The sequence below is a fragment of the Podarcis vaucheri genome (genome assembly GCF_965113315.1).
Source record: "Podarcis vaucheri genome assembly, chromosome: 9".
NCBI classification, from domain to species: domain Eukaryota; kingdom Metazoa; phylum Chordata; class Lepidosauria; order Squamata; family Lacertidae; genus Podarcis; species Podarcis vaucheri.
In genome coordinates this window covers 61,725,766-61,847,661 of record NC_138767.1, presented here as the reverse complement: position 1 = coordinate 61,847,661, position 121,896 = coordinate 61,725,766, and the positions used below count along the sequence as shown (strand labels likewise).

Here is a 121,896-nt window from a genome sequence, read left to right as displayed (position 1 = left end):
CAATGTTTGGATGAGATATAAAGACTTGCTGGAAAATAAAACCCCTAGATGGTTGTCACCTTTAGAGGCGAAGGCCCACAAGAAACTCAATATGGAGGTCGGATGGCCAAAGTATTGTGAGATTCTAGAACAAGATGGAGAGAGACTGAAACTAAAGAGCCATGAAAACCTAAAACCCAAAGTACAAGATTGGCTCCACTATTACCAAATAACGGAGGTTTTTAAACAAGACAGGAAAATTGGCTTCCAGGTGGAAAAATCAAAACTTGAGACAGAATTGTTAGAACCCAATACTAAGAATCTGTCAAGAATGTATAACTTGCTGTTAAAATGGAATACACAAGATGAAGTAGTTAAATCAGCCATGATTAAATGGGCACAGGACATTGGTCATAATATAATGTCAGCTGACTGGGAAAGGTTGTGGAACACCGGAATTAAATTTACGGCATGTAGTGCCTTAAAGGAAAATGTAATGAAAATGGTTTACAGGTGGTACATGACCCCAGTCAAGCTGGCAAAAATTTATCATTTGCCCGACAATAAATGTTGGAAATGTAAAGAAACTGAAGGTACTTTTTATCATCTTTGGTGGACGTGCCCGAAGATTAAGGTCTTTTGGGAGATGATATACAATGAAATGAAAAAGGTATTTAAATATACCTTTCTTAAGAAACCAGAGGCCTTTCTCTTGGGCATTGTCGGCCAATTGGTGCAAAAAAAAGATAGAACTTTCTTTATGTATGCAACAACAGCAGCAAGAATATTGATAGCAAAGTATTGGAAGACACAAGATCTACCCACCGTGGAAGAATGGCAGATGAAAGTGATTGACTACATGACTTTGGCGGAAATGACGAGCAGAATTCGAGACCAGGGGAAGGAGACTGCGGAAGAAGATTGGAAGAAATTCAAGATTTATCTTAAGGACCATTATAAACTTGAGGAAGTTTAGAATGTCGAGATTCGACAGAGATAAAGGGTTGCAGTAATATAAGATTAGAATAAGAAAGGACTATAATAAATTAGAGTTGGAAAAATATGTATAAGTTGCTGTAAAATTTGGACATGAGGATGCAGAAAGGGGAGGTATGGGGAAGTCCGAGGAAAGAAGTCTACGAAATGACACTATGAAACCACACTTCTTTGTTTGTTTGTTTGTTTGTTTTTTTGTGCTTGTTTGTTATAAAAACTTTTGTAAAACTAATAAAAAATATTATAAAAAAAAAAAAAAAACTGGCATTCCAGGAAGCGCCACAAGGCGGAGGGAACCCCGATCAGTATGCGGTGATCATGTACCGGTAAATACGAGTATCAGGAAATGTTCTGCACAGAATTTGAAAGATTCTAAAACCCATGTTCAAAATAACCCTTTTAAAAAACCAGAAGCTTTTCTTTTGGGAATTATAGGGACAGAACTACCTAAACTGTATAGAAACTTTTATTTATGCATGCTACTACAGCAGCAAGAATGCTACTGGCCCCAAAATGGAAAGAAGCAGATGTACCAGCAAAGGAAGAATGGACACAAAAACTTATGGAAATTTGATTCTCTGAGGAACATGGCCTGATCCAAACGGAGAAAGTACGGTTCCAATAAGCTCCCCGCCCCCTATGCTTCCTGATATGACCCAACAAAGGGAGAACGGCATGATCTAAATTGTCCTTCATCGCAAAGTTCCTCCCCACAAAAAAATCCCCACTGAATAGCTTCCCTAAAAGTCAACATTTCACAAAGGGCCATTGTCAAAAGTACAGAAAGGGAGAGATGGATGATGTTTCTTCATGCCAGCGTTGCATATGTCTGGATGAGAACCAAATTTCGACTGGCTAGGAAGCTAAAGCATGGTTTCAAGGACACAAGTATATAATACAACCTTCTTCGACTGAAGCCATTAGTCCTGTCCATTGCCTCTGCTCTTTCTACCATGCACAAATGCAAATGTATACCTTTGTTGCTGTTCTGGGGCGAGCTCTGCTTCATTTTCTTGAGTGTTCCCAGCATCCCTGGCCATTGGCCATGCAGACTGGGAATGATGGGAGTCAGAGACCAAGAGTAGCCTCTGGCTGGCCATAGGTTCCCATGCCCGGATAAAAGAAAAAGGTGTTTTCTTTAATCTTCTTTAAAGAAGATTGGGAAACGTTTATTGAATATATGGGAAATAACTGTCTGCAGCTGAAAACGCTGGCAGCAAATGGTGCTGCAAGTGGATGACGAAGGCTTTTGGGCAAAACCGAGATTCAGAGGGCTAATATTGTGGGGCGACATGAAATGTAGAGTTTAAACTGCTAAACCATCCAGGGGGCCTTATCCCAGTGTTCGAGTTAGTTGGGTTTTCAGCGAAATCTTGACCCCACAGATAAGGGCTGCGAGGCTAAAATTGTGAGAAACCGTAAAACGTAGTGTTTTCACCACCAAACATTGCAGGGAGCCTTTTCTGGGTGCTTGGCACCGTTTTAAACTGAATCGGACGAAGTCAGATTTTTGGTGAAATCCTGACCCCCGGTGGTTACGGCGCTGAGGGCTCGTTTTCTGGGGTGCTGAGCAATGTAGTGTTTTCACTGCCAAAAGTTGCAGGGAGACTTTTCTGGGTGTTTGGCAGTTTTGGAGTGAATCGGACGACATCGGATTATTGGCGAAATCCTGACCCTGGGGGTTAGGGCGCAGAGGACTCATTTTCTCGGGTGCTGGGAAACGTAGTGGGAACCGCCAAACGTTGCAGGGAGTCTTTTCTGGGTGTAAATAATAAAATTATCATTATGGAACTGAACGTCTCTATTTTCATGGGAGAAATGTTGGGAGTTATCCGACCTCCGAGCCCTCTGAAGGCAATCTTGTATACCAAAGTTTATTTTTTTTAAAAATAATGTTTTATGGTGTTTTTATACATGTGGGAGGCCGCCCCAGAAGATGTGTGGGATATGATTATCCTTATGAAGTGGGACGTCCCTCTTTTCCTCAGAGAAATGTCGGAGGCTCTGCCTTTCTCCTGCCCTCCCTCGGCCGCCTCGTCCCTTTTAAGGAGCGGGCATGGCGGGTGCGGCTCCCGCGCCCCTTTCCTCCTCCGCCAAAGGCGCCCCGCCAAGCCTCGCTCTCCCTTCCGAGGAAGGAACGAGAAGAGCCCAAGATGGCGGTCGCCTCAGCGGCAGCGATCACCTCCGAGCAGGTCAGTCCCCGGGCGCCTTGCCGGGCTCCGGCTTCGGGCGGGAAAAGGAGGGAAACGCGCGCGCTCCTTCATTTTACCGTCCCCAGATATCAACGGGGCGGGGAAGAAAGAGGCGGCTTCGGCTCGAGGAGGCCGGCGCCGAACCGGCCCCTTCGCCTCAGGGCGCGTCGCGGAATTCGCCTCCGAAAATGAACGTCCTCCCGGGATATTTTTGATCGGGAACTGGGCCAATGAAACCGGCGACGGGGGTTAAACCGTGCCTTGTAAAAACTCCGAAATTATCGGAGCATTTGCTAACCGGGGTATCCTGGTGTTTTATTATTATTATTATTATTATTATTATTATTATTAGCCGAGCCGCCTCAGGGAAGCAGCGTGTGGAGTCGGGCGCGCCAACCTACGCGGCCCCTTCCCTTTTCCCCTCAGGACATTCGTTGCTCTTTCTTATTTTATTAATAGCTCATTATTCGTGGCATTTGTCGCCTGGACACGTATCATGTCTGCCTTTCGCCCGGCTTTCTGAAATTAGAACCAGCCCCCTAGGGCGCGTGAGGCGACTCGCGAGGCCCGTTTGACAGGCTCAGGAGGGCGGCGGCGGCGGCGGCTTCCCAAGTGAATGGGCGCCGTAGCAAAAATAGCCGCCTGAGGGCGGAGAAAGAGATAGGGAGCGTCTTGCGCCTGCGCGCAGAGGATCCGACTGAGTGTCGCTTCACCCTCGAGCAAACGCGAAAGAGGCTTGAGGGCGGAGCGACCAATGGCGTGCCGAGAAGCTGTTGGACTACATCTCCCATCCGCCCCAGCCTGCACGGCCATAGGTCAGGGATTATGGGAGTTGTAGTGCACGACAGGACTTTCCTTAGCATTGGAGGACTAGGAGGTGGGCAAAGCATATATAGGGATTTAAGGGAGACTTCCGGGGAATACGATCAGACTTTCAGAGTGGAGTATATAAATTCAATAGATAATAAAATAATAATAATAATCATCTCTGAAAACGTTTTGATGGCACAGAACCAAGTACAGTGGTACCTTGGATTGCATACGTCTTAGTTTGCATACAAGAACGTCAAACCCGGAAGTGCGTGCCCCGGTTTGCAACCTTTTTTCGATTACAACCCTTTTTTTTTAATTACAAACAATTTTTGGAGGGAGGCCCCATTGGCAAAAGCTCGCTTTGGGTTACAACCTGCTTTGGTTTGCAAACGGACCTCCGAAACAGATTATGGTTGTAAACCAAGATACCACTGTACAGCAAAGGGCACAACTTTTTGCTTTAAAGACTTTGCTCTCTGGTCCGGGAGCAATTTGGTGTTGTGCAAATCTTGCTTGTGCTTTTAGTATGTGTCTCTCTCTCCCTCCCCCCCAAAAAAGGTTTGACCAAGGGCTCCTTCAAATGACCTCTTTATAGAGCACTTATCCAATTTTCTTGCACAAAGCTTGCATGGTATCCGCTCTTTATTGATCATTCGTCCTGATTTGTTCACAGGGAGGTTATTTGCCTTCCAATCAATCAATCAATCAATCAATTTGTCATCACATTTTTAGTGCATCACTTTCCTAACGGCAAAAAGGCCATTTTTAAAAGAAAGTGGATTTGTTGCAACATAGCCCTTTGGTCCACTTTTATTTCAGAAACCTAAATTTCTGGTGTGTGACTGAATCCCTCTGGCAAAATAGTGACAGCCTGGAGGCTCCTGGCACCATACAATTGGGCTCTCCGTGCCTTTCAGTTCTCAGCTACTATCTCAAACTCCCTCTTACACTTGCTTGAATGTTTGGAACTGAATTGCCTTTATGTACACAGCGGATGTTCGTAGTAGCTAGGAGTTATGCTTAGCTGTTTATGTAGTCATTTTATATGAACAACCTGGCTCTATTACAGAGAAATTACTGGGTGAAGAGCTACACTGCATATACAGGTACATGTAACAAAAAAAGTGTACTCATATTCTCCCCCCCCCATAGGAGTAGCATCCAACATAGGAATGTCACTATAGAATGTTGTATCATTTTAATGTTGTTAGCCGCTCTGAGCCCAGCTTCGGCTGGGGAGGGCAGGATATAAATAAACTTTTATTATTATTGTTATTATTATTGTTATTATTATTGTTATTATTATTGTTATTGCTGAAGCAGTCCTCTGCTGCAGCTAAATGTAACTGCTTTTGCAGCAAATTGAAACATGGTACTGTATAGCTACATTCTCAAGACTTTGCAAATAATATTTTCTTTACAAGTTGGGCTCTTTTAAACAGTTCCTACTGTGAAAATCCTATTGTGGCAGAAATGAAAAATCATATCATTTTGTTATGAATAGGATACGTTGGACTTAGGTAATATATTGTTTGGGGAACTTATTTTTAAATTATTTTTAGCAAAGTTCTAATGGTCCCGTGAAGAAATCGATGCGTGAGAAAGCTGTGGAGCGGAGGAATATTAACAAAGAACACAACAGTAACTTCAAGGCTGGATATATTCCAATTGATGAAGATCGTCTGCACAAAACTGGCTTGCGAGGCAGAAAAGGCAACTTGGCCATTTGTGTGATAGTCCTTCTGTTTATTTTGGCTGTCATCAATTTGATTGTAAGTAGAACAAGCTAATCAAAAGATTGTGGTTGTGCTTATATTGTTAAGTTAGTATTCACTAGACCAACATTGTGAATATATTTGCAGAAGTGGAGCTCCATTGACTTAAATAGGGCCTAACCAACTAGATGCAAGGAACCAAAGCTGTTCTTCGATGCTTCTATTTATCTTTGGCATGGCTTGGTCACTGAATTTGAGAACGAGCAAACTAGCAGGTCACTGGTTGTTTGGATGGGCAGCTTACATCCAGCTGCAGGTTAAGAAGAGACTGCAGAGTGAGGTGTATGGGGGGGGGGGTCAAGAGACCTGGAAAGGAAGAAGATAAAGGAGCCCTAAATTCTGAAAGAGAAATCATGTGATGGAATGCTGCTGATTTGACACTAGTATGGCATGTATACATGTCAGTTTACTTGCCACTTACTGTTAAATCTGTATATTTGCAAGCTTTTTAATGAAACATACCGTATTTTTCGCTCAATAAGACGCACCTGACCATAAGATGCGCCTAGTTTTAGAGGAGGAGAACAAGAAAAAAAATGTTCTCTCCCTCTTTGCTCAGTGCCCCTTCAGCAAAGCGGGAGGAGAAATGGAAGGGGCTCCACTTCTCCTGCCGCTTCACTGAAGGGGCGCTGCACAGAGAGGGAAAGCTGCGCAGCGCCCCTTCAGCGAAGCGAAGCCAGGAGAGCAAGAGGAATCGATCCCTCTTGCTCTCCTGGCTTCAGCGAAAGCTGCACAGCCTGCATTCGCTCCATAAGACGCGCACACATTTCCCCTTACTTTTTAGGAGGGGAAACGTGCGTCTTATACAGCGAAAAATACGGTACTGTATTACTAAAGGCATAATCACCAGTGCTTCCTCATCTGGAAGGAAGCTAACTGAAACCTTCAAAACCTTCTACAGTGGTGCCTCGCAAGACGAAAAGAATCCGTTCTGTGATTCTCTTCGTCTAGCGGTTTTTTCGTCTTGCGAAGCAAGCCCATTGACAGATTAGCGCTATTAGCGGCTTTTAGCGGCTTATCTGCTGATCGGATGAGCTGATAAGCGGCTTAGCGGCTTAGAAAAGGGGGGGGAGGGGAAAAAACAGCAGGAACTCGCAAGACATTGTCGTCTTGCGAAGCAAGCCCATAGGAAATTCGTTTTGCGAAGCACCTCCAAAACGGAAAACTCTTTCGTCTAGCAAGTTTTCTGTCTTGCGAGGCATTCGTCTTGCGGGGCACCACTGTACGACTAAGGGAAATAGGAGCACAAAACTTGTATGTATTTGGTTTTTGGTTAATTATGTCTCAACAGAATTCTAAAGGTATATTTTTTCCTCCTTTTTAGTTCCAAGCCAGCTCCAAATATTGCTGCTTTTCAGTGAAATTATCTTCATTACCTATATGCAGGGTTTCTAACCAAACTTGGAACTGTACATGGAGATTATAAACACTGGGTGCCATTTATGCCTATTAAAACCAAGAGGACGAATGGCAACATGGTAATATGTATCTGTTTGGACCCAGCTGTCCATAGTACGCTTGAAAAAAAGGATTCCTAAAAATAAATACATGGAAAGGTCTTAGTTAATTAGGTCAAAGAAATACTCCACAACTGGTAATAAATTCTATTTTGCTTCTTAGTAAACATTCTGTATTGCAGTCTAAGATGTACTGTGAATTCAAGATAAAAATGTACTTATCCACTCCACATATATCGCAGAATTTTCTTACGATCTGTAGAGATTAACCAATTTTCTGCTTTTCATCCTTTCAATGGATTGTTAATTATTCAGTGCCAGACTATGAATTATCAACCCATTTTTATTGTATATAGCCAAAGGCCTTTACAATGGACACAGAATAAAAGGAAATTTTCATCTAAAATCATACATGCAACCTGTAGTAGTTTACAACATAAAAAGAAATTTACAACATTCAGAATTAAGATTGGAGTGCATTCACATAGTGGAACAGAGCTTCTTGGCTACCTGGTATGTAATATAGAGATGCTTATCTGCTAGGAATTCAATTTTCACTTCCTGTGCGGATCGACCTGGAAGCCAGTTAAGAATTGGTGGTAGAAATTTCCCTCTGGGCGTGGTATACAGGGGGCAAATCAGCAGATAGCATGTGACGTCCTCTACCTGATTGCATCCATATATACATTTGCGATCCACATGGAACATTCCCCGATTTACCCCCTCTAAATATGCTGAGGGCATCTGTTGACATCTTAGTTCTACAAAGGCCCTGTGTTGTTTTGGGAAGGTCAGAGTCTCAAAGTAACAGGGCCTTGAGTGATTGCTCTTAATTTCGGGGTACCAAGTGGAGTAGCGGGCAACAATGATGGATGTTCTGTTTTGGTTGGCATCCTGATCAAAAATCCAATTTCTAAGGTCACATGGGCTAAGAGTTAAGACTGGGCTGCTCTTTTTTTCCTATACAACTAAAGAAGTACAAGTATTGTTTTTAAATGTAAATTATTTACAGCCTTATCATATATACCGTACTTATAAAGAGCACTGAGTTCAATTAGGATTGGTGCCTTAATTTTGGTTGCCAAATTTCCTTTCACACACATGCATGAAGATGCCCTCCTTTTAAGTTACAACCACGCGATTTGTGAGCCACCAAATTGAACACAACCCACCAGTTAAACATTGTGGCCTGCCAGGAATCTGACAACCAGAATTTTGTTTTGTTTTGTTTTCAGTCCCAGGCAAACCAGAGATTGAGCATTTAGTGGGTTGGCATACATGACTGGTGGGCTGTTTTCAGCTTTGTGAGCCTGTTTTCAAGTAACATGTTCTTCTCAAAGGTATCTGATCGAAGCACTGGCATGACAATTTCAGAATTTATTTACATTTTTAAAAAATTAAATTTACTCTTTTAGATCACGCTTATCATCTGGACTGTAATTCGCATTGGACCCAGCGGCTGTGACAGCATGGAGTTTCATGATAGCGGCTTACTGCGATTTAAACAAGACTCTGACATGGGAATTATACATCCATTGTATAAGAGCACAGTTGGAGGTCGACGTAATGAGGATTTGGTGATTGTTGGAGAGAACCAGCCAGTAAGTATATCTTCTATTGTGTGCAGCGTTCAACATCTGAGCTTTTACTTCAGATATCCTTCTCTGATGAAGTATGACAGGTATACTAGAAACAGAACTTTCATAGTAGAAGTACATACATACTCTCCCTTTGCCACCTTGCTCCAACACTGTTATGTTTTCAGACCCTAGGTTAAAAGCCTGGCTTGTTTTATTTGTGATTGGTGGGAAATGTTCTCAGCGTGGTAATTTGTGTTGCTGGCTGCTGTTGCTTTCTCTGTTGTGGTAGTATTTTTTGTATTGCTGATCCTGTAAATTGTTGCTTTGTTTTTATTTGTTGCAAGCTACTTATTCATTGATTTAAAAAAGATAGTTAGTCTTAAGTTGTTTGGTGACAGGAAGCCACAGTGCTACCAAGCACTGTCAAAGTAGCAGATTGCCTTTGTTACATTTAACACAACATATCTCATTTTTTTCCTGCAGATTGTGTTTCAGCAAGGGGAAACAAAACTTAGTGTTGCAAAGAATGGAACCTCAATTACAAGTGATATTGGTATGGAATTTGTTGACCCACGGACTCAGAATACTTTGTTTAGCACTGACTATAATACTCACGAGTTTCATTTGCCAACTGGAGTAAAAATTTTGAATGTTCAAAAAGCATCTACGGAGAGGGTATGATCTCTGTTTACTTTTCTCTGCAAGTTACATGATGCATGCTGTAATCTTAAGCTCATACCTTTATTTGCATTATAGCTAACATTCCATATAAAAAGATGAAGCATTTGCCTAAGTTATTTATTTTAAGCATTTTAAAATGGCCTGTGTTTGTACATGTTCAGTAGAGACTACAGAAGCCTAAGGTCTACTAGTATATTATAAACCAGAGATAGGGAACTGGTTCTGGTCAGTGGCCTGATTCAGTAGTGACCAAGCCTCTATGGCCACTTTGAAAAGTGGGTGAGGCCGCCTATCCATCAAACACCTGCTGTCATATGATGTCAGGTCATTGAAAATTCAGTATTCTCCCTGTGCAACAACAGCTTAAAAGTCCAGTGTGTATGTGGTGTTGAGAAGGAATGTACATATGTGCTTTGCCCACAACCACTCCTCACACCCCGAGGGAACACAGTCCTCAGAGAAGTGGTGGTAAGAAGATCCCCTACCCCTGCGATATATATAACTGCTGTCTAAATGAGGCCACAAATACAGATTGCAGTTAACTGTTATCAGTCGATAACATTGATATGCGTTCAGTCTCTGCAGAATCGCAGCCTCTGTCCAACAAATGTTTTAACGGTTGAGCGGTGGTGTTTAAAAAGCAAGGCCAATTTTGTAGGAAGGTGAGTTTTTGTGTATAAAACAAAACTATTTTTTAGAAAATGCTTTCCACGGCTATTCTCTTTTTTCCTCAGATTACCAGCAATGCTACCAGTGATCTGAATATAAAGGTTGATGGACGTGCCATTGTCCGTGGAAATGAAGGTGTTTTCATCATGGGCAAAACCATTGAGTTTCATATGGGGGGCAATATGGAACTGAAAGCAGTGAGTAATTCCAGGATATTCAGTTTGTATAAATGGATTCAGTGAGCTATATATATGACTGCAACCAAGTTAAAGAAATCAGATTTGATTTGGTTCATCTACTCATCTATAGATTTAAAATGGCATGGTTTTTTTAAGCCTTATAAAATTATAGCTTACTGTTACGTGTCTCAAATTTGACCTATAGGTATATATACATCTTCCAGGTCAAAACACATAACTGCTTTGTCAGCTTAATATAGTTACTTCTGGCAAGTTAAACTCGATTATTAGATACAGCTACATGCACATACTCCATACCTATGTTTTCAAACAAAAACTTGTATTGGAATATTTTATTCCAAAACTAAAACAAAACAGCGCTGGCTAGTTCTAGTCCTTGCCCTCTTTCACATGTATTCACTAATAAATCATATCATCCTATTCCACATTAATCTATTTTTTGAAATTCACATGAAAATTCATATTAAAATATGTATTTTCTCTCAAAATATGCAGCTAATGCACTTGCTGCTTTTTTGAACTGAAAACTATACCAGAACAATCAGAAGAGGGGAGGGCTGGTGGATAACTTAAGTTTTGTGATGCACATTAAGCCAGAAGGTACAACGATCCAGTGTTCGAAACTCCCATTGTTTTAGGCGGTCTGGGTGCAGCCTGTGATTTCAGATTAAAACTGCAGAGTGGAAGGAAAGGAGGCCCTTTTTCTGCCTTCCCACTTCCAGCTACTCTCTGAAGACTGGAGAAGAGACCCTCTTAAGAATACTAGGGGGGCGGGCAGGGGAAGGACTGAACCATGCGAAAAATGAACATAATATTTTAACTGCAGTTCATTCATTTTCAGCTTGTATTCTTGTTATAAAAAACTGTGCCTAGACATTCCATTGTCGCGCCCATAACCTAGGCTTAAGGTGCCATTTAGCTCCTAGCTTTCATATCTCAGTTTCTAACACAGCAAAGATCCCTTAGCTATCCCACAGCTGAATAGTAGAGCCTGTGCTTTTCACACAAAATGGTCCTTGGTTTAATCCCTGGCATCCCCAGTTAACGAGTAGTAGGACAACGAATGTCATTTGTCAGATACGAGGGCCACTGCCTGTCAAGAGTAGACCACATTAAGCTGAGTGGTCAAACTCCAAACAAGGAAGCTTCTTATAGTCAATTTCTTTAACGTTAAGATATTAAAATAGATACATTTATTCAATTGGAAATACTGTTGCTAACTTCTACAAATGTTTCTTTGTTAGGATAAGAGCATTGTTCTAAATGGAAGTGTGATGCTCAACACAGCTCGACTGCCGAGTCCTTCACATGGGGAGAAATTAAACAATGGCGACTGGGAACGCTACAAGCTTTGCATGTGCTCCGACGGGACTCTATTCCGCATTCCAGTTAAGAGCCGCAACATGGGTTGCCAAACCTCAGTTAATCCCTGCGGTAATACATATTAAAAGCAAAACAGGGCACTATCAAACGAGGAGGAGTTTAGGTTTAAAACAGTTGCATGTTTGCAAGCTTTTTTGTTGTTTTTTTCACCACGCTTGTAAAAGAACTACATGAATCACTTTTTTTTAATCCAGGATACTGCATTGAACAGATTCTTTTAAACATGAGTCGTATCATCAGACCATTTGTGCTACATGTTACTGTATTTCAGTAAGGTACTTAAGTACATTCATCACTCCAGAAGTACTTTAGGATATAACTGAATTGAAGTCACTGAAATCTTTGTGAAAGGTCTAATGGTGCCAATCTTTGGCTTATCTCACCTTTGCAAGAGTACTTTCTGCAAGTGGTGAGAACCTTCGGGTGTGCACAGATCAGTATATATGCATGTGAGAATAGGATGGCCTCACCCACTACTGGCATGTGGGCTTCTGAAAATTGGCTGGGTGGTGAGCATAGCCTTGGGCCAAAAATGGCTAGCCATGCCTTGGGTAAAGGTTGTGTGCCTACATGGCAGTCTTCATGTGCCCCCTAGTGGTGCATGATCTATTCACATCCCCACCCTTTGTTTTCATATATGCCTCAACAGAATATGCTGAGCTGTATTTGGGGGGGAAAACAAGTCTGAACTGTGGTGCTTTGAATCTTTTAGGATTATGCAGAGACTCTTCACCAACAGCCCAAGTTTCCGTATAAATAGGTTGGCATTTCATCTGGGCAAATATCACAAACGAGATTAGTTTTTAAAAAGATTTCGGGTGCTTCAGGGTATTGAGTACATTCTGTTTGATCTCCCTTTTTAGCCCCTCCTGTGGGTTGTCTCTGTGCAAAATATTTATAAGAAAGGAGAGGCTCTACAGGAACAAAATTCAGGAACAGTTATGAAATATTTTGAAGTACAGGGCGCCATCAATGTATTGGCTTCCTTCTGCTGTCTTCATAGGTTCTGCATTTTATTTGAATATTATAAATTATTTTTAAAGCCTGCTTTTAGCAATAGTAACAAGCAGCTTATTTTCCCACAGAGAAAAATAACATTCTTGAGATAAATAATTTTAGCTTAAACTGCTTTTTAAACGAGAAAAAAATTGGAAGGCAGTTCGGAGACTAATTGGGAGATTTTAAAAAAATAAACCCTCATGTTGGCAGGGTATAAGTGCAAACCTGACTTGCACGTTCTGTAGAGAAAGAAAATGGTGATACATTTATCTGCGTGAACAGCATTCAAAGCTGTACAGAGAAATATGATTGGGGCTATTCTATAACTATCTTCTACAACTAATTCCAATGCAAATTTGTTACCCTGTGACCAATCACTTCATAGTGCATACACAGAAAATACAGTTAATTCAGTGTAGCACTTCATTGGTACGGGTTGGATATATTTAAATGTCATTATGAAATGGCGCATTAAAACTACTAAACCAAAATTATCACAGCTCCTGTTAACCCATTAGCTGCTTTGGCAGAAACAATTGTGTTTATATTAGTTACTTTGTTACTTTTGAACTTTAAATTATTCCTTTTAATTCCTCTTTTAACTTGCCATTTATGTATTAGCCCTATACAGGGATAACAATACTGATTTACATTATCTCAGGACTCACAGCAGTGACATAAGGCACGTGAAATGCTTTGAACACATGACATGTGTTACATAAGTGGTAAATATTAGTACAGCTTCAGCCTCTTCATGCCCTGGATGAATGGGGTTAAAAGCAAAAACCCTCAGGCAGCTGAATGGTGCCATCAAAATTCGCAGAATAATTTGTATACTAATCATATGCTAGAGTTTTGATGCATTTTATCAGAGTTGAATGAGTCAAGCAGCCACGCAATTGTTCATTTTGATTCTGGCAGTAGATAGCCTCCTAACAGCATAGTTTAGGCTACTTTGACTACAAAATAGCAGGAACTGTAACATGAAAGGCAAAGGTCTTACTTTAAATATTAACAAAAGCAAACATAGTATCAACAGATTAAAGTCAGTGAAATATCTTCCTTTTAGTAGAATTTTAGGACTGATAATATTTGGAAGGCAAGAGTTGTTCTGGCTTGAATCCAAAGAAGCCCATGCATGCATCTGAAGTACTTTGGAACACACAGGGCCTTCGCTAGTGTTTATTTCCCATGGCAGCCCTTCAGAGAGCATCAGGTGCTACTCTGGATGCTGACACAACTTTTCAGCATTTGCCATTGGGGGATAAGGTGGAATGAAAGGTCCAACATATATGTAAGAGACATTTTTTAAAAATGCACTGCGGGAACAATGAAGAAAGCTCATTTATAACAGGCATTTGGCTCAGAGCATCCCTTCACAGGATACCAGTCTGCTTAAAACTGTTGATCTTATTGTTAAGCCAGTCAACCTGCAAGTGCTACAATGTGCCAAAACTAAATTTGGACAGCAAGGTCCTAAAGGAAAACCCAAATAGTAGCAATAAACTTTAAAAGGGTTTTGAATTGAACACTCCTAAACAATCTCTGCGAATGTATTTTTTCACTGTGGTGCTGTTGCTATTTATTTGCACATTTTTTTACTAAAAAGTTACTTTATACAAAATGAAAGTGTTATTATTGGTTTTTAACTTGCTGTGCTGCTTTCTGTGTGTGGCTGTGTTTTTTGTTTTTTTTTAGGACAGGACTTTTCTAATCCTTTTATGCCTTTGATTCTGATGAGCTGTATACAAACTGTACCTCTGCATTGAGGAGCAGTTTGGACATCTAACAATTGCTAAGAGATGTTCTCCTGTACACCTTTGTAAACTTTTATTTCAAAATAAAACTATATGGGATAGTCCATTTGAAATGGTTTCAAAAATCTAGCCTCATACATCCCAAGTTGGTTATTATAGAAGCTGTGTATAAGCCACACACACTTTGGGTGGTCTTCGACAAGCCATTCTTACATATCCTTCCCACCAACTATACAAAATAATAATAGTGGTCTTGTTCAGGGATAGGCAACCTAAGGCCCAAAACGACTTCTAAATCTGGCCTGCGGATAGTCCGGGAATCAGCGTGTTTTTACATGAGTAGAATGGGTGCTTTTATTTAAAATGCAACTCTGGGTTATTTGTGGGGCATAGGAAAAAAAAATCGAAATATAATCTGGCCCACCACATGGTCTGAGGGACGGTGGACTGGCCCCTGCTGAAAACAGTTGCTGACGCCTGGCCTAGTTGATAGATTTTAAGGATTGCTGAATGTTTGTGCAAAAGACTGCAAACACTAAACAGACCTGTGCAATTTGTGACTTTACAAACGTTGAAACATAGCAACATATTGTAGTTTACTTAGATGATCAACTAATTTCTCCAAGGCAAGAACAGACAATAAGTTGTAGTGGGACTGTGGTCAGAGCTTTGTCGGTCACAAGATTTGTTTGTTCTTATATGTTGTATAAATACTAAATACTGTACACCTGTATAAAATTATACGCTTTTTGCACATACAGTCAAAAGTGCGGGTAGCCACAAAAATCAACTTTTGAAACAAAAAAACACAAATACTGTTTTATTTGTGGGATGTTGGTTTTACACAAAAATTGCAGAGTACCAAACTCAGGTTAGGTAGTATAACAGTACTTCAGTCAATTTGAGCCACAGGACTTTTAAATAAGCACACCTCAAGTTTGCAATATGGAAATGGCTAAGACATAAAAAGCTGTCAGTGTCGTCAGGTAAACTACTGTCTCTGCCAAAACAGTGTGTCACAAAAAGAATTGTAACACCACCATCCCCCCCCCATTCCAGTCGGTGGACTCTATGCATTTACACAACTATATGAAATGACAAAGTCTAAGGCTGTCAAGAGGTATTAGCAGTTGTAATTAGCCCGGGCGTAAAGCAGATCCTTAAAGTTCAACTTCAGAGTATTTAAGCACTGTTTGATTCATGATTCAGGGAAGAGAAATCCTAATAAGTTAATGACATTCTAGTACCTCTAAGGTGGGAGAGAGGAAACCCCCCACCAATGCTCAGTAACTAGAATACAGATACTTACAGATTACTTTTTAAAAAATCTGTATATAGATACTTTAAAAAGGTATAAATTAGTTATGCAACACAATGCACCTGCTACTTGAGAGACAGGTGTGTACTGATTAAAATTACATACACAGTGTATGTTTTTATGATGCATTTATACTATTGTAGATTCTAATAGGCAACACTTTCCCAGTTTTGTTTCCTTTAAGTTACAAAAGAAGAAATGGATTTGCACTACACTAATCAAAATCACTTAAGATTACAAGGACCAAATTCCATATTCAGTATTCAATCTATTTGGCAAAAAAAGGAAAATTATACTGGTATGTGGTACAGTATTGCCCAAGAATTTTATTTATTTATTTTAATTCTTAAAGTCAGTCATGTGTGCCAACAAGTTACATCTTTGGTATTACATAAGGATCCTATCTGACAGCATCTGGAGTCCAATTTCACCTTGGACCAGTTTCCCACTCATGTATTAGTTTACATACTAGGTCTTTTTAAAAAACAAAACAAAAAAAACTTACATCAATCATTTTTAACTTACATCAGAATAATGCACATACAACATCTTGCCAGAATGATTTTTGTAGAAAAGGCAGGAACATTTTCTGCAGACAATGGAACAGCCACTCTTAAAAAAAAAAAAAAAAGCATACCAAACATACTACTTAGGAATTTCAATGATTTAAGCTTATGAAAAATGAACAGCTTGTCTGAAAGCTGCTGTTTACTTGAAAAATGTTACACAAGCAACATGGAAAAGTTTTAAGCTCCAACAGAGCTCACTTTTCTGTTGGAGAAAGAAGTCAATACTGTCACATGATAGAATGCTGTGTGCCATTTAAAGCCATCCAAGAAGCAGACATATGAAAATCTGTTAAATGACTATGTCAGTACATTTAATCATAAACTGGGCTATGAGCAATGGATCTTGCTTTTCATTTTCCTCAAATCTGGTTACGTATATCAGTAAGAAAGTTTTTGTTCTAAATTGATGCTTAGCTACATTTAGGGCTACAGGTTAACCTGTGCCGCTCCAGAAGTTGCTGGGCTCCCATCAGCTCTAGCATGCAAAGCAAGCGACCAGGGGATGATGGCAGCCGCATTGCAGCAATATCTGGGAGGGCAAATGGTTGACCCAACCCCGTTTCAGAGCCTGCCTTTCACTGCAAAATTCAAGGGCCAGTTCTCACTTTTTCTTCTTGGGATATTTATAGCAGAGTATAACATACAAAAGCAGCTCGCTGAACTGGGTCTGGCATATAAAATTATATGCACCTCTGCACATCGCAGGGCCTCCAAAGCAACATTATGTGAGACAGGAAGCGCTTGCGATGATAATGGGGATGGAAAGAAGAGACTGCAGCCTAGTACTACTTCACAGAGAGAGAGAAATTCTTTGCACATGTACCTTGAATCCTGGCTTGTGACTTGTAGCACAACTGATTGTTTGGAGGCAATAAATTTTAATCCACCCAATGCCTGTAACATGTTGTACCAGTAACTTCAGAATCCAGAACCCATCTATTCCCATTTGCTGTTTCAACTGTAAAGAAAAGACAGATTTTACAGCATGGTCTCTTCACAATTTGATGAGGTGCTTTTGTTTTGTACTCTAGTAGTCATATCCAAGCATAAAAATTTAAAGTGAGACTCTGTCCCAAAAGCCCGTTATCTGATACTTTTATGGACCTTATTTATAATACTTTTTATCTTTAAACTAGATCGCACAAATGGCTGGATCACAGCATCTCAGCAAAATGGCTTGCAATAAAGCCTGCATTCCCCCACACCTTCCTTTGAGAGCTTCACAAGCTTTTCTTTATGGCTATGCCAGTTGTAATACATGTTAGCACATTTTTAAAAAAACAACATGATTTAATAAGCAACTTGACTACTGCACGTTGCCTTGTGGAAATATCGCAACCTGTAGATAACATTGCATGTTTTATACAAGCAAGCAACTATAGGATCCATTACTTTTTTGTATTTGTTTTCAACAGAACAAGTTAAACAAAAGGGTAAGATTTTACTAACACGGTATTTTATTTATATCCATAATGGCTGATTTTGTGAATAGCTTTCAAACGGCTAAATTCTAATACAACCATCACAGCAGGGATACAGAGAGCTGTACACACTGAGACTTTTCAACCTCACTATTCTGGTGGTAGACCTCCAAACACCTTCTGCCCTCCCAAAAGTTAAGGGTCATAATATTCCATGTTGTGATACCACTGGAAACAGATAAATTTCAGCACCCTCTTCAGTCCAGAATTATACTGGACTAGGATCTAAAGAGGCTGAATTCAATGAAACACTGATTTACAAGTACCCAGTCCTAAAAGGTTGCTGCTTACCAATAATTTAAGCAATTTAATGATAAAATAAAGGAATTTGCATTGATTTTACATTTAGGCTGAGCTCTGAGAGTTCAAAACAACACGTTTACTTGTGGTTTAACTTCCTCTAACAACAAAAAGAAAGCCTGCTAATGTATTATTGCAAACTCCATTTTTAGCACTCTGTCCATTAATTTAACATTCACCATTGGATTTTTGGAAGTATTTCCGCAGTCTGCTACCCACTAAGTAGCCTTTGTCAAAAATTCAGTATTAAACTTTATAATGAAGGCTGAGGCAGAGATAACATGAAAAGACATTTCTTAGCACATTAATTCGGCTTCCTCAAGCAAGCAATGGCTTGAACTTTCATGTACAGACAGATAAGAGTGGTCCCAAATGAGTGACAATGCTGGTGATTAGTGAGCCCATTGCCTGCAACAGGCATTCTGCTAGGAAATCCAATCCCTGGAATAAAAGATGCCATTGCCTTCTTTAGATTCCCATGTTTGCAAGGCTTTTGGTTCAGATTTAACAAGAAATTCCAGACCTTGAAACTCACCCGCAAATCTATGTTAAATTTTACAAGAGGCTTCATTTTGCTTTCATCATCAATACAGTCAAAACACTAGAACAGCAAAACTGAAATAAAGAAATATGCCATTTTACAAGTCTAAAACCCTTTTTTTAATCAGATTTAATCTGCACCTATTTGCGAACTACAGGAGTCTGGATATTAGGACGTCAGCAGTATCACCAAGTGGAAATCCTTGTGGCACATACGACTCTAGTCAAGCTATTACACTTTTAACAGGTTTTCAATAAAAAGACAGCCAATACTTGCTTACTACATGAAAACTGAAGTTGGGCATCTGCATGTGAAGAAATCATACTGCAGGATATCCTCTCCAAAATTGGCATCTTGTCGCTAACGGGCAATAGTTCCACATGGTAACAGTCTCAACAATCACTTTTTTCCTGAAATGTTACGTCCGAGACCAAATTAAAATTAAAAATTAAGTTACATGGTTTTTTAATGCAACTAGAAATATGCCACAAAATTATTTTTACAATACACTTCTGGAGTAACTCCTAGGTGAAGCTTTTTTTATACACATATACAAAATTTAGACAGCAATATACACATAAATCACAGTGAGGATGCTGGTTAAGTTCACCATCTGTAGTGTAGATACAAAAATGCAAAGCAGCCTTCGAAGAGAACAATGCTACACAGCAAGCAGAGCTGGCCTCTTAAACAGCAAAACACCAAAAGGTCCCCAAAAACGGGATGCAGTGCAGGAAAAGCAGCATGCGCTTTTATACAAATAGCAGTTTATGGCTAATGGTCGACATAACTGTAGTAACAGGGACTCTTGAGCGGCTGTGCATAGTTAAAATTCCTATGTCATTTGTTTCTCTTTATACCACTCCACAAATTCATCCAGCAACACTGGCCCTGCAAGAAATAAAAGCCACAAATAAAAAAAAAACCTTTTACACAGAAAAAGAAAAGTCTGGAATGAACAGCTTCTGGATAGTAAGATATGGTACAATAGATTGTAGCTTTTCGTGCAAATACGTACATGCTCCATCTTCATCATAATTGCTGAGGTCAAGATTAATGGTTCGGCTGAACTCCAGAACATTGCACCATTGGTCCTTGTTGATGACCTTGTATTTAGATTGCTGATTAAAAAAAGAGGAGCAGTTACTGAAATCGGAAATGCCTGACTTTTCAACTACTGTATATTGTTTGGCTTTGTGGTCACTTCAGAGATTCAAAATGCCTTTTGGATGAAACGGCCGGCACTCAAGGATGTCACGAAAGCCCATTTTAAGAGTATAACAAGCAAGCTTAATACACTGGAACCTAAGTACCATAGCTGTAATGTGGTGTCAGGAATAACGCTCCTCAAAAATCAGATATCAGAAAACATTATTTGCAAAAAAAAAAAAAAAAGCTTTGTCACTTTCAAAGACTATGCACGACACACGTCTATTTATTTTGTAGAGCTAAAAATGAAATGTGTGCTCATGAGCTTTTGCTTGATTTCGGGAAAAGACACCTTAATAATTTACATCATACTTCGGAAAAGTCACATACAATACTAGATGTCCAAAGCAGTTTGTGTACACCATCAGTCATCCTTACCCTACAAGGTTATTCACTCTTGCCCATATATTAAAGAAGGGCAACAGAGGCTCACTCAAACTCAAAGTTGATTACAACTTCAATTGTATCAAAAATTACACACACACACACACACACACACACACACACAAATTTGCCTGTAAGTTTACTAGCAAAACAATTCAAATATTCAACTCAGGTAGTAAAACTGTTCAACTATCTGCTAATTCCCAGTTTTAACTTGGTACAGCATCTTTTAAAAGCAGTATAAAACATAAAAAGATGTTTCTACTTGTACCTCTAGGAACTGATGAAATACTGGAAAGAGAGGCCATGTTTTTCCTAAGAGAAGTCCTAACATACACTTGGCAGTGTTTATATCTAGACTTCGCTGGTCCTTTTCCTGTCAAAGAGAGAGAGAAAATTAAGCTAGGTTTATGTACAATGTTCTTCATTTGAACTAGAAACCATGTCAGTTTATGCTTTACAAAATGTAACTATATTTCAATTATCTTCATTTGGTTCCCTCTTGCTTTTTGCTTGTTTAAAATACACAGTGAAGCCATACCTCCTGGGGAGCTGTTGTCAGCATCTAATGCATACATCCATTCTGTCTGCAAATCAGAGCATCAACTTCCTAACCTGGGTAGCCAATTAAACAATGCATTCACCTTTGATGAATTATTATTTTGGAGTAATGTCCACTGCATAATGGTACATTCCTTTTCCTCTCCTGCAAAGTTCAGCTGGTGATAGCAATTACTCAACCTGTGCTTGGCATTTCTCGGTGTCTGGGAGCTTAAGAAGGGTCAATATGTTGGGACTCCAACCCTGTCAGCCTCAAGACAGTTTAGTCAATGGTCCAGATGCCCTCTAGCAGTGGCAAAGGTCTGGATTGTGGAAATAGTTTGAGTCCACTGGTTCTCATTTTTGGACTGTGAAATGGATTGGGCCAATGTGGTAGTTAAGAAGGAAACAGACTGCAGGAACGACTCTTGGCCAGCTGTATTATTCCTGTAGAAAACCAGGCAAGGGAGATTTGTGATGGGTTTGGGTGGTCTGCTACTCTGAAAAAATGAAGATTTCAGAACTAAGAGCTCTAGAAAGAAAGCAAATATGCTTAGGCATCAAACTGGGAACCCATAAAAATTAACACAAGAGCCAAGAGCAGTAACACCGATTTGGAAATGATTCAAATGAGTAACATGGCAGATTAATATAAAACTGTAAAAATACAAATGGAATTTTGCACTCTGAAGGAAACTTGACAGGCTTAGTGGAAATCATTAACACGGGAATATAAACATCTCTTCAGGAAAGAATCCATACAAGAATTCATAAAAATGGGGTGATCAGAATGTGAACTCCAAGCTACTCACACGTGCAAAGTCAAATGCATATCTGTAAATAAGTTTAAAATTTGTAGGCTCATTTAATAAAGATCTCAAATAATCCAAAGAATTTCTTAGCTTCTCTGTTGTATCACATCTGTAAAAATAAAAATAAAATACCAATTTAAATTCCGCACTGCTAACCATCAAGCTATTTTCTGGCCCTGAACCCAATAGTACTTTATCTTTGAATTTATAAACTGCCTTTCAAAAAAAAAGCAATACAGTTACAGCAAAAATATAGTCTGTATTATAGCAGGTAAATCAGTCTGTAACCGAGAACGATGATGGTTCTTTCACATACAGTTCATAGGCATTCAGTAAAGCAGCTACGAACATTTGAAACCATTTAAGACATATATAAGTATAATTTAAGAGGCCCAAAAGGCATATGGAGAATTGCTGGATTATAAGACAGAACAATTTCTATTTCTGCGCAGGGTGAAGTTAAAGTTCACAAAATGACAATGCACCACTGCTAAATTTAGTTCACATTTGCTGATGAAATACTTACTGCAGGGATGTCATTCCTTTTAACCATTCTTGCAACGTAAAGTAACCCATGTTTTGAGCATCCAGCTTCCAGGCTAAAACAAGCATAACTACCTGGTTGAAAAACAAAACACAAAACTTGTATTACAATTTCCTGAATTGTAATTCACCCTTATCACCAACCCCAGCGACTTGTACTAGGCCAGAGGTGCCACCAGCTTTATCTAGACCAAAGGCCATGCTCTTATAAGCTCTACTCAGCTCCTACCCCCACCCAGCTCTCCCACCCAAGAAAAACGAAAGTGATCCAATATCTAACTCCTTTTAAGATAGCAAATATGTGAACGTGCAAAGGAAGAATGACACCTGAAGCAAAGAAAAGCCCCTGCGGTACAACATTCGGCAGCAGCTAAATGTTGTACAATTGCTATATTTTCAGTGGAATAAAGGCCAGCAAGCAAACAGTTCCGGCACTTCCACTTGCAAAATTTAGACATGTGGGAAGGAGCAACTAAGCTGCAAAGAAGGGGAGAATGATCCAAGCATCTCAAAGGTTTCACTGCTAAACTCCCCGAAGGAAGGAGTGAAAAAATGCTCCTCCTGTGTTTCAGAATGAGGTGTAGAATAATAGCTGCTCTGTCCTAGGCCTCTGTTGCTATTTGGAAGCGGAAGAAGGGCTTGAACACTTAACTTGTCCCACAGGCAGAAGGCTGAGCTGCAAGGTAAGGGCAGGTCTAGGGAATCGAGACTATACTGCAGGGGTGTCAAACTCAAATTCATCGGGGGCCGCATCAGCAGCCTGGCCACCCCCAAAGGGCCGGCTGCACCCGCAGGACCATGTGTCCACTCTTCATCATCACAAATTATTGTCACCTCATTCAACCACCACTGTCTCCTGTAATAATGCAAGCAACAACTGGCTCTGAAAGCAGAAACAGTCAGAACAATGGCAAGCAGACATTCAAATGCACAGGCTGGCCACTGCGGACACCGCAAATTCCCACAGGTTCCCCCCCTCCCCCCGGGAGCAAAACTCCAGAAACAACAAGTGAACTAGGCAAGAACCTGCCTCCTCCCCCCGCCCCCCACCCCCAAACCAGTCGCCTCAAGATCTCTCCTCCTCACCCCGCCCAACAGTAGGGCCAGCCCCAAATGCATCCCCGCCAGGCTCCTCTCCGCTCCCGATTCCACCGCCAGGCCTCTGCACCTCGGGGCCCCCGAGGGAAGCAGCAGACACACAGCCCGTCCCTCTCCCTGCCCGCTGCGGAACAGCTCGGCCCCTCGGACCAAAGCAGGAACACGGAAGCCGCCCAAGCTGCGAGCAGCTTCAACTGCAACCCCTGGCAGGCGCTCCGAAGCCAATGCGCCGGCTGCAGCTGCCCGCCATTTCCCCGGAGGGAGATGGAGCGCGCGCCCAGCGACCCCTCCCCTCCTCCTCCTCGCCGCCCGCCAGCTGGGCCGGTGGCTGGGAGGGAGCGGGGGAGGGGCCGGGGCGGGTGTGGGGAGGGGGGGCAGGACCGCCCGCCGCAGTCACTCCGCTGCCACACGCCCCAGTCCCGGGAGGGAGAGGGAAAAAGAAGGCGCTGCTCTGGCGGAGGGACACAGCGCGCCGTACAAAAACCGCGCCGCGCAGCCTCACATCCACAGCACCCCTGGCGAAGCCCAACCGGAGCCCAGCCTCCTCCCACCCCGCCACTCCCGCGCACCCGCCAGCCTCGGCGGCTGCGCCGGGAACCCAGTCAGGCCCGCGTCCCGGAGCTCGGCCGGCGAGCCCGCGCGGCCGATCCTCGCGTTGGAGGAGGGGGGCGGGCCGCAGCGCAGCTGGATCGCCGACCCTCCCCGGGGACAGCTGGCCAGGACCGGCGGTCTCCCCCACCTGCCCTCCCCCACCCCATCCACGGCTGCCCGCGCCGCGGGGCCCGCTCGGATGTCCCAAGAGGGGGGTGGGGCGTCGAGGGAGCCCCGACCCACGCCCTCGCCCCCGATCCCCCCCGCCCAACCCAAATCCTCACCCCCCAACTCAGCCACCCACGCGCCCTCCTCCCAACTCCGGGGCCCGTTGCAGCCCTCGCCTCCCCTCCGCAGCAAAAGGAAGGGAGGGGAATAAAAACCCGGGGCTGCGGCCGGCTCCTGCGCCCCAGAGAAGCCGCCCGCCCGGAACCAGAACACAAGTAGATATTCAAATGCACAAGGGCCACACGATGAGGTCTGGCGGGCCGGATTCGGCCCGCGGGCCTTGTGTTTGACACCCGTGCTATACTGGGAGCCAGATAGAAAGTTCCTGGGTGCAGAATGTTGTCTAATCCTTATTGTCTAAATTTGAGTCATTTGTTAAGCCACGACTATTTTTGCCATTGGTCTCAACTTTTTGGAGATTTATTTTCAAACAAAACAAGGCAAAAACATTTTATATTCAAAACCAAATAAGAATATAATGAACGGTCAGCTGGACAAAGAAAGAAAAGCTTCTGGAAAGTTGCCTCTTCTAACAGGAACACAACCCTTCTCTTTACTGTAACATTTGAGATAGTTGCAATGCATAAGTTGCTCACGGTCTGGAAATAACCTGAGTGAGTAAACGAATGAATGAAAAACCCAAATCCTGCATTACAGAGACTATGCTTCCTCCCTTCTCATTATCTGAAAGCAAGCAAGCTCTCTGCCATCTGTAATAAATCTGAACGTACATTTTCTGGTTCAACCCCAATGTCCTCACAGAATTTCTCCATTCCTTCAGGACCCACAATATCATCTGTTCCTATAAGCAAATGAGATTGTGTTACTTCCATTTGTAATCACAGAACTGCAATTTTTAAATAGACCATATATATAGGGTTGGAAACATTGCAGTGCCACAAGTATGTGACGGTTCAAATACTGTTCTATGTATGCATGCATGTATATGTATGTATGCTTATTTGAAAGGCTGTCTCCTAGCAAGTAGTGCATCAATCAAAATCAAGCCCTATCCTTTCAACTTTGCAGATTTACATTCATTAACAGAAAATCAGCTAGCCAAAGGTTAACCAGGCAACTTAAATTTGACTTCAAATTTGAAGCCTTGTATATCCTGTGATTAACCTCTTTAATGCAGCAAGCAAATGTATTTTTAAAAACTATATACAATTTAAAGCCAACATTCTAGTTGCATCGGCATTGAAAATATGTGTTCACTAACTTCTTTCTTCTTTCAGGAGGCTGAGTGCATCTGAACTATTTTAATAGATGCTTTTAATAATCTACATTTTTTTGTTACAAAGCATCTTTATATTCAAACTGGAGTTGATACTGAATATTTTTCTTGAAGTTTCAACATTATCTGGGCAACCAGCAATAAGCAATATATATATTCGCTAACCTGCATATTCATAGAACCATTCTAAGCACCTCTTGCTCGAGAACATGTCATCTTCCGTCTTTATTCTAGTAGAATCATATTTTCTGTACATTCTAGTGCAGGGGAAGAGGTAAATAACGTAATATATAAATTCTATAATATATATAGATTTATATAAGAATGTATTACCAAGCTGGCCTCTTCCTCCTATCTAATCCACTAATTTTCAGAACTTTGAGGCAATTAAAAGAATCACTAAATAATCTACAACAGAACATTCCTACAGAACATATATGGATGCCTATATCAGAACTTAAAGCCCTAACACTTGACATGTTTGTTGAAGGAGGAAGGGCGTAAGTGGAACTGATTTAACCCCACTCTCACCTCCAAAGATATTCCAAACCCCTCATGAGTTTTCAACTTCCAAGTCTCTCGTTGGAGATATAAGGGAACACATGCAGGATTATCCTAGACTGATAGCTGATACGTACAAGTCACAGCTTTTCACATTTAGAAACTATCATGCTCAAAACCAAACTATGGTTTGTTGTTGCATCTAAATGGAGCCTATGTTTTTATTTTGGCCTATATAATTTCAGTGGACTGTAACTTTTCACGAAACAGGGACAGGGGTGAAGCGGAAAGAAAATAATCGGACTCGTATGCAAATTCAAAATCTAGCCGTCATATTTGCATTCCATAGGACACTATCGTTTTCCATAATAATCAAATGTGTGTCAAATCTACAAATTGAATCCTTAAAAATGCTTCCTCCTAAATAGTTTCCTTTGAGAGAAAGAACTGTCTCCCCATCGAGTTATTACAATATCATGCCTCAAAGAAAATAGGCATACTAAAATAAAATAAAACCTACTACCTCCGCTTAGTAAACCAGAGTTGAGTTAAATACAAGTCCACACCTCCTGACCTACTGTCCATACAAAAGTAATGACTCCTGAATCAAATAATCCAAGTAAGATTACGTACCCATCATGTCTACTTTTTTTAGCTGATAGGTCATCTCCAGCTGCAGGTCGCCTCTTTTTTCTTGGAGGCATCACTTTGCTAAAGCAGTCTGATGAACTGCACGACCTGAGACTTCCTGTGGAATAATTTAGAAAAGCAAGACAAGGGTTCAAACAGATGCAGAGCCTACTGAAAAAGCATATGAGGCAACAGACACAATGAAGACACAAACTTTAAAACAATAAATTATCACACGATAAGCAGAACAGCAACAAAGCTCAAAGCACGCTAAATTCTCAACTCTTTCAATACGGCAAGAGATAAACAGACTAGAAATTAAAAAGCACAGGTAAATAAATTTTTTAAACCTATGGGGCAGGCATACAGCAATGTTGCAAAAGTTGGGCATCACCACTGAGAAGGCCTGGTTTATAGTCACCATGCATTACAAATCCGCAGGAGGGGAACCAAAGGTATCAGAGAACAGGCAGGTTCAATGAGGCCTTGAGGTAACCTATAAAATCCTGCATAGTTTGGGACAAGAGTGCCACCAGCACTTTGCACTGGAGTCTGTGAAACTCTTACAACCAGCAAGATATAGCTTTTGTAGGTCACAATCTAGCTATTCAGTTTTTAATTACTTTAAGTTTCCAAGGGATCTTCAAAGGTACTTCCACATATAACAAATTACAGTAGCCTGTGCTGGATGTTACTAGGATACACATGCCAAGACCACATCTGCCTACAAGGGTTGGCACTTGGGGATTCAGAATAGGGGGCCAGCTCCAACAGCACTTCCAAACTGGGCTCCTGATGTTAGCTGCCCATGTGGGGCAGGTTTAACCACACTTCTTCAGTCACACAGACCACTGATCTAAAGCACCCCTATCTTCTGTATTTAATTCTATTAGCCCTCATCTAGTCGGTTACCAATCCTAGGCACCTGGTCTGTACTCCTACCAGTGTCTAATGGAAAAGAGAAATAGACCCAGGAGTTTTCCTAGAGCTTACTCTTGTACAGCCACAAGAGGTGTTGTGTGGTAACAGCATGTGTGCTATTTAGAATTTAAAATACAAAACACACCTAGTTTTCATAAAACTGGTATATTTGTGCAGCTGCATCTTATCTTCAGGCGCAAAGTCCAAACCAAAAGTAGAATCAGCAAAGCAACCATATTCAGGCATCATCAGAACACCAGGCAGGTGGTGTTCTTATTCATTCCTAATGATTTAATTTTGCCATTTTTAAAAAACCAAATCCTATGCAACCTACTGAAATACGCGACTTGCCTCCTTTCTCTTTCCAACTTGAATGTTGCTTCATGAAGGTAAGACACTTTCCCAGCTGCCCCCAGCCTTGCATCACCTCTACATCCTGCATCTACCAACTCCTGACTGATTATTAACACGTATCATCCCCTCCAACATAAATAAAAGTATAGAGGGAAAGGAAGGGTCAGCACACAGTTATGTTGCCCTTGCCCCTGCAATGCCCTCAGCTTGTGTTTCCCTCCCTCTGTTCCAAAACAGTGGAAAATCATGGAAAGGCTTGGGAACACACAACTTAACCTGTAAGCACAAGGTGCAAGAGCACCACAGAACATCTTTATCGCTTACAAGTTAAAATGAGCGCCTTAAAGGTGCAATCGTAATGCTTTTTGATGCATGAGTGAATTTGCAAAATCTTAACTGACCTCTTTGGCTGAAAGGCTTTTCGATCCTAACTTTAAAATTATAATAAGCCATCTAAGTGAAGGGGCATAGTTCAGGGACATGCTCTGCATAAAGAAGGTGCAAGATCTCTGCCAGGTGACTGGGAGAACCACTGCCAAACACTATCAAGCCAAGGAAACCAATGGACCGGCTTAGTACAATACAGCTTAATATGCTCATAACACTCATTCACACAGTCCATTTGTCTACACCGATGCTATAAAATACAGGCATTAAGGCAATTTCCACAATCTTCCACTGTCGTGCAAGCACCTTCTACTATAAAAGGTGCTGTTCTGAGATGTCACGTTTTAAAATTCAACAACGGTTTTCAAAGCAACTTTCCCCCCAAAGATTGTTTTTTTTTTGGAAAAGGGGTTGCTAGGAATGGCCAACTCTTGAACCAGAATTCTTACATAGCCTAGCGAATCTTACAAGCTAACTGACTGTCCCTCGTTTTTAATGTTAACGCCCCTTCCTCGTTGGTATTAATTTCTACAGTCCGGAAGGTTCCCCCTCTACCTAAGATTCCTAAAACACACCACAGTATAATTTGTATAAAACTCTCTAACCTGTTTGGTGATCGTCTTGACCAACGTCTTCTGTCAAATTCTGTAAAATATAAAATCAATGCAGTTAACTAGGACTTTAGCTATTTTCAAATAGCTCCAGGTATCTAATTTCTTCTTACAATTTCCCATCTCTTTCTAAATTTACCCCAATGGCAAATTTTAGATTTTAAGATTCTCAGGGATGGGAATGGATTTGAGGAGGTGCAGGGTGGAAGGAGAATTCCTACTATGGAAATCCTCATACGTGACATTGGATGTCATCCCCAGGCTTCACTGCAGAATGGGTTTGAGTGTGAGCATTTGCCAATAGTAAGTCAGCACTTGGATCTGGACACTAGTAACCCTATCTAGAAGGAATGAGTTCTGGGAATGGCTGCAGTAACCATGTGTTAAAAAGCAATTAAAGCAAACATGAGGGACTGGTCGCCAGAGCAGAGATGAGACTGTAAAGTGCCATAGCTTTCTGAGCCTGCAATACAGTCGTACCTTGGAAGTCGAACGGAATCCATTCCAGAAGTCTGTTCGACTTCCAAAAGGTTTCAAAACCAAATTGCAGCTTCTGGCTGGCTGCAGGAAGCTCCAAGGTACGACTGTAATAGGAAAAGGGGGAGTTGCTGGAAACAGACAACAGTGCAAAAAACAAGACACAAAGGGAATATACAACTCCACCTTGAGTTAAGAAAGGATAGCACTTTTGAATGGTCCATCACCTCTGCAAAGACTGTCGCTTAAGGGAAGGCTTTCAGTAAGTTTTAGAAGCTGCGGCAGCACTGTTTTAGGTTGACTTGGGTCAAAGGTTGGGGGCTAATCAATCTATTTCCACATGAGCCAATGGAGCAAGTGTGCAACCAAGATGAGCATGCTGCCTCGATCATCTTGGCACATTGCTACCCCTCACCTGCACAATTTCTCTGGGAAGATAAAACAAGACACACCTCATCTTACTCATGAGGAAAGGGGAGGATGTACATGCCACAGGATTCTGCAGCCATTAGGTGAAGGTCATCTGAAATAAAATCCATGGTGCATCTAGCAATGTGGTCAGGAGGAAATCTGAGTGGGGAGGAGGCTTCATCTTTCCTACTTGTGGAGATGTGCTTTGAATAAAGTCTCCCTTCATTCCTTGTCCTTTGTACAAATTTCAGCAATTTGCCTTTCCATTGTGTTGAAAAAAATCCTAGGGTTTATAGCAAGAAGCTGTCATGGCTTCATCTCCAAATGCTGAGTATACATGAAGAAAATTAAGAGTCATGGATGTTTGAAAAATAATTTACAATAATTTTTTGCATTTCTACTTGGCATACGTCTATTTCCAAAGGTACAGCAAGCTCTGGATAATCATGTCAGGACACTTTATAATCAGACAAAACTATATAAGTAGTAGATTTAAAAAATGCAAGTGATTACCAGCCTATTAAGAGTGTGGTAAATCTTATGAATATTTGCCAGTGTTGATAGATGAGAGTTCAGCTGAAAATCTAGAGAGAAATAAAAACATTTTTTCTTATTTTGATTATGTCACCTTTTAGAATGCTTAATAAACACATTTCAAAAGTACTGCAGATAAAGCTAAAAGTCTTAATTTTGAACTGCCTTTCTCTTGTCATACAATACAGTGTGTGTGTGTGTGTGTGTGTGTGTGTGTGTATATATATGGCTTTTTTGAATTCCATTAAATGGCATATCTGAATGTTATTTGAGTCCCCTATCTCCTTCTGCAATAGTAATACTACATCTCAAACCAGTGTTCAAAATTCACCCGGCGCATTTTGCACCTGGCTAGCGGCACTTGCGACCAAGTGCAGATGCCTTGGTGCCAAGATGGTGTCTGTCACCTCCACCGTCTGGAGCTCCATGCCTTGGGATCATTGGATCTTGACTGATTTCACACACTAATACCCCATCCGGTAGAATTCTATCAATTACATTTTATCTGCACAATCAGAATGAATTTCAGGAACCAAAACGTCGTATTGATCCAATCAAGGCAAGCGAAACTACTATGAGCATTGCCTGCAATACCACTGCAACCGTTCACAACACAGATTTGTCTCAATGTAATTGACGTTGTGGTGACAAAAGTCTCTAGGAATGTGTAGAGCATGGGTAGGCAAATTAAGGCCCGGGGACCGGATCTGGCCCAATTGCCTTCTAAATCCGGCCCGCAGACGGTCTGGGAATCAGCATGTTTCTACACAAGTAGAATGTGCCCTTTTATTTAAAATGCATCTCTGGGTTATTTGTGGGGCATAGGAATTCGTTCATCTTTTCCCCAAAAATATAGTCCGGCCCCCCCACAAGGTCTGAGGGACAGTGGATCAGCCCCCTGCTGAAAAAGTCTGCTGACCCCTGATGTAGAGGCAAGTCATCAGAAGGTATCACCTTAAAAGTTTTATAGTAATGTGATGCATCTGGCAATGATAGTTCTTTCTGGCAGAGCAGCACTACGGAATGTCTTGCAGCAGGAAAAAATTCTGACTTAAGAGCAGCCACACTGCCTTCCAAATTAAATTATTTGCAGGTAGGTTGTTCATAGAATTGTATAACTAATTTATTTTAATATTAGAAGAAGAAGAAGAAGAGTTTGGATTTGATATCCCGCCTTTCACTCCCTTTAAGGAGTCTCAAAGCGGCTAACATTCTCCTTTCCCTTCCTCCCCCACAACAAACACTCTGTGAGGTGAGTGGGGCTGAGAGACTTCACAGAAGTGTGAGGTGAGTGGGGCTGAGAGACTTCACAGAAGTGTGACTGGCCCAAGGTCACCCAGCAGCTGCATGTGGAGGAGCGGAGACGCGAACCCGGTTTCCCAGATTACGAGACTACCGCTCTTAACCACTACACCACACTGGCTCTTTGGTCATATCATTATTATTACTTTTTAGCTTTTATTATTACTTTTACTTTTAGCTTTTATTATTACTTTTAGCTTTTGGTCAGATCATTATTATTACTTTTTACATTAGAACATAATGTCACACACCCCACAACCCCCGAAAAAGCTACTACATTACCCTATACAGAGTTGTAACTTGGTTCTTGAACACCTTGGTACTCATACATTTTAGCTCCCAAATGCTGCAAACCCGGAAGCGAGTGTTCCAGTTTGCGAGCGTTTTTTTGGAAGCCGAACGTCTGACACGGGTTCCAATTGAGTGCAGGAAGCTGCAGGAGTGCAGGGTTCCAATTGAGTGCAGGAAGCTCCTGCAGCCAATCGGAAGCCGCACCTTGGTTTTTGGAAGTCGAACGGACTTCCGGAACGGAATACATTCGAGAACCAAGGTATGAATATTTCACACGGCTTGCTTCAACTCTCAAACCATACAAAATGTAGAACGTGATGGGAAAAAGTTTTCCATCTTCAAGAGCATAAAGTTATTCTTAGCTCTGCAAAACATCTCTGGAATAAAAGGTTTGCTATGTATCCATATGAATTTGAACACCTATCTAGCCCATATATGCACTTAGGTTAGAACTGAATTAGAATGGTCAATCAAATTATTGCTGATGTCACAAAAGACATGCTATAAGGTTCTAACCTGATGTACAGAAAAAGTGTTGTCTTTCATCATGAACAACTTGAGCCTAGTATGGCTCTATGAGTAAAAAGGGACAGTTTATACAAGTCATATCCGTAGATACCAGGAGTTGTGCATTGTTAGGCACTGGGTAATTCTTTGAACCAAAGAAGCATCATAATCAGAGGGAAGGTGTCCTGTATGTAGCAGCTGCTTTGATATCCCAATCTTTCTCTCATGTGAATTGCTTTGTTCCAGCTGGGAAGAGATTTCTACAACCCTCCCATTATTCTATTAAAGGTAGACCAACAAAACATAGCAACGCATTACTCCTAATTTTATACCATATTGTTTCTCAAATAAGTTGGTTCCTCGTAGCCCCTTGATGTGCTCATTCCTGATGACAATGGGCTGTTTCCAACCAAGTTTCTCTCAGAGTAGACACAACGAAATTAATGGACTCAAGTTAGTTATGAATTCTGCGATTCTATGATTTCATGGTGACATATTTTAGTTCAAAATCAACACTGCCTAATTTAAGAAGTGGAGTAAGCACAACAGATATTTTCAAGATGAGGGAATCTGAAACTTCACAAGGAAGTTGTAGAATGCAACTATAAAATAAGCCCAAGTCATTCATGTGACAAAGCATCTATGCTACATTTCAATTGAGTCCCCACAAGGGACTGCCTTTAAAGACTGCTCAGAAACATCAACTGATTAAAAATATAACCACCAAATGATTAACTGGGAGGATCAGGTTAGATTGTAGCATTTTTGTATTAAGCCATCTTCATTGTCTGAGGTGTGAAAGGGGAAAACACCAAAGCTTATGAATGCTCTCTGAAGGGGAGATCTGCCTATACCTATTCGTGTTCCAGTGGGTGATGAGAACCCTTTCATTCCAAGAAACCTTTGGCTCTTTTTATTGAAGTATTTTAAAGGCTGAGTTGTATGGTCAGTTTTAACTTGAAGCTTTCATTTTATAGAATTTTTAGATGTAAAAGAGACAATTTTATTACAGTTAAAAGCCATCAGTACATCTCTAGAGGTTTTTAGGTTTTTATTTATTGTGTTTATTGTAATTGGTTTAATATTTCTATTGTCTGTAAATGGCTTTGAGTTATTTTTATGAGTAAAGCAACTAATAAACACAAATAATAAAAGCAGCAACAACATGATGTGACAGAGTTTACCATGTCAGGCCTACTTTTTATATCACAAAACGGCAGAAGAAGAAAAAACATTAACTTAAAACACTTCTTCAGCTTTCCGCAAAGAGAATCTGTTTCCCATTCTCTTCCTGATGCTCATAATGTTCCTCCCGTGTTCCAGAGTTGAAGTGACTGACATTTTAAATATGAAACCTGAAGTAATTTTTTTAAGCCATTGCATTGAACTAATACAAATTATTTTCATCATGCTATTCCCAATGAGGCTTGCTAGATCTACTTAACAGCTCACTTATGCCAAGTCTTCCAGTTTGGCCTCATACCAAATCATAAACTCCAGCATATATTAGGTACCTGGATCAACTCTATGGTGGCCTCTATTCCTATAAGGGCAGGAACATAACACTTCCAGAATTGAAGAATGTAAGTCAGAGGCCAACAAATTTACCGGGGGCGGGGATTTACATGTGGAAGGGAAAGCATTTCCTTCTACTGTATAGTTATTTCAAAAATTATTAAATCAGATTAGATAAAATGCATTTTCATTTTAAGTTTGTTAAAATTAAAAACCTATAAGTTACATACTACGATATTTAAAACTCACATGAGTGTTTCCAGAAATTACATAAGTGGAAGACTACTCAGGGCATTGCCTCCCCTTTGCTCCCCATTACATACCCCTAAGCCCCCTAAAGTCTCTCAGAATGTTAGGATACCTTCAGGGGCACGGACTTATAAAAAATATTGGGGGGCCCCGGGAAAGCTCATGAATAATAAATAAGCTCATGAATATGCAGATAAAGTGGCGCCGCCTCCTCGTGAGCGAATAGGGGAGAGCGTGCTGCGCCTATTAATCAGCTCCAAAGGAAATTGGGTGGAGTTTTTGCTCTGGAGGGAGGGCAGGAGGCATGCAGCCCGACCCTGTGCATTTTGGGCTGGGGGAGGGGCGGCGGTGGCGCTCTGCTGGAGGGGCGCCCGAGATTATTGGGGGGGCGGAGCCCCCCCAAACGAATTTTTGAGGGGGCTCGGGCCCCCTCAGGCCCCATGGAGTCGGCGCCTATGGATACCTTTAGAAAAGGTCTGGAATAAGGCGTGAAGGAGAACTCCTGCACAAGCTGTCTCTTCCTGATTTTCAGAGAGCTGTCCTGCAGGCCTCCTAACTCCTGCACGGTGGCGTACTGTAGGTTGCTAGTGCCCAGGGCCACGCCAAGGGGACGTGGGAGGGAAACGGGCAGAGTAAGCTTGCACATTCAACTGCCTAACAGCATCTGTGCCAACCAGGAGATTGCAGTTGCAGATATAAGAAGAGAAGAGCCAGTCCATTATCTGGAGAGGCCACTTCCTAGTTCGCATCAAGAAGCATGCAGCTGCATTGAAGCAGCACCAGGTGTTGCAATATTGTGCCCCTAACAGTTTTGCACCTGGGGAAACTGCCCCTGTGCCCCGCTACTCTGCATGCTACACTACTAATCCTGCAAGAAACCTTTTATGGGACTGGGGGCTTAAATGGGGAGAAAGGGGGCAAGAAACTTCACTAGTGCCCTCCTGAGCGTGGAATTTTTGGACACAACTTGCAATATTTCAAAATTCAAATTTAAAAGAATACAATCCAATAGAAAACAAGGATACGCATGAGGCTTTCTTTTTTAACAAAAGTTTACTTGAATGTGACAGAAACTGATTCAATAGCTGCTATTTTCTTAAAGTTCTCTTTACTAACTTTCCAAATATATGGGGTTCTAAATTTGTATTACAGTGGGAACTTAAGGATCAAACCCCTAAAACAAAATATGATTACTTAAAATCAATTTCCTCCAAGTTCAATGGGAATTACTTCCTTGCATGTACGCTTGAGAGAATATACATGTTTACTTGAAACTAAGCGCCTCTAACTTCAATAGAACTTACTCTCCAATAAGTGCTTATAAGATGACAAGCCCAAGAAGCCTTCGGCAGTATCTTCAAAGAACATGCTGGGAATTTAAGAGAGCCAATTCCAGCCAAACATGTTTCGACTACTTTGTTTTAGACTACAGTACAACATTGCTCCCCTTCTTCCAGATAAAGTTTGTGATACAATCAAACCTCGGTTCCCGAATGCCTCCATTATCGTACGTTTCGGCTCCCAAATGCCAAAAACCTGGAAGTAAATGCTCCAGTTTTTGAACATCTGCGGAACCGGAACGTCTGACATGGCTTCCCCTTGAGTGCAAGAAGCTCTTGCCACCAATCAGAAGCCGCGTCTCTGTTGTTGAATGTTTCAGAAGTTGAACGGTCTTCGGGAACGGAATACGTTCAACAACCAATGTTTGACTGTACTTGTTTCAAAACTGACTTGGTCAGAGCCATGGTGCTTCATGTATAAAATTTCCCTCACAACCATTTCCACATATCCAAATATTCCCCTTATTGTTGAGCAGGGGTTTTGAGGACAATGATTAACACTATCACACGAGCTTCAGAATCAGCTATCTGTACTAGAAATTGGAATATTTCAAAGTCCTTCATCCTCTCCTACCTTAGACACAATCAGGCATGTATTTCAACAGTTTGAAAAAAAGGGCTGAAAGAGAATTTTATTTCTGATAAATTCAGCAATTTAGACTCCATGGGCCAAAGAATATCTAATATGAATGAAAAGTGTGAATAAGATACTTCATAACCTGAACGCTGCATGTGCAACACTAGAACAGAAAATTTTAGTATCTCCATCTGAAAAAATCACTGAGTGACAAGTCTGAAAGTATAGTTTAAGAGTTACTTTACAAAAAACATTTTTGTTCATCTTTCAAGTAAAACTAAATTAAAGGCTTTTAAAATATTAGAAGAGGGAGATGCTTTAGAGAAAACACTGACACCAAATCCTCTTGCTAGGCCAGCAATTACAGTTCTTTGATTTATAATATTCCTAAGCATGTTTACTCAGAAGCATCTTCTAGTGAATTCAACTAGGCTTGCATATACGTCCATGTACATAGGACTGTGCCCCAATTTATATGTGGGGTGATCCTCACCGAACTCAATGAGATTTGCCTCTTAGTTAGATATGTACAGGATTGTAGTGTAAAACTGTTAAGCTTTTAAAATGACTGAGTTAGCAAAAAGGGCACTGAAGAATTATGGTTTTCTTGCCCATGGACACTGTCCAGTCTAAAAATATTTTGCTTGTTCTGCTAAATATGTATCTTCAGTAGCTGTTAAAACAAAAACCTGAGGTGGCTTCTTCCACTTTTGCCAGAAGGCATAGGAGATTGACTATGACTATGCTTCTATGTTATTTATAATTTTTGCTTAACTGCTGTACAGTTCTGAAAAGCGTGTAGGAATACTGAAAATGTATAACCCTTTAAAATGTATAAAAATAATGGAGGGCATCACAAAAGCTTTTTACAAAGCTATTCCTCAGCAACTGTAACAGATCTTGGAAATGCATTTTGAAAAGCTTGCTTTATTTTTGCTTTTAAGTACCCTAATCTAAGCTTTCATCATACAGCAGATTTTAAAGGAAATTTAGTTTCAATTTCATATAAGCAGCGAGATGCATTATGGACTGGAGTATTTATTACCTGCCTTACTACCAAAGAGTAGGAAAAAAACTGCAGGAAGACAACAAGCCTCTCCAGCAAGACTGTTATGTTCCACATTACCTTTGGAAATAAAGAGTTTAGGTTCCAAAAATCATTCATATAATTTAACCTTTACACAAAATTCAACTGTGCCTGAATATTATGCCAGCTAAATCTGCTTTGAGTGGCTGCCTTTGTTTGCCTTACTGATTTTGTGGGTGGGTGTTCTCCTGAAGACCTGTGAGCAATATTTTAAGACTGGGGTATTGCTGTGTTGGATAGGATACAGCGATGGGAGACTTGAAAGAAAAACTCAAAAAAATAAGGAAAAACAGAAAGAAGGAAAGAAAAACTGGTCTATAACAGTCTATAGAAGCAATCAATTGTTAAAGAGACAGATAAATTATTTGTCTCCGGGAAACAATGCTTTGCAGCAATGTAAATTGTGCAGATCAACTGCAAGAACAAATTTACTTGAAGGGAGTTAGTGGCTTTAACAGAACCGCCTTCCAAAGCAACATGTCTAGGAAGAGGGCCAAGGGCTGCTTCACCGCCACCCCCACGACTTCTCCAGAATGCAGACAATGACAATCTGTCAAGAGGGAACTTTGCCCAGCGCAGGCAAAACACTGGAGAAATAGAGACGTTTGGACAACTTAAAGAGAAAAATGTCATCGGGATGCAAGGGACTGGCCCTTCTGCTCCTCCAACGCCGCTTATTTCTTCCCCAAGGGAAGACACACACACACACATCCCTCCAAGCCCCAGCCCCCGATTCCCGAAGCATGCACGACCCACCAAGACAGAATCCACGCCCCCCTGGCCAACCTACCTACTCTTTCCCCCAGGGCAGAGAGTTCTGGGTCGCTCTCAGGCTGCAACCCACTGACCCAAAAAGAGGGGTGAGCGGAGGAGGAAAGAAGGGGGTGGACAAGGAGAGGAGAAAGAGCGTTGGCAGCGCAATTGGCTCTGGGAGTTGTAGTGCGCAGCTCGCGCCGTGCAGCGCAGAGGCCGGGAGGCGAGGACTCCAACACCCACAATGCAACGCGGGATAAAGAGAAGGGGAGAGGAGGGGTGGGGGAGGGGAGGGGGCGCTTGCTCTTTCTGCCCCCTTTCACGACGGGGCCCCCCAAGAAGCAGGCCCCTCCGCTCCTCCTCCTCCTCCCTTTTGGTCGGAGCGGCTGAGGGGAGACCACCGGGCGCGGAGAACAGTCGCCGTCCGGAAGAACGAACTGCGTCACAGCCATTTCCTCCCCCCTACCCGTATTTCCCCCCCACCCGCCGCCGCCCGTTAGATTCCCTTCCCTTTTCCCCTCAGCCTTTAAACGCGCCCGCCCCACCCCCCGTGAGAACATTCCCCTCACGCAACCGTCGCTCAGCGGTCGCCTAGCAACCCCGCCCCCCCTCGACCCCCACACCGAGCGAAACCTCCCCGCTACTTACTGACAGCGGCGGCATCCGAGTGCATTTTTGTGCAGCGCCGGCACACGCGCTGCCCCGAGCGGGCGGTCCGACCGGCCTCCTCCTCACTCGCTACTCCGTGCGGCTCTCCCCGAAGGCAAGAGGCCCCGCCCTCTCGCCCCGCCCACGCCCACACCCCATTGGCTCGCGGTCTCCTTGCTCGCGGCCGCCGACGCTGCGCCGATGGGCCGACCCGCTTGCCACTCCGGGCCGGCCCGGCGTTGCGCCCCCCGACGGCTCCGCCCAACCCCGGCCGCCGCACCTCCCCATTGGCCGGCGTGTCTGCGAAAGAGCCGCGCCCGCCCCCTCGGCTGCTATTGGGCCGCCGCCGCCGCCGCCGCCCCTGGTGAAGTGCGGAGGGCGAGCCTCCGGTTCTGATTGGGCGGGACGGGCCCACAGGCCGCGCCTACCTCGTGAATTGATTGGCTGAGCGGAGTGGAACGCGAGCCATTGATGGCATGGGGAGTTTGTGGAGCAGCTTCTAGCTGTCATGATTGAAGATGGTTTGGGCGCTTCGGAATAATAAGAGGCGCTGCATCAGAATATGGATAAGGGGCTTGAAGCCTTATAAAGCCTTTTTTTAAAAAAAGACGCATTTGTGGAAACTCATTTTTGTGCAATCATTTTGGATTGCATTCTTTTTCCAATAATAATAATGATCAGTGCTTTTTTCTAAAAAAATCTTTTCCCAATAATAATAATAATAATCAGTGCTTTTTTTCTTAAAAAAAATGTTTATGGGTACTCTCATTTTCCCACTCATATTGCCCCTCATTGAGGCCAAACTTAGATTCACAAAATGTTTAGGGGTATGTGTACCCCTGTGTACCCCCAGAAAAAAGCACTGTTGATAATAATAATAATAATCTTAATAAAGGAAAGGAAAATAGACACTAACAATCCCAAGTGTCATGTGTGAATGTCAAGGGCCAGTGCTACATGACCTGCATATGGCACTCATGGCGTTTGCCATTGAAACAGCGACGAAAGGAATTGAACACTGCGCCACACACACACACACACACAGTGCCTTTGTTAGACCAACTTCACTCTGAGTATGATTAAACAAGCTTTCAAAATTCACAGATCCTTTCGCCAGGGATGAAAGCAAGCCATCTGCAGCCTATGCACAAAAAAGTCACACCTGCAGTTGCTTAGCTTCTTCAACTCAACCCGTCTGAGTGATTTCTAGTACGTCAAACTGTTATTGCATTTGTATTTGTAGTATTTAAAAAAGTGACGTGAACTCCCTATCAGCTATATTGAACAGCTAAAGAAATTTGCAGTGACTGCATTTGCTTTATCCTAAGGGGAAGACATATCTGTTTCAGCATAAGGAATAAAAGGCCTGACAAAAGACATAAGAAGATATTTGGTTTCATGAGTGTGGCCTTTTACAGGCAAAAAAACTCCAGACATGCGGTCCTTTCCAACTCTACAATTCTATGATATTTCATTTCTGCTAACTCTTCACTGCTGCTACACACTATTTTTTTTTTAATGGACTTGCAAATAGGAACTGATTATAAGTAGCACAACAGTTAAGCACTAATGTGTCTAGTCTTGGGCCTTAATGCCAATATATATTTGATTTATAAGTCCCATAATAAAACTAGCTTTTGATAAAACACGGTGTAAAATATTATGCCTCAGTCCTTTGTTTTAATTTTTTTCTCATTATTCATTCTTTCTCTGAAATAACTTCTGGTTGTGTTTATGTTTTATGTCTGAAAGCATGCGAATATATTGTAAAAAATAATTGCAGCTTTACCTTCTGACTCTCACATGGCTAAAATGTGCTGGCAATTTCAAAACAAAACAAAACAAAACAAAACAAGGACTTCTCTCTAATCTTTGTAACAACTTCTGCTGTGAACTAAAAGTATCCTATTATTCAAACAAATGAGATTTTGTTTCAGTTGGCTTTCGACATATTCCTTAGCAGCAAAATGCAATACCTGCAACAGACATGTGCAGGACACCTCTACTATTCAGTATATGTTTTCAGAGTCCCAAAGTTGTAAAAAGTCCAATCAACACTATTTAGGATACTTGCAGGGACAATAAATACTTAGGATGAGAACTAATGACTGCTGTGGGTAGGGCAATGTCATACAAGATGCACCAATACTGCAAATGGATAAAGCAAAGGTTTAGAATGTATAACAGAGCCAGAACAAAAAAGACCTCCTCCACTAGCTACAGTGGCTGTACTGGGACAGAAAATGCCATTTTAGGACAGGGACTAAAGAGTGACTGAATAGTTGAGTTTGAGAAGCAATTTCCAGATGACTGTTGCCAGCTGGAGAAGCTTCAGAAGATGTTTTGAAGTTGCATGCCACAGCACCAATTCCATGCTTTAGCAAGCATAAACAGAGTAAAATAGGCAACACAGTATATATACTGTCCAGCTTACAGTAGGGAGTTATGAAGAGAGCACCCACTCCTAGGAAACGAGAGGCTTACTATGACCTAGCTTTCAAAGTATGCAGCAAGTTTCTAAGCAGCACAGAGATGCATTGTCTCCACTATTCATTATTAGAGGACTATACTTCTGATATATACTTGGCCCCTAGAGGACAAACAGATGCATTGCACTAAAGGCGGGTCTGGCAACAAATTGAATACAGTGGTACCTCGGTTTAAGTACAGTACTTAATTCGTTCTGGAGGTCTGTTCTTAACCTGAAACTGTTCTTAACCTGAAGCACCATTTTAGCTAATGGGGCCTCCTCCTGCCTCCGCGCCGCCAGAGCACAATTTCTGTTCTCATCCTGAAGCAAAGTTCTTAACCCGAGGTACTATTTCTGGGTTAGCGGAGTCTGTAACCTGAAGCGTATGTAACCTGAAGCATATGTAACCTGAAGTGTATGTAACCCGAGGTACCACTGTACAGTGTTACCTCGGTTTAAGAACAGTCCGGTTTAAGAACGATTCGATTTACAAACTCCGCAAAACCGGAAATAGTGTCCCGGTTTAAGAACTTTACCTCAGTCTAAGTACAGAATCCGAACAGTGGAAGGGCACTGGCGGCGGGAGGCCTCATTAGCGAAAGCGAGCCTCGGTTTAAGAACAGTTTTGGTGTTTAAGAACAGACTTCCGAAACGGATTAAGTTCGTAAACCGAGGTACCACTGTACAGTATAGGAAATTCTCTTCTACAAATATAATCACCATTTTCATAAGCAAACTCTACTTTTCTGAATGCATTAAGTAGTTAGCGGTGGCAGTGAACACAAACAGACACACACACACACACACACACACACAAAACAACACACATTTGCTGCCAAATCAAGCCAAACGGTATAATGTGAAAAGCTGGATGCCGTGGCCTGAATTACACACATTTACACATGTTGCTTATTTCACATGGTTTATTTTGTTTCTCTTGTGCAAGGCAAGGGTGATCCATTTGGTTTAAGTCCATGAGACATGAATGTGGATGTGGCTCAGTCCTAAGTCATTGGTTTTCACAGTGCAGTGGGTGTCCTCCTTTTTGCTAACCTGTTGGCATGTCATTCTTCTAGCGGCTAGCTTGCTTAAAGTACTTTGGTGTGCTCATGTGAAAACGATGGTTCATCTCATAATTGTGCCCATCTTGATAGCATCCAAACCTGTACAAAAATAATGCGTGAGACGTTCATGGTATAAGCATCTTTCTCCTTCCCTAATTGTACAGCTTTATAGCAAAAAAAATATGTAATTAGTAATATCAGGGTAGAAAATAAATTGAAATTAGGTTATTTAATTTTACTTTCCTCCCTCACTGCCCCAGTACACAGGTTTCCTTCTGCCTTTGGACACATATCTGGTGGAACTAAGCCCCACTGAATTCACTGAGACTTACTTCTGAGTAAACATGCTTATAGTTGTGCTACATGATTCTTTGATTTCATTGAGACTTGGTACATAATGAACTATCCACACTGATAGAACAAGTATCATTCAAATGGGACCTGCAGCAAAATGCTGCAGTGTTGAGTACTTTTGTTGGCGCTGTGGTCTAAACCACAGAGCTTAGGACTTGCCAATCAGAAGGTTGGCGGTTTGAATCCCCGCAACGGGGTGAGCTCCCGCTGCTTGGTCCCAGCTCCTGCCAACCTAGCAGCTCGAAAGCATGTCAAAGTGCAAGTAGATAAATAGGTACCGCTCCAGCGGGAAGGTAAACGGCGTTTCCGTGCGCTGCTCTGGTTCGCCAGAAGCGGCTTAGTCATGCTGGCCACATGACCCGGAAGCTGTCTGCGGACAAACGCCAGCTTCCTCGGCCTATAGAGCAAGATGAGCACCGCAATCCCAGAGTCGTCCACGACTGAACCTAATGGTCAGGGGTACCTTTACCTTTACCGGGTTATTTGTGGGGCCTAGGAATTTGTCCATTCCTCCCCCCCCCCAAATATAGTCCAGCCCCCCGTATGGTCTGAGGGACAGTGGACCAGCCCTCCTGCTGAAAAAGTTTGCTGACCCCTAACCAGGGGTACCTTTTACTAGCCAGCCATATTCTCTTCCAGGATACTCAATTTCTTCACATGCACAAGTCACTTTTCTGTATTTTATGCCCAACATAAACTCTGAATATGCACTATTCTCTTTGGGAGTGAGGTGCTCCCTTAGGCATCTTTTGTCACGTGTGTGTGTGTGTGTGTGTGTGTGTGGCAAACTAAATATGCTGACTCAGTTTCTCAGTGGCCCCATATTGGATACAATCCTGCCCATACTCACCAGCTGAATTCATTCTCTGAGAGAGCGATTCTCAAAAAAAAGAAGTACAAAAAAGAATCTCTTTACTCCAAGTCATAGGTACAGGCTACTGTACCTGTACTGTACTACAAGTTACGGATTCCCATATTTCATGTTCACAAAACTGATGGCAATTTCAAATCCACTCACTTGAAAACATTGTGGCACATTTTGATTTTAAATGCACTAACCTTGTGGCAAAATGTGTTTCCTTCGATACTTCACTGGGGTCAATGGTGAGTTTGTCATTATCAATATAATTATCTGGGTCATCTGGGATTCTAAATTTTGCCATTTGAAGTTCAGAATCACTCAGATGAGCATGAGATATTCGAGCATAGCCCAATCTGCCATAAATGCAAATAATTTTTTTCAATGAAGTAAAACATCTCATTCATTTTAATTTTTTACTCATTCAAGATTTCCAAATACAGTGGTACCTCGGGTTACATACGCTTCAGGTTACATACACTTCAGGTTACATACTCCGCTAACCCAGAAATAGTGCTTCAGGTTAAGAACTTTGCTTCTGGATGAGAACAGAAATCGGGCTCCGGCGGCGCAGCAGCAGCAGGAGGCCCCATTAGCTAAAGTGGTGCTTCAGGCTAAGAACAGTTTCAGGTTAAGAACGGACCTCCGGAACGAATTAAGTACTTAACCTAAGGTACCACTTTAGTTTCTAACCTTTGTGACTGTTTGCCATCCGATAATGTAAATCTAATTAACTGCTTCTCAAGCTATTAATAGAATAAAATAATGGAATTGTGGAGTTGGAGGATACCCCAAGGGTCATCTAGTCCAACCCCCTGCAATGCAGGAATCTTGCCCATAGCAGTTCTTGGGTGAGCTTGAACCACAATACAAATCGTCTGGTTAGCAGCTGGACATACTGACCCATTGCACCACTAGCTGCTCTAAAAGCACAACTCAGGCCCCATCTGTGCTATACACACCACTTTAAACAGCCATGGTTCCCTCCCTGCCAAATGAGAATGGGAATAGTAGCTTGTTGAGGGTGCTGACTCCCATTCCTTTCACAGAGCTACAATTCCCAGAGTTCCCTGGGAAGAGGGACTGATGGTTAACCACTCTGGCAACTGTAGCTCAAAGGGGAGAATAGGAGTCTCCTGACAAGTCTCAGCACTCTTAACAAACTAACGTTCCCAGGATTCTTTGGGGGAAGCCATGACTGTTTAAAGTGGTATGATACTGCTTTAAATTTATAGTGCAGATGAGGGCTCAGTTTGCCAGTTATTCCAGTAAGGAATAATTTGACCTGCGAACAAAATTAAAACCATTTTAAGAAAGTTGCATCCACTTTGAACAAGTACAAATGCATGGTAATCATTCATTTCTATAGGAAAAGGTTAAAGAGATGGAGATATTCCCATTTGCTGTGCACTCACTGCGTTTCCAGTACAGTTGTACTTTGGTTTTCGGACAGAATCCATTCCAGAAGTCCATTCGACTTCCGAAAACGTTCAGAAACCAAGGCGCGGCTTCTGATTGGCTGCAGGAGCTTCCTGCACTCAACTGGAAGCCATGGAAGCTGCGTCAGACATTCGGCTTCCAAAGAACATTTGCAAACCGGAACACTCACTTCTGGGTTTGCGGCGTTCGGGAGCCAAAACGTTCGAGTCGCAAGGTGTTTGACAACCAAGGTATGACTGTACTGTGTTCTTAATGCATGTTCACACAATGCTATCCAAAAGACATGTGTATCCTGTACCTTATTATAAGATACAGATTCACACCTTCCGAATTCATCTCTAGTCAAGGTTTGAACACCCTTGCATAGAGTAAATCTATCCCTACCCCATAAACGCCCCCACCCCAGTGTGTACACAAACAGAAATGAATTAAAGCTGTACTGATGTTGAACAGCTGGAAGGGGAGAACTACTTCCATTTTCTGTAGGTAAGGTGGCATGTGAGATTCATCTCTAGTCAAGGTTTGAACACCCTTGCATAGAGGAAATCTATCCCCCATAGTCATCCTTGAATGGACTTAACCATCAAGGGGTCCTTTACCTTTTAATGTGAACACACCCTGTGTCACAGTCTGATGATACAAAACCTGCCCCTCAAACTGGTCACTCAAAAATACAGAGCATGATACAGGCATGCACAGCACATAAAATGACAGCTGAGTGTACGAGACAAGAAGAGAGTGAGGGTCCATAGGCAAATAACCAAGGTATCTATTTAACGTACCTTATTAATCCACGATACATTATATAACTGCACCATCTGTCTTGATCTGTGTTGTCGATATCCTAAGCAGCAGTAAAACAAATGCAAGGGGAAATGGTTTGTGAAAAAAGTTTCAGCAGATGCAAAGTCACTGTGTTTATATGTTTCAGATGATCAAACTGAAGCTAGAATTTGCAAAACCAGAGAAACTACTGGTATTGAACTATTTTATTTTAAAATATTAGCCTGTGGGGATTGTGCAAATCATTCTAAGATTGATGCAAGTCTTCCTGTGCTCATGCTTTCCTAGCTATAATCACAGCATCCACATACTAGATAGTGATATCAGCAGACTCTTAGTAACCCCAGTGTTTGCAGATGCTTAAATAATAAAAATAGCCCCATAGGAACTCAGGGACATGGAATACTGAGAGATCAAGGGTGCAGTGGGGGAAACTTAGATAGTGAACATTGGGCCCCTGGAGAAATTGGTTGACAGAGCATTGCATAAGGGGTCAGAACAGAAGTTGATCTATGATATGGCTCTAGTATCAGATGATATTTCAAGAAGGCTAAATGACAGAAGCAAGAATTGATGAGTGATTAGTTGCAACCTCTCACATGAGAGAAGAGGTGGTTGTAAACAGTAGTTAAGGATGCTCTAAGCCTAAATGCTTCTTTGCCGACACCTCAGCTTGTTAACCTGGAAGGAAATCTGGATGTGGTTGAGTGTTTGTAGCTGTAAGTAAGTAAGCAAGTGGGGGGGGGAACCCCCCTTTTATGGACTTCTGACACACCTACAGAAAACTAAAAATGTGAACCAGAAGCACGTGCGGCTTAAGAATATGCGGGAGGGGTGAGGAAGAAAAACAATATAGACCAATCCTACTTATAAAGACTTGGTATTTAAATATGTAGTGAACTATGTTTGTGTTTATAAGGGACACGGGTGGCGCTGTGGGTTAAACCACAGAGCCTAGGACTTGCCGATCAGAAGGTCAGTGGTTCGAATCCCCGCAACGGGGTGAGCTCCCATTGCTTGGTCCCTGCTCCTGCCAACCTAGCCGTTTGAAAGCACGTCAAAGTGCAAGTAGATAAATAGGGACCACTCAGGTGGGAAGGTAAACGGCGTTTCCGTGTGCTGCTCTGGTTCGCCAGAAGTGGCTTAGTTGTGCTGGCTGTACGCCAGAACCCTTGGCCAATAAAGCGAGATGAGCGCCGTAACCCCAGAGTCGGTCACGACTGGACCTAATGGTCAGGGGTCCCTTTACCTTTATGTTTGTGTTTGGAGGGAAGAGGAGAGTGTTTGGAGTACAGTGGTACCTCTGGTTACAGACGCTTCAGGTTACAGACGCTTCAGGTCACAGACTCCGCTAACCCAGAAATAGTACCTCGGGTTAAGAACTTTGCTTCAGGATGAGAACAGAAATCGTGCTCTGGCGGCGCGGCAGCAGCGGGAGGCCCCATTAGCTAAAGTGGTCTTCAGGTTAAGAACAGTTTCAGGTTAAGAATGGACCTCCGGAACGAATTAAGTTCTTAACCCGAGGTACCACTGTATTGAATGTTAAATAAGTGGGAGAGCTGAAGGGAGCATGGAACAGCAGCTATGGAGGGTAGGGATTTTGTTTGTGGTTAGGTGAGAAAGGAGATGACATAGATGAAATTGGGTTTAGGAAATGATTTGTTCTAATCACTTTCATTTCAGTCTTCCATTGACTATGCATTTCTCTTAATTGTTCTTTAGATAAGGACTCTACTATCCAGCCTGGGTAATTGTCCACACAGTGCTTTTCGCACATTAAGATTCTGACCATCTTTTTTAAAATCAATGCATGCACAGTTTCATTTTAATTTACTATTATGCCGTAAATATGTACCCAGGCCACCAAATTTTATTGTTACCGATCTTGTATTTTTACAAAAATGATTTAGGATCAGAACTGTAATACCTTAACGTTGCCATTTTCAATTATTTGCAAGTAATCTCTGGAACCAGGAGCTGAAGTGATGTATCCTAGAAACACAACCTGGTTAGAGCTCATCTTCAATAAATTAGAAACAGCTATTGCTTGAAGCTCTCTATCTGAGTCTTCTCTGGGGGTGGGAAATAAGATACGATTCTTATTTGAAGGAAATGGCAATGGCAAGAATTGCAATCATAAGATACAATTCATCTTTCTAGGGAAATTGCAATTTCTAGGGAGAGTGGGGGGAATCACAAATATTTCTGCTAACAACTGCAATCCATTATATTTGTTGCTGATCACATTTGTGACCTATCCATTCTCCAAAATGTCAAGGGGGACATGTAGTTACCCCATTTTATCTTCACAGCTGCCATGTGAGGTTGGTTAGGCTGAGAACTAGCAACATGCCCAAGACATGGTCTATATGGCTGAGCACAGATTTGAGTCCATCCAGCACCCCACCATTTTAATCATGAGAAAGCACCATTAAAAACTGAAACTAAATGCAAAAAACTCCAGGGCTCCAATATCAGCCAAGTTCTTTTCCCGTTCCCACCCTTGGTTTGCGTACCATCTAGCTTGATTAAGCATTCTGGAGAACTCAAAGCTTGTACACTATTTTGTAACATTATACCTAGCCTAATAATAATAATAATAATAATAATAATTATTATTATTATTATTATTATTATTATTATTATTATTATTATTTATTTATTTATACCCCGCCCATCTGGCTGGGTTTCCCCAGCCACTCTGGGCGGCTTCCAACAAAATATTAAAATACAATAGTCTATTAAACATTAAAAGCTTCCATAAACAGGGCTGCCTTCAGATGTCTTCTAAAAGTTTGGTGGTTGTTTTTCTCTTTGACATCTGGTAGGAGGGTGTTCCACAGGGCGGGTGCCACTCCTGAGAAGGCCCTCTGCCTGGTTCCCTGTAACTTGGCTTCTCTCAGCGAGGGAACCGCCAGAAGGCCCTCGGCACTGGATCTCAGTCTCCAGGCAGAATGATGGGGGTGGAGACGCTCCTTCATTGTCCAGATGTGGATTTTAGATTCTTCCTTACTGGCCAATAAGGTTACTTTTGACTTTTTTTGTCTCTAGCACAGCCATAAACACTGTCAGGCTATGTTTTTCATAAGATGCTAAATTGGACATATAAAGCATTTTTTAAAAAAAGAATATTAATCTTCTTGGTCTAGTCAGTGAGCAAAGTGAAAGGAAAGGAATTTCTATTCCATACCACTCCATCTAAAAGTGATGGGTTTGCACATGTGCCGGAGCCACCACACATATTTAATATTTAACACCACTAAATAGCACTTCTCAGTGAACTCAGTTCACAAGCCCAACTGCTCCACATCTTGTTCTGATGAGATATTAAATGATGTATGTGCTTGTATCGACCAGTCCCATGGCTCTGCAAAACACAGAGCCATCATCTTTTTTTAGTCTGCCCTCCCTACTTTCACTATCATTTTTTAATCAACCACAGTACTCAAAATAACATGCAACGACAGCCGCCAGAATGCTGGTAGCTCAGAGCTGGAAAGACAACAAGGTCCCTACCAGAGCGGAATGGCAGATGAAACTCTTAGATTATGAGGAAATGACTGGGAAAATAAAAAATCAGGACGATCAAAATTTCAGCAGAGAATGAGGAAAATATATGTTATATTTGGAAGACCACTGTAAACATTTGAACTCTTTAGCAGGTTTAAAACAAATCTTGTAATGTGACAAAGACTTTGGATACAGGGGACAATTGAAAAATTGGGGTGACGATGATATGCAGCAGAAAAGGTTAAGAAAAAACCCCAAGGAGGGGTGGAGGGAAGTGGGTGGAGGTAAACGGCCTCAGTCCTGTATACCTGAAGGAGCGTCTCCATCGCCATCGTTCAGCCCGGACACTGAGGTCCAGTGCCGAGGGCCTTCTGGCGGTTCCCTCCCTGCGAGAAGTGAGGTTACCCGGATCCAGGCAGAGGGGCTTTTCGGTCATGGTGCCCACACTGTGGAACGCCCTCCCATGAGATGTCAAGGAAATAAGCAACTATCTTACTTTTAAAAGACATCTGAAGGCAGCCCTGTTTAGGGAAATTTTTAATGTTTAATGCTGTATTGTGTTTTTAATATTTGGTTGGAAGCCACCCGGAAAGAATCTTATTTATTTGTTTTTTATACATGACTTTGAATCTAAACACTAATTTGTAAAGCCAAATAAATTTTCTTTATTAAAAAAACTACTCAAAAGAACATGACTCCGGTTGATTCTAATCTTAGGTACTGGATGACATCCATCCATTACCGATATCAATACCGTATTCTTCGCTCTATAAGACGCACTTTTCCCCTCCTAAAAAGTAAGGGGAAATGTGTGTGTGTGTTATGGAGCAAATGCAGGCTCCATGGCTTCGCGTTGCTTTCGCTGAAGCCAGGAGAGCAAGAGGGATCGGTGCGCACCTATCCCTCTTGTTCTCCTGGCTTCGCTTCGCTGGAGAGGCGCTGCAAAGCTTTCCCTCTCTGCGCAGCGCCCCTTCAGAGAAGTGGGAGGAGAAATGGAAGGGGCTCCGTTTCTCCTGCCGCTTCACTGAAGGGGCGCTGCACAGAGAGGTAGATAATTTTTTTCTTCTTGTTCTCCTCCTCTAAAACTAGGTGCATCTTATGGTCAGGTGCGTCTTATAGAGCGAAAAATACGGTATTTTTCTCAGGTGTGGATGGAATAATAATAATAATAATAATAATAATAATAATAATAATAATAATAATAATAATATCTTAAATACAGTGGTGCCTCGCAAGACGAAATTAATTCGTTCCGCAAGTTTTTTCTCCTTGCGAGTTTTTCGTCTTGTGAAGCACAGTTTCCCATAGGAATGCATTGAAAATCAATTAATGTGTTCCTATGGAAACCGCTTGCCAGGCTGGCGTTGCGGAGAAGGGCTTTTCGCCCCACCGCAAGCCTTCAGGACAGGTACGGGAACAGAGGGGAAGGGGCGCAGCGCTTCTCCTCTGTTCCCGGGGCTTGCGGTGGGAGGAGGGTTTTTCCTCCCCACCGCCAACATTCAGAACAGCATTCTGAATGTTGGCGGTGGGAAGGAAAACCCTCCTCCCACCGCAAGTCTACAGGACAGCCATCTGAAGGCTGGCGCGGGGAGAAGTGCTTTCCGCCCCACCACCAGCCTTCGGAGGAGCCTTCCGAAGGCTGGTGCGGGGAGAAGGGCTTTCCGCCCCACCGCCAGGCTTCGGAGGAGCCTTCCGAAGGCTGGTGCGGGGAGAAGGGCTTTCCGCCCCACCGCCAGCCTTCGGAGGAGCCTTCCGAAGGCTGGTGCGGGGAGAAGGGCTTTCCGCCCCACCGCCAGCCTTCGGAGGAGCCTTCCGAAGGCTGGTGCGGGGAGAAGGGCTTTCCGCCCCACCGCCAGCCTTCGGAGGAGCCTTCCGAAGGCTGGTGCAGGGAGAAGGGCTTTTCTCCCCACCGCCAGCCTTCGGAGGAGCCTTCCGAAGGCTGGCACGGGGAGAAGGGCTTTCCGCCCCACCGCCAGCCTTCGGAGGAGGTCCGAGGACAGTGGGGAAGACGCGCTGCGCTTCCCCGCTGTCCCGGAGATTTCCCTATGGGCTTTCGTCTTGCGAAGGAAGCCCATAGGGAAATTCGTTTTGCGAAGCGCCTCCAAAACGGAAAACCCTTTCGTCTAGCGGGTTTTCCGTCTTGCGAGGCGTTCGTCTTGCGGGGCACTACTGTAGTTGGCTTCTTTTCTGTTCACACAAGCAATTTTCATACATACTCTTCATTTCCAAAATGAGCAACCACAAAATCCACCAGTTTCCCTGTGAAGTTCACAGTCATGGAGATGGCTGGTGCTATCTCTCCCTCAGGAGAAGGGAGAAGGTGGTGTCTGGACTTCACGATTGGGTATCTTGACAGAACCATCATCCTGCGTTACATTAAAGTAAAATTATTGAACACAGCTAGTTCCAAAGCTCAATGCAAACTAAAACCAGCACCTGCAGCTCAGTGGTCCAAGGTAGTTGTCCAAGGTATCACCACTGGGTAGGAGACTTAATGAGCTAAGATGGGAAAACAGGGCAAAAGAGGCTGACTCAGGAAACTGGGTAATCATCTCATAGCTAAATAGGGTTGAAAGCCTGTGCAGGATTCAATAAAAGATAAGGGTGAAAATTATGGGATGTTGTGGCTTTAGGTCCAGGAACAGATAATGTTCTATGGCATGGCGGGGAAATCATGTAAGGCAACAAGTTCCTATTTCACTTCCATATTATCATTCTAGGAAGTTATAGATGAGAATTCAAGGTACATGTTTTCCACATCTCACCCCATTTAATACCAAGACTGCAGCTTGGATAAAATGAGAAGCTGTAGTTAAGCAAAATATGAAGCAAAAGCTCCTCATAGCCACACTGGACGAGACAGGATGGGGCGGGGGGCAGATCTTGCAAGCTTGGAATTCACAGAGACTGCTTCATGTCATGTAAAATTATGGTTTAGTGAAATCCAAACTAGACCTGTAGAGGACTGAGAGTTGGCTAAAGGCATGTTCAGAATGCAGGACATGCCCCTATGGGATATGGGATAATGAAGGCATGTTATGAAATGCCATAATTCAGAAGTATCTGCATCCAAAAAGAAAAAAGAAAGCCAGAAAAATGAAATAACTTGATATCACACATGATATAAACACAATACAGTGGTACCTCGGGTTACATACGCTTCAGGTTACATATGCTTCAGGTTATAAACTCCGCTAACCCAGAAATAGTGCTTCAGGTTAAGAACTTTGCTTCGGGATAAGAACAGAAATCGGGCTCCGGTGGCGCGGCAGCTTCAGGTTAAGAACTGTTTCAGGTTAAGAACGGACCTCCGGAACGAATTAAGTACTTAACCTGAGGTACCACTGTATCATTCTCATTACAATGTATCAAATAGCTATGTCTTTAATCACCTATTGCACCGCTGTAATAAAATACAATTCACTCACCCCCAAGTATGATCTCGGGTACTTGGGCCAAAATCTGTGTAAAAACCAAGTTTCTCTCCCAACCACATGGTTGGATCATTGTTCCCAATGAATGGCTTAGAAGCGTCACTCTCCACAATAGTAATAAAGTCTGCCCCTGGGAAACAAAACAGTGGGTTGAGAAGTGTAGCTACAGTGGTGCCTCGCAAGACGAAATTAATCCGTTCCGCGAGTCTCTTCGCCTTGCGGTTTTTTCGTCTTGCGAAGCACGGCTATTAGCGGCTTAGCGGCTATTAGCGGCTTAGCGGCTATTAGCGGCTTAGCGGCTATTAACAGCTTAGCGGCTTAGCAGCTATTAACGGCTTAGCGGCTTTAAGAAAAAGGAAACAAACTCGCAAGAACTCGCATTCGTTTCGTCTTGCGAAGCAAGCCCATAGGGAAATTCGTCTTGCGGAACGACTCAAAAAACGGAAAACTCTTTCGTCTTGCGAGGCATTCGTCTTGCGAGGTACCACTGTATATTAATATACCTTCAGTATGTATGTATGTATGTATGTATGTATTTATTTATTTTTGAAAAGAGAGGCAAGCGAACAACAGGAAACTGTTTAGTAATCTCATAACATCAACTGTTTCATTTTTTTTGGTCAAAATGCAAAGAACAAAGCATATTATTGATTCTGCCATCTCTGCATTGTCTCATTGACTCTTTTGGTAAAAGGCTTTAGTATGCAAAGGGGGGGAAATAAAATGATCTCATCTTCTCACTCCACAGGAGCAATACTGGTTTTTGTGAAAGACAATATCTAATACAAATATCTAATAGAAAACACTATGTCTCCTTGTATTGCTTACCTGAATGACGTTTCTGCTTTCCCCCCCACAACATTGGTATGACATAATAGCAATCATAATTAACAACAAAAATAATTATAGCATTTGCATAGCACTTCTGACAGTTCACATGCACTGTTGAAATAATAATTACAACAACCCCTGATGATCAGTATTATCCACATGTGCAGAGAGATAATTGCTTGCTTTATGGCTAACTTGTCTAAAAAGCCGAGTTGACAAACTGATTTTCCAGCTCACATTCCTCACCAATGCACTAACAGCAGCTCTCACTTCAGCTTCCTCAATGGACTATACTTTCAGTCCACAAACAAATGTGAAATACCGGTAACTTGCACCATTATTTCTGCTTCGTCATTCCAGTTATCAAGGATCAGATGGCAGGATATGGGAAAGACCCTCTGCCTGGAGGGCTGCTCAGAGTGGGTGATACTAAGATTAAGGGCTGCTAGTAAAAGGTAAAGGTAAAGGGATCCCTGACCATTAGGTCCAGTCGTGGCTGACTCTGGGGTTGCAGCGCTCATCTCACTTTATTGGCCGAGGGAGCCGGCGTACAGCTTCCAAGTCATGTGGCCAGCATGACTAAGCTGCTTCTGGTGAACCAGAGCAGCAAGGAAATGCCGTTTACCTTCTCGCCAGAGCAGTACCTATTTATCTACTTGCACTTTGACGTGCTTTCAAACTGCTAGGTTGGCAGGAGCAGGGACCGAGCAACGGGAGCTCACCCCATTGCGGGGATTTGAACCACCGACCTTCTGGCTTAACCCACAGCGCCACCCGCGTCCCTTAAGGGCTACTAGTACCAGGCTCCAAAGGGCTCTCACCACGGTGCTGCTGATGGGCCCCTGGCTAGCATAACTTGGGTCCCCACTACTCCCACTGTTCCCCCACCTTCGTGCAGCAGTGGGTGCTACACTATTAGTCATTCCCCTCCCCCTCGGGCCTGGACACATTCCCCTAGCAGGCAACACCAGCAGTTTGCAAAAACATACACGGTATCCACCTGCCATGTAACAGTGCCCAGAATGCAATGCTCATAGTGTCTAGCACTGCATTTTTTAAAAAAAAATCTAAGATGGTGGCTGGACCTGGGGCCACTGGCTGGTGCCCAGGCATTCCTACCCCTAGTGCTGGCCTTGGTGAGAGAGAGGTGTAAATAGTCTGATCTAGTCTGGCTTTGACAATATGTGATACTTGTTGTGACAGATGATGGTTGGCCTTGGAACTGAAGGTTGTTCCCATTCTAGAGCCCAGAGCTCTGATTTCTTGGTTCTATACCCCTCTGCCGCAGGTGGAAGGGTCTATCACAGAAGACAAGAGAGGCATAATGCACAAGCTATATGATTTTGCTGAAAGTACCTGTTTGATTCAGAAGGACGACCGATCGCTCTAAGCTGGACCACCCTTCATTATCATAGCCAAACCTGAATGGCCAAATCAGGGCTGAAAAGTTTTTCTTTGGAGGCTACAGATAAAACAGAAGGGAAAACAAAAAGTTCAATCTCACTACATTTACAATCACATTATTTGACTAGTGTGCAAGCAATACAAAAGTGGATGATAGGATTGCAGAGGTTGATATAATATACGCATAATATTTGCCCCCAAATAGAGAAAATAAAGGAACGCATGACAAAACGAAATAATTAATCCCCGTTCTCATCCCTAGATGTATCCAAGTCAAAGTACACGTAACTGCAGTGGCATACCTTTCTCCTGTATCTCCTTCCCCTATTGCCTTACTCACTGCAAGCTCTCTGAAACAGGAACTTGTCTTGTTTGCTAGTGAAAAATGGTAAGGTGCCGAATATAATGATATATACATCATACATAAGGACAAAATATGGAGGAGTTGTAAAAATAAGTTCTTCCAAAATTATGACCTAGTATAGGCTAGGGCAGGGGTCTGCAACCCGCGGCTCTGGAGCCGCATGTGGCTCTTTTACACCTTTGCCGCGGCTCCGGGGCGGATACTAGCGAGGGGAGGAGGCGCATTGTGCACCCCGACACTCCCCACTGTGGCGGGCGCTGTTTTGGCTGTGACGTCGCATGGGGGCTGTGCATGTGTTAGTCACACACCGTCCCAACGTCACCTTCCCGCCCGCCCACTACATTGTAAGGGGCATGTACGCTGGTCACTGCATTGAAAGGGGGCATGTACGCTGGTCACTGTTTTGAAGGGGAGTGAAGAACTCGCACACACAAAAAGGTAACTTGTTAATTTAACGTTTATTTCTATGAGGAGGAGTAATTCTGAGGGGTCAAACAAAGAAATAATAAAAAAGTGACAAAAAAGTTATTTTTATAATGACGAGTTTTGCGCCTCCCAGGTTTTTTTTCCTTCGGAAACGGGTCCAAGTGGCTCTTTTTGTCTTAAAGGTTGCAGACCCCTGGGCTAGGGGAATGATCTGATTTAAAATTATTTTCAGTAACTCTTATTTAGGTCCAGTCTAGGATTTGTTGTGGGTACTGTGGCTTTTGTATGTACGTCTATCATTTTGTAGCTGAATGGGTGACCATGCTACGTCGAAAAGCGCTGAGCACTGGAGCCCTACAGAAACTTTGAATTGTCATAATTTGTATAATAATCAAGGCACAGCACAAGTTGAGTACTGTGAATTCGTCCTTAAAGATTAGGGGTCAAACTTTTTCAGCAGGGGGGGCCGTTCCACTGTCCCTCAGAACTTTGGGGAGGCAGACTATATTTTGGGGGGAAATGAACAAATTCCTATGCCCCACAAATAACCCGGTAAAGGTACCCCTGACCGTTAGGTCCAGTTGTGGACAACTCTGGGGTTGCGCGCTCATCTCACTCTATAGGCCGAGGGAGCAGGCGTTTGTCCGCAGACAGCTTCCGGGCCATGTGGCCAGCATAACTAAGCTGCTTCTGGCGAACCAGAGCAGCGCATGGAAACGCCATTTACCTTCCCACCGGAGTGGTACCTATTTATCCATTTGCACTTTGACATGCTTTCTAACTGCTCGGTGGGCAGGAGCTGGGACCGAACAATGGGAGCTCACCCCATCACGGGGATTCGAACCGCCGACCTTCTGATTGGCAAGCCCTAGGCTCAGTGGTTTACACCACAGCACCACCTGCGTCCCTCACAAATAACCCAGAGGTGCATTTTAAATAAAAGCACACATTCTACTCATGTAAAAACATGCTGATTCCTGGACCGTCCGCGGGCCAGATTTAGAAGGCTCTTGGGGCGGATCCGGCCCTCAGGCCTTAGGTTGCCATGTTAAAGATTGTTTCTGCACTAGTATTTGCATGTAATGATGTAAATATTATAAATGATACAGTCATACCTCCATTTACGCAACCCTCTGGTTATGTAAACTTTGGGATGCGTGTGCGGCAAACCCAGAAGTATTTATCGGGTTCGGCCCACGCGCATGCACAGAAGCGGGTTGTGGAAACCTCGGGATCCTACCGGACCTACGGAACGGATCCCGTCTGCAACCGGAGGTACCACTGTATTTCATTCTGATTTTGCAGTTTGAACTGAGTGAGTTGTGTATGTACCACTTAGAAATTATTGCAATTAAGCAGTGTATCTGTCAAAATAAAATAAACAAATAAAATCAAATTTAAATGGATTAAAAGTAAACAAATGACTCACCCCATGTCCTAATTTTTTCTCATAAGCTTTATATCGCAATCCTAATCCCAGCAGGCCTACCCCAATGAACAGCCACAGAGCTAGAGAAAAATCAACAATGTATATTAGTATAAGGGAGCCATAATAAAAATTGATTTGGGGGAATCTACAAATATCAACTATTAATAGCATGTCAGGAATAGTGCCCAACTTATATTGAGCTGGCAAATTCTTACAAAGGCAGTTTTATGTGTTCTCCATTAACTAGCCATTTATATTGTCATGCTCAAGTAGGGTTGCAGGTCCAGACATCGTGCTCCCTAGTCCCCAACCCAGATAAATAAAAGACCACTAGTTTGGATCAAAACAGGCCCAAAGTTTATTGAATACAGATGAAAGAGGTTTGGCTTGGGCATGGAGCAATCAAAATATTTCCGGCCCGCTCACCGGAAGTGGTGTGCAGGTCAATCCAGATAACATCCTTGGATGAACCAACTTAGGAGCTTTAGTCCTCCTGATAAGGGATACATTTTAATGGTGAAAATATGTTTCCTCTCACAGATAAGTGGTTTGTCAGAACTATGGATGGTTCATAACCATAACTCTTGCTATCAGCTACCATATCAGTGAATTCCAGAACTTGTTGATTAGTAACTTGATTTTTGTTTAGTTTTATTATATACAGCAGAATAAGGCACAGCTTTGTACAAGTTACTATATATACACAGACGCGATTCAAACTCCTATTCCAAACTCAACACTCCAACAACCAAACTGCTGTGTCATACTGCTTATAAGGGAGAACTTAGCCAATCACCACCTGTTGCTAGGCTTTCTTGTCTCCAAGCAGAAGCTCATGTACTCTGTTTAACTTGGCTTGTAGCCAACACACTAATTGTCTACTCAAAAGCTGCACATACTCAATGTCTCAACAAGAACTTGCAAACATATCCACTGAACTCTTGGACTGATGAACAATGTTCAGCAATACAGTGATGTTGCAAAGACACTAATTTGGCAATAATTCAGTTGTTACAGATGACTTTTTAGGCAGGATTCTTGAATGCATCATCTAAACTCGGATGTGGCCTAACACTTTGTTTATGCCTGAAGCACCCAAACAAACCCTCTAGCTTGGTGCATTTAATGACCTGTAAGCCCATCTGGTAGTTTGTTTTTGAGAAATGAAGTGAAGTTATACTTACATAATTTGATGTATTTTTCACTTTCATGGAAGAACGGTTTATCACTACTTTTTACCCTAAACAGAGAGTGAAGATCCTTCCTGCATTCAACTAGCGTGCCTATGACAATAAACAGCATGGTGAACCCTGTAATCAAAATATAACAGATGGGGGAGTTATGACCAGCAGGAAGGGAAACTTGCACAAGAATACTCCAATATGATATTGTCAGTCAGCCAACTTGTAAGTACATAGAAAGTGAAGAGTTTAGCAATTAGCAAAGCTGATCCCTAATTCATCCCTTATGCATTAAGCCAACACAATAAACAGGACAAGGTGGGCATTTGGAACAGCCAGCGTCAAATCTAATGTCCCCATTGGCTGATCCCAACTTTGCTTTCATGGCCAAAATGACACTACTACACACAGAGAGAGTCAGGAAGGGGAGGGGAGATATCAGCAGGCTTTGGAGGAACTTCAACGTTTGCAGAAGTAAAAAAAAACTTGGGGGGGGGACTTATGGGGTGGAATCAGAAAACAGTCCAATGAGGAATTAGCATGCTCAGTGGTCACGGAATGCTGAATATTTTTTGCTGGGGGGTGGGGCAGAAAACCAGGGAGGGAGGGAGAATGGAATGCAATGGAGTATACTGAACAGGGGCACTACATGCTGCAACTTTGGTCAAAGTACAGAAAGAACTGTGAAACCATTCTCGATTGTATTTTACAGCCTTTAGATACCCAAACCAAGTAAATTTGATGACTTTTCTTGGCTAAGAAGGGCAAACATACCCAAAAGAATATGAGAGCTTTCTCTAGCATAGATTCCACCGGGCACAAATTTATAAGCTGTGCACCACACACAGAAGAATGTGTCTAGCACAAGTATGAGCATAGCTGTACTCATGACTTTCCCAGGATGTAAACAGCTAACGAAGCATCCGGTTATGCGAGGCCACACGCACATTGTAAAGACAGCTAGGAGGTCGCCAGCAATGGCTGCATACCACGTTCGTAAGCCAAGCAGACCAGCTGCTCCTGCTGCACCTATTAAAGAACGGACAAAAAATGATGCCAAAGTCATGAAACATTGCTATGTATTGTCATTCTGATCAATATGGCACCACTGTCATTTGGTTGTAGGTTCAACTCAGAGTAGGTTTAGTACTCTAGAACATAAGCTAGCAGTGGCGTAGCGTGGGTTGTCAGCACCCGGGGCAAGGCAAGTAATTTGCGCCCCCTAACCCGTGGATTTGCGCCCCCTAACCCTAACCCCCAGATGTTGCACCCGGTGCGGCCGGGCCCCCCTGCACCCCCCATGCTATGCCACTGTAAGCTAGTCATGTCTATTAATTTTGATGGTTCTGCTCTGACTAGAACTAATGTTGGCTACAACACACAGTGATAAATATGGCACCATAAAATCTCATGGAAACAACCCCTTTATAAATATAACGCAGTATCGATATCCCCTTTATTATAATAAAATATCCCCATGAATAAAAACAATCACAGACCTTATTATAACTGGGATCGGAGTAAACAATAAAGGGTTCCCAAGACTAATAACGTCCTCAAACCAGTCTGATAGTTCTCCAGTTATTTAAATAGTTTCTGTTGGATTGCTATCTCTTGGAACCCAAAGAGATTCTGAAGCAGTTGACCCAGCATTTGGTAATAAACTGTACTGAAAAATTGCTAAGAAGTCAGGAAGAGCTAGGAAGGTGGAATTGTCCAAGATGAACGGTAACCACTGTGATGACTAAGATGATCTCAGTATAGAAACTACTACTAGGGCAGAAAATGCATTGATGAGGATCAAGGTTTCACCCAGGAATGCCTGGACACTATCAGCTTACCCAAGTATGGTTAATAATAATAATAATAATAATTTATTATTTATACCCGCCCATCTGGCTGGGCTTCCCCAGCCACTCTGGGCGGCTTCCAAAAAAATATTAAAATACTGTAATACATCAAAGATTAAAAGCTTCCCTAAACAGGGCTGCCTTCAGATGTTTTCTAAAAGTCTGGTAGTTGTTGTTCTCTTTGACATCTGGTGGGAGGGCGTTCCACAGGGAGGGCGCCACTACCAAGAAGGCCCTCTGCCTGGTTCCCTGTAACTTGGCTTCTCGCAGTGAGGGAACCGCCAGAAGGCCCTCGGCGCTGGACCTCAGTGTCCGGGTAGAACGATGGGGCGGAGACGCTCCTTCAGATATACTGGACCAAGGCCGATTAGGGCTTTAAAGGTCAGCACCAACACTTTGAATTGTGCTCGGAAACGTACTGAAACTGATTATGGATTAGGGTTTCCAAGCAAGCTTGAGTTCTAACACCTAACATGATAAATGTTGTTTCCGTTCCTCCGACCATGAGCTAAAAACATATACGGTACATACTTCTTGCCGCCTGCTGTATAAGACAGTATACGAAAGCTCCCTGGATGGAGAAGTAATTGCATAGATCCTTAAACCACTTACTGTGGAGTATCAACATCAAAATGAAAGAACTATTCCATGACTAATTCATCCATATATATCACCTAAAAATGACTCTCAGATGAACTCGTGCTGTGAATTTCCCCATGGGCGAGATCCCCAAGTCTATACAGTTCAGCAAATGAAGAACGTATGCCTCCTTTCCCCATTCCTACTAATGAAATGTCTTTAAGAGGCTTAGGGACTGCAGAACATTTATTCTTACCTATAAGGCACCAACCACACAGGGCACAGGTAGACCAAGGCCAGAAAGATAGCATTAGTCCATGAGCCAGTCCTAAGAGAACGGCGCCTCTGTAAAAATGAGAGAACAGAGAATTATTGCATTTTTCGAAAGAAACAACTCAAAGAGAAGGCACAAGCTAAACTTAATTCCTTTGTTTTCCTCTGGCCTGACTCTGAAGAGGATTTGGACAAGTGAGTTGTTATGGATAGACTAGCTAAATATTTCCCAGCCAGTTACAGTCAGTTTTATTGTACCAAGCAGTGCCCAACTTTATAGCAAGGGTGAAGCCGGAAGGAGGTGCAATTTGACAGCCGTGTCTGAGATTTTTATCCCTCTTTCAACTGTATGCTAGACTGCAGACCATTTATGTTATCAGCGGTCCACAAGCTTCACCCAGGTGGTCCATGGCATGTCTGTGGATTTGTGGCTGAGGATGGGAAATGGCAGATCCATTACATTCAATATTCACATTGATTTTTAACTGCAACCAGTGGAGTGGACATAATCCTATTTTCCAAGTATGCATGTCCAGCCTGCACAGTTTTCTGTTGTCTGAATAGGGCTCCTGAGACACACAGATGCTCTTATGAGGGCTGTGTTAGTAATAGTAACAACAACAACAACAACAACAACAACAACAATAATTTATTATTTATACCCCACCCATCTAGCTGGGTTTCCAGAGCCACTCTGGGTGGATCCCAACAGAATATTAGAAATACGATAAAACATCAGACATTAAAAACTTCCCTAAATAGGGCTGCCTTCAGATGTCTTCTAAAGGTCAGGTAGTTGTTTATTTCCTTAACATCCAAGGGGAGGGTGTTCCACAGGGTGGGTGCCACTACTGAGAAGGCCCTCTGTCTGGGTCCCTGTAACCTCACTTCTTGCAGTGAGAGAACCACCAGAAGGCCCTCGGCGCTGGACCTCAGTGTCCGGGCAGAACGATGGAGATGGAAACGCTCCTTCAGGTATACTGGACCGAGGCCGTTTAGGGCTTTAAAGTTCAGCACCAACACTTTGAATTGTGCTCGGAAACATACTGGGAGCCAATGAAGGTCTTTCAGGACCGGTGTTGTATAGTCTCGTCGAATTTGTAGGGACTTGCATCTAACTAAACATGCTTTGAATTGTGCTACACGCTACTTAAAAACCCCAATATCTTCGCTATCAAAGAATGTGAGCTGATAACCATTCCAAATATGAAAGACAAAACATGGAAATGGTTTTATCAACCTTGTAACCTGATACCTTCAGGCAGTAAAAAATTAAATAACACAATGATGGTAATAATTCACTTGCCACCCCACACCCCAAATAAAAACTTAGCCCCACCCCTCCCAATTGTATCATGCATCTCTTTAGTCCCACGGGGATGAGGCACATGTGTGTCATTAAAGCCAATACCAGTTTATATGTAGGGATTACTGTCCAGGGTTACTTTGGAACTTCTTGTTTTTACCAGGATTTCATGACCTCCAAGCTCCACCTGTTTGGGATTTGATATTTTTAACCTGCTTAATAAAATACTAGGGGAGCACACACTTTACCCATGTGGATTAGGATCTGGCCCAGGTTGCGGGTGTCCACTCACTGCCCATCTGGAAACTAGAGAGACCTCTCCAAAAATCCAGAAGGTGAGGAACATTAGGCTGCCAAAAGCTGTCCCTGACAAAAACCAGTTGGAACCATGAATGGTTTCCTTTGCTGCGTTTCCAATCTTGTTTGCTTCTTGTTTTTGGCTTTTAGTACCTTAAAAAAGTGGAAAACATTGATTCAGCAAATCAAGGACTCAGCTACACAGCTGCAAAGAAAATGTTTTAAAAGTGTTGTAAAGTGCAATATACAAATGCAACACTAGATGGCGAAAGCAAGCTATGCAAAATTCAATCTATTTTTCAAAACTTTTTTTAACAAGCATTTCACATATATATTTTTTTATATGTGTGTAGATTACACCCAAGAGTATGAAGTCAAAAGTATTCAGGAATTTCTAAGAAGATTTTTACATAACACAAAAGACATGGTTAAGAGGGTCTCTAATGGCAATTCTAATAGTATAAACACCGACAACTGGGAAACACTGGCCTGCGAGCGCTCCAATTGGAGAACAGCCTTTACCAAAGGTGTCATGGACTTTGAAGACACTCAAACTCAGGACAAAAGGAAGAAGCGTGCTAAGAGGAAGGCACACTCAGGAAATCTACACCATGATCAACTCCCACCCAGAAACCTATGTCCCCAGGGTGGAAGGATGTGTAGATCCAGAACTGGCCTCCACAGTCACTTACAGACTCACTCTTAAGATCGTGTTCATGGAAGACAATTTTACTTGGCTACGAGGAATCGCCAAAGAATAAAGAAGAAGGAGTGATGGTGATGGGAGGAATCGAGGCAGGTATCAGGGGTGATCCCTTCAGAGGCACAGAGTCCCCAGCAATTGCTTGAGGATGCTTCCTCCTGATGCCAGGCCTGATAATAGAGGAAGTTGGAGGTTAGGGTGCCCGTGAGACAGCGGAGGAAGGCAAAAGTCCTGAGGAACAGAGAGGAAGATGAAACAGAGGCAAGGGGAATTAAAGATGGAGTTGAACAGGGAGATAAATTAGGATTACCATTTGCCTACTCACTCAGTCGTAGCTTGTATTTATGGTCATGTTTTTCCACACATACCACCCCCAAAATTCTGCTGAGGATATACAAAGAAAGGAATTGCTTCGTTTTGAATTGTCACCTGTATATGTCCGCTCAAGTGCTGCTATGAAGCCTAGGACAGTTATAGTAACATTGGCAGTTGTACAGTTCCATACTGGGTTTAACGATGTATAGCAAATCCGAAGCATGAGAAGAAGAATTTTTCCTAGTATAAACCCCCAGATTCTGCAGTATCTGTAAAAGTAGAACATTCAAACATATATTTTTTAATGAATGTGCAAACAAATAAGCTAAAATAGCTGTAGTATTAAGTAGAAATCTGCTTTAAGAAAACCGCTTTTTCACGGTTTTCGTTTACTGTCAAAGAAGATAGCTTGCTGCTTATAATGCAAGATCTGCGCCCTCTTTCACAATACCTTTGTAAAGAATTGCCAGACCACCATGTTACAGTTTGAACTACCAACGATGAAGAAACACCCAGGGCCAAGATCCAGAGTCGAAGGTAAGCATTTGGAGCGTGGTATGAAAGAATGCTCCCTGTAAAGAGAAACACATTAAAAAATAAAAATAAAAATTGTATAATATAGCTACAGTTGAGCACTAATAACACCCATTTGTTCCAATGGGAGAGTAAAGTATGCAACTGTCTCCCCCTTTGAAATCAGTGAACGTAGAGGTTCTTAGATGATGCCCTAAACAAATAAATGTAATTCTCACCCCCCCCCTTAATAATTTCATTGCCTGATCTTTTGCATGCTTTCTCAAAAGCAGTGAACCCCCACAGAATCCAGTTGTTACAGTGTTGTTGGTTGATAATTCCATTGGCTGCTCTATCTCAGCTTGAATAAAGACCTGTTAATTATCCTATTCTCTAAGAGCTGAGGGCAATGTTCAGCAAACTCATGCAGTAGAGTCCCTATATTAATTTAAAAATAAATAAATCGTTGCATGTAGAAAACTAGTGAATCTGGGAGAGGGTAAATTCCTAAATGAGCAGTTAGCAAATTTCTCTTGACTCAATTCAGAACCAACCCGGTAAGAACAAAGTTTCTCAGTGTGCAGTCGGGAAAAAGTTTCTCTGTTGTCTAAGAGAGCTCCCCTGGCAGGTGTATGTGCATATTCCTATTAAAGAAGATAAGAGAATTTTAGATACAGGTGTCTCCCCACTTATGCGCGGTGCCGGGAAATAATTAAATAAAACAATTTAAATTGCAAAAAGGCGTGAAAGGGGCAAAAAACAAAAACAAAAAACAGCCTGAAAAGAGCAGGGAAACTGCAAAAATGGCACGAGCACCATCAGCAAGTGAAATCTGACCCACAGCCAAGCACTTCAGGGCAGGAGCGGATCTACTATGAAACCGATGAAGCTTAAACTTCAGGACTCCAAATCCTGAAGCGACTTTAGTTCACATTGCTTAAAAATGTTGGGTCTACTCTAGGAGATCCCTTATGAATTGCCCGACACAAATTGATTAATGTTTTGTTGTATATATTTCAACCATCCCGAAGTTTGGGAGACAGTAGCAATGAAGTTGTAAAGGTGTGCTGATCTGTTGTGGAGCAACCCCATTGCAGAAGATAACAGTGGTTACCCAGACCTCATTACTGGTTGTGAAAGGGGGGGCCATGACAGTTTGAGCTTCAGAGCCCCTGAAATGTAGGTCTGCCACTCCTTCAGGGTCCTGTCTACCTCTGAATCACAGCCAGGCACTTTGGGGGTACCGGTCTACCCTCCTTTTCGTCGTTTCCACATTGTCCTCCAGCGATGAGGAAAACTGAGAGCCACCATTGTGACCATTCATGCCAGTCTGGTAGGCACTGCTGGCTTTTTTAAAGGGTTTCCAGAAGTTTAGAGAGTGTTTACAGGCTTTTTAGATGGTGTTCCCCACTATACGTGATTTCACATATACACACAGTAGCTGGGAATGTAACCCCTGTGTAAGTCGGGAGACACATGCTTAGAAGAAGAACAATGACGTATTTTTATTTTTTGCTAGAAAGAGTAATGTGAGTTGGCCCAGCTGGTCAGGTGATCTGAACACAGAAAAGAGTTAGTGTTTCACCGGGATATTAAAAGTTCATATGAAATGACTTTTGTTCATACACCTAAAAGCAACTAGCTATGCGAACACTGATACTACATTTGCATAATCTAATATTATGTTCCAAGTTTAAGGAGAATCTTTAGAAGAAATGGCACTCCATTCTTAACATAGCTGAGAATGATTTGTATTCCAAACAAGGCGATTGCAGCTTTATGATGGGGAGGCAGAATAGAAAGGTGTTAAATCAATGGATACACTGGGCTGGTCCCATGTTTGTCAGTAAGATTTATTCCGCAGGCCCACACCCTGAAACCTGAAAGTAGGATAAACCCTGATACTTGAAAGTAGTCCCACCAGTAGCTGTGGAATGCCTTAGTGAATATGCTGAATTTTAACTGTCTCTATTCTCTTTCCTAGAAGGCTGATCGCCAAAGAATTGATGCTTTTGAATTATGGTGCTGGAAGAGACTCTTGAGAGTCCCATGGACTGCAAGAAGATCAAACCGATCCATTCTTAAGGAAATCAGCCCTGAGTGCTCACTGGAAGGACAGATCCTGAAGCGGAGGCTCCAATACTTTGGCCACCTCATGAGAAGAGAAGACTCCGTGGAAAAGACCCTGATGTTGGGAAAGATGGAGGGCACAAGGAGAAGGGGACGACAGAGGACGAGATGGTTGGACAGTGTTCTTGAAGCTACCAGCATGAGTTTGACCAAACTGCGGGAGGCAGTGGAAGACAGAAGTGCCTGGCGTGCTCTGGTCCATGGGGTCACGAAGAGTTGGACACAACTAAACGACTAAACAACATTGTTTGAAAAGTTCGGCCTGACACCTTGCTGTTGCCAAGCTTTTCGAAGACACTTTAGAATTACAAAAGTGGACTTACCAATCATGCTCAGCCTTAGCAAGGCTAGAATGTGCTTCTTGTTGGCCAACCTCCAGAGTGGACCAATCATCAGAAACATCGGAGAGAGGAAAGCAAGAGCAAAAACCTCTAAGCCAGTAAGTTCCAATGTTTGTAAAGGGAAAAAATAGATCATTGGTGGAAGGGCATGATAAAGAGACCAGGAAGCATAACCTGAAAGAAAAGAGAAAATTGCAGAGTGAAATTTATCTGATTTTCTAAATACTGTTATGAGTTTGTGGGAGAGCCTTCTAACCCTGGTTCCAGCAAATGTTAAAATATAAGCCGGGTTAGCTTCCTGTGTTGAGGTGATAGCCTGGGTAATGAGCCATTAAGGGAAACAAAGGAAAGGGGTTCTTTGCGAGAGGGGAAATGGGTGAGCCCCCTCCACCAGCTCACAGTAAATTAGAAGGGTGAAGCAGGGTTAAGATTAGAGTTTTGCAATGATGTGGTTTAGAAAAAAGCAGCAAGCTGGAGAGAGTCGTGGCTGATTTCTGCCTGAATCCAAGGTTGTGGCTAGGGGAGAAACAAGACCCTTCTAGGATGTTAATGCTGTGAACCCCTCCATCGTAGGTTTGGGTTGTAAAGGTAAAGGGACCCCTGACCATTAGGTCCAGTTGTGGCTGATTGCGGTGCTCATCTTGCTTTGTTGGCTGTTTGAATCCCCACGACGGGGTGAGCTCCCGTTGCTCGGTCCCTGCTCCTGCCAACCTAGCAGTTCGAAAGCACGTCAAAGTGCAAGTAGAAAAATAGGTACCGCTCCGGTGGAAAGGTAAATAGCATTTCCATGCACTGCTCTGGTTCGCTAGAAGCAGCTTAATCATGCTGGCCACATTACCCGGAAGCTGTACGCCGGCTCCCTCAGCCAATAAAGCAAGATGAGCGCCGCAACCCCAGAGTCAGCCACGACTGGACCTGATGGTCAGGGGTCCCTTTACCTTTACCTTACTCTGAAACACAGAGCTTTAAATACAATGCTTAGAAAGACCTTCACCCCCTGCAACAAGTGTGGATAAGCCCTGAGCCATTATGTGTAGTTGTGAGCATGACTTTGTCTCCAAATTTACACTGCTATTCTTTTATAACCTTCACCTCCTGCAACACACAAACACTAGTTAGAGATCCCAGTCTTACAGGTAAATTTTCGATTACACTAAACAAGAAATCATTCATCCAGCAGCAACTATACTACTACTTTTTTGGAGAGCCAATTCTCCAATTCTTATTCATTAGCAATTTAGATTGAAAATATTAATCGAAGCAGATGTGGTTTTTCCCCTAACCTGGAACGTAGGATATTTGCTCTGGAAATATTCCCTTTAAAAAACAACAGCAGGGCAATTTGTCAACATAGCAACACTTTTAAACTCTGAAATCAAATGGGAGGAGTGTCAAATCGAACTAAGAGATGCTTTTAAAACAACAATAATTAAAAAGCCGCTTACAATTATTATCTCAGAGCTTTTAAATATTCAGCATAGGCTGGAAATATTACGTACCCAGGAATGTTTCCATCAGGATTTCTTTCCAAAGAAAAGCCATTCCTTCACTATATATTTCTCTTCCTTTGCTGTCTACAACTTGTTATACCAATCCCAGGCAACTGAGAAAAGACTTTCCTCAAGATGGATTTAAGTTTTTATGGAGGCTAATGTCAGAGCTAGAGTGTTAGACCTGCCCTAGCCAATCCACACCTGTTGTAAAACTGCTTCTTGTGGGACGGACCCAAAAGCACCTGAGCCCAACAGCAACATCTAGTGTCAAAGAAAGGAGATGCTTCTGGCGATTCCCTGTGAATGCCAAGCAGCGGCCACATTTGGCACACTTTAGACGCTTTTGAATTATGGTGCTGGAGGAGACTCTTGAGAGTCCAATGGGCTGCAAGAAGATCAAACCGATCCATTCTGAAGGAAATCAGCCCTGAGTGCTCACTGGAAGGACAGATCTTGAAGCGGAGGCTCCAATACCTTGGCCACCTCATGAGAAGAGAAGACTCCCTGGAAAAGACCCTGATGTTGGGAAAGATGGAGGGCACAAGGAGAAGGGGACGACAGAGGACGAGATGGTTGGACAGTGTTCTCGAAGCTACGAACATGAGTTTGACCAAACTGCGGGAGGCAGTGGAAGACAGGAGTGCCTGGCATGCTCTGGTCCATGGGGTCACGAAGAGTCGGACATGACTAAACGACTAAACAACAAGAAGAACTCGGAACATGAATGGAGCTACACACCTTCTGCGTTTTTTACTGCCGATTCCTTTGAGACGAACTGCCAATTTACTTTATTTTCATGCGGGCCCCACCCATGTATAAACTCAGTCATGTTGTTTTATTACATTGCAGGGGTGAGAGGTTTTTTTTTTTTCCCTCAGCTTGTCTGGCAATGGAATTTTCCCTCTCTCTTTTCCTACAACAAGCCGATTTGGCATTGTTTCTATGAGAAACGGAAAGCTCAGTGCCTCCAAGTGTCCTTATTTTCCAGGGACAGTCTTGGATTTACAGAAGCCGTCCCGGTTTCTGATTTGATCCCGGAATGTCCTGCTTCTCCTTAAAGGTAAAGGGACCCCTGACCAATGAAGACATACCCTCCAACATTTCTCCTATGAAAATAGGGACAGCCCATTCCATATGGATAATTTTACTATTTATACCCCACACATCTTATTGGGTTGGCCTAGCTTCCAACATATACTGTAGAGAAACATAATAAAACATTAAACATTTTTTTAAAAAACCCTTCCCTATGCAGGATTGCCTTCAGGTGGCTCGGGGGTCAGATAACTCCAACCGTCCAACATTTCTCCAATGAAAATAGGGATGTCCCAAGGAAAAGCGGGGCATTCTGGGATCAAATCAGAAACCGGGACAGCTTCTCTAAATCAGGAACATCCCTGGAAAACAGGGACACTTGGAGGGTCTGTGAGGAGGATAGTTACCATCTAACAGTATCACCCAGGCACCTTCACCGGCTTCAGCATAAAACATCTGGAGGGAACCAGATTGAAAAAGGCCAGGATGAAATACAACATGTCTTGCTCCCAGAAAAATGTGCCTAGGATTGCTAACTAGAAGTTCATTTAATTACCTTGTTTGCTTACTAAAGTATTGTCATAAATTTTAGGGGCCAGAGTCTCTGGGTGCAAATCACCCATCAATCCTGGATTTAGTAAAAGTTTGATTAAACTGTACCAAACATGGTTCCAGTTACAGATAGGTAGCCGTGTTGGTCTGCCATAGTCAAAATAAAAAAATTTCCTTCCAGTAGCACCTTAAAGACCAACTAAGTTAGTTCTTGGTATGAGCTTTCGTGTGCATGCACACTTCTTCAGATACACTGAAACAGAAGTTGCCAGATCCTTCTATATAGTGGGAAGGTGGGGAGGGGTATTACTCAGAAGGGTGGTGGGAATGGGAGATTGGCAGATAGCTAAGATGAGCCTGTTGACGACTCTTAACGACTGTAATAGGTCTTACAGGAAAAGGCAAGGGGTGAGAAGGTGAGAAATGGCTTAGTCATGTATAATGAGATAAGAATCCAATGTCTTTGTTCAGACCAGGTCTCTCCATGGTTTTAAGTTTGGTAATGAGTTGCAATTCAGCAGCTTCTCTTTCCAGTCTATTTCTGAAATTCCTTTGTAGTAAAACAGCTACTTTGAGATCTTGTATAGAATGTCCTGGGAGATTGAAATGTTCTCCTACTGGTTTCTCTGTTTTGTGATTCTTGATGTCAGATTTATGTCCGTTTATTCTTTGGCGTAAGGTTTGGCCTGTTTGTCCAAACCCCTCCCCACCTTCTCACTATATAGAAGGATCTGGCAACTTCTGTTTCAGTGTATCTGAAGAAGTGTGCATGCACACGAAAGCTCATACCAAGGACTAACTTAGTTGGTCTTTAAGGTGCTACTGGAAGGAATTTTTTTATTGTACCAAACATGGAAATCCATGGTCTCGGCTTAGGCTAACAAGCCAGGCCAGCCGGGCAGATTGTGGGCTGTGTGCAAAAGACCACTTTAAAACATTGCAAGGTCACTTTTTCTCATTGTGTTTCAAAACAGATTTGCCGTCCACTGTACACATCCACAGTTTGCTGTGTACTGAAGCTGTCCAGCCTGTCTCTGCCCCTGAAAATAAACTTCATATCCTTTGTACATGCACGCAGGTGTTTATTTAGTGTTTCAACTATACACACTTTGGATTTACTGCACGTAGAGTAAGCTCATGAAGTTATGAAGTCTGTTTGAAGCTGGCCTGGGGAAAAGCACATTAAAATGCAGTATTTCAGGAGAAACTGCAAGATGCCTGTGCACCGAGGGCAATGCTGCGTGTACATGGATTGAAAATACAGGGATGGGAGCACACTGGAGGCAGGGTAAAGGGCAATGTGTACACAGACTTGGTGTCAATGTGAATGCATGAAATATGTATAAGTCATTGTTTTGGCAGATACCTGTCTGAGCAAGGAAAAAAACGCTTGTTGTAGCATGTTTGAGTAAAGCTGGCAATACATACTACGTCCCCTCGGGATCAGATTTTATAAGTTGATTTATAATCAGATTAAGTCATGTGGCAGTCACAAATGAGGAAAACACAGTGGCAAGCTCCAAGGCGCACCCTGTATCTATCTAGCTGTTCAGGCTGTTATAACAGGCACATTCAGAGCTGATTTCAGTGTTTGACATAGTCTGCTTCTAGTAGCCTTCGAGTACTTATAGCTTGTAAATGTAGCTAAAGCAGAAATTAAAGCTTTTTGTAAGATAAAGGAAGTCAAAGTCCACTCTCAATGTCAATAGGTTTGCATTACTTCCTCATTTCTGGCCCATCACTTATTGCCAGAAGAATTAAGTACCAGTAATTAGCAAAATGTACTGTGGGGACGTTCTCCCTTGCCCTAGTCTGCAATCATTTTGCCCCAGAAGCCAGAAGGTTTTGTGTCTGTTTTGGGTTTTTTGGTGGGGGGGGGGTTGCAGTTTTACCACTTGCCTGCTTGCTCCTTATTTTTTTCCCCTTTCACCCTGCAGTGACATTGACACTTCACATAATAACCCCTTAAATATGCCACGTCATAACAATCTAAGGATTGCTTCGTGATTTTAAGAGGCTACAGCTCACTCAGCTACAAACCTATGTAAACACATTACTGTTACTCAGGAGACAAGGAATTAAAATGAGTTTTCGTTTTAACAAATGTACTGTCATGAAAATACATATTCTCTGTGCAGCTACAATGCATTTCTATATAGGACCTGCCTTCCCAAACTGTGTTCAGATTTCTTACAAATCATGTAAGACGCCCAGTCCATCCAAGAGCCTGTGCAAACATTCCAGACTCTCCATGTGTCACTATTTTCGGGTGGACAGTCCCAGATTTACAGATGCCATCCCAGTTTCCGATCTGATCCCAGAATGTCCCACCTTTCATCAGAGAAATGTTGGAGGGTGTCTGTGACCCCTGAACCAATGAGATAAGTAACTAAACAACCTTTAGAAGACATCTGAAGGTAGCTCTGTATAGGGAAGTGTGGGTCATTAGCAGGAAAAATAAGGTGGTGGCCAGTCATTAATCCCGTGCCCCTCAACTGTCCTGGTAAAACCTGGACATGATGTTTCTCACACAAGAGCACAGTGTTCATTTTGGGAGCTGAGAACTCGCCCTGAAAAAAGCACTTTTTCGGGACTGAAATCTCATGCCGCACCCTCAACACAGGAAGTTAGCCTGGCCTATACTTTAACACTTGCTGGACCCAGGGGTTAGGATGATCTTGCATACAGAGTACTTCCTCCCCCCACCCCAAAAAACCCCCCACCTCATAACACTACTATAGTTGCCAAATGTCACTTGAAAATATGCAATTTACGCACTGTTTCAGCAGGGCAAAATGTGAGCTGAGCCACAACCTTTTACTCCAGTCTTTTCAACCAACTAATGGCAGGAAGTTCATGTTGGCAATTCTGACGTATTTTTATCTATTAAAAAAAATCTGGTATCTCTGTTTTATTTTGTTGTTGTTGCTGCTGCTGCTATGTGCTGTTTTTGCTGCTGTTTTATTGAGAGGACTACTTGTCATTTTCTTGTATGCTTTTAAATTAAGCTGCCTTGAGTTTGGTTTTTCCCCCATTCTAAGGTGGGATAAAAATAGGGTAATAAATATACAGTACATATGTATGCATTATATGCATTGGCAGCCAGGAGGTGGCAGTAAAGCATAATAGGAATTGCCTTTTCTGAACTGAAAACCAGTGAACCTCCATCGGTGCTAGTGATAAATCAAATATGAGGAGTGGCATGTGCTTTGCTCAGTGATGAAGAAAAGAGCTCTGCCTGTTATTCCCAGCATCACGATGCTATTGCTAAGAATTAGGCTTGCTAATTATAGTTTCCTATAGAGGTATTTATGCTTGGTGTGCAGGTCATGAGAAGAAAAATGTCGCAAAGGGAGAGAAGAAAAAAACTGAAGGGGAAAACAATCGCAGGCCAAAAATATAGGACTATGTAATTCAAGGATGGCAAACTTGTGGTCTTCCAGACTTTGTTTGACTCCAAGCCCCATCAGTCCCAGCTAGCACAGACAATGGTCAGGGATGATAGGATTTGTAGTTCAGCAATGTCCAGAGCCTACAGATTCTCCATCCCTGATGTGTTCTGTTGAAACCAAACCAAGTCTAATGAGGAATGGTAGAGACCAGGTACGTTTAGACCAGGCATCCCCAACCTGCGATCCTCCAGATGTTTTGGCCTACAACTCCCATGATCCCTAGCTAACAGGACCGGTGGTCAGGGATGATGGGAATTGTAGTCCAAAACATCTGGAGGGCCGCATGTTGGGGATGCCTGGTTTAGACTGTAAAAGAGTAGGCCGAGAGGAGATATGATAGGCATTGTCAAATATTTCAAGGGCTGTCATGTGTGCAAGAAGGAGCAAGCTTGTTTTCTTCTGCTCCAGAGGGTAGGACCCGTAGCAATGGATTCAAGCTACAAGAAAGGAGATTCTGTCTAAACACCAGGAAGAACCTTCTGACAGTAGGAGCTGTTAAGACAGTGGAATGGACTCCCTTGGAAGGTGGTAGACTCTCCTTCCTTGGAGGTTTTCAAGCAGAGACTGGATGGCCATCTGTCATGGATGTTTTTGTTGAGATTTCTGCATTTCAGGGGGTTGGACCAGATGACCCTTAGAACCCCCCAACTCTACAATTCTATGATTCTACAAAATCAGCATTTAATAAGTTTGTGTCTGTGCTAGCTAAATGCACCCGAGTACTCGCTTATCTGCAATAGTATACTTTTTTTGGCAGTGCTCCAGCAGCTATAAAGCTCTTTCCCAGGCAAGAGCTATTCATGGCACAGGGCACTAGAAAACACCTTTCACACCCTTTCGGACTGCAGTGAAAACATCAGAGTTTATTTCTGAGTAAATATGCATAGGATCAGGCAGCATGTCTATTGACGGGAAGACAGTACTATACCTTTGCAAGATTTGCTTCAGGGAGTGGAGCACAAGGCCAGCAGCTGCGCCAGTATTTGCTCTCTTGGATTATTAGCACTCCAGATTTGCCTGTAACTAAGGGAGAAATCAGGCTAAAGGCAAAACCAAACAAGTCGGGCGGACTAAGGTGTGTTTTTGTTTTCAAAAGGTTTGCACGCACTAAAGTTTGGAAGCCTTTCTCTGTATGTTTGCAGAACTCCCCACCCCGCATCAAATTTCCTTTCAGCTGCCTACAAATTTCCCCTTCTGGAATAAGATTCCCTTCCCTATTTGTCATCAAAAAAATGAGTTTAAATCGTCAGGGCTGAAACACAGCTACGCAGCCTCAGTAAGTTCTCCCAACTAGACAACATCAGGAAGAACTTTCTGTCAGTAAGAGCTATTGGACCCTGGAATAGATTCCCACGAGGTGGCAGACTCTCCTTCTTTGGAGGTTTTTAAGCAGAGATTGGATGGCCATCTGTCATGGATGCTTTAGCTGAGATCCCTGCATTGCAGGGGGTTGGACTAGATGACCCTAGGGGTCCCTTCCAACTCTATTCTATTCTATTATTCCATTAAATCAGCATCTAATAAGTTTGTGTCTGTGGTAGCTACATGCACCCAATAACCTTCTTATTTGAAATACAGACACACCTCGGGTTGAAGTGGGTTCGGAATAAGTATTTTGGGTTGTGCGCTGCGGCGACCCAGAAGTAACTGAGCGTGTTACTTCCGGGTTTCGCCGCTCGCGCATGCACAGACGGTCAAAATATCACGCACATGCGCAGAAGCGGCAAATCGTGACCCGCGCATGCACAGACGCAGGTTGTGTTCGGTTCTGGATGCAAACGGGGCTCCGGAACGGATCCCGGTCGCATCCAGAGGTATACTTTTTTTTTTTTTACTGTTTTATACTTTTTTCTTTTTCTTTTTTGCAGCGCTCCAGCAGCTATAAAGCTCTTTCCTGGGGTGGAGCTATTCAGGACACAGGGCACCAGAACCCACCCTCAGGGTCCCTTCCAACTAGGGTTGCCACCTTTGTTCTGGCAAAATACAGGACAGGCCTTGGAGGTTGAGGGGGGATGATTTTATTATTGTTGTTGTTATTTTATTTTTGTTCATCTGGCGCGGAAGTGGCTTCAAAGCAATCCATTACCATCTATGGCAGCCTCACAGGACGGCCCCTCTGGGATTAGTCACATGCACACACAGGCACACAAAGTTGTAAATTCATCTGAGCTTGGCTACACAGATACATGACTTTGTTTTGCACCTTTCAATCACATGCATTTCGATATGATCCCTAACTTGGGAGGGGAGAGGGAGAGGGAGAGGGAGAGGGCAGTGGCGTAGCGTGGGTTGTCAGCACCCGGGGCAAGGCAAGTAATTTGCACCCCCTAACCCGTGGATTTGCGCCCCCTAACCCTAACCCCCAGATGTTGCGGCCGGCCCCCCCTGCACCCCCCACACTACGCCACTGGGAGAGGGAGAGGGAGAGGGAGAGGGAGAGGGAGAGAAAGAAAGAAAGAAAGAAAAGCAGACTGACTCAGCTATACAGCTGCAAATAAAACGTTTTAAGTGTGTTTCAAGTGCAATATACAATGTGACATTAGATGGCGATGGTAAGCCTTATGGAAAATTCAATGTGTTTTTAAAAACGCTTTTTTTAAAAAAGCATTTTCAGAACGGCTTTTATATGTGTGTAGATTCCACCCTGAAGTACATAACTGTAACATTTTACATTGAAAGTAGGGTTGCCATATTATTATTTTTTGAAAACCCCTGAATTGTTGAGCTTCTTTTAGGAAAACCCCAAAATTATTGAGATTTTAAAAAGATTTCACAATCGACGCTTGCCAAAGATCTAATACGAAGTGCTGCCTTTAGGAAATTGCCCCAGACATCAATTCTGCCTTTGAAATCCCATTTAATGGCAGCTCTTGTCCTAAATGTGACAGTTCCATGATGCCCTCATGCATGTTCACTTCATCAACTCTGGTCCTCTTTGAAAAAAGTTTGGGCACCCCTGTACTAGGGAGCAAATCCCAATGAACTTAACAAGGCATACCTCAGGAAAATTCTAAAAAAACGCTCAACAGCTGACAGCTTTGGTGGTTTCCTTTAAAAAAAGTGCTCAACAATTGCGGTGGTTTCCTTACATTGCTTGCGCAAAGAACGATTCTTCAGATTCTGAATTTTGACTTCTTCTTAAAAAGAAGTGTTATGTACTGAGTTGAATAGGATCCAAACTGAAGCAGTCTGATTGGTCCTAGAACAATAGGATCCAAATTGCAGCAGTCTGATTAGTCCTAGCACAATAGGATTCAGAATGCAGCAGTCTGATTGGTCCCAGAACAATGCAGCAGCATGATTGGTTGGCAGGAACCACCCAATCCTGCTCCAGATAGAAGTGAATCCACAACCTGATTGGCTTACAGTAGAATTCCAGAATTAGCCGATCATGTGCAGCCCATTGTGTAAATAATGTATATAAAGCAGATACTTTGAGGGGACTTTCATTCATTCCTCCTCACCACTATGAGCTGAATAAAGAGCATGAAATCACTTTGCGACAATGAGTATATTTCAAGAAGTTTGACAACTTTGTGATGTTTTGAAACGTGGCAACCATTGGCCAATTTGGGTTGGTTTCGGGGGGGAGGAGAAAGCGCTCAACAACTGTGGCGGTTTCCTTAAAAAACAAAAAACTCGACAACTTTCCTTTTTGCAATATAAGCGCCCTATTCCGAGCAGGCTCTGAGAGAAGCGTTGCGCGCGGCCATTTGAGGGGAGCCTGTCGCAGGAGGCGGGCGATGGCGTTGGAGACGCGTCGTGAGAGGAACGAGGCGTGGAGAGAAGCAGCCCCGCGGAGTTTTTCCCTCGGTCCGGCCCGCTTTTCTCCTCCGGGCGCGGAGAAGGGAAAAGCTCCGCCTTCGGACGACATGGTTACCTAACAGGCGGGCGCGCCTCGCTTCGCCAAAGAGCGCGCGCAGGGGCCGGACGAGGGAGGCGCCTGGGCCGGGAAGGACGGAGCAGCCCCGGGGCGGAGGCGCGGCGAGGAAGAGGGCGAAGGGCGCGAGCGAAGGGCCTTGGCGGGTAAGGCTGCTGGGGGCGCCGGCGGGGTGGGCGCGGGAGAGAAGGGGCTGGGCGGTGGGCTGCAGCGCTGGGCTTCCGAGGCCCCCCCGGCCAGGCTCTTTTGGATAATCATTTGTTTATTCGTTTTCAATTACAGTCCAATCATAGCCTCATTAGAACAACACCAGTTTTTATAACGCAGTTATTCACACCAATCGTTCAAATGCCGAAATATAGAATTTAGATAAGGTGGGGGGGGGCGTCCCCCACGTGCTAGAATTTTTAAAAAATCTTGATTGAAAGTTCCAAAAAGTACACAATTATATGTGCGCTAAACATGGCGAGATGTAAATAAAAGAAAATAGAACGCGTGCAGAAGGGAAAATAAAGGGGGGGGGGAGCGGGGGAAACCCAAAACTGCATATTTTATAAGGTGGTTTTTGTACTTCACCAGATCTTAACCTATTACAGTATTTGTAAGAAAGGATTCCAAATATCATTGCATTTGTCCATGGCAAGTCTGCGTTTATGTGCAAGTTGCTCATATGTTGCGAGTTTGTGTATGTCTTCTAACCAATCGGAAGGGAGTCGCATTTTTATTTTTCCAGTTTCTTGAATGTCCCACTTTTCCTTAGGATGTCCCTATTTTCACCAGAGAAGTGTTGGAGGCTATGGAGTTATCCAACACTCCTGGCCATCCTGTATAGGGAAGTTTTTTTAAAATTTATAATTAAATTTAAAAATAAGAAGTTTTGGGGTTTTTTTTAATATATGTTGTGCTGGGCCTATTTTCATCAGCGAAATGTCGAAGGGTATGCATCTTGTAATTTCTTGTTATTTTCATTACTTAATTTCTGAAACAAGAGGTGCCCAGCTGCAAATTTGTCACATTGACACCACATCCATCTTCAGCGAACTTGGAGTTGTTAGTGTGCATTGCGTAATGTACACATATTAACTGGAAACAGGGTTGCAAATATTTTCTGACTCCCACCCCCCAAAAATTATTATTCTGCATGTTCCAGGCTGCATTAAAATGTAGCATTATAATATTTAGGGGCGGGGCATGATCCTTGGCTCGAATTAAGCTTTATTGTACAGGATGGGTTTTTGATGAATTGTAACTCATCATTTCTATTGTGTAAGCAGGTGGGGGTGTGATTGTATGCATTTACTATTTGCGAAAATTCAGCCACGTTCCCACGGAGCAGTTGAGTTGTAGAGCTGGAAGGGACCCAGAGTATCATCTAGTCCAACCCCCTGCAATGCAGGAATGTGCAGCCGTCCCATTCGAGAATCGAACCTGCAACCTTTGCGTTATCAGGTCCACACTCTAACCAACTGGCTCACGTTGGCTTACAAAATCAAAATGTGCTACAGTTACGCTTTACAATGTCATAATAAAGGTGCAGTAATGGGGGGAGTACATTTTTCATTGGCTATAACTGTCTCTTACTTCTGATTTCCTTTGGTAGGAGGGCCGTTGCCGAGGGGTCAAAAACACACACCTTGCGTGCGGATGGTCCTAGATTTAACACCTTTCATTTCCAGTTAAGAATGGATCTCATACAATGGAGCTGGGAAGGGAAATCATGGGATGCTGCTGTCAATAAGAGTAGACTGTACCAAACTGATGGACCAATAGCCTCTAAGACAGCTTAACATGCCAATATGGTAAAAATTAGACGTTTGTGAGGTTGCTTTTGAAATGCACGTTGCATTCTTCTTATAACTGGACTTTTGTTTTAGGAAACTCACATTTTACCGGGGATCATATTTGCTGGCAACATTATCGGGAGCTATGACTTCTGCCCCAGGTGATGATAAAGTTCAGGCCTCTTCGGTAGGACAAAAGAACCAGGTTTGTTCTTTCTGTTTGGAATTATTAATATTATACATTCTAGCAGAGGCAAATCTAATGTAGTCTTGATTATCACGTGGAAACAGAAGTGGCTCTGCACTTCAACCTTTCCCTTTTCTAGTGCAAAAAGTGCTCCGCATGATCTAGTGCAGGTCTAAGGATAAGGAGGAGGCAGGATAGCTTTGCCTCTCATGGAAAGTCGAAGATCCCACAAACCCTGGGGAGATTAAATAGGATTCATCTTAATTTTATGCTGCTAGCAGTTAAAGAACCGTCGATAACGATGCTCATATCTTACCTTGCACGTATTTTTTGGCTCAAAGTACATAGATGGAAACGTAATCTGCACCTGCTAGGGGAAAGGGGAAGATGGAATTATGTAGCATCTGAACAAAAAGGGACTTTAAAAAGAAACTCTTTAAAGCAGGGGTGACGGTGGGAGTCTGTGGGTTTCCTGATGTTGTTGAACTGTCAGCCCCAGCTAGCACTGTCAGTGCTAAAGGATGATCATAGAATTGTAGAGTTGGGGATCCCAGGGGTCATCTAGTCCAGCCCCCTGCAGTGAGGGAATCTGAACTGAAGCATAGATGACAGGTGGCCATCCAACCTCTGCTTAGAAAGCTCCAGGAAAGGACACCTGAAGGACCACACATTTTCCCTCCATTATTAGCACCATTCATTACTGCTGCATTTTAAACTTCATAGCACCTGTGAATTGCACATTAATCACAAACATGTACATTATAGTCAGAGTGCACCATTGAGTATTAAAGCTTGATCATTTCATTTTGACATTGCATGCTTGATAGTATTGCTGACGACAACGGTAGGCTATTTCTAACATTTTTGGGCTATCTGGAAAAGTGAAATGTTTTCCTCTCTGTTTATTTTTTAACTTTTTTGTTGAATTAAAAAAAAATTATGGAAACCAAAGATAATGAAATAAATGGCAGACTATAGATGCTTTATTCTCTTAAGGAGTGAGAGGGTAAACCATATTTTTCTTATAAACATGTTCATGTTTTTATTTTAAGAGTCCGCTCCCATGTCCAATTTCAAATCTTAATTCTGATGAATTTGTAGAGATTCGTCGTCAATGTAAAGAGGAAAGCTTCTGGTACAGAGGTAGGTCTATTTCGTTTTAATGCAATGCAAAATATAATTGCGTTGGTTTTTTGTTGCAGGGTGTTGTCTTCCTTACAGCATTTGTTTCAGTGTTTGAGAATTCCTACTACTAAGCCTGCTTGGAACATCCTTCTGTTTCACAGCATTTGAATCCAAAACCTGCTGGTTTTCTTACCGGTAACATTAAGCAGACATAAGAAAATCATTTTCAATGGCTGCATTCAGAAGTAGTAATAAATGATGGCTTATTGCCATTAGAATAAGCCTAGGCCAGCCTTGGGCTTGTGCGCTCCTGTTCCACTCTCATTTTAAACACTGCAGATACTCCATTCAAAAATTTGCAGCCATTTTTGACTAACCACTATTTAGCATTGCATATGAAGCCTAAATTGTAGTTAACCTTCACTGTGGTTTATCGAAACAAGCCAGCTTCCTAAACCAAGGTTTGAACTTGACTTGTTTCAGTGAACCATAGTTTGTTTATTGCTTTATTTTTTATTTATTAAAAAAGCCCTGAAAATGGTTAATAATAATAATAATATTTATACCCCACCCATCTGGCTGGGTTTCCCCAGCCACTGTGGGCGGCTTCCAACAAAAGATTAAAAATACATTAAAACATCAGTCATTAAAAACTTTCCTAAACAGGGCTGCCTTCAGATGTCTTCTAAACGTCAGATAGTTGTTTATTTATTTGACATCTGGTGGGAGGGTGTTCCACAGGGCAGGAGCCACTACCGAGAAGGCCCTCTGCCTGGTTCCCTGTAACTTCACTTCTTGCAATGAGGGAACCACCAGAAGGCCCTCGGCGCTGGACCTCATTGTATAGGCTGAACGCTGGAGGTGGAGATGCTCCTTCAGGTATACTGGGCCGAGGTCATTTAGGGCTTTAAAGGTCAGCAACAACACTTTGAATTGTGCTCGGAAACGTACTGTGAGCCAATGTGGGTCTTTCAAGACCGGTGTTATGTGGTCTCGGCGGCCACTCCCAGTCACCAGTCTGGCTGCCGCATTCTGGATTAGTTGTAGTTTTTGAGTTACCTTCAAAGTTAGACACGTGTAGAGTGCATTGCATTAGTCCAAGTGGGAGATAACTAGAGCGTGCATCACTCTGGTGAGACACTCCACAGGCAGGTAGGGTCTCAGCCTGTGTACCAGATGGAGCTGGTAGAATCTGCCCTGGACACAGAGTTGACCTGTGCCTCCATGGACAGCTGTGAGTCCAAAATGACTCCCAGGCTGTTCACCTGCTCCTTCAGGGGCACAGTTGCCCCATTCAGGACCAGGGAGTCCCCCACACCCACCCACCCCATCCCCCAAAACAGTACTTCTGTCTTGTCAGAATTCAACTTCAATCCATTAGCCGCCATCCACCCTCCAACCCCTCCAGGCACTCACACAGGACTTTCACCGCCTTCACTGGTTCCGATTTGAAAGAGAGGTAGACCTGGGTATCATCCGCATACTGATGAACACGGAGCCCAAACCCCCTGATGATCTCTCCCAGCAGCTTCATGTAGATGTTAAAAAGCATGGGGGAGAGGAAAGAACCCTGAGGCACCCCACAAGTGAGAGCTCCGGGGTCTGAACAGTCATCCCCCACCACCACTTTCTGGACACGGCCCAGGAGGAAGGAGCGGAACAGACTGCCCCCTGCTCCTCTGGACAGTCCAGAAGAATGTTATGGTCGATGGTATCAAAGGCCGCTGAGAGATCCAGCAGAACTAGGAAACAGCTTTCACCTTTGTCCCTAGCCCACCGGAGATCATCAACCAGCATGGCCAAGGCAGTTTCAGTATTTACAAAAGTTAAGAATTACTGCAGTTTGTCCAGGTTCAGACAGAACACTAAATTGCAGTTATTTGAAAGTGGAAATTAAAAACTGCTTCTCCTTGTAGCTGTGCTAGGAGTGCATGAGCTCAAGTTTTATCATTATATCTGACCACAGTCAATGGCCATGTTTTCATAATCATAATCTCAGTTAAATGACTTGAGATATGATCAGGGCCTTTGGCCATAGTCTGAAGGTTTAAGATCCTGGCTTGTTTTGATGCTGATAAGCCTAGTTTCCTTGTTCAGATGACATGGTAAATTGTAATTAATCGGAGCCTTACTACAAAGGGAGGCTGCATGTGTGGGCAAGAGACTTGTTCATTTCTCAGCATAATAAGCTGAGATATGGTGTACGGACTAGACTGAAATCTTTGAGTATATTGGGCTTGTAACATCCATTTGCGGCATCACTTGTGGTTTGTGAAGAATCTGATCTTAAAAGTTGTTTTTCTTTAGTCCACAAACGTAACATCCGAATGATCTTGTGTGAGCATGTATGATGGTAAATGTTTTTATGGGCTATTGATTTTATGGACTTTTTGTTGTTGCAAAGCTGGCAATTTCTTTGTTCCTTCCATTGCCCACCTAAGTCTGCACATGGGTGTCTTCTCTATGTGTTAAAGATGCATATCTGGAACCACACGTGTATTGTGCTCATCCAGCCCCTTGAACTAGATCAGGGGTCTCTCACTCTTTTTGGGCTACAACTCCCATCATCCCTAGCTAGCAGGACCAGTGGTCAGGGATGATGGGAATTGTAGTCCAAAAACAGCAGAAGACCCAAGTTTGGGAAACACTGAACTAAATGGATACATGTCACCAATTTGTTGCACAGTGGTGCTCAAAACTGAAGTTGCAGCAAGACTATTGAACTTATTTAGCAGATATTAAATGTGGACGCTGCCAGTAAGCACAGAAAATGAAAGTATTAACTGTATAGCAGTGCAGAGTATAAAACCCAGTATTTGGCAAAGTCAACACCTCAGAATTCCAGCTTCAGATTTTCTAATTTGCTCTTTTCATTTTTTTATTTTTTAGAACAAGCAAAATAGTTGTTAAGACCACATTTTAACGACACTATGCAGGGTGGGCGGGAGATGCATCTGAATTTATGCAAAGGCTATAATTGCTTGTTTCATTGTATGCAGCTCTCCCTCTGTCACTGGGAAGTATGCTTATCACTCAAGGATTACTTGCCAATGGTAAGTGGCTTTTTTCTTTCTTCAATGTAGAAACAAACAAACACGTGGACAGTTTTCTAGAACCACCAGTCAATCACTGCTAAAGCTTGGTAAATGCTGAGGGAAAAACCCAGAATAGATCTTGTGGTGGAAATCTCAGCCTGGGTGCTGTTTCAACTCTTAGGTCTCAATGTATTCAACAGGTGATGTGAAATATATGGTGGCTCTTACACATTGTGTAGAGGCGAGCCTAAACTTGCCACTGGGTACATTTCTCTGTTGTATGTATGTTCAACAATGGCTTCATGATTTAAGAGTGCTTTTATGTATTTATCAATGGCTACTAGCCATGATAGCTGTGGTCCGCTATCATGGTCAGGGGCAGTAATGTATAACAATTGCTGGGAACTGCCAAGTGGGAGAGTGTTATTGTGCTCAGGGTCCTGCTTGTGGGTTTCCTAACAAGCATCTGGTTGGCCGTTGTGAGAACAGAATGCTGGAGTAGACGGGCCATTGGCTTGATGCAGCTGGCTGTTCTTACATTTAGGTGTTCCCCTAAAATAGAATGTGGGGTGGTTGTTTTTTGCAAGACTTGTGAAATGTGCTGCCTTGGCTGAGCATGGTGGCATGGTTAATTTAATGCTATGGAAAACAGGTTAGGAAGTAAGCTTTATTACGGGGTAAAAATAGTCTTCACATTTTTGTATAGAATTATAACTGGAAAGTATACTGGGAGCACTTGGTATGTTTAAAGCGGGAAGTATAACAACAACAATAACTTTGTTGTGTCATCAAATGATGGTCTAAAAGGCTTTTCCTAATAACTGCATTTTATTCCAGGTGTTCTCAAACCAAGCCCTAAATTTGGATCACTCCCTAAATTGGCAAGTAAGTCCAAAAACTCTTTGTAAAGTTTAAGGAGAAAAGGTGAGAACTGGCCATTGTAATTATGCTGGAATGCTGCCATGCTCGCATGATAAGTTTGGGCATGTGTGGAATCTAGTATAGCTTCTGGCTTTCCGAGTGTCAGTTTTCAGCATTTAAATTAAAGCCGTTTTGTAGACCTCATGACTGCAGAGAAAGCTTTGGAATCATGTGGTTGTTTCTGAAGGTTCTGTATTAGGCTGTAACTTTATACTGATCACTTTTATATAGTATGTAATCATTAATTACTATAGTTAGGGTTTTATCAAAATAATAGAGCAGGAAGGATATTCAACATCTGCTTAAGTAAACCTGTGCAGACCACACCTTGGTACACAACTGAAATGTTACTGTGGAGTTAGAGTGTCGCTCCTAGAAGCTGTCAACGTGCAACGGCTTCAACTGGCTGGCTAAACCAGGTAAGGGTAGCCGGTGGGTCTCAAACCCTGATGAGTTTGGGACTTTCCCCTGCATGTGAACACAGGCTCCCGTGGATTGAGAAGCATACCTTCTGGAGAAGAAAGGACCAAAGAAAAAATCCTACACAATCCAGAGTGGAGTCCCTAAGACGGTTGGATGGCACCTGTTATGCCACCTCCTGGCAACTCCTACAGCCAAGCTGGTGGAAAACATATTGCTCTGCTTTCCTTTGGACCACATCAGTGAGGCCAAGAGGCAGCCTAGGGCCTCCATACACACTGCTCACGCTTGCACCCCAGAGGCTATTTCGGTGCAGGCAATGCAGTGGTTTGGCTTCACCCGCAGAGGCACACTCCATTGTTTCCCGAGGCAGATGGATGCTAACAGAGTAGGGAGCCCCAGGCCTGTGGGCTAAATGCAGGCCTCCAGGACTCTCGCCAGGCCATTCCCCTCATTGGGCCCTGCTCTACACCCTCCTCTTGCTCGGCTGGAGAGTGTCTGGAGGATGGGCAGGTGTGGGGTTATGTAGGTTTGGAAGGAAATGTCTGGATTTGTGTGGCTTGTGGAACAAATCTTAAGAGTCATACCGATTGCCTTGCCCACTTGGTTGCCTGTGGACCCATGTGACCTCTGGAAAGTTGCCTAGGAGAGAAAGTGGCTCAGCTTAAAAAAGAATCCCCAATTCTGATGGAGGGTCACTATCGTTAGGTGATTGAAGCAAGCAAGCGAGCAGAGTGAAGTGGAAGCCAGTGCTACTGCAGTGGAAAACAAATAACATGTCATGGACTGGTTGGACACAGAGTAATGGTGGGGAGGAAGCAGCTGGGGAGCCACCAAGGGAAGAAGGCTCAGAGCCCAGGGATTGGTGGTGGAACAATGAGTGGTCAGAGGGAGAAGACTGGGAGGAGGAGGTATCAGAAGGGGAAGGGGTAATAGGGCTTAGTGAGCTGGGTGAGTCTGGCCAAGAGAAGTCCAGAATCAGAGGCAGAAACTGATACAGGAGTTTCACAAACTTCCACTGTACAAGTAAACTAGATCTCTCTGCCATTTGGTGTCCCCAACTTGGTACCAACCATCTGGCCTATGGGTGAACATATTGAGATCCTCCTTTGTAACAGGAACGTGTGCTGCCTGCTGCTGTCTGCAAGGAGCCGTGGATTGTGACTTTAATCATTCACTGATATTAAAAGAGTAATAGAGTAGGCTATTTTAAACTCGTCACCAAACACAAGGGAGCATCCTCAGTGAAGCGGTATCTCTTTCTGGGTTTCCTGCTTTCCCAGATCAGTGTGGATTAGCAAGGCAAAATACCTGATCTGGAGAATGCTTTTCAAAGCCTGTACTACTTTATATCTGATTGCCTACGTAGGACAACAATTTGATCTCTCTCTGCAGTTGCTGGTGCCCTGGGCTATGGTATTGGGACAATGTCATACATAAGAACCTGTCAGAAGAAGTTTGAAAGCGCTGGTCTTAAACCGTTTGGTCCCGGATGGAAAAGGTCTGTTTGGAATAAATACAGACAAGTGACTCTTGGGTTGTATCAAGGAACCTTGTGATAAGAATGCTGTCCAAAAACCACTTTTCTAGGTCACAAGGGTTCTACAAAAATCTCAATGATTTCCCATTTCCTCTGCACATCTGAACTAGAGGGGGTGGGAAGCCCTCCAAAACAGATTTGGAAGTGCAGTGAGGAATATTGCCTACTCTCTCCCCTCCTATTAGTGGGAGTATCCATTGGATCAAAGGCCCTTCCTTTCACAGAAAGGAACAGAACTGCCTATCTGCACCACGCTAGAATTGTGACCATGTCTTATCAATTTATACCAAGCACTTTATCCTTCTGCACGTAGCTAGATCATGTGCAAATTACTGTGTGGATAACAGGGCAGCTGACATTTTTGGTGCACTGGGACCCAGGGTGGAGGTGTCAGGTGCAAAGCCCCATGTGAAGATCTCTTGATTTGGGAAGAATCTTGTGTAACGTTGACTCCCCCCCCCCCCTTTCTCCTAATGTTTTAGGCACTGTCCTCATGTCTGCAACGAATGCAAAGCTAAGTTTGAAGCAAGAGCATCAGAAAAACCAGAGCCTTCTGCCTCTTAAAACAGGTACACACATCTTTGTAGTTTTAACAAGATTTTGGTCGCTTTTTGAAATATATCAGTATATTGGAAATCAGTCACTATAAACAATGGAAAGAGTTATGATCTTGCTTATTGCCACATCAGGTTTAGTAAGAGGTAAAAAACTTGACTATTGTTGGCATCTTGGTTGTAGGGTGGTGGGCAGGTCAGAAATAGCACTTTCTTCTCCTTCACAAATTATTAAGTGTGCTTATCTTCATCTCTTTGTTTTATTCTCTCCCCACGCTGCTTGCCTATTTGTATTTTCTTGGCTAGCTCTGAGGGATTATGACTCACTATGTTAATGATAAAATGCAACAGAGGGTAAACTCCTCCTTGGCTTTCACTGCCAAGTATTCTCTCTGACTTTAGTATCAGTTTAACAGCAGATTTAGACAAAACAGAAGTGAGGCTGGTAGGTGCTGTCACTTCCATGCTCATTAGTATGGTGGTGTTTTTATCATTAAAAGAGAATTGTGCTGCATCTATGGCCAGTATTTCAAGTCTCTTCCAAAACGGCATTCTACATGTGGCACTTCTTCAGCAACATCTGCAGCTGCTGCTTTAACACAATACATGAAGATTAGCTTAGAATATGGCCCAGGGTATATGGTCTGAAGGGACATGACTCTACCATCTTGCTAGAGCTAAGTCAGTCTAGGTCTGGTCGGTGCCTTCATGGGAGACCACCTGGGAACTGAATATAGGATACCTTGGGTTCCAGGATGAAAGAGAGGGGGTAGATAAATGTAAAAAGAATTTAAATAATTTAATACCGAAAACCAAGGTGCAGCTTCCAATTGGCTGCAGGAGCTTCCTGCACTCAATCGGAAGCCGCGTCAGACGTTCGGCTTCGCAAAAGCGTTTGCAAGATGGAACACTCACTTCCGGGTTTGCGGCGTTCAGGAGCCAAGCCATTCCGACTACCACTGTACATTGTTTGCTTCACCAGTCATGTAGGTAGTTTTCAAAACCAAGAGTGTGGTATGGCAGCTTGGTCTGTTAATTTAAGTCACCAGAAGTACATTTAGCAAAATGCTACATTTATTAGATTAACCAGTTTATGTATTTTTGAACCACAGGCTGTACGGTGTTTTACTACAGTGGTGCCCCGCAAGACGAATGCCTTGCAAGACGAAAAACCCGCTAGACGAAAGAGTTTTCCGTTTTTCGATGCGCTTCGCAAGACGAATTTCCCTATGGGCTTGCTTTGCAAGACGAAAACGTCTTGCAAGTCTTGCGATTTTTTTCGCTTCCCCCCCTTTTTCTAAGCCGCTAAGCCGCTAATAGCCTTTTAGGCGCTAAGCCTTTAATAGCCGCTAAACCACTAATAGCGCTAATCCGCTAATAGGGTTGCTTCGCAAGACGAAAAAACCGCTAGACGAAGAGACTCGCGGAACGGATTATTTTCGTCTTGCGAGGCACCACTGTGCTTGAAGTCCATTAGCTCAACTACTACTGCTTGACTGGGGGGGGGGGAATCCCCAACATTAAGCTAGGTCACACCTTGTCCTCCAAACCTATATTCTCACCTCAAAGGGGCTGAATCCCTTTAACCAATACTTTTTTATTTCAGATAATGTGGAAGAAAGCATTTTGTAATGGTACCTGTTCTACACAAGTACAATTCTGAAAAACCTGCTTTCATTCAAAACTCTATACAGTTTTACATGAATATTTTTTTAAAAAATAAAAGTTACTTTGATGTTTCGTTTGTCACAAGTTCTGGAACACTAAACTGAAGATGAAAGCTAGAGGCCCTGACAACTTGCAACAACATCATTGTCACTGCAGTGCTTAAAGACAGTTACTCTGCTTTCAGGTTTGCACCTTAGCAGCGCAGTTCAGAGTATTTGTCAAACAGCAAAACTTGATAAGAGGTTTGAGCTTATTCAGTATATGTTCTGCAATGGAAGTATATGAGTTGTCAAATTGAATCCATTACAGTGGTACCTTGGTTCTCAAACTTAATCCATTCTAGGAGTCCGTTCCAAAACCAAGGCACACTTTCCCATAGAAAGTCATGCAAAACGGATTAATCAGTTCCAGACTTTTAAAAACAACCCCTAAAACAGCAATTCAACATGAATTTTACTATCTTAACGAGACTATTGATCCACAAAATGAAAGCAATAATCAATGTACTGTACTATAAAATAAATAAGATAGTATTGAATATGATAAAAATTAAATTTTTTTTTTTCTTACATGCACTGATGATAGTCATTGTTTGGATGGGGGGCTTTTATCCATTTCCACAGTCACACAATCAGTAGCTGAAATGGGTTCCACACAGTCACAAAAACAAATTAAGTGGAAAAGCCTCAAAAATAAAAACACAACATAAATAGCAAAAACAAAAGCACCAAACTTAATCCATTCTGGAAGTCCGTTTGACTTCCGAAATGTTAAAAAACCAAGGCACAGCTTCTGATTGGCGCAGGCACCCTGGAAACAATAGCAGATAGCTGCATCGGATGTTTGGCTTCTGAAAAACGTTTGAAAACCGGAACACTTCCGGGTTTTCGGCGTTTGGGAACCAAGTACCAAGGCGTTTTTGAGAACCAAGGTAGCACTGTAGTATACTGCTAATATAAATATCCTTAGGGCAAGACTGCAAATGAAGAGATTGCTTTTGCATATCCAGTGTAGATATGCTCAGTTGACAGTTGTTCATAGTGGAGAAAACTAGAAAATTATATTATTAGTAAACTATGCACTGATTTAGGAGAGGATATTACCTCTGATAGTTCCTGCCTACCTAGCAGTTCGAAAGCACGCCAAAAAGTGCAAGTAGATAAATAGGTTCGGCTCTGGCGGGAAGGTAAACAGCGTTTCTGTGTGCTATTCTGGTTTCAGTGTTCCATTATACCAGCTTAGTCATGCTGGCCACGTGACCCAGAAAAACTGTCTGCAGACAAACACCAGCTCCCTCGGCCTATAAAGCAAGATGAACACTGCAACCCCAAAGTCGTCTGTGACTGGACTTAACTGTCAGGAGTCCTTTACCTTTTTTATTACCTCTGATAAACGGGGGGTCATGATATATAATCATCATCATTCCACATAGCCTTTGTGAATCACTACAGCCTTGAAAACATGTTGTAAGAGACAGCAAGTCAGCCTAGAAGTATTTTAAATAAATAAATATGTAACATCCACACATTTCAAAATCTCTTTTACTTAATTTCTGGACCTGGTATTCTCAAAAGTAAATTTTGATTCATTTAGCTTTAGGTACATAATTTAGCTTACTATAAGGTCTTCCTCTCCTGTACGGACATTGTGTTTGAATCCGATATAGAATATAATGGAAATGAATATATTTATGCTAGACTTGCTGGTGGCTTTTACCAGGACTGCAATATTTAAATGTAAGGGTTTAATAAACCCTGCTTGTAAAGCCTCTCACAGGAGTAATGCTTTTTCTAAGACAGCCTTCTCCAGATGTTTTAGATAACTATGATGCCATCAGTCCTAGCTATCATGACCAGAGCTGTAGTCAAAACATCTGGAGGACACAAGTTTGGTGAAGGCTGCTTGATTTCTGGCTTTAGGAACACGTAACTTGTATACATACACAAAGTTTAATGACAGATGTAAATTTATGCTCCATCAACATTTCTGGAATTGGATTGCAGCTCTAGTTTCACCAACTGAATAGGTAAATTAGAAACATGCAAGGAAGAAATAAAAGTTAAAGCTACAGTGAATTCCCTTTTAAAGTGAGGAGGGATAGACTTAAATAATTTTGGTTCTCTCTTCCATTTCAGCAGCGGTATAATCCAAGTAGACTATAGGCACAAGATAATTGCTTCTGTGAATTCCAGTTAGTCAACTCCTTTATTCCTTTTTGTTACTATTTGGTCAAAACATGTTTAGACTAACAATCCAGTCTGGTAGTTTGCAAAACCAAAAAGGAAGACCCAAGTATTTTTATTGTAAAGCAAGTGCATTCCAGAATACAGAAAAACATTCAGGTATTTGACCAACACTGATAAAAGCTAAAATTTTTGATTGAAGAAATGTCTTCAGAAGGTGTAAAGATTTTCAGTCTTCCCAAGCATCTCCATACTTATTGACTTTAACTATAAAAGAAGAGGCCAGGAGAAGAGAAATATTGTAATGAAGATTAGGAGAAGCAAGGTCTACTGCACTAACAAATGTTTAGAACACTACAGAACCATGTGACAGATCATGTGACCTGACAATTGACTCAAGCCAACTGAAGATGATCAAAACAGTGCAAATTTCCACTGCCACCATTGTGAGATGAAATGTGCAAGTAGCAATTCTGGACAGTTACTGTAGGTATGGCTTTCTCAGATTTTTAAAGGCATTATGGTCAGTACAAAACATCTATGTCACCATTATGGTACTGTAGCTATCTATATATCACAGGATGCAGATGTACTTCTGTCAGAACATTTATTTACATGGTTGAGCTAAACCAACACAGAAGACTACTGTCACTGTCAAGGTGACCACACAAGCTAATGCAGCTGGGAAAGGGGTAGTGTTTTATCAATCCCAGTCAATTCACTAGTCAGCTTCCTTCCACCATATCAAACTAAAAAATCCGCCTTCCGTAACATTAACAATTGTGACTTCTTTTGAATTTACGCATTGTTTCATATTATTATTTTCCTGCGTGAAAATACATTGCCTGGATGTTCAGAAACTGACCTAGCAAAGTACACTGAAAGAGAGAATAAACTCTTGTTCTTGCATAATGCATTTTCTTCTAAAGGAAAAGTAATTTCACTTCCATTTCATAGCTTTCCTTGTACAGTATTGTTTTTTTATCCAAAAAACACAGTCTAGAGGTTGGTGCCAAGGGCAGTTTCCTTCCAGTAGAATAGTAAACAGAAAAAAACAATGGCATATCCTTCAGAGTTATACTCTGCATGCTTAAGTTAGTTTTTTTAAAAAATAATCCCGAGAAGCCTTTCCCAAAAGCCTGGCTATGTTCAAACATCTGATCTAGATGTTATTCTGGCTTCTTAAGGGCCCACAGATCAGAAAGAGGCCTGTAGGCTCACTCCTTTCAACAGAAAGGTTCCCTGGGCTGATGCTTATCTAGTTTTCTCCTAATAGAAGAAATGAAATTTTCCTTGGCTACTGATTCAACAAACAAACTGGAGAGTTGCAGTAATTATATGCTACAGAGATTTCAAATAAAAATACATGGGCAAAAGCTTGTCAACATGCTTGAAAACTGACCCACCCATCAAAGAAAAATGATGGACATGAAAATAAAAGAACATTGCTTCTTGTTTACTACTCCTTAGAATATTGGGAGTCCCTAATGGAAAGGCAAGATTAAACATCAAATACTTAAGTTATTTAACAATTTACCATCTTTCTTTATTGGTTTTTCCTGTGAAGACTTCGATGGAAATTCTGACTTCTGTGTTATTCCTGCCTCATACATCTCTCTATTGCGACTCCTTAATTCATCATACGTGATTCCTTTTCTTTTTGGACGTTCTTCCAGAAACAAAGCAGGTTCTTAAAGGGAAAAGAGGGGAAATCAATGGATAACAAACAATACATGTAGATGGAAGTGTCTATTTTAAGGGAATGCTTTTGTTTGAAGCAGTCCTCCTGACATTTAACTATGGAATAGTCAGTTTTAGATGCACTTTACATACCATTATGTTTTGTGCACATTCAGATTGTCAAAAGTCATCCTCAAAGCACTGCGTTAGATGAGCCATGAATTAGATGAAGTGCCTATTGCTGTACTCTTCTTTGTTATTGACTGTTTATAAGCTTGAACTTACATCAACTATGGCTTAGCATTACATGCAAATACAGTGGTACCTTGGGTTAAGTCCTTAATTCATTATGGAGGTCCGATCTTAACCTGAAACTGTTCTTAACCTGAAGCACCACTTTAGCTAATGGGGCCTCCTGCTGCTGCCGCGCCGCCGGAGCACAATTTCTGTTCTCATCCTGAAGCAAAGTTCTTAACCCGAGGTACTATTTCTGGGTTAGCGGAGTCTGTAACCTGAAGCGTCTGTAACCCAAGGTACCACTGTGCATCATATATACCCAACCACTGTATGTGTGCCTGCCCCACCCAAAAGCTACAGAGCTGTGTGTTAAAAGCGTGGATCAAAACTGAAAGTGCTCACAAGGCCAAGCGACTCGTTCCGGTGCATTTTTCCAAAGAGCGCCCTTTTCCCAACTCTGCCTGGTTATCTACAAAAGGTGCTCTCCTGCTTTGTAAAGCAGCTGTTGCATAGAGAGGGGAGGGAAATTTAAAATGGTGAAGCCAGAGGAAACTCTGGTGGAGGTCTGTAGCAAATTAAGTTGTCAGACTCGGGTACAGGAGGAAAAAACTAATGCATCTAGTAGGTGGTTCCCTCTGAAGTTTTCCCTTGGGGCAGATTAGAGATCTTGGGGCCAAAACAGTCTTAATCTATTCTCAAAATTTAAATGGGTAAAGTTTGATTCCTGCAATGCAGAGGCTACAAGATCCTCAGGGTCCCTTCCAACTCTACAATTCTATGAAATCTGCTCTCCCCCCCACCCAAAAAAATGACCAGTATTCTCAATGGCAGGCATGTTTTCAGGAAACACGATTGCCAGTGTAACATGAGGCTCCAGCCTTTAAAAAGAACTGGAATGTTCACATCTATAAGTCTGAAAAACACCGAATCCATTCCATTTTTTTGATTAGAGAACAGCTTCCTGTATTAATAGAGCTCAAGACAAACACTACCTTGAGGGAAACCATCTGTTATTCCAGAAGGAGAAGATTCATTCATGGTAGAACTAAATGGGACTGGATCATCACTAGAGGGAAAGTCTGTCGCTCCATAATTATCAACATGGTATTTGGAAGTATGTGCTTGTGGTGCTGCTGTTGCTGTTGGAGTACTTTCAAAAGGTAAAGGCACATCTGAAGCTTCTGTTTTTTTAGAGTAATACCTGGAAAGACAAAGACAGTTTTTCAAAATAACTGTACTTTAGTTCTCACACACACACACACACACACACACACACACACACAGAGTATGATACAGTGGGTTCCTCTCACCCTATCCAGAATAATAATAAAAAATCTATTATAGTTGGGGCAAACTATTATTAGGATAAACTAATCAGTTATAGCAAAAGAAGAATAAAAATTATTGTTCGTTATAAAGACGAATTCTTCTTTGGAAAAATTCCATATTAATTTCCTGCCTTAACCTAAAGCTCTCTGCTCTTCTCCTTTTCCTCTCTGCTCTTTGACTTGTAACAGCCATTAAGTAGATGATTTTAAATTAATGTGATGCACTGGATTCATTTGGCTTAACACAGGGACGGAGAATCATTTCCACACAGTATAGGCCATATCTTCATCTCTTCCAACCTCTGCAGGCCAACACTGACAGGTGAACAGGACCACACATTTGTCAATCAGGTGAGATCACGCAAGGGTGGGAGGAGATAGTAACCAAGCAGGATTGAACCTCCACCGATCAACCGATATCACCTAATTGACAGGCAAGGTGTCGTTTTGAAAAACAGTCTTGCGGGTCAAACAGGCAATGATCAGCCCCTAGGCTGGTAGATTCCTACCCTTGATTTAACTGAATTTTTAGCACTGCCATAATCACCGAGACCTCCACTAAGATTTGCCTGATTTATTCAGAGCTCACAATCTCACACATGCCTTTTTGTGGCCCATAAAGTTCAGAAGCTTCTACACTGTAGAGATCCACACCATGCTTGTCTTGCTTCACAGACCACATTTCAGGTTCCATGTGGCTTCCTGGAGATGCAGAGACTCATGGTGGAGGCATAGGTGTAGCAACTAAGTGCTTCTAAATGTTAGCAGGCCAGAGGGAGATCACTTACCAGAGAGGCAAACCCATCACAGAAAACAAACAATGTGGGCTCTGGCCCCCAAGTTCCAAGTTGACTGCAAAACAGGACATCTACTGTCCATACTAATGAAAGGTTAATGTGGGTCCATCAGCTCAGCACATACAGCAGAGGCCCTTTTTTTTTTTACACTGCTGCCGCAAAAATCACAATTATCAGTCTCAGTTTGATTTATTGTGTTTAGCAAGCAGCCATTACACACATCAAAATAGTAATAACAGAAATACTGCTAATAATAGTGGTTTACATTTCTACTCCCCAACCTTTACATGATATATCATTTCCCATTCCTCCTTTAAGTTGGATTACATGAATTTGTAAGGCCTTGGCAAAAAATCTGGATACAAATCATAGTATTAGATTAACACTTACACACAGTTCCGTGTCTTTTGTTAATGAACACTCTTAAATTTTCTCTACTAGATACCAGATCATTTTTTAACGCATTCTGCACATTCTATATGTCTAACAGGAAATATAAGGACTGCTTTATTTGACCATGCCTGGCCAAGTGCTGAACTCAATGCATTTCCAGATTACACTGGACAAGCACATCTAGGGGAATCTCTGCATTTATTTCTAACAAAGTAAGTTTCCAGCCATTATTTACAGAAATACAGGGTGGAAAAAATATGGGCAATACCTGCTTGGAGCAGGCATAGGCAAACTCGGCCCGCCAGATGTTTTGAGACTACAGTTCCCATCATCCCTGACCACTGGTCCTGTTAGCTAGGGATGATGGGAGTTGTAGTCCCAAAACATCTGGAATTTGCCTATGCCTTGCCTGGAGGGAAGGTGTTACTCAACAGAACTACCCAGCTGTAAGCGGGCATGGCTACAGTGATCTGTATCAGCCATTGCCCACAAGAAGTAGATTTATTTGAAATAAACAAGGCGTGTGCATACAGGCTGCAGGATACAAATTTTATAAAGGTAGTATTTGGATTTACTTGAAACATTTAAGTACAGAATGCACACAGCCTTGGCTAATCATATTCCAAAATGAACTGCAAACCAGGTTTGTTCCTCATTTTTCCTTCAGAAAGGAAAATGACTTACCAAATTAAAGTTACACCTCTTCAGGGGGATGATCTAATAATAATGTAAATATATGGTCCAAACTGGGAACTCAAAATCTCTTCTCTCAGAGCCTCAACTGTGTCCCTTCCACCTCTTCTTACCCTAGGGGACCATAAAGTTTGTACTCAGTGTTAAATCTGAGTCATTTTTCACCAAACATACTCCATTTCTATGGATCTCTTAATCCTTCCTGTTTCCAGCAGCACTTCTTCTACCTTTTATCTTGCTGAATGATATGCTAAGTTTCCAAATTGAGTTTCACCGCGTTCCTTGGGAGCTAATCAAGAATTCTTCCGAGAGAGAAATAGGTAGTGGCAGACAAGCTTCTGTGAACAATGGTGTCCACAATTGCTGTGGCAATTCTGGCAGCCACAAGGATGTACTAAGCGCATTCTAAGATGCAGTTTCAGTCCACCCAGAGCAACAATGAAAGCTCACAATCCTGACTGGCACCCTATTTCAACCTAGACAATGAATCCCCTCACCCTGCAGTAATGTTATGCTTTACGACACACCTTAGAAGCCTCTGCAGCATGCAGGCAGATGCACATGGGTGCATTAGGTGACAAATCCAATCCAAAGGTGTTCCCTGAGTGCAAGGAGTCTAAAAGCTATTGATTCCAATGTGTACATTGTGGGCCCAGCCCACATGTCTTTTATCTTTTGCCAACATAGGTGGGGGTAAAGCACAGGAAAAGCAGCAGGCTAGGCAGTAAAAGGGACACGGGTAGCACGGTGGGTTAAACCACAGAGCCTAGGACTTGCTGATCAGAAGGTCGGCTGTTCGAATCCCCGCGACGGGGTGAGCTCCTGTTGCTAGGTCCCTGCTCCTGCCAACCTAGCACTTCGAAAGCACGTCAAAGTGCAAGTAGATAAATAGGTACTGCTCCGGTGGGAAGGTAAGCGGCGTTTCCGTGCGCTGCTCTGGTTCGCCAGAAGCGGCTTAGTCATGCTGGCCACATGACCCGGAAGCTGTACGCCGGCTCCCTCGGCCAATAAAGCGAGATGAGCGCCACAACCCCAGAGTCAGTCACGACTGGACCTAATGGTCAGGGGTCCCTTTACCTCTATGCAGTAAAAAGGAACACTGACGTGGTAAATACATTAAATATTAAAACAACAACGCCACACAAATGAAGCTACAAAAATTCAAGTGCATATAACCAGTGGCGTAGTGTGGGTTGCCAGCGACTGGGGCCGCATGGAGGGAGGGAAACAGAGTACGCGTGCACATTCAACTGCCTAACAGTGTCCACCTCACCCAGCAGATCACAGCCACAGAGATAAGAAGACTTGTTCTGTTATCTGAAGAGGTCACTTCCCAATTAGCATGAAGCACATAGCTGTACTGAGGCAGCACCTGGTGTTGAAATGTTGTGCCCCTTACAACTTTGCACAGGGGCAACTGCCCCTCCCTCAAATGCTACACCACTGCATATAACATCTGGAAGTCTATCCTACTTCCTTCCTCCTGTACTTATTTCCCTCCATATTATGCTTGCAAGACATACCAGGTATTGAGGGCAGAGGAGAATCAAGCACTGAAGCCAGCAATGTCAGCTGATGGGCAGCAGGACAGGGTTTAACCCTGCACTGGCTGTGTGTCCTGTTCCTAGCAGGGAACAGGATCGCACAGCCAATGTAGTGGGACTTAAAACTTTGCTCATCGGCTGATAAGCAGAGATTAAAGCCTTCTCTTGCAAGTGGCAGCAGAAGAGCTGGAGAGAAGAAGAAGAAGAAGAAGAAGAAGAAGAAGAAGAAGAAGAGGAGGAAGAGTTTGGATTTCATATCCTGCTTTATCACTCCCCTTCAGGAGTCTCAAAGCGGCTAACATTCTCCTTTCCCTTCCTCCCCCACAACAAACACTCTGTGAGGTGAGTGGGGCTGAGAGACTTCAGAGAAGTGTGACTAGCCCAAGGTCACCCAGCAGCTGCATGTGGAGGAGCGGGGACGCGAACCCGGTTCACCAGATTATGAGACTACCACTCTTAACCACTACACCACACTGGCTCTCTTCCCCACCCACTGCTCTGCTGTTACCTGCCCCCAGGAGAAGCAGCACTGGGGAGAAGCACTTTAAGTGAGCCCCCAGTCTCATTTCAGCAGCACTTTTCAAAAGTGTCATTTCAAGCAGCTCACACACTTTGGCAAGCAGGCATTGCTGATGCTTGCAAGTGAATCATGCAAGCTCTGATACTGGAGGCCAAGAAGAGGCTCGCAAAGCCTCCTACCTTCAAGATCAGAGTCTTAAAGGGAAGTGGGAGGAGGCTTTAAAAAAAGCTTTTGCCGTTAGAACTTAAGCTTCACCGAAAAGTGCAGATTTTAAAAGAAATACCGTATTGGCCCAAATATAAGCAGCACATTTAAAATGGGGGGGGGGGGGAGAGGGAAAAAAAGAAAAAATAACCAAATATAAGCCGCTCCATTCCTCGCTGCTCCTGGCTGCATACTGTAAGGTCACAAATATTTTATTTTATTTTATTAATTTTATTTAAGAAAGATACACACTTTACATCATTGTTCAAATATATACACACGAAAAAAAATTCCGTCCTAAAAAAGAATAAGAAAAAAAGAAAAGAAAGAGGAAAAACAGAAAATAAGAAAAAAGAAACATACAATAATACAGATAACATAATTAAATAATTTAAAAAATCATCGATGTATAATGTTTTAGCAATACTGCAGAATTAATGTATGATTATGTAACTCCAAAACCGAGTCGGACGGAAGTTTTGTTATCTGTAAGGTCACAAATATAAGCTGCACTTTAACTTTTCACAGTCGGAATTTGGGGGGAAAGTGAGGTTTATATCCAGGCCAATACGGTAATACAAGCAAAAGCAATCTGACCACAACTTTTCCCCTTCCTTTTCTCTTGATAAAACATAAGCAGAATGAGCCACCTAATTTGAAGCAATGTGAAGGGCTACCAATTTCAACAAGAGTTAGGGACTTCCTTAACACCTCTCCCCTTTAAAATCATCAGACCTCTGAAGTGCTTAACTTTGGCTGGTTAGTGCTCAAACAAGTTCTACTTTCATTCTCTCTGTGTGTTGCTGGAGGGGGGAAATGAACGCCAGTGCTCAAGAGTGCTTCAGGTTTTAATATTTAAAGTGAACTTACTTTCCAGAAATTCAGAATTTTGAGCAAATAAAAATTACTTACTCAGGTTGAATAGGTTTATTTTTCCTCAGAGCTTCTCCCAGTGGTGAATTCTCTAGCCTTTTAAGCTTCTCTTGGCATGCCTTCATATAAGAAAACTTTCCACCAATGTAGCCACAAAAGCCAGCAACTTATTATAAAGAAAACCAAAGACTGATTTAAGATATCTGATGCTCTGTCACTTTAAGAAAAATACAGGTATATTTAAATATAAAATATATAAAAACATACAAAAGCCAAACAAAGCTTCAGCTTAGCACTAAAAAAAGAAAGTTCTTAAGTCTACAGTTTTTATCTCTTGTGTTTCCATGGCAACAAGACAAAGGCCTTAAAAAGTGGTCAGGATAAGAAAGTAATCACCAAATACAGTATTTTTTGCTCCATAAGACACACCAGACCATAAGACGCACTTAGTCTAAATTTTTAATCTTAATCTTAAATTTTCCTTTTGAATTGCCAATATTTGTCCTTGTGAGCGGTGAATTGTGTTATATTACTTGTGGCTTGTACGAAACCGCTGTTTTATTTGATTTGTTTTGTGTGTTGTGCTTTATGATGGGCATAATAGCCGAATAAACATTTTGGCACTTAGTTTTTGGAGGAGGAAAACAAGAGGAAAAAAAATCTGAATACCAGAAGCCAGAACAGCAAGAGGGATCGCTGTGCAGCGAAAGCAGCGATCCCTCTTGCTGTTCTGGCTTCCGGGATAGCTGTGCAGCCTGCATTCGCTCCATAAGACGCACACACATTTCCCCTTACTTTTTAGGAGGGAAAAAGTGAGTCTTATAGAGCAAAAAATACGGTACATCAGGCAGAAACTGAGAAAAATGAGTTGTCGATTTAAAAAGAACGGGGAAAGCTGTCAATTTCTTATTAGCAAATACTTAGTATTTTTCAACTGCCGGCCAAGAGGGCAGGATGGATAAAAATCTATTATTTAATTTAAATAATAATAATCAGATTTTTTGATTTAAACTGGATTTTTAAATTTAAATTGGATTTTTAAAATAAAATGCTTTTGGAGGAAAAATCTTTCTAAAGTTAGTTTTCTATTTAAGTTACATTATAGTCCTAAGGCTAGTAATCAGGAAATAAGGATACATATGTTATAATGTTATTGTTTTAGTTAAATAAATTGTTTAAATCCTTATTAAGGGAATGGTTATTTTTCTCTTTCCAATAAAGTACTGCAGAAAAGTTGTCCAAATATGAACAGTTAACTTATTAAAGTTCATAATAATTTCATAATTATCTGTTTATGTATTTCTAATAGTATAACCAAATCATTAGTATTTGATATAAGTGTAAAAACTACTCTGAAAATTTATTATTCCAAAAATGAAACCTTCATCTGGTTGTAAATATTAAGATTATATGAGCAAGAATGAGTCTTTTTGTAAAAAAATGATTTACATCAAATCCACCCTGCAGCAGGGTGACAAGTACTTCTGAGGCGCTATTATAAAACCAGGGCTGTAAACATATACAGTGGTGCCTCGCAAGACGTTCCGATGCCGCGCGGCGGGAGGAGGCGTTCCCCCCCCGCCCGGCATCGGAAGGAGGCGTCCCCCCCCCCGCCCGGCATCAGAGCTTCGTTCCGATGCCGCGAGGCGGGAGGAGGCGTTCCCCCCCGCCCGGCATCGGAGCTTCGCACAGCTCTGAAAGGCACAGAGCCTTTTTCATGAAATATGGTGGCGAACCTAAATCTCAGCTGTGAGTAGGATGGTCAGGTGAAAAGGAAAACAGGACTCCTGCATCTTCATTAAAGTTGTGCAGAAAAGGGAATTTCAGTCATGATAGGTATCCCTGCTAAAATTTTCTTGGCCATAAAACTATTAAATATGCAGCAGTCCTGTCTGATTTTCCAACTGCGAGCCTTTAACTACAGCTACAAAGTAGTGAAGGGTTAATACTTACATAAAACTTTTGGTAGCGAGCCAAACTTTGAATGTGTTGTAAGAATTCCTACAAATTAAAAAAAAAATGTAAGGAGCAGTAACCATACAAAAATATGAACTGAAACCTGACCTGATAAATGCATAACCATGAATCGACTCAAGGCACTTGGGGTTTCAGTGATTGGTTTAAGTTTTTTTCCAACTATACACGTGACCTGAAGGGAACAGTGAAGACCACTGGAAAGCTGTTGTGTGTCAGTTTGAAATAGTTTTCTAATATTATATTTAAATGCTTTTATTAAAGAAGTTGGGAGACTCCAGTTAAATAACACGGAAAGAGACTAAAAGAGTGTGTGTGCTTGTGTACACACACACACACACACACACACTTCCATTCTTCGCCAGCTTTTAATATAAGGAAGGAGCTAGATATGTAGATTGCTCCATTCATTTCCACAAAAGCAGAAGATCCGTGTATGCAAAGGAATGTGCAATACTGAATCAGGACAACAGTTTTTAATAGTATTCACGCATATCATAACCCAAATGAGCTACATGCTGCAGGTGACTTGAAATATCCTACATACTAAATCAAAGCAAAAAGTAACATACGTTAAAAAAAAAAAAGCATTTCCTTCTTTAAAAACTATATAATCCTTAACCATGGTATAAATTATAGTCCTCCATAAATGCCCAAGTCTTTCTTTGGAACTATCTCTGTTGACTATTTCTGAAGAAAACTGAGTAGCTCAAGTTTCCCCTTATGAGTCTATTATTTTGCTGTTGTCAATGTATGCGGTGTTTTCAAACACTGGCTCCATAAGCACATGATGTTAATCCAGGGTTGGATAATATTTTTTCAGTTTAGGAGCCACATTCTGTTATGGGAAACATTTTGGGGACCGCAGGCCAAGGGTTGGCACAGTCAGGGACCAAAGTGGGTCAAATAATGGATGCAACTCTTTCCTTTGTACGGAAGGCTACATTCAATACCTCCCCACCCCCACCCCAAACACATGACTAATTTTTTTCTATAATTAATTAATTTATATATGAAAAATATTTCCAAATAGCAGACATCCATATTCAGTCAAAGTTGCTTGAAACTTACCTTTTTTAATTAGTATTTGGGTGACAAGCATGCCAACAGCAGAAAAAGGCAGCGCTATGAGTGGGAATAGGAGAAAATGTGTATTTATATGGAGAATAGAACTGAATATATTTTACAGAACAAAAACAAATTGTAAGCAAATTAGGGAGAAATTCCCTTTGAGTGCAGTAAGACTTCCTTTTCAGCAGACATGCTTATGATTTGTACAGCACAGAATCCTTTCTAAAGTACACACTGCCAGAAAAAAACGCTTTGGGTTTTGTTTCATTTTAAGAGCAAGTGCAGCTCAGAACAAATGTGTTTACAGTCGTGCTTTGGTTCTCAAACACCTTGTGACTCAAACGTTTTGGCTCCTGAACGCCGCAAACCTGGAGGTGAGTGTTCCAGTTTGCAAACGTTTTTCAGAAGCCGAATATCCCACGCGGCTTCTGTGGCTTCCAATTGAGTGCAGGAAACTCCTGCAGCCAATTGGAAGCCACGCCTTGGTTTTTGAAAGTCGAATGGACTTCCAGAATGGATTCAGTTCGAGAACCAAGGTACGACTGTATTAGGAATCATGGAACCCCCTTTCAATTAAGAAGAGCTGCAAGCCCTTGGAGATAAATGTAAGATGTTTCCTTCCTGCCAAAGAACCATTATATCTAGATCTCAGTATTTTATTTTTTTATTAGCTTTCACAGCATCAAAGATTTATTGAGAAACGTAAACTGAATACAGTCATATCTTGGGTTAAAATAGCTTCAGGTTGAGCGTTTTCAGGTTGCGTTCTGCGGCGACCTGGAAGTAACGGAACGGGTTACTTCCGGGTTTTGCCACTCGTGCATGCGCAGATGATCAAAATAATGTCACGCGCATGCACAGAAGCGGCAAATCGTGACCAGCGCACGCGCATACATGGCTTGCATTCTGCTCAGGATGCGAACGGGGCTCCAGAACGGATCCCATTCGCATCCAGAGGTACCACTGTATTATCCTGGGTCAGGGTTGTAGGAATTAGTACCCTATCCACCAGTATGCATGCCAGCACAACTGCAATGACAACAGTCACAGTTGCTAGAGACAGCAAAGCAGTACTCAGCAAAGCAACTGGGCAGAAACATTTCTACAGAGGCACTATCCCAGCACACTCAGTAATGGATAGAATACTGGACGAAAGAAACCAGAGTTCAAATTCCTCCCGAGCCAGGAAGCTTACTAGATGACTTTGGGTTAGTCACTCTCTCTTTCTCTCTTAGAGTTATTTTAAGGATAAACTGAGTAACCCTATTTTGTATTCAACTTCTTTTTAAAAACGTGGGATACAAGTACAGTCGTATCTTGGATCCTGAATGCCTTGCAAGTCGAACATTTTGGCTCTCAAACGCCGCAAACCTGGAAGTGAGTGTTCCGGTTTGCAAACGTTCTTTGGAGCTTCTTGCAGCCAATCAGACGATGCACCTTCGTTTCCAAACGTTTTGGAAGTCGAACGAACTTCCGGAACGGATTCCATTCGACTTCCAAGGTACTACTGTATGACCTACAAATAAGGTGTGAAAAGTGTACTTCAGGATGCCACAGAGAATAAAATCTGATATTACCTGGAGAATTCTGATATTACCTGGAGAATGTCCTCTTGAGATACTGAGCACAAGTGATCCAAGGGCATATCTATCGGACTGTGCCTGCTTGGCACTTTATTCACTCGAGTGGCTTTGGCTATTAACACATTGTATTATGTCATTTTTCTAGGAATTTGTGTCTCATTAAAGAGTAGCTTTTAAATATTAATGAACGTGTTTGGAGAGCTGTTTGAAGTTTCTCTCACATGATTTAGTAAATAGCATGAATTTCCCAATGTAATACTTTTTATTTACAGATTTGGACAGTCATTATTTGACACAGTTTGGCAAAACAACAGACATGAAAAAGTAAAGATTATTGGAGCATTTCACTTACATCTGTACCAGAGGCTCTCAGTATTGCATTCTTCGAAGACTCTCTTTCCTCCTCTGTGGGTACATAGGAATGGCTAAACTGGCCCTTTAATGGAAAAATACCAAACATAAAGGGTCAGTGTGTGACATACACTAGCAATACTGTCAAATGGTAAATACACACATTTACTACCATTTTTACCAAGTGTCCATGATACACATTATTTTAGAAATACGAAAACCAAGTGAAAACATCCCTTTGTTTACCCACAATAGATGACTGGAGCATAGGAGTCTAACATTTTCTGTTCACTTTGCATTGTTTTTCTTTTAGACACACTTGCATATGTTTTACCTATGTACCCAAATATATACACCTACCAATGTTGTGTGGATCTATTTCAATTGCTTCTTCTTTTTTATTTGCTCATTGCAAACAGCTGAAAGTCTATAAATTTTGATAATAAACCTGATTTGCAATCGGGGTTGAATAATTTCGATTACAACTGTATATGTGTGTGTGTACATACCTGTAACTGGATAACATGAGATAAAGTGCATCTCATGAAGTGAACTGTAATAGAATTATTAGTATTTGAGGTGCCATTTGTTTGTGCTGTATAGTAAAAGGCAGCTTTAAAATGGTAGAGTCTCAAAGCAGCTTGTAATATAACATAGAGCCTAATGCCCCAAGAAACGAGTATGACATTTGGTTTGACATAACTCTGGACCATGGTGCTAGAGATGTTTTGAACATTAATTTATATATGTTATGAGAACTGTTCTAAGAGTTGATATGCATGCCTACGGTCATATAAACACCAGCCCTAATAACACTTGTACAAAGTTTGTAACAATAAAATGCTGTGCAATAAGGATTGGAAACATTTTATATCCTTTTATGCAGAGAAAAGTCAACATGGTGAACAGTTAAGTGTTAGACTAGGCTCTGGAACACTAGGGTTCAGATCACTACTTAGCCCTGAAACCCGCTGAGTGACGTTGAGCAATCAGAATAAGATCTCTTACTAGATTATTGATGCAAATCTCCTCTATCTTCAGCACATTGTATTTTATTTTACTGCTAGGGCTGGGGGCTGGTGTGCAAGTAAAGACTCTTCTTCCGATTCTGAATTTTGGGGTCCTCAAAAAAAAAAGAAATCTTGACAACTTTGCGGGTATCAGGAATAGGGCAATCCTAAAGCTCAACAATTGTGGTGGTTTCCTTACATTGTATTTTATTTTACTGCTCAGGCTAAGGGCTAGTGCAAGTAATGATTCTTCTGATTCTGAATTTTGTGGTCTTCCTAAAAAGATGCTCAGCAACTTTGCGGACATCGGGAATATGGCAACCCTAGGCAAAAAAGCTCAACAATTGTGGTGGTTTCCTTACATTGTATTTTATTTTATTGCTAGGGTTGGTGCAAATAAAGCTCGACCACTTTGCAGGCATCAGGAATCTGGCAATCCTAGGCAAAAGGGCTATGTTTCTCAAAATAAATAAAAAAATATTTTACTGTTAGGGGTTGGTGCAAGTAAATATTCTTCTTCCACTTCTGAATTTTGGGGTCTTCCTAAAAAACAAAAAATGGCAATTTCTTGCAAGAATAATATGGCAACCCTGGAGCTAGGTTTCTAATTAATCTATATATATATATAGCTCGACAACTGTGGTGGTTTTCTTACACTGCATTTTATTTCATTGCTAGGGCTGGTGTGCGAAGCTCGACCCCTTTGCGGGCGTCCGGAAAGTGACGTTTTTGGAAAGATGGCGACCCTAGGCCAGAAGGGCACGAAGCGGCAGAGCGTACCTGGCGAGGGCCTCCGGGGTCGGGTCTGTGGGCCCCACCGCGCACTTGCCCGGGGGGCTCCATGTGGGGTGGGAAGGGGCCCCTCAGGTGCGGGGCGCCGGCGGCAAACGAAACGGCGACTCCTACTGACCGAGAAACGAGGGAGCGTGAGGGAAGCGCGCAGAAACCGGAAGCGCGGTTTCCACCCACCGGAAGGGCACGGAGGGCGCCCGTTCCCATAGACGACGGGACGCCTAGAGGGGAAACCCGGAAGACGGCGGAACGGGGGTTGGAGGAGGAGGAGGAGGCGGCGGGAGAAGAAGCAGCCTCCGAGGGCGAAACCTTTCCTGCCCCCTCCGCCGGTAGGGAGAGGGAGGAGGCGGCTTCCGCGCTGGCCGTGGAAACGGAACCCCGGGGCCTTTCTGAGGGAAGTGGGGGAGAAGACAGGTAGCGGATACGTGAATGTGTTACAGATATTTTCCCACATTTATTATGCTATTTTGTGATATACAAATGACATGAGAAAACCTGGCATGCTTATTTGTATAACTTTGTTCTTTTCTTTTTCAATTTTTTTTATTGGTTTTACAACATTATAAACAAACAAACATTGGCTTAGGATTTTATTTATGTTAAGGGATGAATTGATATGTTTAATTTCATAATGTGAAGATCTAAGGATGTCAATGTTTAAGTTAAATTTTATAAGAACTGTGATTTGGAAAACCGTTAATAATAATAATAATAATAATAATTTATTATTTGTACGCCGCCCATCTGGCTGGGTTTCCCCAGCCACTCTGGGCGGCTTCCAACAAAGATGAAAAATACACTAAAATGTCACATATTAAAAACTTCCCTGAACATGGCTGCCTTAAGATGTCTCCTGAATGTCAGGTAGTTGTTTATCGCCTTGACATCTGCTGGAAGGGTGTTCCACAGGGCGGGCGCCACTACTGAGAAGGCCCTCTGCCTGGTTCCCTGTAACTTGGCCTCTCGCAGTGAGGGAACCGCCAGAAGGCCCTCGGAGCTGGACCTCAGTGTCCGGGCAGAACGATGGGGGTGGAGACGCTCCTTCAGATATACTGGACCGAGGCCGTTTAGGGCTTTAAAGATCAGCACCAACACTTTGAATTGTGCTCGGAAACTTACTGGGAGCCAATATAGGTCTTTCAAGACCGGTGTTATATGGTCTCGGCGGCTGCTCCCAGTCACCAGTCTAGCTGCCACATTCTGGATTAGTTGTAGTTTCCGGGTCACCTTCAAAGGTAGCCCCACGTAGAGCGCATTGCAATAGTCCAAGCGGGAGATAAGCAGAGCATGCACCACTCTGGTGAGACAGTCTGCAGGCAGATAGGGTCTCAGCCTACGTACCAGATGGAGCTGGTAAACAGCTGCCCTGGATACAGATTTGACCTGTGCCTCCATGGACAGCTGTGAGTCCAAAATGACTCCCAGGCTGCGCACCTGGTCCTTCAGGGGCACAGTTACCCCATTCAGGACCAGGGAATCCTCCGCACCTGCCCGCCTCCTGTCCCCCGAAAACAGTACTTCTGTCTTGTCAGGATTCAACCCCAATCTGTTAGCCGCCATGCATCCTCCAACCGCCTCCAGACACTCACACAGGACCTTCACCGCCTTCACTGGTTCTGATTTAAAAGAGAGGTAGAGCTGGGTATCATCCGCATACAGATGAACACCCAGCCCAAACCTCCTGATGATCTCTCCCAGTGGCTGCATGTAAATGTTGAAAAGCATGGGGGAGAGGACAGAACCCTGAGGCACCCCACAAGTGAGAGCCCAAGGGTCTGAACACTCATCCCCCACCACCACTTTCTGAACATGGCCCAGGAGGAAGGAGCGGAACCACTGTATGACAGTGCCCCCAGCTCCCAGCCCCTCTAGACGGTCCAGAAGGATGTTATGGTCGATGGTATCAAACGCCGCTGAGAGATCCAGCAGAACTAGGAAACAGCTCTCACCTTTGTCCCTAGCCCGCCGGAGATCATCAACCAGTGCGACCAAGGCAGTTTCAGTCCCATGATGAGGCCTGAATCCCGACTGGAAGGGATCCAAATGGTCCGCTTCTTCCAGGCGTGCCTGGAGTTGTTCAGCAACCACTCGCTCAATCACCTTGCCCAAGAATGGAAGATTTGAGACTGGGCGATAATTGGCCATCGTGGCCGCATCTAACGATGGTTTTTTAAGAAGCGGTTTTATAACCGCCTCTTTCAGCGGGTCTGGGAAGGCTCCCTCACGGAGGGAAGCATTCACCACCCCACAAAGCCCATCGCCCAGTCCTTCCCGGCTAGCTTTTATAAGCCAGGATGGGCAAGGATCCAGGAGACAGGTGGTTGGCTTCACTCGTCCAAGCAGCCTGTCCACATCCTCGGAGGTAACAGGTTGGAATTGATCCCACTTTAAAAGGATATGCAATGAAATTCAACCAAGGAGAAGTGAGGAAGTCACCTAACAATGTTAATAAGTGTAATTTTCAAGAAGGCTATGATTTATGTTTGTTTGTCTTATGTATAACTTTATTCTTGTTTATAAAACCCAATTAACAAAACCAAACACCGTGGCTCCCAAAGACAGGCAGCGGATACGTTAATATGTTGTAGATATTTCCCCACATTCATTATGCTATTTTTGTGATATACAAATGACATGAGAAAGCTTGGCATGCTTGTTTGTATAACATTATTCTTGTTTATAAAACCCAATTAAAAACAAAACAAAACACCATGGCTCCCAAAGGGTGCGGCAGCAGGAGAGGATCCAAGAACAAGCAAATGAGACATTTGAGTGCAGTGCAGTATAGTATCAAAATACTTGTTTCTGTGCAGAATATGGATGTTTTGGGAATCATTCCTACTATTTTTCTATAAGCTGCACGGTTCTACATTTGCCGGATGCCCCGCGATCGTGTTATAAAGTTGCTGTGTTGTCAGTTTGCTTTCCAATGTATTTGGAAATCAGTCCGTCAACTGTGAGAAAGGCTACAAAATTAAAGTGGAGGCAATAGATGTACCCATTAGCATTGTGACACACACAAAAACCCAATAAAAACGAGTAAAAAAAAATCAGGGCGTTGCGAGCAATTTTTTATTCTGAAAGTATGGCCCAGAGGGGTGGGGGGGAACCACCGAATATTTCTCATACGTGTTTAGTTTGAGCTTGAAGCAAAAGAGAGAAAAAAAGGTTTAAGAGAGTTTTGAGGTTGCAGTCCTACACACGGTTACCTTGGAGAGTGCTCCAGTCAGGGCTGACTTGAGTAACATTTTGACTTGGTAGAGCTGCAGTTTTTAACAACTTACTGTTTTTGCAGCATTAGGAGTCCCGCAGCACTTTTTAAAGGGAAGGGTGCCCTTGCACATGTGCAGAGTGCCTAGTCTCTCTAAAAAAAACACCAACTCAATAATTCCTCTGCACATCTGTGGACAAGCAAAGTGCTTCTGTGTATGAAGGCATAAGTATGATTTTTACCACAACATGGGCCAACCAAATAAATAAATAAAAATACTGAGGTTCTGCCCCCCCCTTATCATGAAGCCTGCCCCCCAACATAAATCCTGGCTACACCCAAGACCATGTGAAATAAATTTTTGAATTCATGTATTGTCTGCGCCAACATACCTGTTGCCAAAAAAACACACCCCTAGACACAAAAACTTTATAGAGGTGAGGAAAACTTACTTCTGGCTTGCGTGCAATTTCCTAACAGCATCAGTTTCACTTCCTTATACAAAACCACTTTTTTCCATACATTAAAAGAACAAAGTATTCCAACCAATAGATAGAAAAAAATGATTGTTTAATATGAGACAGGGCACATCAGAACACATTTGCAATGCATGGCTCAGTCCTCTCAAAATGTGAAGTAATAATCTCTGTTCATGTGTAGAGTTCATCATACCAGACAAAAATCCATACTCTGGGATTGCATGTGGCACAGAACTACCTGCCACCTGCTCCAGCCAGTAGCTGTTGCAGCTTTTAAGGAGTAAATGTACGGAAATGGTTAACACAGTTAATTGCAACACATATGCAAGCTGTTGACTGATGTCTCCTCCCAGTTCCCCAATTAAAAGCAGCAAAATGATTAATTAAACAATATTTATTATAGAAAGAGACTCACTGTTGGTTGTTTCTTTGTTTGCTCACTTGTTCTATTGTAAGGTAACAAAACAAATATTGAACTAAATAACAAAGTAGGACACACTCACTGTTGCTTCTCTGGCCTTCGGTGAAACAGATTTGACTATGCTCAAAACCAATGTAGTATTCTGATAGGCTAATGCTGCTAGTCTGCTTTTTAAGCAGCTCTGACTCTTCCCATATCTGCTACAGTGTGCGCTAGAAAGCCTCATAACAGCTGGAGCAGGAGCTTTCCTACCAGGGCTGACTTTCCAGCAGCCCAATCATTCACATGGTTTTTCTTGCTTAAAGCACATGGGAAGGACTTCATGGCCAGAGCTATACTTTTGTATTAGGATTGGCTGAGTGGTGCAGAGAGCAGAATGGCCAGAGAGCAGGAGAATGACAGAAATGCCTCTGAATTCAAGGAAGTATAAAATGTGTGTGAGACAAGAAAGGGCTTGAGCCAAGTAGCGTCAGTGGAGCAGCCGTCATCGGCCTTAATGAACTTAATGAGATTTACTTTGGCTAGATACGTACGCATTGTTGGACATTTGGTGCTTGTTTTTCTTCTCAGTTCAAAATGAAATATCCAACATAAAGAATTCAAAGCATGTTTTCTATATTCAGATTACATGATTTGCTAGAGAGACAGGAAAGAGAAGTTATAATTGGGCAAAATATATTCAAAATAAAAAATAAAAAAATTGTCCAGTAGTACCTTAGAGACCAACTAAGTTTGTTCTTGGTATAAGCTTTCGTGTGCATGCACACTTCTTCAGATACTTCAGCAGATGGTATCTGAAGAAGTGTGCATGAACACGAAAGCTTATACTGTACTAAGAACAAACTTAGTTGGTCTCTAAGGTACTACTGGACAATTTCTAATTTTTTATATTTATTTCGACTGCATCAGACCAACACAGCTACCTACCTGAATCTTGTTAGAAGGCCTAGCAAAAGAGAAAAGCATTTACTTACTTTATTTTTTTTATGTAATAATGTTTGGGCAGTGGGTGCTCTTACACTAGGCTGGTTTTAGCTGAGTTTACTTCAAAATAAACATGTTTCACACAGGTAATAAGTGGAGCCTAACATTCACATCTTTTCTAATACTGTACGTGCAGAGTCATCTGGAAAATCATAGCATGGTTAAGTGGAGCTCGAGTACCATGAAGCAATTATTATTATTATTATTATTATTATTATTATTATAACTGAAAGCAACTAGAAACTGCAGCACACTTGCTCGTTCAACACAAGACACATTAATAAAGTCAGAATAGGGTCAGGCAGAGTTTCAGAGAGCTAGGACTGGCAAATCTGCAATCTAAATGAGGTCAACTTTATAGGAAACAACCTGAGTACACACCAGCTGTTGACCCCTCTGATTTTTCACTGAGGCTCTTTTATCATGGATTCCTGAAACACTGGTTTTGCCTGTGCACATGCTTCTTGCCCATTTGGGACTGGAAGCCAGCTCTCCCTAGTCCAATAACCTAACCATCTTGTGGCTGAGACTTGTGAAGGCCTGACACAAACTTCCACAGGTTTGATATCATGCAGATGAGGTAGGTCAAGGAAATGAGACAATCTACTGACTACAGATCACGCCACCTATGTGGATCAGAGTCACATACATCCTAGAATACATTTACTCATTGTATAGATGAAGAATACCATCAGATTACTTATGCAAGCCAACAGGTACATGCATGGCTGTTGCAGCTCGGTCAAGCAAGAAGGTCCAGTGAGGAATTATTTATTTATTGTCAAAAATACACCTACAAGTTAGGAGAAGGCATGTCTGTCAGCCCTATGTCTCTTGGCTATGTCTAAGTGTGCACCCGATGAAGCAGTTGCCTCAACGGTGAGGCTCCACCCCAAATCTCGGCTTCCCCATCTGACCTGCGCACAAGGAGGCAAAGACTACACCTGCATGTAATGGGCTTCTGCTCCTCCCACTTCAATTCTCTCCTGGTCCTGGGAGACAGTGGAGCAGGAGAGGTGGAGGCAGGAAGAGGAGGTGTGGAAGCCCTTGACTCTACAACTGCCTGACCTCTCTCTCCCACCTCCTGCACCTGTTCTTCACATTTCAATCCTGCAGCTTCTCCTGCCACTGGCTCTCATCTCCCAGCTGTCTCAGGTTTCCCCAGATCACTGATCCCTTCTTCCAAGCAAAACTCCCTGTGCTCCCTCTGCAGTATCCAGCTAGTCCCCGACAATGGCAGAGCCCACAAGTGCCATGAACATTAGTGTTATGTACTGAAGTTCTCACCCTGGACCAGCAGGGGGATACTGTAGATAGTTCAGGTCCCCATATGCAAATAAGGGATCGAAAGTGACGTTCAGTGATTGGATAGTTACAGAAAGTTGTTACAGTTGTGTTGTACTGGAGCTCTATATAAGCAGGTTGGCTGAACCCTTCAGTTCAGTTCTGTTCTGGCCTGTGAATAAACAAGAGCTGTTTGAAGAATCGCTGTGTCGTCTGATATGTTCACCCACAACTTAACAATTAGTGTGGGTCAGTGGAAAGACAGCTTAGAGCAGATGAAGAAAAAAGTGGACAGTAGAGACAGATAGCACAGAGAAATGCACAAGAACTCAGCATCACTGGCTGAAGCTGGTATCCGCTGTGCTGCTACTAGGCCACCAGCCAAGGGGAGGCTAGATGGCACAGGACATGGAAACAGCCCTGAAGATTACCCATCTCTTTCTACAGTTGCCCTAGCCATTGATGAAAATGCCTGGAGCAAGAACTGCTGCCAACCTGGCTGCTTTTCCTGCTCACCTCCACCGCTACCCTCCCAATTTGAGCCAAGTGGCCTAGAGGACTGCTCACTCTCCTCTTTGCTCCCATCTTTCAACTTACGGTCCTTCCCATCCCACCCCCACTCCCACTACAGTCTGGCAGCCAGCCTATATAGCTCCCCAAATTCCCCGAGACAAAATTAAGATATAGAAATGGCAAAAGGCAAGCAGTTACAAAAGCTGAAAGCGACAAGGCTTTGGTAAAAGTGCATGATTGCGAAAGTCATGTGGGTCCATTCATCCGGCAGGTTGTAGAACTCTGACTGTGGACAAAAGACTTTAATGCATAAGTGGATTTGTCCCTACAAGTGGCTGACAACTAGCTTGGGATTCCACCCTTGGCGTGGCATGTTCACGATGAGGACAGCAGCAGTACATTCTGTGCTCAGCTCAGTCCATTGTCCAAGTCACACTATTTGCAAAACAACAGCCCATTCCACTTTTGAGCGAGCTGTGTTGATTCTGAGTTCCACAATGTACCCCACCCATGAAAAAATGTGAAAAAGACCCAATATTATGTTATTATGTTATATATCCCTCTTGCCATCCTGAATTTTGGCTGCTGCCTCTGGGTAAATGCAAGGGGGACACTTAACTGCTCCATAAGATATTTTATTTTAAAATGTTGATCTGGTCACTGTGGGGGCAGCAGCCTCCTGTGGCCTTTGTGGTGAATACAATAGGCATGCTGTTCTAAGACCAAAACACCACATAGTAGGATTCAGATCACTCACAAGGCAACCAAATTAGTACACTGGTTATGACTGCCAGATTTTCCTGATTTACAAGCGCCAAGTTTTCCTCCACAGCAATTGAAAAGCTCTCCTTTCAGAATTTTGTGAAGACTTTGAAAGTTTCCTCCAGCATGAATGCCATTTTGTTTGCTAGTAGGAAAATAATTCTACATTATGGTGCAACACACAATAAACTTTCCAAACAGTATATTAATGGATTCATGGATATAAAGACATATCAATCCAGCTGGATTCTTAAATATCCTTGTAAAGTTTCTCCTAGCATGGAAACTGGAACATATGTGGAAAATATAAATTCAAAGGAAGCCAGAGCTCATGTTATAGCTCATTCTATGGTGGTAAAGGCAATGTAGAAGCAGTATTTCTCTGCCAATATTGCATTATCATCAATGCTGTCCAGGATAACTTTTATAGGAAGTCCCTGGCCTTCTCTAGTCTGACCCACAAGATGATAAAAGGGACCACTGTGACTTGTTCATCAACTATTTTGTGGATACTGAAAATTTACATCAATACAATTGCTCACATCTGTAGGAACCCGGCCTCCATTGCATGTAGTTAACATGCTCAGAGACCTAGTCCTATACTGTGGGATGGCTTTCATTTGTTGAGGCTTGATGACATGTATCAGGTACTTAGAAAAATGTAGCCAACTTCTTATTTGCCCTGCTGGGGATTAATATCAAGAATGGGAGGATTGACTGGCCAGGTCCAGCAAATTATAAATGTCCCTTTCAAAGCAACCAAATCTACTCTTTCTCATAGTAAAACAGTTTTGGATCTAATGCAATAAGGAACTAGTTATAATATCCAATGTCAGATTTTACAGAGCACCTATAAATAGTATGAAAAAGAAAACTGCAGGCAGATGTGGTTGATATGAACATGACTCAAGAATTTCCAAAATAGTTTTAATATGCTAATTGTGAAACAAGCATCTTCTGTTATGTTTTATTAAGTGGAAGTCTTTTGCTGCAAGTCTGAAAGCACTAACTCAAGAGTGGATCTGTTTAATTAAATGGTGTTACTGTCCATACAGATTCCATTGTATGTGATGACTGTAGCACTATAAGGGTTAAAGCAGCATGGTGAAATTATTTATTCTATGCAACTATCAAAAGAACGTTCAGGGTCTGGACTTTGTAGCCCGAGGAACATCTGGATATTTTAGAATAAAAAAACTGATTTGTTGGAAAGATCACATTCCAATAATACTAGATACTATAAATAGTTTTGATAAGAGCATGAAAAGCACCCACATGGTAGCAAATCGTGATGAAAAAGTACAAAACTTGTGTGGTTCCCTTGTGAGGAATTGTATAAGAAAAAAGATTTCAAAAGCACTTTCTCAAAACCATGAAGTTCCTGCAAACCTACAGCCGAAGCCTGGGAAATTCAGTAGTTTATCTCAGTGAAACAATGTGAATAATTTCTGGCAAAGGACAATATCTGCATATTTGACATTATCTTGGCAAAACACGCAGAAAAAGAAGCAACCCCCCTGTTTTTATTTAAGGAAAGGAAGTGTTTCCATACTTTGAAGTATATGGCAGTCTTTATTCTAATTATAGCAGGGGCAGAGAGATGCTTGGAGAACAACCAATATGTGCTTAGCTCAAGACCAGAGGGGGAACAAAGTGAACAGAAACAATTTAAACATAATCACAGGAATGCAAGCTGCACCTTAGCATTCTTGATGACCCCGCCATGCAGTGCCAGCACCCCCTCCTTGCCCAGAAATGGAAGGAATAATAATAATAATAATAATAATAATAATAATAATAATAATAATAAATTTTATTTATATCCCGTCCTCCCCAGCCGAAGCCGGGCTCAGGGCGGCTAACAACAATAAAACAGTACAAAAGTACAGCATAAACAACACTCTAAAATCATTCATTATAAACTTAATTAATTAATTAATTAATGCACAAGGAACTGGCCAATCTGGAGCACAGGCATGTTGCTGACAAACTTCCTCAACATTTGTTTATTTAATTGCATTTATATCCCACCTTTCTCCCAAAGAGATGAATGTGGCATACATGGTTCTCTTCCTCCCCACTGCACCCTCACAAGAAGCCTGTGAGGTAGGTTAGTGTCAGGAATGAGCCAGCTCAAAGTGAGGGTTTGCAGCCAAATGCAGAAAGCAGCCAACCACAGGGAGGCTTTGATGTTAGTCAGGCAGGAGATAGCCAGCAGTTGCAGACTTTGGCTTTTCCTGACCTTGATGAGCCGGATGGTAAGGCAGTAGCTGAGAGCAGGCTGGAACACAGCCAAAGCTTGGTGGAAGCACAATCAGACGCAAACAAACCCCTCTTAGACCTGGAAGAAGTTGGATCTAATCTAATAAGTCCATAGAGTCGGTGAATGGGGGTGTTGTTAGATCAGAAGCAAAACAAGAAACATCAGAGTCGTAAGTTCAATATCTGTTGGAGATGCTGGAAGAACTCTTCTTCAGGGTCATCTTGAGTAATGGCACAGGAGGCTTCGTTAGAGCCGTCTGGAGCTATCTGTTTCTTTCTGCAATAAATCCTCTTTTTCATTATCTACGCTTACTGTGTTATCAAGCTGGAAACCTGACAGTTAGGCTCAGAGACAGTGAACTGGCTCAAGGTCACCCAGTGAGTTTAATAGCTGAGCAGGGATTCGAACCATGGCCTCCCAGGTCCTAGTCCAACACTCTAACCACTACACCACACTGGCTCTCCAAATACAAATTTTAGGTTCTACCTTGATTTGAACTCAGATCGCTGGATTCAGAGTCCAGAGTGCTAACCACTATACCATAGGACCACACGCACAAGAGATACATCTCACCCTCAGCACCACCCGTTCTCCCAAAATGTGAGCCCCATTCTTAGAAATGGCCCTGCAATGAATCACCTTGAGTCTCTTGAGCAAGCATGTTTTTTTGTGTGGGGGTTTTTGCCACCTGCACCTTAGTTAGAACAAGGATATTTCCTTTCGAGCATGTAATTCCATCAATAAATATAGCTTTCTTATTTTCCTAACCTCACTTAAACCAACCTCCAGGTATACTCCTCCAACAGGGATCCAATGTTCTGTTTAGCTTCTGTGAGCATGTTAACTCCGAACACCAATAGGAGATCCACGTAGATCCTGATTTCTAAAAAATTTAACACCAAATAATGAATGTTGGGTACTCTTAAGTTTTGATGCATACGTTCTCAGAGCAAAACAGGTCATTTGAATTATTACTTACTATAGTGGTACCTCAGGTTACAGACGCTTCAGGTTACAGACGCTTCAGGTTACAGACTCTGCTAACCCAGAAATAGTACCTCGGGTTAATAACTTTGCTTCAGGATGAGAACAGAAATTGTGCGGTGGCAGCGCGAGGCCCCATTAGCTAAAGTGGTACCTCAGGTTAAGAACAGTTTCAGGTTAAGAACGGACCTCCAGTTCTTAACCCGAGGTACCACTGTACTTTGTTATTCGATTTGAACACCATACATTCAAATCAGGCTCAACATTATTTACCCTAAGTCCCACTAAAGTCAACTGGGCTTGCTTCTGAAAAGACATGTATAATTGCACTACACTGTAATGATTACTCTCTAGTTATTTGGGCTACAAACAAACAATTATTTGAGTATAGTAATGGAGCCACTTTTGAGACCTGCTCACTGTCGTCTGTGCAAAAGAACAATTCCTATCCAAAAATGAGCTCAGAGAAAACTGGTTCTGCAAGTTTGCTGCACAATCTCTCTGCACCGTATTGATGTGTTGAGACACCATGCAGTCATCTCCCACCTGATCCCTGAAGCATTAACAACTTTGAAAAAAAATTTGCAATCAAATTGTACAAACATTTGAGCTAATGTCTGCACATCTGATGGCTACTAAAAAATAATAATGAAGGTGACACCCTGCAGCACTGACATTAGCATCGGATGGGATATAAACAGCTATAATAATTATGACAGTTACTTCTCTAGGCAAATAAAATGGCTGACATGTAACTGCCATCAATTCTAGATCTGGGGAGCTGAAATATACTCAGAGTCGCAAAGTGATTTCATGCTCTTTATTCAGCTCATAGTGGTGAGGAGGAATGAATGAAAGTCCCCTCAAAGTATCTGCTTTATATACATTATTTACACAATGGGCTGCACATGATTGGTTAATTCTGGAATTCTACTGTAAGCCAATCAGGTTGTGGATTCACTTATATCTGGAGCATGATTGGGTGGTTCCTGCCAACCAATCATACTGCTGCATTGTTCTTGGACCAATCAGACTGCTGCATTCTGAATCCTATTGTTCTAGGACCAATCAGACTGCTGCAATTTGGATCCTATTGTTCTAGGACCAATCAGACTGCTGCAGTTTGGATCCTATTCAACTCAGTACATAACACAAGCAATACCTGTAAGCTACTTTGTTGTTAACGCACCAACCATTGTGTATGTAAATACAAACTCCTCCACCCCTAGCTTTACCAGAATCACTGTTTCTATCAGAGTGATAAATTATTTATCAGCTCAACTGCCGCATCCGGTACTGCTGAATGTAGCCAAGTTTCTGTAATAATTACCACACATCTCTCACAAAAAAGCTTGTTTGCTGCCATCAGCAACTGTAATTCGTCAATTTTGTGGACAAGAGATCTGATGTTGGCCAGGAAGACGCTTGGCAGTGCTTCTTTCTTGTAGTTTGGATCCATTGCTCCGTGTCCGCTTCTCCGGAGCAGCAGAAAACAACCTTTCTCCCTCCTCTATGTGACATCCTTTTATATATTTGAACATGGCTATCATATCACCCCTTAACCTCCTCTTCTCTAGGCTAAACATGCCCAGCTCCCTTAGCCGTTCCTCATAAGGCATCGTTTCCAGGCCTTTGACCATTTGGGTTGCCCTTGTTGCCGGAAAAATCCGAGGGCTCCCTTGAACAAAAACAAAGACACCAACCAGGATAACTTGGAGCAAAACAGCAGCCTGTAGGCTTGGCCTTTATTGAACTGTTGCAACAGGGTGTTCCCCTCACTCGCAGGAGAGAGGAAAGACCCAGAAAGATGGTGTGCAAGACCTTATAAAAACTTTTGAAATTCCCATCCTCTAGGTCAAGCCCACCCCCAGAAACATCATGCATACATTACAGAAGGGGTTGACATCATGCATACATTACAGAAAGGAGGGGTTGAGGGAAGAGTTGTGGTGGTAACCTGAGTGTCCTGTCACCTGGCTTTCCCCCTGCCCATGAGTCACTTCCAGGAGACAAAGGGGAGTTTGCAGTTTCCTGCCCCCAGAGGGAAGATCTGATCATTGTCCTTTGTTTCAGTCCATGCTGAATCCACTCCCATATGCAAGTTCTTTGTGATCCTGATTGTCTTCTGTCTGGGATCATCAGGGTTGACATAGCAACTGGGCAGGGCTCCTGTGGATGTGCTGGGATGGTGAAGGGATTATGGCTGACCAGAACCAAGCCACCCCCTTTGATAGTCCTTGTCATATGGAGTAAAATAAAAATGGAACAGTGCAAATCCAATGTATGGTTGATTCTTCTATGAATTTATAACAGAAATGTGGCGTATGTAGTGTGTGAGTGTGAGTGTGTGTGAAGTTTGTACAAACAGAATGATTGGGGTGGGGTGGGGGGGTTCCTGCTACACCCTCCTCTGGACACGTTCCAGTTTGTCAGTGTCCTTCTTGAACTGTGGTGCCCAGAACTGGACACAGTACTCCAGGTGAGGTCTGACCAGAGCAGAATACAGTGGCAGATCCTGGAGGTCTTACTATGCAGTTTAGTATACAGTGGGACCTTTGAAACTCTCTAGTTTATCTATTTTTCTTGTGAGCCCGATGTTTACAAGTTTTGTGTGTGAGTAGGTGAGGTACTGGGAGCTCAGAGCTGCAGTGTATGAAGGCGCCGCCATCTTGGAACGGAATGCCTGAAACTTGGGAGGAGAAAGTAAGATTGATGATTGAAATCTGTGTTGAATTGCTGGCAAGTACATCAGTCAATTCTGTGGCAGGCAGACAAAATCACCCCACATGAAAAGGTATGTTACAACTGTTGCAAATGTTTTGTGTGTGCAGTCTTACATACAATACTAGGTGAGCAGCATCCCAGATGGAAGAAGGAGTGTGACAATCAGCAGCATCTAGCAAAACATCACCATACATGTAAGAAAATTCCCCACCCACACAATGCGCTACCATTGCACATTTTCCAGTGAATTCCAGAATGTGAACCACTGATATTGGGTCTACACTTAACTGTCGCCACTCCAATTGAGGCCTTCTCCAGCAGAATTACAGCCTGAAGCTGTATGGTGGACTTGAATCTACTTTCCCTTCAGCAATGCGAACTTCCGCTACCTTCCCCAATGTAATTCAGGCAGCATTTTTTGATACTCTGCAGGACTTCACAGCTGCCCAATGACACACCCAAAAGTATTTTAAATGGTTTGTCTTCCCACTTGCCAAAGGCAGAGAAATGGAAGACCAGTAATGAAAATGGTGGATAACTTGCAGGTCAGCAAGCACATCCACCAACAAATATGAAGGAAAAGTTGAAATGGGAAAGTAGAAAAACTTTTTTTTTCAGGCTTAAGTCACTCCTAGCATGCTACAGCACACCACAATCACCAGTACATGGACAGCAGAATAACCTCAGCTCTGGAAAAGAATGAGACAAACAGGCAGAAATAATAGGTGGGGTACAGATTAGCCTTTGTGGGTGCTTCTAGATGGATTATAGGATTTGTGTTCCTCATGCATGGACATTTTCTGCACATGGGATCATAGTCCTAAAAGTGACAGACTGATATTTATTTATACCAACCAACATTTACTGATGCTATTGTACTATTATTTTTAATACACGGTCTTGTGTGTGCGTTTTAATGAGAGTGCAGCGTAGCAATATTTAAATGAATAGTTTTAAATATTAAGCTCCTGTCTGCAAGCAACTTGCATCAAGCGGTACACGCAAAAAACCAATGTTGCTCAGCTGCAAGAGAAAAGCAGAGTGTGTGTGCAGACGGGTCCAAGGCACAATCAACAAGTGGGATATAAATCCCTAAATCTAAATTATGTGAAATTTATAGCATTTTAAACCCCCTGAAGGAACAGCGCCACCTTTCTCATTTAAAATGGAACAGAGATTTGGCCCACGAGGAAAAACCTCACGAGGGGAGATTTAAAGGGCCTAAAAAAAACCCCTGAATTCTCCGCATCAACGCTGAACAGCTGGGCGGTCTTTCTCAGCCCTCTCGGGGCTCCCGAGGACAGAACCAAGATTGATGTCCACCTTGACCACTCCCACAGAGAGGAAGCGACTTCTTCACACCAATAAGCGTGGGGGGAGGGCGGAGCTTTGACCACCTCGGCGTGCCGATTGGCCGGACAGGTCGCCCACCTTGGCGCATAGGCTCGGAGCCGGGGCCTTACCGCCGAGGTAGCCACTGAGGATGAAGGCGGGAGGCGGGCACGGGAGAGCGACGCTTCGCCCGGCCAACCAACCCCCGGGAAGCCTGTTCCTGTTTGAGAGGAACGTGCCAATGAGGGTGGCGTTAGGGCGGGGAGAAGAAGGAGCTGGGCTTTGCGAGTTATCGAGAGAGAGAGAGAGAGGAGTCGGGATAATAAAGGCGGCGGGAGGCGGCGGCGATTGGAGCCGTTCTGAGCGGCCACTGTCGGGCGGAATCCTTTTCAAAGCGGAGGGCGGAGCAGGCGTCGCCGTGACGGGAGGGCGGTGATGGTCGCCGACAGGATGAAGTAGCTTCGGGGCGGCGGCGGCTATAACGTCCGGGCTGCTTCTGAAACCTCCGCCAACCGGGGCGAGGTGAAAGCGCCTCAGGAGCGTCGCCACCACTAAGCAGGTATGGAAACCTGAGGAGCCGAGAGAGAGAGAGAGAGAGAGATTGTGGTTTGAGCGCCATTCGCGAGGGGTTCTGTGGCGGCGGCGGTTTCCCGGTCCCAACGGAAACGGAGCCGCCGGCGCGAGACCCTCTCTGGAAACGAGGCCGGGCGCGCGCGCGCGCGAGCAACGGCTTCTTTCCCTCAGGCTGCTGCTGCTGCTGCTGCTGTGAGGCGCTTTTGTTTATCGCCGAGGGGCGTGTGTGTGTGTGTGTGTGTGCGCGCGCGCGCGTTCTGAGCGGCGGTTCTCCTCCTCCCACTCGAGGGAAACCCAGGAAGAAGGGGCACCGCGGGTTCTCGATCTCCCGCCCTTTCTCTCCCAGAGCAGGTAGCGGGTTCGTCGGGCGTTTCGCGGAGGAGAAAGCGCAGCTGCTAGGAGGAGGAGAGCGGGGGGGGGGGGCCGGGCCGGGCCGGGGGAGGGGGTCGACCGCAGCGAGGCTTCGGGAGCCGCCTGCCTGCCTGCCCGGGAGGGAGCTCCTTTCTTTCTTTTTTCTTTCTTTCTTCCTCCCTTCCACTCCCGCGAGGGAGGCACCCACGCAGCCAACTTTCTCGTAAGTGTCGCTCGGCGGGGCGCTTCTAGCCCTGCTTCCTTCAAGAGATGGGGAAAGAGACGCGCGCGCAGGCAAAAAAAAAACAAAAACCCCTGTAACCTGAGGATGTGGGTGTCTTCTTTGGCGATCACTCGTAGCCGATTGTCTTCCACGAACACGGTCTTAACAGCGAGTCCGTAAGTGACCGTGGAGGCCAATTCTGGATCCACACGTCCTTCCACAGTGGGGACATAGGTTTTCGGGCGGGAGTTGATCACGGTGAGGGTTTGCCGAGCGTGCCTTCCTCTTAGCACGTTTCCATTTTTAAGTTCGGAATAGAGTACAGTAGTTGTTTTGGAAGATGATCATCAGGCATCTGCACATGACGACCAGTCCAACGCAGAAGAAGAATCATCGCTTCAACACTGGGGATCTTTGCTTCTTCCAGTAGCTGGCATTAGTTCACCTGTCTTCCCAAGTGACGTGTAGAATTTTTTTGGAGGCACTGTTGATGGAATCTTTTGAGGAGTTGGAGATGGCGTTTATATGTGGTCCACGTTTCACAAGCGTACAGTAAGGTTGGTAGTACAGTAGCTTTGTGAACATACATTTTGGTTTCCCTGCGAATATCCTCAAACACTCTGTGCTTCAGTC

General features: G+C 42.8%; 6 protein-coding genes and 1 long non-coding RNA gene across 10 annotated transcripts in view; 3 read left to right on the top strand and 4 right to left on the bottom strand.

Annotated features, from left to right (window-relative positions):
* Window positions 1-3,020: 3,020 nt before the first annotated feature.
* Window positions 3,021-14,606, top strand: SGCB (sarcoglycan beta). The gene is made up of 6 exons (XM_082238276.1): window positions 3,021-3,167; window positions 5,543-5,752; window positions 8,628-8,813; window positions 9,276-9,467; window positions 10,208-10,339; window positions 11,587-14,606. The coding sequence occupies exons 1-6, from the start codon at window positions 3,129-3,131 to the stop codon at window positions 11,788-11,790; spliced, it is 963 nt and encodes a 320-aa protein (XP_082094402.1). The 5' UTR covers window positions 3,021-3,128; the 3' UTR covers window positions 11,791-14,606.
* Window positions 14,607-18,785: 4,179 nt separating this feature from the next.
* DCUN1D4 (defective in cullin neddylation 1 domain containing 4) lies at window positions 18,786-38,576 on the bottom strand. The gene is made up of 11 exons (XM_082238286.1): window positions 38,428-38,576; window positions 30,138-30,208; window positions 28,731-28,770; window positions 26,467-26,581; window positions 25,498-25,589; window positions 24,827-24,897; window positions 22,162-22,253; window positions 21,636-21,744; window positions 20,555-20,659; window positions 19,709-19,811; window positions 18,786-19,581 (listed from the first exon to the last, which is right to left on the bottom strand). Exons 1-11 carry the CDS (start codon window positions 38,450-38,452, stop codon window positions 19,526-19,528), a joined length of 879 nt encoding a protein of 292 aa, XP_082094412.1. The 5' UTR covers window positions 38,453-38,576; the 3' UTR covers window positions 18,786-19,525.
* A 3,277-nt stretch (window positions 38,577-41,853) lies between these two features.
* Window positions 41,854-73,885, bottom strand: CWH43 (cell wall biogenesis 43 C-terminal homolog). Of its 2 annotated transcripts, XM_082238155.1 has the most exons (16): window positions 73,744-73,885; window positions 66,266-66,457; window positions 63,751-63,871; window positions 63,414-63,568; window positions 62,233-62,434; window positions 60,662-60,750; window positions 58,751-59,005; window positions 57,980-58,105; window positions 56,796-56,875; window positions 54,529-54,634; window positions 52,336-52,471; window positions 51,124-51,273; window positions 47,325-47,469; window positions 45,397-45,458; window positions 43,375-43,530; window positions 41,854-42,060 (listed from the first exon to the last, which is right to left on the bottom strand). In XM_082238155.1, the coding sequence occupies exons 2-16, from the start codon at window positions 66,417-66,419 to the stop codon at window positions 41,970-41,972; spliced, it is 2,028 nt and encodes a 675-aa protein (XP_082094281.1). In that variant the 5' UTR covers window positions 66,420-66,457; window positions 73,744-73,885; the 3' UTR covers window positions 41,854-41,969. The 2 variants fall into 2 exon arrangements, 1 of the variants encoding a protein (XP_082094281.1); XR_014223513.1 differs by lacking the exon at window positions 41,854-42,060 and having other exon boundaries at window positions 43,477-43,530; window positions 47,325-47,389.
* Window positions 73,886-76,664: 2,779 nt separating this feature from the next.
* Window positions 76,665-87,998, top strand: LOC309540926 (OCIA domain-containing protein 2-like). The gene is made up of 8 exons (XM_082238326.1): window positions 76,665-76,841; window positions 78,570-78,681; window positions 79,716-79,806; window positions 82,788-82,841; window positions 83,661-83,708; window positions 85,560-85,665; window positions 86,187-86,273; window positions 87,865-87,998. The coding sequence occupies exons 2-7, from the start codon at window positions 78,622-78,624 to the stop codon at window positions 86,266-86,268; spliced, it is 441 nt and encodes a 146-aa protein (XP_082094452.1). The 5' UTR covers window positions 76,665-76,841; window positions 78,570-78,621; the 3' UTR covers window positions 86,269-86,273; window positions 87,865-87,998.
* A 2,210-nt stretch (window positions 87,999-90,208) lies between these two features.
* Window positions 90,209-105,381, bottom strand: OCIAD1 (OCIA domain containing 1). Its single transcript, XM_082238281.1, is given in 9 exon segments — window positions 90,209-90,376; window positions 91,647-91,799; window positions 93,019-93,227; window positions 98,418-98,544; window positions 100,332-100,379; window positions 101,424-101,477; window positions 103,359-103,406; window positions 103,409-103,442; window positions 105,148-105,381. Coding segments are annotated over 9 exon segments (930 nt in total). The 5' UTR covers window positions 105,367-105,381; the 3' UTR covers window positions 90,209-90,338.
* A 9,421-nt stretch (window positions 105,382-114,802) lies between these two features.
* Window positions 114,803-117,490, bottom strand: LOC309540939. Of its 2 annotated transcripts, none has more exons than XR_014223547.1 (2): window positions 117,391-117,490; window positions 114,803-115,959 (listed from the first exon to the last, which is right to left on the bottom strand). It is a non-coding gene; the product is annotated as an uncharacterized lncRNA (long non-coding RNA). The 2 variants fall into 2 exon arrangements; XR_014223548.1 differs by having other exon boundaries at window positions 117,405-117,490.
* A 2,208-nt stretch (window positions 117,491-119,698) lies between these two features.
* The window catches only part of FRYL (FRY like transcription coactivator), a 143,102-nt gene continuing 140,904 nt past the window's right edge, over window positions 119,699-121,896 (top strand). Inside the window, exon 1 of one of the 2 annotated variants that reach the window (XM_082237969.1) lies at window positions 119,699-120,675. The gene's annotated coding sequence lies outside the window, so the exon portion shown is untranslated. The remainder of the gene's footprint in view (window positions 120,676-121,896) is intronic. The other variant, XM_082237968.1, reaches the window with a different exon arrangement.

Bases quoted from the DNA above. Each gene is read 5' to 3' on its own strand.
- SGCB (XM_082238276.1), top strand. From the start codon at position 3,129: ATGGCGGTCGCCTCAGCGGCAGCGATCACCTCCGAGCAG. The intron at 5,753-8,627 runs GTAAGTAGAACA...TTACTCTTTTAG, and splicing joins TGGCTGTCATCAATTTGATT to ATCACGCTTATCATCTGGAC. The intron at 10,340-11,586 runs GTGAGTAATTCC...TTTCTTTGTTAG, and splicing joins GCAATATGGAACTGAAAGCA to GATAAGAGCATTGTTCTAAA.
- DCUN1D4 (XM_082238286.1), bottom strand. From the start codon at position 38,452: ATGCACTCGGATGCCGCCGCTGTCA. The intron at 22,254-24,826 runs GTACGTTCAGAT...TTTTTCAACCAG, and splicing joins TTGGGGTTGAACCAGAAAAT to GTAGTTATGCTTGTTTTAGC. The intron at 21,745-22,161 runs GTAAGTATTTCA...TTATTTTTACAG, and splicing joins AAAGGAATGACATCCCTGCA to ATGTGATACAACAGAGAAGC.
- CWH43 (XM_082238155.1), bottom strand. From the start codon at position 66,419: ATGATCTATTTTTTCCCTTTACAAACATTGGAACTTACTGGCTTAGAG. The intron at 60,751-62,232 runs GTAAAGTGTGTG...TCATTTTTACAG, and splicing joins CCAGATCCTAATCCACATGG to AGGCGCCGTTCTCTTAGGAC. The intron at 47,470-51,123 runs GTATGTATGAAA...TCCCACCCCCAG, and splicing joins GCTCATTTTGGAAATGAAGA to AGAAGACTCAGATAGAGAGC.
- LOC309540926 (XM_082238326.1), top strand. From the start codon at position 78,622: ATGACTTCTGCCCCAGGTGATGATAAAGTTCAGGCCTCTTCGGTAGGA. The intron at 82,842-83,660 runs GTAAGTGGCTTT...ATTTTATTCCAG, and splicing joins TCAAGGATTACTTGCCAATG to GTGTTCTCAAACCAAGCCCT. The intron at 83,709-85,559 runs GTAAGTCCAAAA...CTCTCTCTGCAG, and splicing joins ATCACTCCCTAAATTGGCAA to TTGCTGGTGCCCTGGGCTAT.